We start from the raw sequence: 116938 nt of genomic DNA on the forward strand, positions 1-116938 counted from the left end.
TTGAACAATTGAACGTTTTCTTGTTGTCAGTTTTATTCTTGGTTTTTTATTTATTTTTCTTTTGTGTCATGACCGAAAATAAACTAAACTAAACTACAATGTAGTAAAGATAGTAAACTGCTGCAGTCTCACTCTGGGACAGATGTGTTGGAGAAAGTTGAAAGTCTTTTGTTAAATTAGTTCCTGCCACTGTAATTTTGTTGCCTTAATAGAGTTTAATTTTTGTCTTGATGCTCAACTAAAAATGTTAAACAGGGCCAGTGTGTTTATTCAAACCTCAAACCTTCCTGTGCAGCTGTTTGCAACAGGCTTGCTTATCTTTCTTGATGGATTTGTGGTGGAAGTAAACACCATGTTTGGTGGTTGTTTTGTCTTCCTCACTTGCAGACTCTTTTCCTTTCTTCCTGCAGACCCCCTGCATTTCATAGAAGCTATGAGGCGCTTATCACAAGCATCTGCCATGTCTGCATCAGCAACCACCGGAGAACAGAAAGCTGCAGGTTCAACAATGACGTCATTCAAACGCACATTTGCTGATATTTTCTTTCCCAAATTCATTTATCAATTATTGTGCTTATAGTTGTCATAACTTGATTTACTTTGGAACATCAAGGTATCCCTGCAGCTTGTAGTTGATCTCAATATTGACCCTATTTAGGGTTATATTGCTCAAATAGATGACAGGAGATGAGGTGCTGACCACAGATGACATGTCTAAGTAATTAATTCTATCAAAATAAACTGACATTGGTTTTTAATATCTTGTTTTCTATAGCACAATCATCTGCTGAAAGGTGGAAGGCCTCATTCCAACCACTTGATGAACAAACGGAGAAAGCAGTGCAGAGAGGTGAGATGTTCAGTTTAAAATGATAATAGTGTTTCTAGTTTTCACAATCACAAAAAGGTAACTTAATTTGCTCAAAACATCGCCTGTCTGCTCTTGGCCACATTATACCTGGTTCCATGTGAACCTTGTGAGGTAGATGCAGCAGGGCACAACTAATGCCTCCTGACAGTTTTACAATACATACTTTATTAGATGTGCACAGCCTCTAAATTGTATTTTTCATCTTGCAATCATTCACTGCGTGATGACCTGATGACCTGCGCCATTGCAATCACCAAGGTGATGCATCTTCCTCTGCTTGCAGGACTAAGCTTTATGACCCCAGCAGTCCTTTGTCTGCAGGTTCGGAGCCTGAGATGCCACGAGCTCCAGACGGGGACCCCTTCCCACCCAGCCAGGCTGTAAACCTGCCACATGACGGATGGGAATCTATGGTAGGCCAAACATTTTAAAAGCTTAACCAAAAACATAGCTAGTTGGAAGTGCTGCTTAAGCCAGAGTAACCCAGAGCAGCTGTCTCATCTGACCTAGTTCAGAAATAAGTGGCTCAAGTGGCCACATCATGCCTTTTTGTGCGTTCTGACTTACCTGCAGTGTAATAATGATGATTTACCAGCTTGTTTCTGGATTGCCTCTCTAACACAGTTTATCCCAACCCTGTTCTGCCCTGCATGATTTCTATGTTGCCCTGCTTCAACACACCTGGTTCAAATTAACGAGTCGCTGACAGAGACGTCGATGACAAGCTGACGGGGATCCGGTCAGACGTGTTTGATGGCTGGACAAAAAAACTAAGCATTATATTAAACTGATGTATAAAAATATTATTTATACAGTTATATAAAATCTGTGTTTGAAAATGATAGAAGTAATACTGAGTTTATTTTAAAGTTTATTCTACAGAAATGCAAAATAAAATCAGTCCTCGCCTCAGTTCTGATTTATTCTTTTTTTTTTTTTTACATGCAAATGTATTCCTACAAACTGGAGTGACTCCAGATAAAGATGATAACGCAGCTGTATTCATTTGTTTAAATGTGAATTGGTTCTTTGTGTGCTGCTGAGTGAAGTGCGTCTATGCAAAGTGAGCGCATTTAAATGCTTTTACAATAAGTCATTTTCAGTAAATGATTTTTGTGTCTGTAGATGGTGACTAACAATGCAGTTAGACTGAAAAGTGTGAGTGATGTTGAAAAGCTGGTTTCTTGTTGGGTACGCTTATAAACCTGTTTGGATCTACCACCAGAACCGCGCTGTGAGGAAACTGAGGCCTCAGTCTCGGGTGAAAACAACCCCATTGTTGTCAAGGTTGTGGTTCTCGCACCACTTCATTCACTTCTTTTCTTTTTTCCCCTTCTTTTTTTTAATTTAAGAATCACTGCCTCCTTTATTTTGGTGTAAAAATACCGTATCATCTGGTATTTTCTGTCCTTGTTGTAGGTGACCTCTCCACTTCAGCCGTCCCCACCTCGGTTAAATCGGGACTATCAGCATCAGATGGGATTTATAGTTTTATTTAAACAGGTAAACTGGCATTTTCACACAGTCAAGGTTGCCACAACTGCAGAGACGAGTTTGAGATGGACGATTGCTTTAAACGGCTAACTTGAGTAATTCTCCTTAAAATGTTGTTCAGCAGGATCGGACCAAGAACCACCACCCACAAAAGTGAACAGGGACAAAACTTTCATAGCAAACAGGTAAACCCTAAATACAATAATCTCAACTACCTTTATAGATAAAACCTTTTGGATAGTAAGAGAACTGGATCTTTTCATGTAATGCTTACTGGGGCTTTTTTGTGAAAATGCAATATAATATTAAAATGTTTCATCATTGTAGGAATTCAATTAAAATCATGTTTTTTGCGACCCTGGAAGGAGGATCATTCAACCAGATTCTAAATATTGCGCGCTTCAGTCTGCACCTTGTTGCACCGCCGTGTGATTGCAGCAGCCTGGAGTTTTAGTCAGATGCCTGGAAAAGGATGTTGAAGCTTGTCAACTGGGCTCAATTTGGATGTTGCCACCAGATGTCACTAAATACCACACACCGGACTTCAGAAGTGTTTTTCTTGCAGGAGTCAGTCACCTGTGACCTTTGTGAGGTTGAGCTCACCACCACGCAGAAGCTGGAAGATCATTCAAACAGCAGAACCCACCGGGATACGCTGGAGCACATTCAGCAGAACCATCATTATGACGACCTGGTTATAGCGGCCCTGCAGGTAAGATGAGGCCCTGTGGAAAGACCTACCACTTACTAAACTTACGTTGAATGAATAACTTCTGATGGAAATGTTCAGCTTAGGAAAACATTTTTACAGTTAATGTGCAGTCTGAACTTTATTTTAACAGTGTTCTGATATATTGATGAGTGGATGAGTTCTTCAGATTAGAAGGTAATTAGAAGGTAAATTAATGTATTCCTTTATTATTATTTTTTTATTTATTATTTTAAGTTTAAGAGCTTCTTGCAGCTGCAGAACAGATATAATGGTATTGACCCTGTGCATCGTTTTACACTAAATACAACATATAAAAATAGCGCTTTGAACAGCCAGTGATTTTATACTTTTCATTTTTTATTTGAAATGCAGCAGCATTGTCGTTGTTTTCATATTTTTCACAACTTTTCATAAACGACAGTCTTCTCTTCTCTTATCGTTTGCAGAAGAGGCATCTAGGGATGTGTTGTAAGAACCTTTTTATTTGAGCATGCATGGTACCTAAAGTAAGAAAGCTGAGCCGTAGTAATCCAGTGGACAATCAGCGTCAGACGTTTCGATGTTTATGCACAAAGAGAACCTGGCTTTGTTGATCTGGGGTCCTGGTTATTGTGCAGTCATTGAATTAGTTGACCATGACCTGTTTACCAAAATATTTAGAGTTTGAGGTCAGCTGCCAAAGCAACAACAAATCTACGACAGGATGACAAATCTACAACAGGATGTCTGAAAAGGAAAATGATCAACATCTTGTCCAGTCAAAGGTCCTGACCTCCACCTGCATGACATGCTGACTACTTTAATTAATCTCTTTTCACTTAATTTATACATGTCATGTGTTCATGCATTGACCTGCCTAGATGCCTTTTATCTATACAAGAAGTCCAGCTGTGTAAGAGCCACTATTATGGCTCAGCCTTCGAGGACAGTGCACTTAAAGGTAAACACGTTAGACATGTTGAAGCTGTCAAGACTCTTGAAAAACAGGGTCAGAATTACTGCAGCAGATTGTGTTTCAGACACGTGTAGAAAGGGTTGCTCACCTGTTTTCTCAGCTCTGCAGGAAAATGACCACATGATAAAAGTGGAAATGTTTCATTGTGCAGCTTTCAAAGTCTACACGGTGACGTCTGCAGACATGGTGCAGAATCACATCAACTCTCCAGACCACCTCTCAAACACAAAGGTGATACTTTCTTCTTAAACAACATTCAGCAGAACTTTACCTAAACGTCTTGTTAGTTGTGATGGTTGATGTCCTCACAGGAGTTCAAGGTGCAGCAGAGACGTACCTGCCTCAGCAGAGAAGTACCTGCTCAGCAGAGACGTACCTGCCCCAGCAGAGACGTACCTGCCTCAGCAGAGACGTACCTGCCTCAGCAGAGACGTACCTGCCCCAGCAGAGACGTACCTGCCCCAGCAGAGACGTACCTGCCCCAGCAGAGACGTACCTGCCCCAGCAGAGACGTACCTGCCCCAGCAGAGACGTACCTGCTCAGTAGAGACGTACCTGCTCAGCAGAGCGAAGCACCGGCTTCAGGAGCACCAGCTGCTGTTTGAACGCTTTCTGGATGTATTTTACAAGATCAATTATTTGAAAATGAATGAATGAATGAATGAATGAATGAATGAATGAATGAATGAATGAATGAATGAATGAATGAATGAATGGTTTATTTCCGACGGAATACAGTGAGACATTTACATGTTCATTTCACAAATAAAATAAAAGGTAAATAGAAATGTCCGAAAAAGGAGTAGGCTGAAGCCAAGGGCTTATTATAGCCTATCCTGTGCAGTGTATATCATTCACACAATATGGCATCCGGTGAATGATAATACACAAATAAGAAAAGAAATATATAAAAAGAAAACAAAGAAAAACTGTCATTGCATTATATTATATAAAAATAGTAATACCAATAATGCAAAAAGGGGTATACAGTGGTGCTATTTTCATCTTAATCTATAATAGGCTATACCAAAATAATTGACATATTTCTTTATAACTGTTTATCGTTTTATATTTAAACATTTTTTTGAAAACATAAATTGAGGTACACATTCTTAAATCCTTATCACAGCAATTTTATGATCTGCAGTATTAGTATTGGTTTATTTATACAACCTCTAAAAGGTGGGTATCGTAATGTTTTGGTTTAATTTGGTTTATTGATTTTTTTTTAAGTGTCATAAACATATTAGAGACATACAAATGCTAGAACCCCATCATTCATCATTCACCAATACTTTCTTCAAGGAAAATCAATAAAATGAATCGGATTGTAGTGAGGCAAATACTGCCTCAGTCAACATATATAGGTCCAAAATATAACTTTTACTTCACTGTGCTATCAACAAAAATAAAGCCACTTCTCGTTGGATTTAAAACGACAAGCTGTTGATCAGCCTTTAATGAACTGATCATCAGTAGGTGTGTAGACCGTTTGTAAAAGCAGATGCTTTGGTGGTTGGTTGAATTGGAGCATTTAGGGGTGAGCTAACACAATGGAGAAACAAGGAACGACATCAGCAATGATTTTAGAGAAGCGTTCGCTGTAGCACATCCACTCTGGAAAGGGTTACAAAACAATTAACGAACAATTCAGAGTGAAGCGTCCTGAAAAGAGAAACATTGTTCCCGAGCATTCGCGAGTTGCCGGTTGTCCTCCTAGTTGTGCCAACACACTCACCCCGAGGTCAGACCGCGCAGTTCTTGGAATAGAGGCAGAGAGAGAATGAAAACAGGTACATCCCAGACCCTACGGGCCTCACTGGGCATGTTGTAAGTTTGAATCCACGAGGACACAAATACGAGAGGACTGAATCGACCAAATACCACAGAGGTAGTTTGAATAGAGTAATTCCTGAACAGACACCATAGTTTTGTGAAAATCCTCAAAGCTAAAAGCTACACTTTGGTCACATTTTGATTGTTATACTTACCTTTTATGGTGGTGTATAAAGGAGCAATCTTAAACTCCTTTTATAAATACTGTAAAGCTTCGTCAAAGTTGGGTCATGCAACAGGACAATGATCCAAAGCACACAAGCAAACCTACATCATTGTGACTGAAAAATAAAATAAAAATCCAGCTTTTGGAAAGAATTTGTCAATGTCCAGAGCTCAACCAAAGTTAAATGATGCAGCAGGACTTTAAGAGAGCCGGGCAACTAACCAGAACCACCCAAAAACCTCAGTAATGTGCAGAGCGGACCAAATGTCCTCTAACATTATGAGACTAATAAAATCCTCCAGTGAATGACCACAAAACACTGCTGCTAAAGGTGAATCTACAACCTATCGAACTACGGGAATCCTTAGTATCACCTTCATGACCTTTTCCTTTATGACCTTATTGGTTAAAAACAAAAACATAGGGTGAAACAAGTTATTTGCTTTTGTTAGTCTGATATTAACTTCTGACTCTGACGATAATTATCTTTAATAATCATCTTTAACGATCGTCATGACTTACTTACTTCACTTTTGCTGCTGGTGGTGTCATCAGTTCGATTGTTTTTGTTTGAACAACCTGTGGACCATGAACTGGACTGGGATTCATCCCCTTTTTGCTTTGTGCTCCGATACACTTGACTCGATTTCAACTTTAAGCACTTGAACACAGAACATTGGCAATAATCCCAAGTCTAAAGTTCATCATGTGGAGATAAAAAACTTGAGTTTGAAATATCAAATTTAACAAGTTTGAAGTTTGAAACAAAGGAGAGAGAAGTTGCTCAGGTAAGGTTGTATTCAGCATCACCTCTTCCAATGCAGATGCAGTGTCAAAAGTATTATATATGGAAAAATAAATAATGATCAAATATTAATTATATATGCTTAAAAAATCAACAATTATTTAGCTAGGGAATTATATGATGATTCAGTGGTTGATAACTCTCTGAGAAGGTTTAGTGAGTAAATCATAATTTTTATAGCATTTCTTATAAATATCTGCCTCCATGGATAAAGACTGGGTGTTAGTAGTGCACGAAGCGTAATTCTATTAACTGCCATATTTCATAAATAAAGGTTAATATAGCTATTTAAAAACATTTTGTCAAGCCAAACTTTATCTCTAGAGCACATTCAAAACATTGTTGCTCTTTAGTAAGTTCCGTACAAACTGTTCAACAACATGTAGTCAACAATCACTCAGAGCGATCTTGGTGTCTACGCTGAATGAGAAGCTCAAAACAAAATCATTGCTTTTTGCAAGATTTAAGAACTTGAGAAATCGTATCATCACAAAGTTTCACTTCCATGTTTTAAAAGCTGAGACACAGTTTTGCAGGGTCGCAGAGTAAGTCATTGATCATCAGATTGTTTATCTCTGTTTCTTTATCCCAGAGGAACCAGTGTTGGTTTTCTGCTCCGTCCCAAAGATTTATTCCTGTTCTCAGAATTTTTTTTATATTCACAGTAGATAAAGAAATCCTCAAATCTGTTGCTCTTTTAGTGTTTTAGTTTTTCTTGTTGCAAAGAAAAGTGCAACATGAGCTTGACCTGTATTATGTTCTCTACATTTCCTCCAGAAGAGGGTGACTGGGATGGCAGAACAGTGGTTTACACGCCACTATGTGCATAAGGGACACAGAACTAAATCTTACTTGATCAAGTAAAGAAAACAATGATTTTAAAAGGAATATAAGATTTAAAAAATGAATAAATAACTTAATGAAAAACTATGACATATCGCAGCTTCGTCCCTTTGTTATTGACCTCTAGTCCATGAGCTGGTCCTCCCGGGAGCACCGTGGCGTCCCACATATGTTGTAAAACGCATTCACCCACAAAGTCAGACACGAGAATGACACAAAGAATCTGGTCAATTTGTTCAAACTAAAACATGCCGGGCAGACTGACTCATGCATCAGCGGTGCATTTATCTGGGAGGCCACATGTTAGGAAGTCAGAGGGTCCGACTTAACCGCGGATGAAAAGAGGTTTGGTTTATTTGACGCCACACACCTTTTTACGAGGATAACAGCAGGAAGGGCAAGAAATGGCTGGAAGCAACTATTTCTCAGCTGATCTTGAAACTATCCGGTGATGTCGTGGGATTACGGTGGGACCTGAGGTCCCGCTGAGGATGACACAAAGATGTGGCACAGCTGGACTGCTGCTGCTCCTCCATCCCTGGTTGCACCCGGGATCATCCAGCTTGTCCATCTTTATCTTAACCTTTAATTTAAGATCAGCATTTCGTTTTAACATGAGCATCTGCAACTGTGCAGATGTTTGAAAAACCTGCATGCTTCCTTTTCCTCTGTCTTATGTCATCTAATATCTTGTATGCAACGATCATCTGCAGCGCTCCCAGGTATTAATATTAATCATGCTGGACTAACATCAAATATCATTTATGTTCCATAACTAAACTTTCTTGATGTTTTTCTTTCAGGGTGGCAGCCTGTTGGAGGGAAATTATTGAAAATACCAGATGTTCTTCAGCTGAGCTCCACATTTCAACACCACACAGACTTTCTTCAAAATGCATTTTCTTGGTTTTTGTACTACTTTTATTTGTAATTTACAGGTCAAAAGATTTTTTTTATTTTTTATTTTTATTCCATGACATGAATACAAAAATGATTAGAAAAGTCAACATGTTTCTTTGCTTTTTTTTATTTAGAACACAAATGTTTTTACGCATTTTATCGATGTGATATAGTACATTTAAAATTAATTTATTTCAAAACAGTATATTTAAACATTACATAGAAGTGACATGTAGGAAGGGCATGATCAACTGTGCGTGTTATGACTTTGTTTTTTTGTTTTCTTTTTTACCCCATCCTCTCAGCTTTTAATTATGTATTAGAAACAATGCAGTTATTGAAATACTATAAAACATGATCTATTCATAAAAGGTTGCAAACTTCTTTTTGTTTTTTTCCTCTCTTTTTTTGCACTTTCATTTGAAATATTCATCTCTGTAACTCCGGCTTAAAAGGGACTGTGGCCATTGGTTGGAACACGTCGGGACAAAGTAAATATGATTCTGTATTTTCTACGTGAATAATGATACAGAAGAGAGGTGCTCACAAATTTGGACTAAAACCGACTCAAACCATGAAAAATCTGAGGTATAGGTTGTCTTCATTTGAACTGGATTCAACACTACATTACTGCATAAAACAAGGAAACAGTTTCGTCCACTTGGGAGTTGAGTACCCCCCAGAAAAATGGACCATGTAAAAACAGAGAAATATAACAGTATCCAAAATAATAAAAACGCTCTACTGTCCAAATGTTCCAACGTGCACAATATAAAACATTGAGCAGTATTGTTCATTTGGCGAGTATTTCATGGAAAGAAAAAGAAAAAGAGCGTGAAAGAACATCAAATGTACATTACAGATACAATCTAGTGAAATCTAAAAAGGTCCCCGCTGGCTTCATGAGGCAGCATGTGTGACTGGCAAGTCTTGATCAGTCTGAAGGGATGGGGGGTCCGTGGGCAGCGGGGCCACCTCCACCATGCCTAACCCAGTGTGAGGGACACCAGTGTTCATGATGTGTCTCTGTAAATGCTTGATCCAATCCTCCTGGACTGACAAGGGACCCTGGAAGACGAGGTCACAGAACCTTTCAAGAGAGAAGAAGATGTTAATTTTTTTAAATAACCCCCCCCTCAAACAAGAAAACAAAATCAGGGAAATCCAGGCGATAGTAAATACCTGCAGGTAAGTCTGTACATTTCCTCTGGAGTTTGGGGTAAGGGCAGTGTCTTCTTCTTGGAACCGGGCCTCGAGCGTTGCCTAACCGCTTTACAGCCAATTGCTGAAAGACACATTTTACAGTTAAATTCCGTTTACAGCGCTACACCTCCGATTACAGCGCGGCCTTGCGGATTCAGAGATCTGTGATAACCACCGGAGAGCTTATTGATGCTCCGACAACGCTGCGTTTTTTCACACGTTATTGCTAGATCAGTAATTGGCGAGTCCCGGTATCTCCAGCCTTGGCTTTGATCGGTCTTGTTTTTGGCCTGGTGCCCGTCGGGTGAACGATCTGACATCTGCAGTTAACTGCAGCTGGTGATGTCGCAGCACAAGATGAAAGTGTATTCATCTGTGCCTGAAGGGAAAACAAGCGGGTCCTAAAGGCTTTTTTGTATGAAATGGCCACTCTGCAATTAAATCTATGCAATTTCTAACTTCCTGATGCCCTAATAGATTTTTACCTTTGGGAAGACCCAGATCAGCAGCAGCACACTAAATATAACTAAGAGTGAACGTCAGAGTTCACTATGAGATACAACTAAAATGCCAGTTAGATCAGCTGTTATGCTTTTGCTGTCCTACACTAGCAGTGAAATAATTTCATTAATTCCTGTAACTTTTGATAAAAATTAAGCAGGTATAGTTTAGTTCATGCATTCCTGATGAAACCAGCAGATTCTTGCCAGAAGCTGCTCTGTTGAGCCTACAAAGTGTTTAACCACCGATAAAGCTAAGAAGAAATCTAAATAGAACTGGGGTTCCCGTTTTGTTGCACCATTAAAAATCCTGATGTTGGTTTTGAACTATTCTACATGTAAAAAACATTAGCAGTAAGAAACCACAAAACTTCAAGAAAATTAGTGTTTTCTTGGCAAGATGGAAAGAACTAACACAGAATTGCGTCTACTGTCACGAAACCTGATTACTCCTGGAAGAAGTGATGGATTTACTTGCTGCAGTCTGAAGAAACTTGCCAACCTGAACTTCACAGATTTCAGATCCTAGAAATGTTCTGAAAACAGTTTTTTGTGCAACAGTAGCATCCTTTATGATGGGAGTATCATCCAGCAGGAATCAGAAGAGCATCTCCACCTCTCACGTAGGAGACACCCGTCCCGAGCTGCAACATTACTTCTTCATAGTCCACTTAGCCGACAAGATAAAAGTTTAAATTTGTAGAGGAATGGTAACACGTCTATGCTGGTCTCAATAATAAATGTAATTCACGACAACTTCTCTCATCTAAAGAACTTACTGGTTCCCTCCAGCAAGGCGATCCTTTTTCTGTTTGCATATGCTCGGAGATGATTGGATAAGCTGACTCCACTGTGGAAAGTTGCATTGCAGTGGATACACACCTTCCTGTTGAATTCACCCTTCTCTGCAAAAATACAACAAGCAGACGAAAATGGAGTAAAGGTTAATTTTGTAATCTCTATGGCTTCCCGTTGATGATGCCTGACTTCAGCAGAAACATGCACAAACCCCATTTCCAGAAAGATTGGGCAGTTAATCTCAATATGCAACAAAATGTGAAGTGTTGATATGTTTGAAGCGTTATAAGGAAGAAAGGAACAAAAGATTTACAGCGAGTGTCTTCACTTTATTTAGAGAACGAACAAATCTAAATCTGCCAATAACTACCTTGTTACTTCACTTCAGGTTCAACTGAGGATAGGAATGTTGATCAGTGAGAAACCTCTGTCGATTCACGCTGAACACAAGATTTCCGCTCAAGAGCCTGTGGTGGTGGTCGTGTAATGCTTGACTTTGCTGATGGCCAATTTTCATTAAGTGAAAGATCTGGACTGCAGGCACCACCACCAACACTGTCTTCATTTGTGTTTCCAATACCCAGAGAATTGTGGAAAACCTTCTGCATCACATAAGGGGGGGGCTTGAGTTGGATAATGTGAATGAACATCCTTCATCCTCTGTTGACTAGTTTTGTTACAGCGATAATTTGTCCAAAAATAAAGATGTTTTCATCCATCTTTTTAAGAGAAGTCTCAGATAGATAAATGAGAATGAGATAAAAAAAAAAAAAAAAATATCACCCCCCCCCCCGCAGCGGTACCATTGTTGCAATTTCAGAATTGTTAGTTTTGATTTACTAATGTGAAATCAAGTTGGTTTTACATGTTCAGAATGTAGCCTGGTGAAATAACTGTGGACTTTTAGAGAAAACATTCGGCCCTGATGTTAACAACAGCCCATTCATCATTTGTAGCCTGGACAGGTCCTGATCTATTTCTTGATGCTCACGTACATCAAACACAGATTTGACAAATTTGATCTTTATTTCTTAGGTTTTTCATTCACTGAATCACTGCATGATGCATTGCAGGTGGTGTTAAGTTATTTAAACGCTAGCATGGATATATTTTTTCTTTTAAAGCTGACTAATGATTATCTGATGGAGTTGGGCAAAAAGTAATGAGAAACAATCCTCATTGAAAAGACAGAGCCGATTCCTGACTCGCTCACCGATCACAAAGCAATCTGCAGACTGTTCCAAGTTGGGGTTTAATATTTATTTTCACATTCTTTCTTGGTGATGTCTAAGATTACATTTATTTCCCAAAAACACTGAAAATCACTTGATTTGAAGGAACCTTCCTGGAAGTTTATTTGTGGTTTTTAATTGCGTCCTTGATGTTTTTAACCATTGTTCGTAGCGTCTTAGAGCCACCTTGAAGACGTGGCTCTTCTGCTCTTGCAATGGAAAATATGGTTCTTCTGAATCTGAAACTGGGGTATATTGTCTACATGTGGGTTTTCAAAAACTTAAACAGCGTGCTCTTATTGAGAAGAATAAACCATTTTTAGTATTTAACAAGTAAAGCCTGGAAGGCCACGTCAGAAGAAAGAAGGAAAAACAACATAATGCCTCCGAGATGGAGGAGGAATTGTTCTGATGTTACTTACCAGATCCTGAGTTTGGCAGTGAAGATGCAACTCTTGATCCCGAACTATTCTCACTGTTTGCAGAAATCGTTAAAACATTTCTTGCCACCTGAGACGGTCCTTTTACTCGGGCCTCATCCTGACACTTCCTCTTCTTCAGGATACCTATCAAGGCATTGTTGCCTGTGAGGGAGTTCTTCACATCCGGCTTACTCTCCAGCTGCCCCTTGTCAGAATGAACCTCCGCTAAAGAGAACGTCGGCATCAGTGGTTTGGCGTCACCGTAGATGCTCGGAACAGAATTACTTTTTGGGAATCCCGTCTGAGAGGGGGCGAAGCGATTCGCAGTGGTGAGCTTCGATGAGGAACTATAGTAGAAATGGTTCCTCCTTCTTCCCAGAATCTGAAGGGCCCGCTGGCACTCCCTCTTGTCGCGCATCAGCTCGCGGAGTAAGAGTAACGGGGATTTGTTCTTGGTGGGGCAGCTTTTACCGAGCTTCTTCAGGTGGCCTCGTATGTGGTTGGACTGCCCGGTTCTGTTATCGAACGAATCCCCACATAACGGACAAGAGTGAACGCCCTTCACGGTCTCCGTCGCCGTCTCCGTCTCGGCCTGTAATGCTGAGGAGTCCGGGGAGAAAAAAAATGAATAAATCTGTTAAAAACTAAAATATTGCATATAGAAACAAATCAGTGGTGTAAACCCAGTTTCTGAAATTATGGATGAGATCAAAGATGCATGCATAGAAAAAAATAAGTCAAGTCTGTAAAGTACATTGTGCTGGCTTTAAGGTATTCACACAGAAAACTGGGCCCAGTACCAGCTCGGACCTCACTGGGAGGATTGGGTTTATTTGTGTGTAGTAGATCTTTATCAGCAAAAAGATGCGTTTCTCACATTTGCACTACCGCTCAAGTCCACAGACAAATTGGGGTAGCTAAAAATATGCAGCAGTGCAGACATCTGCAAGAGCCCAGGGTGCCACCTAATGACCCACTAATGACAACATACGTGTACGTGGTTCTGGCAGCGCACTTAGAACAAGGAAAACAGATTGAAGGAAGTACAATCATGTAATTAAAGAACAGCTGTCAGTTTTCCAGGATTTGGGAATTGTCAGTCTTTTAATTGAACAATTAAATGCAGGATTTTTTTATTTTTTATTTTAGTATAAAATTATTTATTCAGACTGTTAGATGTGAAAACCCTGCAATGTTTCTGCAGATTCCAGGACTTAATTACAACCAACGACACTGACTGCGTTTACATGCATCAATAACCCTTTTAAAACCCGAATATTAGCAATAACCCGAATTTGCACGGCCATGTAAACACCAATAACCCCTTTGAATAACCTGAATTTGCTCATATTCGGGTTTTTAAAAACCAGAATATGACCCCTGGGTTACTCCTTTTAAAACCTGAATATTAGGTCATGTAAACGCCAAACGGAATATCCCGATCAAACGGAACATGAATTTGTTTTCTGCGCATTTTCTTTTCGCAAGGAATCCTGGTCTTTTGAGTCCAGGAAGTTCTTCTAAACATGGAGAAACGCAAGACCAGGCCACACTTTTGGAGTGAGGAGGAGAATAATCACTTCATAAATGTAATGAAGGATATGAACATTTTGGCATTTGTAGACGGTAGAAAGTACCGGGATAGCATGATTTTAAAGAAGGTGAGTGAAAAGTTGCGCGAAGCAGCATTTGTTTTGAATTTGGATACAGGAAGAAGAAGCGGAAATGACGGTAATTGCGTCATGACGTTCTCCGTGCGTCGCTGGTTTGATCCAGATATCCCGAATGATTAATCACCATGTATACAGGGATAACCCTGTTTGCTCACGCACAGGGCTCGCCACTCGCCATTTGCGACCTAGATTTTGCTATGGCGAGACATATTTTTGGCTGTCTCGCCACTTGGCGACCTAGAAAAATTATACCACTCCAATCCAGAGGGTGGCGGTAATGCTCATTTTCGTTGGTTGCCAAGCGCCGCTAACGGGTCAGAAGAGGCGGGGGAGAGTGGGGAGAAGAAAGAAAAGTACAGCTTTCAACAACAATGGCACGGTTCCCGTGGTTAAGATACGAGGGGCAGGCCCAGGGTTCTGCGAGGGTGCATAAGCAGTTTGGGTTTGCTCAGTTGAAAAGACGGAAAAAAAGACAAATGCGCGCGCGTAAAGCCTTATTTATGGTTCCGCGTTAAATCGACGGCGTAGCCTACGCCGTAGGGTACGCGGCGACACGCACCGTACGTCACGCGTCCCCGCGTATCTACGCCGTAAATTTTGCGTTGGTGCAACGCGGAACCATAAATCAGCCATTGTCCGTCACTCATCTGCTTCCAGCCGTTCCTGCAGCAGCAAGACGCTGCTCTCTGCTGCTCCGTTAACACAAACTAACATGGATATTCAGAAGTGGTTCAAACACAACGACACAAACAAGTTTACAGGACTGTCTCAGAAAATTAGAATATTGTGATAAAGTCCTTTATTTTCTGTAATGCAATTTAAAAAAAACAAAAATGTCATACATTCTGGATTCATTACAAATCAACTGAAATATTGCAAGCTTTTTATTATTTTAATATAGCTGATTATGTCTTACAGTTTAAGATTAAGATTCCCAGAATATTCTAATTTTTTGAGATAGGATATTTGAGTTTTCTTAAGCTGTAAGCCATGATCAGCAATATTAAAATAATAAAAGGCTTGCAATATTTCAGTTGATTTGTAATGAATCCAGAATGTATGACATTTTTGCATTACAGAAAATAAAGGACTTTATCACAATATTCTAATTTTCTGAGACAGTCCTGTATATTTATGGTTATATTTATTTTTGTTGCTATGTTTTATTTTCTTTTGCTAGATTGTCTGATGGACACTGAGCCTGAGGACGACTGAACAGTGACTCGGCCTTTAGAGAGACACACACACACACACACACACACACACACACACACACACACACACACACACACACACACACACACACACACACACACACACACACACACACACACACACACACACACACACACACACACTATTGTCTAATGGAATGTATTTAATAAATAGTTTGTATATTTGAATCTAATGTACTTCATGCGTCTTCTTACTGCTGCATAGGGATTTATACTGTTCTTCCAGAATAGTTGAAAGGTCCTTTTACACAGCACATTTGATTGAGAAGAACGGGATGACTGTTATATGGTACTACTATGACTGCTATATAAGTAGTGATGACGAAATATTCTAGTGAAGCAACTTTTTGGTTTTGGCGAGTAAAAAATCTGTTTGGCGAGTAACTTTTTTGACCTACTAGCCACTTGGCTAGTAGGTCAAAAAGTTAATTTCAAGCCCTGCTCACATATGTAAACGGAATATTCCGAATGTTTCAATAACCGGAATATTAGCAATAACCCGGATTTTGACTGCATGTAAACGTAGTCATTATAAACATCATGTGTAACTACTTGATTACCTTTTCTCAGCCGCCGAAAAGCGGAAATCTTCCGTCGAATGCGCGGCCTCCTATCCTGAGAGGCCACCTGCTCAGGAGGCACAACGTGGCGTGCATTGTAGCTTAGTCCAACCCTGTGGAGATGTCCTCGTATGTGATTGGACAGTCCCACACCGGACTCAAACACAGCAGGACAGTATGGACAGTTCTTGTGGCCTGATTCCAACTCGGACAGGTCGTCCGTGAGAGACTCCCCCAGCGGGATCTGGTGGGACTCAAAGGTTTCCTGGAACACCTCTGTTTCTATGCATTCTTCTTTGATTTCAGGGTCGTTCTGTTCTTGCTCCTCATTCTTTATTTTCTCAAAGAGCCGTTTAGATGCCTGTAGAGCGCCCCTTATAGACATTCTTCTACTATAGGTGTAAAAGATGTGTTTTTTTTCTTTTTTGATGCCATCGTCACAAAGGAGGCTGTTACCATCCGAGTTGTTAACCTGGAAAATGTCTTTCTCATCACAGTCTGACACTTCTTCTTCCAGATTTACCTTCTTGGGACCTGGCAAAGGTTTTGGTAAGATGAAGCAGGAGTCTTGCTCAGAAGTGTTGCGATATGGGGTGGACATCTTCCGCTTTGACGGTGTCTTTCTGAATGACGAATGATTGGCAAACAGCTCTCCGCCATTTTTGGAGTCTTCGAGCTTTACGGAAAACATTTTTGGCACCCCGTCATAGTTATCCTTGCCACTCCTGGAACCCTGATCATGAGGACTATAATTATTGCTTTCTCTTTTCTGTTCTGAAGCCTTCTTCCCGTGGTTTTGTCGAGACAAGAGAACGTTAATGGATTTGTCGAGTTTTGATTCCGGTAATTGGGATTTGGGACCTTTCTTAAACTTGCTATTTTTGAACAAATCTGAAATGTCACTGGGCTCGTTGGGGGAACCAGCTCTTCTCGAGGATATTTGATCTTTTATTGATATTTTCGATGTAAACTCTGTATGCTCAACAGGAGCTTTAAAAGTGGGTACCTTGAACTGGGAAGGTTGGCCGTCTGTTTCACTCTGCTCTGCTGCCATGTATTCCTCAAACGTCAGCTGATGTCGGCGCATGAGATGATTCTCAAAAACATGTTTGCCAAAAGCTTTATAAGAACAAATATTACAGGGGAAGGTTTCATTCGCATTACTCTGGATCTGCTTCTTTACTGTAATAACGGTGTGCTGCATAATGTTATGTCTCCTAAGATCATTTTCACTCAGAGTCCTGAAGCTACATTTGTCACATCTAAACTTCCTCTTGTCCTTTTCATGCGTTTTGGCATGTTGAACAAAAGTATTTGGGCAGTCTGTTCCAAATGGGCACTGGGGGCAGAAAAACTTCGCGTTTTTATTCGGTTTCTTCACTTTGATTTCTTCTGAGAGCCTTGTTTTCTTCTCCTGGTGGACTGACATGTGATCAATAAGCTCACGGCTTTGTTTGAATGACTGCCCACATTCTCGACAAGTAAAAGGCTTCGTAGAGATAGTAGGCAGGTCCGCATGAGACTTCATGTGACGAATCAAGCGATGCTCTTTCTTGAATAAGAGATTGCATTTTGGACAAGGGAAACTCGCTGGCTTCACCTCTGAGTGAGAATTTATGGTGAGCCTCCCCTTTAACGGTGATATCCCGTGACTTACACTATTGTCGTGCGAATTTCTTGCAGGTGCTTTATAAAGAATTTCTTTAATGGCCTTGGCAGTTCCGTTGGGATACTTTGAGGCGTTCCCTGTTGGCGATGACGTTGGCTTGGGGAGCTTCGGTGCGTTTCTGCCCTTTCTGACAGGATTGGACCCTACTTGGGCTTCAGCGTCAGATGATCCCTCAGATGACGTAGAGCTCAGATCAGGGCATAGGTTTTCTGATGGATCCACCATGACAACCATGTCCATTTTCCTTTTCCTGGTCCTTTGACTTTTGCCAGGACCAACTTCCTCTTTAGGCTCTTCACCAGGAGAGTCACTATGGTTCTCCCAGAGAAATTGCATAAACTCTCTGTGAGGGTCCCAGTTGAGGTCGCTGGCACTGTCAAAATTATCCAATGAGTTTTCGGGTGATTCTACATCAAACCCCCAGATTCCAGCGGTATCTAGCTCCTGCACAGTCTTGAGCGGGGTGATGCTCTTCTCCTCCTCTTTCTCAGAGGAGATACTGTTGAGTTCATGAGCTTGTGTAGCCTGATGCAAAGAAGGTCCATTTGCCAGACCAACTGGAGACAACATGTCTGAGCTCGACAGAACATCTAGGACACTATTTTGTTTTAAAGAGGCCTTCACGAAAGAATCAGTGCAAGATGTTGACTCTTGCGCCATTCTCATTGGTTCCTGCAGGAGTGTGAGGGGATTGATTTTAGAATCTGCATCTTTGTCGTCTTCATCAACGCTGGTCAGACATGACATTTCCATTGCCACGACCTGAAAAAGAAAAGAAAAGCCTTTTAAGATATATCACAATCCCAAGTGTTTAACCTCTTTGTCCTGTTAGTATGCAAACCGTTTCACTGTAACATTTTAAACTGTTTCACTTTAGATAAAGACCTGCCTGTCTCTGGATATGCAAACATGACACATCTGGAAAGAATGAGGCTTTGCAATTTTATCTTCATATTTTGGTAAGTTCAAATTACACAGCAAAAGTTAAACTATCTCAATCAGTTTCACATGTGGGCATGAGGATCAGGTGTAGATGAGACAATGAAAGGGGATTTAAAATAGTCTTTTTAACAAATGATTAAACTCAAAAGCTTCTTTTCGAAATGCAGTAAGCTCAAAAGCTGATTTATTCCAAAATATGATTTGACTGTCAGATATTCACCAACATAGAGCGCTCAAAAATTCCCAGTAGGTTGTAAAAAGAAAAAAAAAAAGAAAAAAAAGGGTGTTCATCTCCACAACAAAATGAATTTAATAGTCCACAATCAACAGCTATTGTGGCGAAAGAAAACGAAAGAAAATCAAGAGCGATGAACTGATCACGAGGGATTTCATAAGAGTTTAACCTTTTGTTGCTGAAATGTATTTATAAAGCCAGGGGCAACAATCTGAATACTTTTTTCTTATACGGCTGCTGCTGTCAACAACGGCAGGCTGATGGATGTGTAGATAAAGAAATGTGAACGAGGGAAATATGAAAAGCAATGTTTTAAATGATAAGTTGAAAAGTGTTTACATTTTTATTTTCTTTTTCTTCTTAATCTTCCTTGCTAATAATTGTTATTATTACCATTGTCATGTCAGTAAATATTATGTGTTGAATATAGTGTACATATGATTGATCAAGATTTTATTTCTTTTGTTTATTCATTTAGTTTTATCCTATCTTTTATTGAACCTTGAGAGACAAAGTCCTCGTCGTTTTCCACAAACCTGGCTAATAAAGTTGATTCTGAAATCTGCAGCAACACTTTAAATCCAGTGTTCAGTTTAAAGTCTGAGCCCACAGCTGTGTTTTTCTGGTTTAATATTTTGTTTTCTATAGCAGTTTTCTGTATAGCATCATTGTTTGTGCTTTACGCACAAAGGAAGTTTATTACATTATCAAACTGACAGATTTATCATAACTGATGCCAACTTTCAGGAATTGTGACCTTTCAAGTGGACTGCTTTTTGATAAATGTATTAAGCTCTTGAGGCAATTTCAGTTAAGTATAATGAATGAGTGAATCGTTTTGGACTCTGTCTGATGAAAGGAGGCCAGGTTTTTCATGCCTACGTTGGTCCAATCTCTTCTCTCAGTTGACTCGATACAGTGGCCCTGAAGGCAGCCTTCTGGAGTCATTGATATTTGGGATTATATTCAGAATTATTAAAGTGAATTACTTTTTTTGTTCTGCAGAGGATCCTGTTGCCATGGCATTCCTGCTACTCCTGGTGCAAATTAAGATCCCCGTTTAAACTTCATGCTTAAAGCTTAGAGGCTGCTATTTTCTGGCCAATATGCAATCCAAATTTTACAGGACTAATAAAAAGACATGGACCAATTTTCCACATCCTTGATAGGTTGGAAGTACTGTTTCAGGATACTCAAAGTCTTCTAAGCGGACTGGCATGAAAGTCATTGCAAACTTTTACAGATGCTGAGACATATTTCAAGATTCAATTTACTTATTACACAAGATTGCACAATGAAATTAGAAACATAGTTGTCAATATTATTAAAACAATATCCATGTCTTCTTATCCATTTGCAGTGGGAGGATATTTTGCATTGCTGAATTGAGTTTTATTCACAATATCACAGGGGCAGTGGGATCTTTGGATTGTTTGTTATTATTATTCAATGGAATCTGAAAGATTGCATTGTCAAATAAATTAAGAGTGCTGTTAAACTGTCAAGCTCTATGGTTTTCAAAACATTTTTATGATAGCACAAGAGTCAAATGAACCAGGTGAGTCAGGTACTCAGGATTTTCTACAGTTTGAGCCTAGTCCTACTTTATGCAAATGCATGCATCCAACATGAGGGCGTTATCCAAAGACATTGTTCTCCCATGTCACTGCTTTCAATAAACAAGAACATTTTCTCAAGTGCAAGCTTCTGCGCAACAAAATGGAGGTAGGAATGCATTTGCGCTCCAAACTGCACCAGTATAGTAGGCATTTGGCCCTAAGCAATCTCTGAAAGCTTGTCATGATAATCTATGTTGGTGTCATACCCTATTTTATGTATGTCAAATTTCACATGTAAGGCAAGTATCCTCCATCACCCTCAACAATAGTGTACAAAATGGAGGCCGGGTTTAGGAGAATACTGTGCAGTAAGCCGAGACAACCTTTTGCCCTGCATTCTCTCAACAAGGCTAAGAAATACAGTCATTTGCAAGATCAATGAGCCTAAATTGCTCACACTCCTCTAAGCTTGTGTAACAGTGTAAATAGAAGATGATCTTGGCAGCTGGCTTGATGTGACATCTGGATTCTACCAGGCTCTGCAATGTCTCGAAGGCAATGCAGTTTTGTTCAGTTGTCTATATCTCACTGGTAGAACAGCGACATGGGCTGCACCAAGTATCCAACCACAGAGACCCTTGTGCCTGACTGTTATAGTGCGAGGATCTCTACAGAGGTAATTCCAATACAAACAATTGCAGCACCCAAAACATTTTTCTAAAAAGAGCTGAAGGGTTACAAAGTGGAGTCCTTGCTGCCTCACTTCTGTGCCAAGTTAGAGCAGCTGAGTTCAAATCTAACACAACACAAGCTAGAGGGATTACACTGTAAATATATATATCGGTGTCCTACAACCCTGTTCCTTCGGGTCCACTGTCATGTATGCTTTAGGTGTTGCTCTGTTCAAACACAACTGGCTCAAGTTACCATTGACAGACTTGTGCAGACCTTGATGACAAGCTGATTCCGATAGATGGATTTGACCCTTAAAAATAGGAAATCATTTTTAACCTCCTAAGACCTGGCGTACCGTATGTGAACATCGCACATTTTGTTGTCTATGTTATAATATTGAATTTCTTAGGAGGTCAAAAATAACTGTTGCAGTCTAATGTAAGTGGCCAAAGCAATGACACAGTTGCAATGATTCGCTTCATGATTTTCCGTTCTGGTTCAGGAGGCATCCTGATTTGCCAAGCATACCGTATGTTATATCACTGGAGGATGGACTTTCACAAAACCGTATACAACATCATGGACACAGTTAAAGCAAGTACCGTTGACTGTGTTTTCTTTGGTAACTATTATGTACCTAAAATCTGCATCTAACAATACCACAACTGCCATAACGTGCATGAAAGCCATTGTAAGAGACATCTGCAGCAAAGTCTGTCTCCTGCTGAGATTTCCGCCCGTTTTTACCAAGGATCAACACTTGAACCCATTGCAGAAGTAAGAAAAACTCATCAAATGACAACTAAGGCCTGCAAAAGTGAGTAAATCTCACTGACTCTTATATCAAATTGTTCAAATTAGCAACAATGATAAAAAAGATCGCCTCTGGGTTTCATAGCTAGATTTCACATGCACAACTGTGGGGGGAGTCAAGTTCTATGAGGCTCAGTAGGTAAAATAATGCATACCAACAAATTTATGCACAATTAAAGGTGTTGCCTTTTGAATTATTGTTTTCGTTTAGGGTGTCAAATGCTAACAGCTACTTTAACTGCTTGGCACAATTGGTGAACTTCTGAACTTTAACCTAAACACTCTTGTTTTACAGGTAATACGGGTTACTGTGTTGTTAACTCTACTGTGAGATTGCAGTGACCCTTCTAGTTTAACTGACAGGATCATTAGCAATGGCTACCCAATGTTTGGTTGCCGACGCCGCTAGCTCTGGTCAACCTCCACTGCAACCAGGCTAAGCCTGCGAGGGACCTGCTAAGTGACCATACACATCCTCGACAGTCCTCTTTTCAGCACTGGGAGCACTCGTTTCACATGGTTTTTCAGTAGCAACATCTTAAAGGAGCATGAGGCAGGATTGAGGCAGGATTTATGAAAAAAATTTGTATACGTTTTAAGTTTTCTAGTAATAATGTCAGATGAAGCGTTCCAAACCAAAAAGAATGAGCCCTCTAGTGCAGGGGTTCTTAACCTTTCTGACCTTGGGGCCCAATTTTTTCAGTACAGAGTGGCCCGGGGCCCATTAAATATAAACACTGTATAGCAGGGGTATTCAACTAAAACTTTAAGAGGTCCATTTAGAGAAAATTTACTCAAGCGAAGGTCCAGAACATCATAATATATATATATATATATATATATATGTATATATTCAAGTAGCCTCATAGTTGTATCAACATCTGCATCTGACTGTTATATTAAAAAAGTACATATTTGCCAATTAACATGTTTAACTTGAATTAAACATATTTTTTTCTCTTAAAAATAAAGTAGATTTTATTTTATTTTTCAAATGCTATCTTATTTTATTTCTCTACCAGCAGTTTGAATTTCCCCTTTTCTTTGTTAATTGTCTCAACACATTTTTATACTAAATTAATATAAACACATCTTAACAATTTAACAGTTTTGCAGTTTTTCTTTCTTCCCCTCTTATAATCTTATGCCCCCACTTTCTGTTGTTCAGTGAGAGAACTGAGCTCTAACTTCTCCTGTCAAGACTTTAAATCTGGGCTGGATGGTGTCAGGTTCTCATATGCATGTGGAGGTGCTCATTGATGAGCCTGAAACGATATTTAGTTTTAATTACCGTATGTTCACTGTGGAGAAAGCTGCTTCACAGCTGTATCTGGACCCAGACATGGGCAGGATGTTTTAAGATGGTCAGTTTATTTTTCTGTGACTTCAGTTCAGACTTGAGTGGATATGTTTGATGAAAAACTTTGTGTTTTGTTTCAGTGGCGTTTCACTTTCGCACTTTGAACGCCACTGTCTCTGAACGTATGAGACACTGGTTTTGTCCCAGTGGGAAGACTGAACAGGATGAATTTGTCCATTCCGGGTTGCATATTTAAAAATACAGCGAGGACAAAACTTAGTTTGATTTTACTTTAAGTTATTTAAATTAATAAGTTGTCAGGACTCAGTGTGTCGGGTTCATCCGAGCCTGATCAGCTGCGACGGGCACAGCCCGCACCGCAGCTCTCTGGTCGCGCTGCAGCAGTTACTTTCCGATGCTTTTTCGAAAGCCCGAACAGTCCAGTCCAGCAGACACGACAGCCCACGCATCTACATCTACCGTCCTTCAGCAGTAACGATGGAGCCCACCGCCCGAGCGGCAGCCTCAGCCGACCTCCCCGGCCGCGGGGACGCGTCAGGATAAATGATCACGCCGCGCTCGCTCGCTCTGGGCGCAGACCCAAGTAATCGATCCCTAATCCTGGCGGATCTAAACCTACAGATTTGATCAAAATGAATGTATGGTAACATTAGTTAGCATCACACAATTCACAATTTAGCTAACTGAGCTGTGGTAACTGAGCTAGCGGATGTTCCAGCTGGCGAACAGCTGCACTTGTGGTTTGCACAGTGAACTGTGTTCAGAAACAGTGACAGTGTTTCTAAAACCAAAACAGGCATGGTTTCCAGTAGAGAATCATGCCTGTTTTTAATGTAGCACCGCCTGAGGGCCCAAAAATCACCAGTATCCAGTTTTGACCTTTGGGCTTGTCCCTTTTACAAGGAGATTCCTCCTGATTATCTGGATCTCTTGATAATTTATACACCCCCGATAGTGGGATATCCTCTGCCTACCTTTATATCTGAGAGGCTCTCTCAAAAATGCTCTTTCCATACCTAGTCATGTTACTGACATGTAGCTATTAAATGCTCCTACAGTTGTTTTTGATTTGTGCAAATTACTTTTCCAGTGTTTTGTTGCTCCTGTTCCAACTTTTTTGAGCTCTGTTGCTGCCATCAAATTCAAAATGAACTCAAACTTTCTCTGTGAAGCGGCAAAACTTCTCAGTTTCAACATCTGATATGATGTTCATGTCTACTGGGAATTAAATACAGGTTTATGAGATTTGCAAATCATTGTATTCTTTTTTTTTTTTTACATTGTACAGTGTCCTAGGATTTTTGTAATTAGGGTTGTAGTGTTTGTTTGGTTTTCAATGCAACAAGGGTGTCAGCACATAGTATGCAGTGGAAAGTAAGTTAACTTTGAGAGTAGGGCTGTGCAATAGAGGCAACCCAAGAACCACAAAACATCACGTGAGGGGGCAGCACAGGATGTTAGCAGACCCGGGGTCTCATGTACCAAGACTTGCAAGGGTTTTATCCAAAATCCCTGTGTGTAAATCTACATAGGCAAAAATAAATTTCAAATGTACAAAACTTTAGGTAAGTCTCCTCCCACTAGAAGTTCAATTTGAATATAATGAGTATAAATATTCATTCAAAGTTAGCTTTGGCTACGAGTGAAACCAGAGAAACTGTAACAAATCCTACTTCCACATGAGTCCCGACCCAGAGGAGATGTGGTTGGCCCTTGGTGCCACCCCTTACGTGGTGGTTCTTCGTATTAACCAAGCAATCATCATGATTTCAATTGTGGCTCCCAATGATCACAAAAACTCTAATCAAGGAAAAGACTCTTGTTTTGCCACATATTATACCCTGTGTTCTACATGACAATCACATTTTAAACATAGATTCCACTTGTCCTTAGTTGAATGACTTTTTCCTTATGCTTGTGTGTTTAACATAAAGTTATTTACATAATATCGACGTTGGTACTTTCTGTGAAGAATTATTTGAGCCAATCCCCCAGAATTTGTTGTGTGGTTCTGAATCATTTAAATTTTATCCCATACTAAATGCATGCTGCTTTTGGTATGGGAGACCTGGGTTTGAAACATGCCTGCGACAGTGTTTGTATCTGGGTCATGGCAATACTCCCATCAAACACCTCCAGTAAAAACCATGAGTGACAGACATGGAAATACCCAGTAAGCTCAGGCATTGCCAAGGTTAACAAGGACAGTGTCAGCTCCTGGGGGACCAAGGCTCACCTAGTAGTAATGGGCTACTGGAACAAGGCATACATGGACTCGAGGACACAACATCAGACTGTTGTAATACTACTATGCAAGCAACCCCAGCCAGAGAGGCTTCAGAAGATGTGGCACCCCTTACCAAAGCTTGGAGATAAAGTACTTTTTGACAAGTCACTTCCCTTCACATGGCTAGAGGATGGAAATGAGGTCCTGCCATACCTGCTGGAACCATCATGGTGTGTGCAGAACAGCAGCAGTCATGCTAAAGATGTTTGGCTGCAAGATTAACACCCCAGGTAAGAACAGAGTCTTCCATGGCAGGAGTAGAGATGCAACGATCAGGATTTTGAGGGCCGATCACCAAAAGCAGTATCTGCCGATCCCGATATTGCCGATCATCGATCACAGCGTCAAATCCATAAATTCTTCAATATTGTTGTCTCATGTACACAACACTGACATTGTATTATTAGGTATCAAAATTAGGAGATGAGAAAGTATTATGAATTGACTGTTTTATTGCAGGCCGAGGCAATATTTCCTACTCTAGAGACAACTTAGATTCGCTTACAAAGAGTAAGTGTATCTTACTAGCTTAAGCTTTCCTGTGGTAATAATTATGTGTACAACACATCATGTGCAGTGCACCAGCACAGACAACAGTAAACATATCACTCTCTTAGAGTTGATACAAGTTGTAAACTATAAACCTTGGTTTTCCTGTGGAAAAAGGAATTAAATCTTAAAATTAAAAATGAATTATGAATTATTAAGCTATGCGAAAGCTTTAGCATCTGCCACGTATGGGGAAACTCTTGTGAGTAAAGCTCAACTCTTCACACTAGAAATGTCACTTGTGAAGCCGACTGACACGATTGTCGTCCTCCATAAGGCTATGGATGTGACTGTATATAGTTTGGTATAACTCCGGCGGGCATTCATCAGTGAAATATTTACGACTCGGCAGCGCAGCGCATACCGCGGATCTGAGCAGCTAACGACAGGTTTAAACCCAATGTCTTCTACAACCAAAAGCGGCTGATGATCAAGACATACTGTATGAAATGATTACCTTACGATGTAGTTCTTTATTTTTCTTGCTGTTGTTTTTTTCTCTGTTACAGCTGAGTTAGCGGCGTTGCTGCATGCTCCTGTTCTAGTGGCAGCCAACTAAAAAACTCAATATACTCCTTGATGTGAGAAACTTTCAAATGTCTTATCAGCTTCTTGTGTTAAAATTATTTTGTAACATTCCTCCTCGGGGTATCTCCTTTGCACACACCTTGCAAACTGCAAATTTGTTGTCCTTTTCGGACATTGTAAAACTCCCATACCGGCGACACCATTTTCAGTGTTGATGCTTATTAGAGACTGCAACGCCCCCTTCTAGAGACTGCAACGTCCCCTTAGGACACCTCGGTCTTAGATGTGGAAACGCACGCACGGGTGGCGGATGTTGTTGTAAACATCATCGGATTGGCCTGCTTTGAACTATTATTTTGAGAACTCCGATCAATACCGATAGGGGCATTATCGGCCGATGCCCATTGGTTACCGATCGATTCATGCATCCCTACAGAGTAGGCTGAACACCAATATCAAGTCTACACAGAAAAAGGTAAGCCAATTATCTGACCAGTTGAAAGATGCAATGAAGAAACAACTACCTAGGAAGTATCAAAAACTCCCATTACCCGAGGCACTGGAATCTGTCAAACAAAGAATCACAACCTTTTGTTACCCTACTGAGATAGTACAAAACATAAGCAGAAGCTAGGAAAACAAAAAGTACCCCATCTGAACTATCCAGAGTATAATCTCAGTCAGTACGTTCACATGCAGCGATTCAACCTGGTTGCAGATCTTATCACAAAATGACATGCAGAAGATTGGATCACTTGTCTGATGCTGTTCTGAGATCAGACTGAATCAGATTGAATAATCCACTGTAACCAGAGCATGGCTGACTCTGTGACGCTAGGTGGCGCTATACCCAAGGTAACCATTTCAACAAAGAGCCACTTCCGGTTGACCTCCGTTTAACAATCCGGCATCCACCCCGTTTTGTCCGGCTTGGGACAAGGGTCGACTCCCAAGCAGGTCATCTAAAATTGCAAAGTGTGGACAACTGGCCGGATCGTGTCCACTTCTATTGTTTCTCTGTTTGGCGCTAATATATCCCGTGCGTAGATTCTTCCACTTTATTTTGAGCTGCTCCGGTGTCCTCATGAAGCCCGCGTCAGCCATGTCTTTGGCGATCTTTTTATAAAGGTCCGCATTCCTACTTTTCCGCCCATCCATGAACCTCAAAATGTTTAACTCTTGCATCTGCCGTAGCAGAAAACGCGTCTCCTCATCGGACCAAAAATGAGTTCTTCCTGTAGACATGTTTTGAAGAATTAAAGAATGGCTAAACACACGCCGCCTCCTTTTCAACTACTGAGCACGCGTCGTCTCCTTTCACTTCCGGGTGAATCCCCTCCCCCGGGGGAAAACCCCCCCTGGGGGAAATTCTCGAGCATGCGCAGACTGCAATATCTATGTCCCCGTATACATGGCGTTAACAACCTGGTTGCGACTGGCTTATCTAGGTGCTCCAACCTGGTTAATGAATCCGGCTTCACCAGGTTGACTTGACCAGGTTGAGGTGTTTACATGCAGTTTAAAAGTCGGAACGATGTCTGCAACCAGGTTGAATCGCTGCATGTAAACGCACTCAGTGGCAGGGTGATAATCAATCCACCCATAGCTGAGATGAACAAGAAACATCTTAGAAAGAGGCAACATCAATGCTGCACGGCTAGTGGTTCTAAGAGTTGACCTGCCTCTGCACAACATCGGAGCTCTTAATTGGCACTGTAGCAATCAAGATAAGTAAGCACGTGGCTCCACACATAAGTGCTTTACAGAAGGGAATTGGAAGTACACCAGATGAAACAAGCAACGACCACTGGTTGACAGAACGTATGCCAAAACTGTAAGTTATGGCAAACTAATTGGTGCACTGACTGGATCAACTATAAGAAAACCTACAACTCAATGTCATAAATGTCATTGTATGGAGAATATGAATATGTGTATGTGCATATGTGTATGTATGTATGTATGTATGTATGTATGTATGTATGTATGTATGTATGTATGTATGTATGTATGTATGTATGTATGTATGTATGTATGTATGTATGTATGTATGTATGTATGTATGTATGTGTGTGTGTATGTATACGGCTTAATTTCGGGTGGCAAATTATATTTTGTGTTGTAAATAACCGGGGCAGGGCTAAATAAGTTTTTTAACTTCTCCCTGCTCCATTTCGAGCATGCAAAAAAAGGAAGAAAAAGAAAAAGAAAAAAAAGCCAGTGAGGCATGTTTTTGTTTATGATTGTTATGATTTGTATTATACTGTATTTATCATGATTATTATTTAACTATTGTTCTATGGTTTAAATATATATTTTTTAGCATGTTCGAAATAAAGTTTTTCATTCATTCATTCATAAATGTGGCTACTGGAATGCCAGGAGCTGTACAACATCAATAGGACACTGAGGGGGCAGCACAGGAGGTTAGCAGGCCTAGGATCTTATGTACCGATACTTTTAGGATAAAATCCTTGTGTGCCAATGGACCTAAGCAAAAACAAATTTCAGATGTCCAAAACTTTACGCACATCTGAATCCACAAATGTTCCCTTCATACATCCCAGTCAATGTGAAATTGAATGCATATTTATGACCACAACACTACCCTGTCTCCTCCCTAGTAGATCAATTTGAATATAATGAGTATAAATATTCATTCAAAATGCTTATCCAACCAAAGAAAATGTCAAAATCAAGCAGGAAAAACTAAATTCACCCGTTGTGAGCTTGAGAGACTTCTGTCAGGTGTTGAGACCGCGAAAAATATTTTATTTGGTGGTATTACCTCAGTAGTTAAAGTAAATATATGAAGTGGAAGTGTGTGACCAAGGCTGTAAACCGGCAGGGTCAGAACATTGCACCACAGGCTATTTGAAAGTATAAATTAAATTAAAACTTCAGATATTGCTTTCAGTGACACGTTAGAATTGGTTCTTCATTGTGTTTGGGAACAACAGCAACTCAGCCAGGGTGGAGTCAACGACTGCTAAGGTCCATTGTGCTTTGCTTATTCCACAGATAAAGGGTTCCAAACTTCCACTGGCATTCATGTAAGCATAAAAACTGTGGAGCTGGGGTTTCATGGAATGGGCTCCCATGTCCAAGGATTTGTGTTACGCCTGATTTGTACTTCTCTGTTAGCGCTAAGCTGATGCTACAGTATAGGTGTGAACAGTGTAGCCTGATGTGTGCCTCTCTTAAAATGAAACTACGCATTCCATCGATGCAGACTGCAAGAAACATGATAGGTAGAGGTGTTCTTCATTTTCAAATTTCCCGTTGCTACTTCCTCTTTGCTATTTTAAGTCAGGTAGAACGATAGTTTGCTGCAATGCCTGTAAAAATGGCTGATGCTCAACATTTAGCAGCTTCAGCCTATGTAAAATATACTCTAGTTGCTACTGTATGTCTGAACAACATACAGAGAGCAAAAAATAGCAAACTAAGTATTATAAGCTACGGTGCTGAAGACAAATAACCTACACCGTCACCTAGCATTTGGTTGTGCAATGACAGAGCAATGCAACACAGAAGTATAAACGCAAGAGATATTGTAGGTGCCCTGTATGTGTGCGTAGCTGCTATGCAGAACTTTGAATCCAGCTGCCAAATCTAATGCAGGCATCAGTTAGTGAGGTGTGAAGCACACCAACACTGGATCTGAAAAAGTGAAAATGTGTTCTGTCACAATGACTCTTGCCCCTCCATTTGACCGTCAGATAGAGAGACTCTTGATTTGGTGGATGCCTGGAAAATGTTCCTTGCCTGACTGCATTATGCCAACAATTCTTAGTGGAGGAGGTATGGTATGGGGGCGGTTTTGGTCTATGCCACCTATCTCCAATGAAAGGCAATCTTAATTCTTCAGCAAACTGAGACGTTTTGGGTAATGCTATGTTTCCAACCTTCCCAAAACTATGTCAACATTTTGAGAAAGGACCTTTTCTATTCATTCCAACATAGCTGTGCCCCAGTGTATGAAGCAAGGACTATGAGGACATGATTTGATGAGTTTGGTGTGGAAGAACTAGACTTACCCACACACAGACCTGATGCCAACCCCAAGGAGCACCTTTGGCATGAACTGGAACAGAGATTGTGAGCCAGGCCTCATTGTCCAACATCAGTAGCTGATGTCATAAATTCTCTATGGAATGAATGGGGAGAGATTCGCAAAGAAAGACTCTTGCTGAAAGACTACCAAAAAGAATGGATGCTGTTACACCTGCAAAAAGGGTACCAACTACATAATAAACCAGATATATTTGAATACACTGTCATTACTACTTTTGGCTTCATAGTGTATAGCATCCACATTGTTCTCAGTCAGTTCACACCTGGCAGACAAGTTATGCAATACACCAAAATATGGTACTGCAGGATCAGTAGACCAACATTAACTTTGGCATGGTACTTCGGTATTACTTTCCACTCCACAGACTCTTACTTGCAAACCCATGTAAGCTTAGCTCCATGAAATGTCTCGGCATCTGTTCAAACTTGCATTTACACTATGTACAATTTAATCTACAGCATACATAAGTCTTTTGCATTTCCACAGCAGTGGAAGGTACAGTAAATGCTACAAATACTCAACCATCAAAAATGCTTGGTGCTACAAACCCCACTCTTAAGGTTTCAGGTAGTCTCAAAAGCTCCTTTGGAACTCTATTTAGCCTCTGGTTTCTGTCATGGAAATTGAATGGTTTACGCAAAAAGCCCCCTATGGGTGATTTCACACTGGATCTATTTAGGTCCGTCCAAAGTCGTCAAGGTGATTTACATGGGTCAATGTGAACAAAGCAACCAGACCCTGATGAGCACCACAGAATAACACCACTTTGATAAGGTGGTCTTTGTATAGCTATGTAGGTTCTGCCCCCCCATAGCTTTCTTCATATTAGCAGTGTTGACGCACAAAATTACGTGGACCTGTTGCTTGCTTATACACCGGTTGTTTTAAAATTTTTTCCATCATCTGTTTGATGCGCTGGTCAAAATAATGAGAATAAAATACATATCCAATCCCTGATCGGGATGCAACGTCCGATTTCAATCAAGTCTGAAACAACATGATCGGGCCCGATTTCCGATCACGTGATCGTATCGGGACATCCCTATCTAATAGTATATAAAAAAGCCATTTGAAAGCTAGATCAGCTTATATTCATTGTTGATAGAGGATAACAAAAGTAACCCACGTTTTCTGTTCAGCACTGTAGCCAGGCTGACAAAGAGTCACAACTCTGTTGAGCTGTGCATTCCTGAAGCTCTTAGTAGTAAAGACTTTATGAGTTTCTTTAACAGTAAAATCATGAGAATTAGAGAAGAAATCAACTAGGCCCACCCGGTAGCGGTTGTGGGCATTTCTTCAGCTTTAGCAACTTCCCTGGGCTTTGACTTGACTCTAGACTGTTTCGATCCTATAGACCTCCCTGAGCTGACCTCACTCGTCAATAGAGTTAAATCAACCACGTGTATGTTAGACCCCATTCCAACTCGACTATTCAAAAAATTTCAAACAGAGTTTATTATTTTTGGTCCAAAGCATCTTAGGAAGGGATTAGATGGTGTTGCGATGGCCTCCAGTACAACTGTGAGAAGCCTCGTGTTATTTTCGATCAGGATTTGTCATTTAAACCGTATATTAATCAGGTTTGTAAAACAGCGTTTTTCCATCTCCGTAATATAGCAAAGATTAGGAACATCTTGCAGAGTGATGCGGAAAAACTAATTCACGTGTTTGTATCTTCTAGGCTAGATTACTGTAATGTGTTATTAGCAGGATGTCCAAGTAATTTGCTGAATAGGCTCCAGCTGATCCAAAATGCAGCAGCGCCAGTGCTGACAGGAATCAGCAAGAGAGACTATGTTTCTCCGGTGTTAGCTTCGCTCCATTGGCTACCGTAAAATTCAGAATCCAATTCAAAATTTTATTACTTGCATATAAAGCCCAAAATGGCTTAGCTCCGCAATATTTGCATGACCTGATAGTACCTTATGTTCCTAACAGAGCTCTCCGTTCTCAGAGTACACGTTTACTCGTAGTTCCTAGAGTATCCAAATGTAGATTTGGAGGGCGGGCGTTCTGCTATCAGGCACCACTACTATGGAACCAACTTCCAATCTGGGTTAAGGAGGCTGACACCACCTCCACCTTTAAAACCAAACTACAAACGTTTCTGTTTAGTAAAGCCTATAGTTAGTGTTTAGTAAACCTCTAGTTGGTGTTAGTAAAGCTCTAGCTAGTGTAAACTCTAGTGTGTTAGTCAGTAGTCATAGCTACAGCTATAGAACAAGACTATAATAGTTACCCCCCCCCCCCCCCGACCACCTCAGTGTGTGCTGTCTACATCTGTTTATATAGTCATCCCTGTACTGCACCAGTTACCATTGTGTGTGTCTCTCCTTTCTCTGTTCTTCATTCTCTCTCTGTTCTCTCTTTTCCTGCTCTGCCCAGTCTGGCCTCCGGCAGGAGGGCCCCCCTTATGATCCAGGTCGTGCTCAAGGTTTCTCCCCCCCTAAAGGGGAGTTTTCCTTGCCACTGTTTGACTTAAGGTTTTTCTCCCACTAGGAGAGTTTTTTAGCTGCCATTTTTTATGTTATGTTTATGTAATAATTGCTCGGGGGTCAGTTTCTGGTCTCTGGAAAGCGCCTAGAGACAACTTCTGTTGTAATAGACGCTATATAAATAAAATTGAATTGAATTGGAAACATGATGTTCTGGCAACACTGACATTGACCAATGAGAACACTGACTGCTGTCAGGTGTTTCATAGTGTGGTGAATAAGATTTGCATTTGGTTTTAACATTAGCACTTGCTAATATTTGATTTCCGTGTACAAATGTGGAAAGGCAAAGTTCTACATGAATAATTACATTCAATTAAAAAAATATAGTAAGAATTGTTACCACTAAGGGGCACCACTTGAGCATCAAAATCCTTTTAATATTTAAAATGCTATCTGAAATTGAAAAGATATACCAGGAATAACTGAAAATTACCCTATGAATCGTTACATTTTTATAACAGTACTGAAAAAATAATATAAACATTGCTAGCTTCATATGAATTTTTTTTTTTTAGAATTTACTGCTTTTTATAGACCTCATAGACCTGTCAGATAGGAAACTCAATATCTTCATTATTTAGATGTTAGAAAACAAATAATATTTAAAGAAGTCAAAAAATATTTGATCTTGGATTCTCTTTTTACATAAAAATAAAATGGTAGCCCATGCATATTTGAATGTTTCATTTGATTTTCTGTAATTTAAGTACTGTTTGGGGATGTCACCTGAGATAGCTTCTCATCTTATTGAGCATTCGTTAATTACAAAACAGCTTAAGCAAAATACTAAATATACTTGACTCTATCCTTAGATGATTAATTATAACCATTTACAAAGCTACAAGGTCGAGGGAGTGAAGGTTCTTGGATCTGAAGGGCAGTAAAAGTGTCACACCGACTAAATAGTCGTGTGGCATTTGAAGGTGTTCATAACATCCACCAGGGCCAGATCTGCAAAGGGATGGGGACCTTGTAAATGGCTTTTTGTGGCCGATTATGGATTTTGCACAGAGCTGAAACTTTCAGCTCAGGAGTTCAGAGATTTGCCAACCCACTAGAACCGATGTGTATTTTAAAGGCGTCCACTTTCAGAACAGATCTGATCACTTTTACGCCTCTTCGGTTATGTTATAAATGCATTTCCTTTGACGTGTGCCTCACGCTGTGTTGTTGGATGCTGCTTGCAGGAGCTGCAGACCATTCCATTAAGGCTGCTCCATACCAAAACCTATTCCTGGGGCTAAACTATAAATTACACCAGTAATTACTGGGTACTAAGATCGGGACGTCAATAACACGATGGTAAACAAACAGACCTTACCTTGGAGCGCAGTGGATCGAGGCTGAAGACAATTTAAACGCTGCATTTAATAATTTCTTACTTTCGTCTTCCATCTATTTCACAGTCGCCATTTTCCGTGGTGGTCTGGTGTGGGACGGATCATTTCTTTTGTAAGGGGTAGCCGTATATTCAATTAGCCTCGCAGTTACAGAACAAAATACATCTCAAATAACCGCGTCCCATTGTGTTAGTATTGAGTAAAACAGCCGTAAGTGGCACATTGCTGGAGTTCCTGCCGTGCATAGTTTAGTGAGGTATTGTTGCCCGTCGGCGCCGTCCCCCCCCACGGATTTGAGATGGACCAGTCCAGATAGGAGGCATAAAACCCCGAGTTAATGACCATCTCTTTGGGGTTGCTCAGTTTTTTTCTTTTTCATGTTTTTCCTCTTATTTCTTGGTAGCGGTCAGTCTCTGTTATAATTGATAATTTAAAAATCCACATTGCCTTTCCAGTTGGCGTTTATATTTTAGATGTAGCCATTGGGTTTTGCTGTGTAAAGTTGTCAGAAAGGTAGAAACAAGATTTATTTTACCAACACAGGAGAGATGTTTCCACTATTTTCCCAATGGTTTCCTTCCCATTGGCCCTTGTTGCTGTTTTAACGTTTAGGCCCAATCCTATGTGTTTTAAAGTAACTAAAGTGTAAAAATAACACACCAAACTGAGACCTGTTCACTCACTTTTCAGAATTTAGCACAAAGCTAATGTATTAATGTCAGTTAGCCGTGTGTGCTAATTAGCTCTGTTGATACATTGATAATATCTGTTTATATGTTTATATATTTAATACAAACGGAATAAGGTGTTGGGTATAGCAAAAGCAGGTTGTTACACAAAGATAATGTTTAAATGTATACATTTTATAGATGTATAATTTATGTCAATATAATGAAATGTTTGAAGTTTAAATATTTTACTTAATCTCCCAAAATTCACAAAAATTTTTCTTTTAGCTTGGTTTTTGGTGGACTACATTGTTATTAGATTTATGTGTTATCCATCTGTCTGTCTGTCTATCTTTCTAAAACCAGATAACAAGAACCATGGTGACTGATTGTTTGCAGGGTTTTCACCTAAATGAGTTGTCATCTTAAAGGATGTTGGATACAGATGACTGCAACTTGTCGTTGGATAGGCTGTTTTTTGAGAAACCCATTGTTCACAAGGTGTAAGTACTAAGATACAACACATCATCCCCCCCTCTCATCGTTTCTCTCTCAGCTGAATTAATGTTTCCTCCTCTGTATTGCATTTGACAGAAAACCGCTACACCAAGAGGGCAATTCATGGCAGCTGAAAACACCTCCACCTCTTTCTCATATTCCAACTATTCAGGATATACAAGAGGAGGCAGAATCTCTGTCTAATCTTTATGGTACATTGTGTCCTAAATATCAATTCATCTGGATTTCACTTAACTTGTGTACTCTACTTGATATCTGGCCAATGCAAGCCTTACTGAATTTAACTACGTGACTCAATTGCTTTAATAAATTGAACAGACTGAAGGTTTTCCCAGTTTTTCTTTGGTTTATCCAGGGCTTGAGTCCAATACTAAAGTCCCTGCATAAAAATTATAATGAAATTGTACATTTTGTGTTATTTTATTTTAACTATTTAAAGCAGCAAACCACAACCCAAAGCTACTTTTAAGGGTAAATGAACATTTCCTTCTTCTATGTGCTTCTTTTTCTGTACCGCTCACAGGTTTCTCACAAAACTCCAAGAAGTTTCACACTCCCTTTACAAGATCTGATGGTCTTGAGGTCTTCGGAATTTCTCATAATTTTTACAATGATAAGAGAGGGATTGAGGGGACTCAAGGTGTTAGGAGCAGCAGCCCTAGCAGGTGTGGTGGCTTTCAGGAAGGGTCGGGATTCAGGGACTACACTCTGGATGACCGTCACAGGGCCATAGGTGGAGATGGAGCTTCACAGCACTCTGGTCATGCCAACATCAGCACATGTTTGCCTCTGGCCTGTGTCAAAAACCCACCTCTACGGAGAAGGCGAGTACAAACTCATTCCTTAAAACAATATTTAGGCCCCAAGCACGGCAAGGATTCTGTTTCTGTAAGGATTGTTATTACTATTTCATTATGATTATGATTATTAGTCTCATACTTTCAATTTTGGCCTTTTTTTTTTCCCGTCATGGTGATTAATGAAATGAGAACTCATGAAATTTGGCATACACATAAGGTACCACAGTGAGCTCTCAGAGACAAAGGCTTGGTCCTGGGTGTGGCCCAGGAGCTCCATAGCGTCCCATTATGACATTGACTCTGGTATATAGTTTCAGCTGCACATACCAAATTTGATAGGTGTGTGGAACTACCCAAGATAAACAAATTTGATGCACATGTTGCTTTAGCCACGCCCAACAGGAAGTGAGATATTTAATATTATGTGCATACCACTTGGTGAATTGCAATGGATATACAAGAGGATTCATCCAGTGTGTGTCAAAATGTATGTACATGATACCAACATGTTGCTGACGTTAAATCACAAAGTGGTCTTGTGTTGTTTTGTGGAGCTGTGTACAATGTCTATATTTCCCCATCAAAGAGGAAGTAGTCTGTAAGTAGAGTCTACATGACAACATTTAATGAATTCTATGATGCTACCGTGTAAAAGGGACACGATTTTGTTCACATCATGTTGTTTATTTCCTCGGGGCTTCATCAGATCCATCTGAGATTTGTATGGGATATTCTTTCCCAATACACCATGAAACAGGAAGTAGACTGTATTGCCAGGCGTACATTAAAGAAATTCATAAAAAAATCCCCCATTTGTCCTAAGGGAGTAAAAGTTAAAGATTACATCCACAAAGACAAACATATCTTACAGTATGACACACGATCTACTCAGAAACCTGCACTTAAAAATATTGAAATCATAACCAAGTATCATAATTTTGGCACTGACTTCAAACTCACTAGAGACATTGTCTTCCCTAATCTCATTAATTTGCGTGAATTTGGTTCAGATTGGCCAAATGATTCATGTATAATTTTACATTTTAGACAACAGACACATGTTTTTAAGACATCTTACGTTTCCCCCAGACTCGTCAGGCTAACCAGAAGAATAACTGTATATATCAGCATGTTTTTTGGTTATTTTTCACTTAATGGTTAGATTTTGATCATTATTTTTTACCCTTTCTGGATAATGTTCATCATAGAGAATTTGACAGTGTGTTAATAGCAATTTCAATTTCAATCAAATTTCATCAAAAAAGGCCACCACACACCTAAACACATAAGAAAGTATTTTTTCTGGATTTTTAAAAATGGTTTATTTTTGACAAATATTTTAGTAAGGCAACATCTTGTTCTCTTGGCTCCCTTCCTCTCATGAGGTCAGATTTCAGCCCTCTATTGATTTCACTGTTTTTGTGATGAGAGGGGGAGGGAGGTATCACAGCTCGCTCATATGTTACCATTTACCCTACGATAAGTCCTCATGGTCAGATCTTCTCCTAATCTCAAACATTTGACCAGAGATTTTGACTGATGAAATTCACAAGTCATTATACAATCACAGTCATAGCATCACCTGCTGACAACAAGAAGTTATGGCCTCCGTGCTTTTACTAATTACGTTCAGCAGGTTGCTCAGAATCAGCACAGATTCAGTCATCAAAGTCATAACACCTTATAGATGTTCTATAGTGAAGCCTGCAGGAGTTTATGAAAAGCTGTTGCTGTGGCAACATTATATTTGCTAGGTAACAGGAAGTTATATTTGAAAAGGGTGAAGTGCTTTAAATCTTATTGAGACATTGCACACTTATGGGAGTTAATATGAATATTAATATGAAGGTTTTATGAATGGTTGTGGGAAAATGTCTCTGTTGTGTCCCCCTTGAAAATTTAAATCAACGAACCCCCCCTCACAATACTTTTCAAGCTGTTGGAGTTAAGTGAAGGTTATTGGGCCTGATATCGCCATCGCCATTGCTCCTATATTTAATTAATTTTGATTACAAGTAGGTGCAAGTTGTTTCCAGCAATTTTCACCTTTTGAATGGTGATAATATATCTGCACTGGGGGGTGGTAACAGCTGCACATGGTTGGCATGTTTACTTATGTGACTATAAGTGTAGAACAACATCTAAACATTTTATAGAGCAATCTCTGTTTTTTTGACGTCTTTTCCCACCTCTAACTGGTCAATGCACAAGGCCCTCCTCCCTGAATCTGGATCCTCTAGAGTCGTTTTATTTAAGCCATGAATGGATGGATGGATGGATGGATGGATGGATGGATGATGGATGGATGGATGGATGATGGATGGATGATGGATGGATGATGGATGGATGATGGATGGATGGACGTATGGATGGATGGATGGAGGATGGATGGATGGATGGATGGATGGATGGATGGATGGATGATGGATGGATGGATGGATGATGGATGGATGATGGATGGATGATGGATGGATGATGGATGGATGGATGGATGGACGTATGGATGGATGGATGGATGATGGATGGATGGATGGATGGATGGATGGATGATGGATGGATGGATGATGGATGGATGGATGGATGGATGGATGGATGAGCGATGGATGGATGGATGGATGGATGATGGATGATGGATGGATGGATGGATGGATGGATGGATGGATGGATGGATGGATGGGTGGATGGATGATGGATGGATGGATGGATGGATGGATGGATGGATGGATGGATGGATGGATGGATGGATGGATGGATGGATGGATGGGATAGGCTCCAGCAGACCCCCATGACCCTGTAAAGGATAAAGCGGGTATAGAAAATGGATGGATGGATGATTGCACCAAAGTGAAGGTTCAATACAATTTGTTAGGTTGTTTTTTACAAATTCGCAGTACTTGAATTTAAAATTTGGACTCCATTGGAATTAATTAGATGGAGGGAATTATGATAAATTAGATTGATTTGGAATACAGTTTAACTGAACTTGATTGTCTTTAGATTGCACTTTATCTTATATATATATATATATATATATATATATATATATATATATATATATATATATATATATATATATATATATATATATCTTTATATATATATATATATATCTATCTATCTATATATATATATATATATATATATATGCTTATCGCTAATTCAGTCATTGCTGACTAAGATTACTAAAATATATATGGTTACTTAAAATACAATGCATTATAAAGAGACTCAGTTGAGAGTCTATAGAAATAAAATGAAATGGTGCTAAATCGTCCTCCGTGATAGCTGTGTTAAGCTAATTTATTTGATTTTTATTGGAAATTTCTGCAACAGCAGTAGCCCTCCCGTCTCCTTGTAGTTTCCTCAGTGTTGAATTCTTTAATCCCTCCTCCTTCCAGCTTGTTCAAGACTTCAGAGCTGACCGACAGAGGTGACTCGTCCACCAAAGATGACCTCAGGAGCAACAGCAGCAGCAGCTGCAGCCAGACAGCATCCAGACCTCAAACTTTTCTCAGTCGGGTTGCCATGACGACAGTCCCTCTTTCCCTTCATCCGCCACAGGCGACAGTTGGCCACGCAGTTCCTCTTTTTCCCTCCAAGCCCCCTCTCTCACCACCTCCTCTGGGCTCATCTGCGGCGAGTGGCCGACTCCCACAGCAGGTGCAACATGCAAAAATGCAGGACAAGGGCACAAAGAGAGCGTTCGTTCCTCCCATGACGCCTCAGCCGCTACAAATACAAGGTTCTGTGCTACACTGGCACCATCACAGGCAGGCACTGTGCTCACTGTTGACTCTTTTATCAAAAGCCACTCATATGGTTTATACTTAGCTTCGTTCCTAACAAGAATGTGCATGAATAGCTACGTCACTAGCTGACACAATGTATTAGACTGAGATGAGGTGAAATTAGGTGAGCCTCCACATTAACTCTACATTGTAATGAAACATAGTGGCCACTAGGTGGCGAACAGTAGATGCAGACAACAACAACTGAGACCTTGTATCTCAATCAAACTGTCACATTTTGTCAAGATTTTTATACCCTCTCACCCAAAATATTTCATATCACTTTCCATTTGGATCTGAATCATTGAAAATGTGACCAAAAATAGAATAATATAAGATTGATATGCTCACATTTTAGGTTCCTCTGGGTCTGACATCTTGCGACCAGTTTCGGAAATTCGTATCCTTTTTGTTGAACATAATTTTGATATTTGTTAGACCTTGTCAAAAAAGTGGTGGAATGTTTGTAATACAAGCTTAAGAGTAAGCACGGTTTGATTTCCTGAAACATGCTTCACAGCCATTAAGTTCAGATCCATCTTCAGCGAGTTCCCCTTTTTCAATTATGTTCAGTCCAAAGCTCTGGATGATGTAAGCATTTACAGACCACACTTTCACAGACAGAATGTTGAACAATATGATTAAAAGGGCACACATTTGGACTAAGACTTTGGAGCATATATGTTTATGGTTTATTCACAGGTTCTTTACACTAACAAGAACTTTGTGGTGTGCGCTCCTACTGGATCGGGTAAAACAGTTCTGTTTGAGTTGGCCATCATTCGCCTTTTAATGGAAACGCCAGAGCCATGGAACGATGTCAAAGCTGTATATGGTGGGCATGCTTTAAAAATGAATATCAATAAAGTCATTGCTGTAACTATTTTGCATAAAATGATTATGTTCACTCACAGTTTCTACTTTTACATATAATGAGGGAAAGTAAGGCAAACATTGTTTTGATCGCTTACTTTCAGTTCTTTAAATCATTTTCTCTAAGAGAAAAATCAGGCTTACAGTACTCTGAAAGATCCCTATCTCCCCTCAATTATACATAACATAATTTCCAGGATTCTTTTTTTGTTTTTAATTTAATTATAGATTAAAGGTATTTCTCATTAACCGGCTTCTTTTTTTTCCCAGTTGCCCCCATTAAAGCCCTCTGCAGTCAATTCTTTGACAACTGGACGAAGAAGTTTGGTCCCCTGGGGCTGAAGTGCAGGGAGCTCACCAGCGACAGCGAGATCGACGACTTCTTTGAGATTCAAGACTCCCACATCATCTTGACCACACCTGTGTGTGACTCTACCCAGTGTTTAAACAACTGCAACCAAAACTGAAGCAATGATGAAAACCTGAAGTTTGAATTTGATTTAGGATTTTGTATGACTAAATATGTTTGTACTGGAGATATATAATTAGGATTTAATACATTATGTCCTATATTAGGAAAAGTGGGACAGCATGACAAGAAAATGGAAGGATCACTGTTTACTGCAACTTGTCCGACTCTTTCTCATTGATGAGGTCAGTGTGTTTAACAGATTTTTTGATCACTTATAAATGTTAGTGCCTCAGAAGGTGGTTGCATCATGGTAAATGATCACCGTGACACCCAATGATCGTGTCTTGTCGCATGTTGTTTAGTGCATAACTAACTTTTACCCTCAGCAGAAGGTAGCAGGTAATAATCAAATTATTAACGTAAATTCTATCTTATTCTGGTTTATCTTGTAGTGCTCAGGAGCAAGCTTTGTTTTTTCAGCTTCATATTAGCTGTCCAATCGCACCCACAATTAATTTCTGAGATGTTTCCAGAGTTAACGGTGGGATGAAAACATCTTATTTTCTAGGTGCACGTAGTGAAAGATCCATCGCGTGGTGCAACCCTGGAAGTGGTAGTAAGCAGGATGAAGGCGGTGCAAGCCTACAGAGCATTATATCAGTCAGAAGCAGGTCTCTCCATGAGGTTTGTGGCCGTCTCCGCCACTATTCCCAATGTATCTGACGTAAGTACCTGACAAAGAGAGCGAGTCCACGGTAAATCAGTAAGTGTGACTGATTTTTGAATTTCCTACATTTCCTTAGATTGCAGAATGGCTGTCAGATGAGAGTGGACCAGCCACACATCTGCATATGGACGAGAGCCACCGTCCAGTGAAGCTTCGTAAAGTTGTGCTGGGATTCCCGTGGAGCCCAAACCAATCAGATTTCAAGTTTGACTTTTCGCTTAACTACAAGATGGCCAACATCATCCAAACTTACTCTGACCAGAAGCCCGCACTGGTGGTGCGTGGGAAAACAACCAGATCTTCTAGTTTGTCTATTTTTAAGAAACCTTTAAGTGGCCATAAAAGGAAAAATAAATATTCCAAAGCTCCCAACATTTTACAATGAATCGTAGTTATTTAATTCAAGCATTTTTTCTAATTTTGCGGATGAAATGAGTAATTACATCGGGGCAACACAGCAAAGCATGCTGCCACCCCTTTAGGCTGGAGGCTTGATAACACGAATTCAACTGCAAATATGATTTCTGAGTATGAATTATATTTTGGATCTGCAAGCCGGTGGGACAGAGAACATGCATGAAGTCAACTACAAAATGTTGCCTGTTATTGTCCTCGCACTTTCCATGTCTCATTATACGCTATCCTTTTTTAATTTTTATATTTTTAAGTAGTTCTCAGTAAGGTGGCCGTTTGTGTGTCAGGTGGGAAGACTTGATAGATAAAGCATAGGACAGTTAGATGATTGGAGGTCTGTGCACGGAAGCAGGAAAGACTGACCTAAACAATTGTCTTTACACGCAATCCTGCTGATTTTAATATGTTTTTGTAAATAATCAAAATATTGCCCAGTAAAAGTAAATTGCCTTCAAAGTATACAGATGCATAGCAAAAACATGAGGCTTTCAGTGTTTCACAGACCTTCAAAAATCTATGAACATGTCTGCAGGGGAACTCGTGTGTTATCTAGGAGAAGCTTTGCCTCTGTAAGTGCACGCTGAGGCATAACGATGGCTGGATCCTTGTTGTAGCAGAGGACCCAAACACAAGAACGCCTGGGAGGCAGCCGGATTAGGGACAAAAAGACTTAAATGATCTTAAGAGCACAACTCAAAATACTGCAGGGCAGCAACCTCTACAAAAACAAGTTCACAAAAAAGGAATCCAAAAATGACAAAAGGATAGAAACAGAACGGGGCAGGACCAAACAAGTGCTGAGACAATGATGTGGCAAACGAGGAAGTTATGAAGACAAAAAAAAGACTAACCCGGTAAAACCAGTGGATTTGACCTATAAATGACATCAGATTTCATGAACCAAAGCCCTGATGTACTGACTCTGTTTATCTTCCTGTCACATGAGCATACATTAATAAAAACCTGCACAAGAACGCACAAATATGATGACAACACATGTTAACAGAACAATTAAAGGTAAAAATATATCTAAAATTAACTAACTATCTTAAGTGCTTCCTCTAGTAAAGCATGCAGTTGAAATAATTTCTTTTTTTCCTCAATGGCCACTGAAATACAATTATTTTTGTTTCCTCTTAATATTCTTTTGTAGTTGAGCAAGATTATAACGTTATCAATTCAATTCAATATATGTATTTATTTGTTTGTAGTTTTGCTCGACAAGGAAAGGAGTTCAACAGTCAGCAACAATCCTGGCAAAGGATGCCCGCTTCATCCTGAGTATTGAACACAAGCAAAGGTACAGTGCGCTCCCATCCATAGGGGGTTTTCTCATTCATATGAACATCCTAAGCACGACATTGGTGAAATCATCTCAGCACAAGTCACTTATAGCCTGTTCTTTTCTTGACTTCTGTGCTCTGATTCACTCTGCAGGTTGACAAAATATGCAAATACTATTCTGGATACAAAACTAAGAGGTAACTTCTGCAACTTTTAAACATATTATGAATGTGATTTAATTGATTTGCCCATAAAGGGAACATGGTGGAAAACCTTTCTGTTCTTGAGAGGATATATTTGGGTGTCTGCATAGAATCGTACGTCAAAAACTTCAATATTATGTATATATATGTTCAGTGACATCATAGGTCCAGATCGTACAAAAATTATTCAACATTTACATCTTTATCTAAATCCTTGGAAGTGGGGAGTACAAAGCCGTAACAGATTTCAGTGGATACCTGAAAAAAGGTAGGAGTGGATCTGAGAGTCTGAGGCGCTCTAAAACCCTCTACAACCCAAAAGCTGTTGTAATGTGGTTTGGGAACTTGACTCCTCACATAAACTTGAGGCCCCCACTCTGATAGCAACGTAAGACGCCCAACTTTAACTTTGGGATGGATGTGGAGCTGCTTCACCGCCTTGATGAAACTGACAGTCCTCTGATAGCAGACATGCTTATTGTCAGCAGTTGCTATGGAGATGGGTTCTCTATAGTCCTTGGCACCCGGTCATTATTCCAGATGCTACCCTGCTTCAGCACACCGTGATACAAGGGCTGTGTCATTAAGAGCTGTGCAGACCAGACCTGTGCTGATGCATGGCAACATCTAAAACATGTAGGTAGGCCCGAGCACCAGGGTTGGTGACCACTAGTCTAGAGTGCCTTTTTTCTCGGGCACATTGTGCAATTTGGTGAGTCAGTTTCGCCCAAGATCTGGAAGTTTGACGGACAGGGCAGAATATCGTACACCCCTTGGCCCAGAGACTTGACTCGCTGGGATTCTGCCTGCCAGATCTCGGTCCAACACATCTTCCTGTCCATTGTCCACCCTACCACATTGTCCAGGATCTTGTAGAGCGAGGTCTGTAATGTGAGAGACCTTGAACTTCACTGAAATTGTTGGGGTTCTAACAGAGCTAGAAACTGCTCAGGCTGCAAGGCAGCACCCTGACTTCTATCCTGTCCATCACTTTAAGGACAATTTGGGACACACATTGAACACTATTCATTATTTCTACGCCTTAGTGAATCTGTAGTGCTGTAGGAACTGAATAACAGCAATTATATGTAACTGGGTTCTAAAATATTTATGAAAATGTTGTCACCATGTTCAAGTCCATGGTTCGATGTTCAGCAGGAACATACAGTCTGGTTTTAATGTGCAAGTGTACACATACTATTGACTGTTTTGTGTAATACGCTCAGTCCTGGGCCTGAATTCAGACTGATAATGAGCAACTATATGTTATGATTTACTCTTATTAATATTTTTGATTACCAGCATTGCAGGCATGTGGCTGTAATGTAATAATAATAATAATAATAATACATTTTATTTATATAGCGCTTTTCTGGGCACTCAAAGACGCTTTACATTAAAACAAAACACATAATACAAATGTAAGACTCGCTGAGAGATTGCACAGATTAGTGCGTCCGCTTCCTAACAAAGATATGTACTGTGCCTCCGACTCAGATCTGGTGATGTTAGGAATTGGTTACCACCATGCAGGAGTTGTGTTGTCTGATCGGAAGAAGATAGAAGAGGCCTTCATCCTCGGAGACCTACCTGTCCTCTGTAAGACCAACCATATTTTCCAGGGCCAGAAAAATAAAAGACTATATCAAACTACATGTAGCTATTATATACCATCAGTTGAATGTTTTTTAAAGTTAATAACATTATGAAACATTTACTTAGATATGATCACAGTTAGCACATGAGATTTTTTTTTACTTTTTTCTCAGTTTTAACAGTGGTGCTATGAGACAGTTCAGATCCTGCTTACAGCATTTCCACGTCAGTATTTCTTTTTTGATTACTGTTTTTTTTATTTTTTGTTTTTAAAGCTGATATCCACCATTGCTGATTCACTGGTTACATGGGTGGTGACATTAATGTGCATCTCTAAAGTCAAAGCCAGGCTGTTTCACTCACAGCTGCACAATCCAATAACAACCTTTTATAATATGTCTGTATATTTTTTGAAAGGAGTTTTTTTTTTCTTTTTTTTTTCCACAATTGTTGCTAACCCAGGTACCACCAGTACTCTGGCTATGGGGGTAAACCTGCCAGCCCACCTAGTTGTGATCAAGTCAACGATGCATTATATTGGAGGCTCCTATACGGAGTACAGCGAGGCTGACGTCCTACAGATGATCGGTCGGGCTGGACGACCGCAGGTAGGAAAACTACTGTAAAATTATATTTTAAAGGCGCAATGTAACACTTTCAAATATATTGTTTTCACTGTAATTAGTGTTTGGAAATATTTAGCTTTTTAAAATGCATTTGAATAAACTTCTCTGAATTCATCCTTTCCTTCTATAGTTTGATACATCTGCCACTGCAGTGATCATGACCAAGCTTCAGACCAGAGACAAGTACATGAAACTTATGACCGGGATTGAAATAATTGAGAGCAGGTATAACGGAGCGCTCTCTCTGTCTCTCTTTCTCTTGGTCTTCCTGTCACTCTCTCCCAAGTAAACATAATCATAATCACAAAACGTAATTTGACACCGTTAACATCAGATGACGTCATAACCTGTCTCCCCAGCTTGCATAGTCACCTGGTGGAGCACCTGAATGCTGAGATTGTTCTTCAAACCATCAGTGATGTCAACATGGCTCTGGACTGGATCCGCTCCACCTTCCTCTACATCAGAGCCCTGAAGAACCCTTCACACTACGGTGAGAGCCCCGAATATCAGTCTTCACTTCCAGGCCTTTGTGACGTAGCTGTGGCTAACGCTTTACTTCTTTACTTTTTATGTCTGAACTTTCCTTTCAGGTTTCTCTACTCAGTTAGACAGATATGGGATTGAAGGAAAGCTGCAAGGTAGGCAATAACTTTTAAGTCCTTTTAACTCAGATATTTTGAATGTGAAGACACCGATGGTGAATTTTAAACATAGACATACTGGTAGATAATTTATGTGCTGCTTGCATTATTTCAGTATTGGAAGGTAAATATATTCATCCCATGCCATTTAGAATTGTGTCTGAAGAACCTCAACTCTCTGTCCTCCATCGATGTGATCACTATGGATGAGGACATCAACATCAAAACGACAGGTAGTGAAGCGGTTCGTGTGAGGGGTTGGGGAATGCTTGGATTTGGTTGTTTTATTACCTTTAAGCACTAATTGTTTTTGGTTTGTTTTTCATCTGAGCCTAACATTTGAGATGGGATGTTGTTATGTTGTTCTTTTTTTTTCTCCTGACAGAGGCTGGCAGGTTGATGGCGAGGTATTATGTTGCGTTTGAGACCATGAAACAGTTCACCAACGTTGCCGGCACTGAAACCTTGGCTGATCTGGTAGGCTTTGCCCTGCCACTACATTTGAATAAAGTGCAGTTAGGGCAGTTATTTGTTGTTGTAGGTATTACTGTCAAAAATATGTGGCCTAAGTTTACTTATCTCAGTGTTGTCAAGTAAATTAAGGAGAATTGTCTTAAGTATCTGCACAATGTAAAGCATTGCAGTGAAAGCTGTGTCCAGATCAGATGTATTTTTGGCTCCGTATGCACAGATTAATCTGTTGTCCAAAAGCAAAGAGTTCAGTGACATTAACCTGAGACTGAATGAGAGGAGAACGTTGAACACTTTGAACAGGGACAAGAACAGCACTACAATCAGGTTAGTTATATTATTATAAGGTTGACAGCTGCAGGTCCTGCATCATAACATATTTTAGGATTGAAAAAGCAAAATTATGGAGTGAAATACAAGGCCTTGTAAATTTAAGTGCGTGTACTTTTCCAGATTTCCTCTTGAGGGAAAAATCAAATCCAACGAGATGAAAGTGAACTGGTAGGTTTAGTTAGTCAGTATTATTATTGCATATCATTGTTTTATTATGGACCATCTGCTGCACATGACACATGTTCATTATCTTGTAGCTTGATTCAGGCTCAGTTGGGTTCCATCCCGATTCAAGACTTTGGACTTTCACAGGACACAGCAAGGATTTTCAGGAATGGGTTTCGCATATGCAAATGTGTGTATGCCTTACATCAAAGGAAGGAAAGAATGCCCATTGGCTACCTGTACTTTCTTTCTTTTTTAAACTTACACTGTTTTTTGATCCTTTTCAGGCTTGTCAGAATTTCTGACTCAGCGATCAAAGGCAGGTTTTTCTGCTTTGTTGAACTCTGTGATCCTGGTTAAGTGCTTTAAAGCCCAGCTTTGGGAAAACTCACACTATGTTTCCAAGCAGTTGGAGAAAATAGGTGAACACAATACATGCATATTGATATAATACACGATTACAGCACTGAAGAACAATTTCAAAGGCTTCCTGTTTTGTACTTTCTGTTTAGGATTAAATATATTCATTTTTTCATTAATTAGTCAACAAACGTAATATTCAGTTTTCTTTTTGAATGTGGTACAAGGAGTTTATAACCATTTCATTGCGTTGCACTTTGCGTCCCAGGTCAGACACTGTCGACTGCTATGGTGTATGCAGGACTCACCACTTTTAGCAAAATAGAGGAAACCAATGCCAGAGAGCTGGAGCTGGTAAGTCTTCATGTTTTAAAACAACATTTCATGATCAAAAGCACTAGATCTAGAGTTGTAGTATCGTTACTCTTCTCTGTAGCTGCTGTATTGACAGCTGGTAACAGAGATCAGTTTTTTATTGGTGTATTTGGTTGTGCATTGTGCTTTTGATATCTGGCTTTTAAGGGCTTATGTTTGACCACTGCACTGATCAGCTGGAGGCTGACTTGCCCTCTGCAGAACTAGCTCCCAGTTTAAATATATTTTTCACCCCAAAGTTACTTCTGCAGATTTGAAAAGAAGTTCATGTTACACACTTTCTAAATATTTTGTATGTCATATATTCAGCCCTACCAACAAGAACAAGGAGACGAAATGCAAAGCAACAACACTGTAAAACAATTTAACAAAGCTAACTTTTGTCCTGATGCAGATTGTCAACAGACACCCACCTTTTGGAAACCAAATCATAGACTCGATAACACATCTCCCAAACTATGACGTCACTCTGGAACAGGTAAGTGCCGTTTGTAAACGTTTGTTATCAAAGGAACAAGCCCTTTGAATTTGGTCAGGTTAATTAATGTGTATGTGGTTCATAGTCTGTATTTGGGCTTGCGATGGACATGTCTAGAGTGTCTCTCTGCATGAAAACAGCTGGAAAGGGCTCTAGCAGACCTCCATGACCCCAGATAGAAAATAAGAGGGTACATTGGATGGATCAACATTTATGTTTTTATGTACTTTGCTCAGCCATGAGATTTTTACGGTGTTTGAGCAACAATTAATCCAAAGTTATGTACTTCATGAGAACGTCATTACATGAAATACACACATATGCATATGGAAAAACTATCCTTGGTTTTACTGTCTTTGCATTTTATTCTCGTGTGAAGATGTTTTGATTCTGTGAGCTAAACTTATTTGAAGACTCTGGAAACTGCATGTTGGGTTTTAAAGGTGTGCTATGCTTTGGACCCTGTAGAGGTCCAAAATATGATATTTTATTATATTTTAAAGTGTAAAAATTGAACGGTTTGATAGTTACATGTAACACGTGCAGTGAACCGACCAGTGGTATTGCCATTTATGTTTCTTTAAAGTTGTTATTGTATTTTCCAGCTTCCGAGGTACAGCAGTGCGACGGCAGAGATCGTGGTAAAGGTTAACCTGAAAAACCAAGCTCAGCTGAGGTCCCGGAGAACAGCTCCGGACCATCACTACGTCTCTCTGATCATCGGCAACGCTGACAACACCGTAGTCTTTCTGCAGAGACTCACGTGAGGAAAAAGCATTTGCAGCATGACTGCAAGAACCTTTCATTGTCTTTGTTTATTTATACTTACTCTATTGCTTTCAGCAGTACAGCCACTATCTCAGAACAGAGATTTTTCTTTTAAGTACTTTGCAAAGTAAGATCTGATTTGAGAACATTGGCTGCTGATGGTGAGCTGGTGTTTTCATATACATCTGGCAGGGACTCGTTGCTGCTGAAGAGTGGTACCTGGTCCAAGAAGATCGATGTGGAGAAGGCTTCAAAAGGAGATGAGATCAGTGTCAATCTCATCAGCTCAGAATATGGTAAGCTGTGGAAATACCTTTAAAGTCCTGCAGAGAAATATATGGTCTACATTTCTATCCAACAGTTACAGAGCCCCTTTTTCAACTTGTCCACATTCTACAACCTACTTTACAATCGTACCTTGAGAAGCATATCAGGGGGCATTGTGTGGTTCAGTGTCCTGCCAAAAGACGTTTCAACACGTGGTGGAGCGGCGGATCAAACCACTGACCTCCGCTTTACCCGCTGTTGCAGGGCTTCCCAAAATTCAGTATATACAATACACAGTATGTACCTATTTCTTAAGAAATGGTGTATAAGAAAGTAATCCTCTAGAAAATATGAGGTTTAAAGGAGCTGTATGTAAAAGCAATAATAAAACGAATCATAAAATGACCCCGATATGTCAACAGACATTTAAAAATCATGTTCATTTCACTGACAACAGCACTCTAGCCAGGATATTCCAGTTTAAAAAGAGGAGTTGCAGCCCTCAACTGATGTTTATGTTGTCATTTTTTGTTTTGGCCTGAAGCTCCACCCTCCACCTATCTCCCAATCACCAAGTCAGTATTGTTTCTGAAGCTCCACCCTCCACCTATCTCCCAATCACCAGTATCAGTCAGTATTGTTTCGGCATCCGGGTTGCCAGCTCGGCTCTAATTATGGCAGCCATGGCAGCCTACGTTCCTGCTGCATTCTGCAGCCTACCTGGCAACCTCTGGTCGGGGGGAGGAGGGGGAGGGTACACGCCGCTCAACAATATTTTGAAAGTGACTGCAGTACCAGTTTTGGCCATTTCTTACAGAGGCTCCTTTAATGTATCCAGTAGATAATAAAAATCACTGAGTCATTACCAGATATTATATTATTTTAGTAAACAAAATATCAGATGATAAACAGATGAATTATTTCTTTGTAATTTTTCTATCATCATCGTTATTATTATCTGTTCTATTATTTGTAAAGGCTCCACTACGGCATTTCAGATCCAGACTTTGCTGGACCCATTTTGATATCTGGATTTTTTTTCTTGCTTTTTTTCCTGCTTTAGTAATTCAGCTGTATAGTTGTTTTTGTGCTTGGGAATATTTTCCTATTGCCACAATGTTAGCCAAGTGTGTGCTGTTGTGTCAAGTACAGAGGAGTTCCCTGTTGACTCAATAGCCCCTTTCACACAGAGATTCCGCAATATTGGTGTAAAGAAGTCCTGCCAATACGCCGCCTTTGTTGGTTCACACATAACCATACAACGCCGGCATAACGCCGCTCCCGTCTGTAAATTCACACAGCATCCCGGCGTTCCGCAATCAGAGGCGTGACGACAGCGTCAGCGTCTAGTGGCATGCCGGCATGCCGGCTGTGTCATTCACACAGACCCCGTTTCGGCTCTGTGACTACCTCCGCTGCCGGCTTATTGGTGGGGCCACTTGGCCCCCCCATTCCGCCTCCGTGACTTTCACACAGAACAGCGAGGCGGCTTAAAGGCGCAACGTTCCCGTCTCGAACTGGCTGTGTGAAAGGGGCTACTGACTAAAGGTCCTCGGGTCATGTGGCTTCAAAACAAGCCCAAACTGCCGACCACTGTGCTTGAGGTGATTTTGAGGATATACTGTGTTTGGTTTGTTTGCCAAACAATGCACTGTGAATTATGACATAACATACCCACCTTGGTTTTGTCGGTTCAAGGGATGACGGGACAATGACTATTCTTAATTGCTAGTAACTGCTCTCGTTAGTAACCGGTGAGGTGTCAGCAACAGTACCTTCTCTAAGATTAGCGCTGATGTCTTTTAGTCTTGGCATTTTATTAGCACAAACCTGAAACCTAGGAAATCTACAAAACGTAATTTGTTGTGAAGGCAGTTGTAGACATGGCATGTGACCCAAATGCAGGCTCAGAGGTGAGGTAAGGAGATAAAAAGTAATAAAATGTACTCACAAAAAAACTAAATAAAGGCTCTTGTGGTTCTGGAAATCTATGAAAACCAAAAACAGGACAGTGACAGATAGGAAACAAGATATTAAACACACGGAAGCAAGCAATGTGCAGAGGACATATGCATTATGTAACCTGATTTTCTTGGTTCAAGGCCCAAAGTAACTAATTTAGTCCAGTTAAGTAATACGTTTTTTTATTTTCCAGTTAATGACTGATGATGAAAATGTCTTATTACCATTTGCATAACATTCCTGCTCCTCCACACACTGCGAGGTACCCAAGAGTAGATGAAAACACTACAGACTTTAGTCTGTAATTACAAGCGATTGAGGGATTTCTCAAAAATACATGTACAATGGTCAAATTTTGAATAAAATCTTCAAAGTGCTTAAAACTGTAGAGAGCAAATAGTTCCCCAAATAACAACCTCACAATGTCAGTAGTTTTGGAGTTATGAGACACTACCCTTCCCAAATCACAACTTATCTGCAGCTTCTCTGGGATTTCTGCATGATTTCTTTTCACCTGATGTAGCAGAGGGTTGAAACTGTCCCCCCTCCCAGAGCAGTAGAGTCATGGTTGCATCCCTCAATATTCAAAAAGAAAACACTTTAGAAAGTGGAGTATTTATATACAGTACAGACCAAAAGTTTGGACACACCTCTCATTCAAACAAATGGGGAAGTGTGCCCGAACCTTTGGTCGGTACTGTAAGTATTTAAGTAAATTGTAATTACATTTAGCATTATGTGTATTATTTTATGTCCCAATTAATAACTGATGATGAAAAAATGCCTGATTACCATTTAACATTCCTGGTTCTCCATAGCATTGATGATCTGATAGTGAACAAACGAACCTGGAAGTGTGCGCTGTATATACTGAGGAAGATGACATCAGGTTGTGGATTGCTGACTGCCAATTTGGTGGCGATCAGCAATATGCAACCTGATATGAAACAAAAACGGGAACCAAAACTCAACGGACTGCATGAGGAAGATATTGTTTACTTTTTATAAAAATGACCATATTTTGTAACTTCTGTATACATACATACAGGTATATTCACATTTTTTTTTTTAAGTTACTAAAGTAAAAAGGTTGTGTAATATTTGGCAAGAATATTCTCAGATTGAAGTTTTAAGAATTTCAAATTATGTCACTGCGTGTGCTATAAATAGTTAAAAGATTTTTAAAAAGTAAAGCTAAAACAAAACATTTTTGGAGGACAATTAAGCTCTTCAAGCTACAATTGAAAGACAACGATAGCTTTAAAACACAGAAAATTAAAGACAGCCATGGAAGATGAAACACACACACAAATGATCAATTAATCATGTGCAGCATCTGGCGTTTACTTATCCTCTACATCCTTTTGGAAACAGTCAGGGTACAGTTACATTTCCACACACTGCCTCCGCTTTTTGTCTTAGTATTTGTTTAATAAATTATGTCGAAACGCAACATTGAATGTGTTCCAGTTCATCTTTCCATTTAACAAATGTAAAATTTACAAAGAAGAGGTTATTCTGCTTTTATAACACTCTGATGTGCAAAACCTTGGATTTGTAGAGATAATCAACAAATACGTTGTGAGGGAAAATGTGAAATGAGATGACTTTCATGTGTCAGTTTTCACTTCGTCTACTTTATTACATGAATACAACTGAGAAGCAAGTGTGTCTAAGGAGCAAAATTGCATTTTATTTTCATAATTTCTTGTTATAAAGCTATATGGCAAAATAATAATCATTAATAATTCACAATAATTTGTAGGCGAAATGATAATATCTTTGTTTCATGAAACAAAAAATATATATAATGCACTGAAAATTTGAAAATAGATATAATAATGTCACTTGTCAATTCTAAAAGATAATATGATAGGGTGGGGAGCCGTAATGCTTTACATTTGGCACTTTTCTTCTGTCTAGTGGGCCTGGACATTCGGCAGAAGTTTACGGTGTACTACTCTGGGACCAGGGAGTTTAAGGATCATAATCCATTCAATGTACCAGAAACTCATCCGGGACAGGGACCGCAGCGCTCTGCTCTGATGCCATCTGCAACTCACAAGGAAAGTTCCTCGTCGGCTGCAAAACAAGGCAATATAGTGTACCTTCCTACTGGTGATTTTGTTGTGTCACGATGTGAACTTGTTCCTATCATTGATGTAGTGTTCCTTTTAGGCGTCTTCTGACTTGTTGATGTTTGTAATCAGATGTAGGCATTAAGAGACAGTGCAACCACTTTTGCAAGAATAAGAACCTTTGCGCCCACGACTGTTGTGAGTACAGTCACACGTATTTCACTCTAAATTTAGTTTACAGTTATGTTTTCCTTGCAGTCACCATAATACTTACATGTGTGCATGTTTTCTGAAGGTAAAGTGGGTGTAACTGTGGGACGAAAGAGGTCAGCGGGCCAAGAATTCTCCTCCTATTTGAAAGACTTGAGGGACAGGTCTGACACTCTGGTACAGACGCCTGTCAAACGACTCAAGGTGAGCAGCGAAGCAGAAATGATCTTTACACTGTCAAAGACTTTATCTTTCGCTTTCATATTCTTATTACACAAGGGAAGATATCATTTTCTGTGCGAGGATATGAGATCACAGAGAGTGTGCTTTTCTAAGACTGCTCCAATGAAACATCCACATGCAGATACATGAAGTAGAATTATGAAAGGAACATTATATGTTTCATTTTCTGTTTGAATTCATCAGCTTAAAATGAATGAGGAGGCTCAGTCCGTCAGTATGCAGAGGTTTGCTTACAAACCCAAAGATATTCTTCTACCTGCTACCTGGTATTTAGACACATTACATTTTTTTGTATTATATTGTTCTTCATCACAAGCACTAAAATATTATCCTCATGACTTCTAGTAATTAGTAAAATGTGTGCCAGTACAATGAGCCTAATGTAAGTGAACTTCACATATTCATGTGGGGTTTTATTTGATATGAAGGTGTGAACAAGATCAGTATGAACCTTCGGACACTGATCTGACATCTGGAGATTATTCTCATCTGCAAGATGTGGTTTGTCTGAGCGATCCCGACCCTGGTAAACATTTGCATTCACTACGTCGTATACTTGACACCTTCTATTGGGTTTTAAGCTTCAACAGTGAATGTATATCATGCTTTTGTAATTGTATATAGCCATTCTCTCAGTCTCTTTTGCAGATTACCAAGACTATGTGGAAGATGATCCCGAGATGTTAGCAATGCCTGCCCAAACTCCTGCTGCAGCACATGTTTATCATCATCAAAGAACTCTAACTTCTGGTAAATGGTCTCCCGATTTTATAGTTTATCTTTTTAACTTTGTCCAGTTTGTACAAAGCACTTTAAGTTGTATGTCACATGGGCTCTTTACTGTATATACAGCGTCACCTTGATTTTTAGACTCAACACATAACAGGGCTGTGGGCCAATCTGCCAACCCTTCACTGAGAGGAGAACTGACTACCTCCTAGTCAAAGGATGCCCCAAAATTAGAAACAAACATTCTGGTGGTGTGACACCAGACAAGGAGGCGTTAAGTTTTCCACTACCGGTTCTACCATAGCTGCCTCTGTGAGATATTTTACTGCTCATTTGCCTGGACCTGACTGATATATAATTCATTTAATCTCATCTCATCTCTCCTCTGACCTCCTGTCTGTAACCTGAAAATGAATCTCAGCTAAATATTTGATATCTCAGTTCCTTAAAAAATGGTTTTCGTTAGGCTCTAATGCATATCGTGCTGTTAGTCATTGAACTTGCTTGATCGAGTAGTTGTAGTAAAGTAAGAGTCAGTATAAGTTACTGACCACAACAGAAGATCAAAAAACAGAAAAATCCACCACGTTGTACCTTGTTAAAAAAAAACCCACAATAATTCACATAAAACAAAAAAAAAAGAAAGATGTTTGATAGTAAAAATTTTCAAAGTTTTTGATTTAGTTGTAAATGTCTGTTTACAGTCAAGTTTAATGTTTTAATAAGCTATGGTCTCAGAGGGTCACTCTGAGGTCATTGATAACAACACATACGCTGTAAAAAGCATGAAAAGACCAGAGACATTCACACACATTCTTGTGAGAAAACCCCCCTCAGTTAATGCAACACAAAATACTTAATTTTATGTTAAAACATCGTTGCAGTTTCTTCACCTGCATCTGTAGGGGACCCATTGACCTAAAAATGACAAGACTTTTATCATATTTAGGTGCTGCTTTAACCCCCCCCCCCTTTTCTATTTACATTTATTCTACACCTATACGACTCGAGAGATACTTTTTTTTTTCTTGTTTTATTCTTTTATACATCGACAGCGTTCAAAAACTGCTTAACTCCACATAACTGCAAAGATGTATTTTGCTTATTGCTTGATGTTAGTGACAGGGATGAGTGAGGGACTCCCGTATCCTGTTACTCTCTCCTGTTTTCTTTTTTTCTCTTGCTTTTCATTGCTATTTCATGTCGAACAACTAGCTGAGGGCACAGTGTTGTTACTGGTGTCTCACAAATCATGCAGCCATATCAGTCCGATGGGTGACTGTCGGTCTGAGCGCCGGATCAGCATCATTTGGTGCCTGTGACATGATGGGAGAGGATGGAGGCTAATGCATCGTCACAGAATTAGGACGCAAATACAGCTTTTATGTAACCAGCTTTTCATGCAAATAATATTCTAAGCGCTAAAGTAATATTTCTTAAGTCCTGCACAAAGGACCTTCAGCAGAAGGTGAAAGGGCAGGTGCTTGAGCACCACCTGGAGTCTGTCTGTGCTTGTGCCTGGGAAAGACCTGGTTGTTAAAGGAGATCTGTTTTACTAATCAACCGCTCCATGAGTACACAGCTGAACAGTAAAACCATGTGCATCCGAAAGTAAGCCAGTTTAAGAAAGTTTAGCTCATACCAACATGAAGTAAAATCTTTGTTTGTCTGAAAGAAAACTTGATCTAAACCCCTTAAGTATATTCCACAATTACTCTTAAGTACTTCGTGTCTAAGGGACACTATTTTACAGATACTGAGAACTAATCTTTCTGTATACAGGATTGTCAAGGCGGATGGTCCCAGAAACAAGTGCTGGAGGTCTGGGTTCTGGATGGTACTGGAACCACCTCAATACAAGCAGAGCAACTTACTCTCAGGGCTCCAGCGTAACGCCAGAACAAGAGCCTCTCTGCAGAAGCAGTGCATCTCTCCAAATACCAAATGTCAGCTTTGATCTTGGACACGAATGCGATGACTGGGACGACTTTGACGATGAGAACTTGTTGCACGCCAGCGAAACTAAGTCCGATCCTCTGATCCAGCGCCGTGTTGAGAACAACGTGTCAGGTGGTTAACTATAACTGCCCTTTAATAAGACAGGACGAGAATCGCTGTCACCTCATAACCACTGAGGCCTCATTGCACAATAAAGTTTGTGATGTAATAGTCATGAATGTAGTTTTTTTTTGTTTTTTTCTGTGCAGGCTCTAATACCACATCAGCAGCAGCTTTCCTCAGCTACTCGCAAAACAAAACTCATATAACTGCCGTCCCAACGCCACTGAGGTAAGTCCAGAGAAGTATCATCTTATCTATCTCTCTATTCATCCCTCCCTTCATCCACTCAAGGTGACAGCATGTGTGATGATCTTTGTTTTCAAGCTCAATTTCACCAAATACTAAAATCAGGAAACTTGGACCCTCGGCAGTCAATCAAACAGTCACACCACAGAAGAGACTCACCCTCGATTTGATGAAAAAGGTTTGTACGTATGTATGTGTGTAACATTTGTATTTTTGTTTAAAGGTAAGTGTCTTCATCTAAGATAGTCTTGTACGAGGTATAATCCTGAATGTATAGTATGTTTTTCGTTCTTGTACAGTTCATTGCTGACTTGGCACACGTGATGCATGTTTATCTTTCTATTTGTGCAGAGACCAAACATTTTCAGTGAGGAGATCCCAGTGAAAGCTCCAGAAAATCTACCAAATCAGCCTCACGTGGCACGAGCTACCACAGGCTTGAATTTCTTCTACACGAGTGTCCCAGCCCCGGCCGACTCCTCTCTTAGGAGGTAGAGAGATTTTGAGTTTTATTTCAGCTCATCGTCTTATGTGAACCAGTTTTACCAAGTTGTACTTCTTCATGTGACTAATGAGGACCTTCTCCTTTCTTTCCTACACGCTCTCCACGTTAACCACCAACAGCACGGAGGAAGAAGCTTTTCTTGGCATATTTGATGGTATATTTTAGAGTCATTGAGCGTCTGCTGACACGAGAGTAAAGCCCCAAAGTTTATGCTTTGCTTTTCTCTCCATAAACCTTTCAGAGTTGTAAGATGTTTTGAACTCAATCATATGTTCACACTGTAAATGAAATGTGTTACATTAGTTACAGTTGCGTCTAATGTGTTAATATTTATGAATGTATTTATTTATCAAATGTGTGTTTAGGTTGATTCATTGCAGTCTTGGCAGGAAGATGTAGAGCCGTGATGTGAGAAGTATTTTAGATGACTGAGTGGATCTGGTCATGTTCATACATGACTTTTATCCATTTGTTTGATAGATAGGTGTGTTCAAATTTAACTACTACTGTATGTCTTTGCAGTATGTGTCACGGTTGAGTCCAAAGTACAATGTCTGAGTCTGTTTAAGTTTAAGTAAAGGACTATTTTAGTCAATGTTGCAGTGATATCTGCGATGCACCGAGCTGTCCCAGATTTAACTCGATGAGGTTCTGTATCGTACTGATTTATTGTGATGTATGATGGTCTTGAAGAGATGAATTCAGGTTAGATTTCCAGCGGTACCGACCTCATGGAGATCTGTTTTTGTTCTCTGATCTTCAGATTGGGTTATTTTCTGTGTTTATTTGTGTTTGAAACAGTCATTCACATGACAAAATTAAAGTTGTTGCTCAAGTTTATGAAAATAATGAAAGCTTCTTTTTTAATGTTCTTTTTTAAATGTCTGAGAAATGTGCTAGGATAAGTTCTACTGATATTACTGTCTTTAATTTTTTTCAGTCCTTCAATACTGAAAATGTATTCCATGCAGCTGTCTGATCTAACCAAAAACAAACAAACAAACAAAAAAACACGGTTTTAAAGGTATTTAATAATTAAGGTATAAAAAAACAAATGAAATACTGCCTCATATTGTCTATTGATTTAATTCCACAGATACTTCACATTGTATAAATGAAGTTAAGTGGTACTCTCACCATTGAATTTCTAATTTTACCAATAAAACATGAATACAATAGTTAATACTATTATAAATTGACAATAATAATACACTAAAGAATCTCAGTTTTAAAATGTGTATACCTCGCTCTACCATTAAAAGCCAGAGAAGTGTCTATGGAGAAGAATTGACATTAACTTAAACAACTGTGTGTTTTGTGAAGAAATATTGTGACTGAGCTGAAATGGTACAACCTGTTCTTTTGTAAACTTTAGGAAATCTTTGGATTTTAGAAAATAATTCTCAGTTACAAACTATAAAATATAATTACTTTTTTGGAGTTATAGATTATGCAAAAGGTAATTGATAGGTAATAGCTTTATTATACGGGTAAAAAAAAAATGAGACTAATGAATACCAAAGTTTTAAAATTTCCAGAAGTTAGAAATTAAAAAAAATATGTTTTAAGATATATAAATAAGATTTCTTTTGTGATAATTTCCTCTTTATTTATTTATTGATTATTATTACTGGGCGGAGGATAAGCAGCCTGTCCAGCCCATGGTCCAGCCGTGTCAATGAAGCAAAACAGTGCGTGGTTTAGCCACGCCCCTATTGTCACGTGGTCCCGCCGTTCCGCCCTCAGTTGGTCGGAGTCAGTCACGTGATTCACACAGACTCACGCGAGATGTGTCACGTCTTTTTTAGCGCGTAGTTTGTTGGCGGAAAAGCTTCTTTCTGGAAGTTTTAGCAAAACGTTTTACTTTATTTCACCTTGAGAAATACATATATATCTAGTTTTTAACCATAAAGAGATAGGTCGGATCGTGAAGTGAATATATGAAATATTGATTTGTGGAAGTACTGCGTTTCACCGCCAACTATAGAGGTGAGTTTTGTGGGTTTTTTATCCATTATTAGTTACTTCATTACCCTGTTAGACAAACATCAGCGTTATTTTCACATATTCATACGTTTTACCCGAATAACTCGCTTAGTGAAAAAATATATTCTTCATTTATGTAACATGTTCAATGTAGATCTACTTTCCAGCAGGATAATTTAAAGAAAATACCCCAAGTTTGGATGTCTTTTGTCTTAACCTGAATATTTAAAGTTATCCGTGTGTTTGTGTTGCCTGGTTTCAGATGGAGCTGCCCTGCTCCGAGGAGGGATGTGTGACCAGACCTGACAGGACTAAAGAAAGAAAAGTCTCAAGTGGGTTTTAGTATTTTGTTCCAGGACATAATTAATAATTGAAGGCCAATACCAGTTCAACACTTATTATATGTCCCCTGCCCAGTGTTTGATTGTATTTATTTGAAATAAGTGGTGTTTCAACATAGGATAAGCGTTGAATGATTGCCTCTTAATCAAACCTTGATTGTGTCAATTGCTTTTAACTGGTGTTTGTGTACAAAGATGGAAACCCTTGTGCTCCTGTGATTGTATCATCTTAGGGGATGTGGAGATGGATATCCAGCTCCTCTACAAAGCTGTTCCTCAGCTGGCCAAAGTTTTCCGCATCATTGACAAAATTGGAGAAGGTACATGAGCGACATGGTTTCCTTTGTTAATTTATATGTCGCTGAACAGAGACTTTTGTATCACATTATATCAGTTATCACTTGTTTTCATCCATTAGATGCATCTGAGGCTGAGCTGAAATGGTTAATTCATTCATGACACGTGTGTCGTTTAGGTACATTGAGGTCTGTGTATTATATTATATTATATTATATTATATTATATTATACAGGACTGTCTCAGAAAATTAGAATATTGTGATTTTCTGTAATGCAATTACAAAAACAAAAATGTCATACATTCTGGATTAATTACGAATAAACTGAAATATTGCAAGCCTTTTATTATTTTAATATTGCTGATCATGGCTTACAGCTTAAGAAAACTCAAATATCCTGTCTCAAAAAATTAGAATATTCTGGGAATCTTAATCTTAAACTGTAAGCCATAATCAGCAATATTAAAATAATAAAAGGCTTGCAATATTTCAGTTTATTTGTAATGAATCCAGAATGTATGACATATTTATTTTTATTTTTTAATTGCATTACAGAAAATAAATAACTTTATCACAATATTCTAATTTTCTGAGACAGTCCTGTAGTTATCACTTGTATAGATAGATGGACGACTTTATTTATCCCCAAGGGGAAATTTTGTTATAGCAGTCCGGTATAAATACAAGAGAAACGTAGAATAAAAACAAAAAAACTGAGGTAGAAAAGAAAGGTCACTTTAAAAACCCAAGATGAATAAATAGGTAAGGTGTTGTGGCAAGAGTCAGAGTGCAAGGTGACAGATCCAGGTGTGTGATGATTGTGGCTGACGGAGGTGGATGAGTTGTATAGTTTAATTGCAGTCGGTAGAAACAATTTTGTGTGTCGCTCTTTAGAGCAGCGAGGATGGATGAGTCTGTTGCTGAAGCTGCTCTTCAGCTTGTCCAGTGTTCTGTAGAGGTGGTGAGGGGGATGGTCCATGATTGCCAGCATCCTCTCCTCCACCACCTCTCCCAGGGTGACAGCTGAGCGCCAACAACAGACTCTGTCTTCCTGATGAGTTCGTTCAGTCTGTTGGCGTCCTTTGCCTTGATACATCATTGAATGTATTTGAGCTGAAAGGGTTAGTTCATTCATGACACGTATGCTTTAGGTACATTCAGCTCCGTGTACCTGGGTGAGGCGCAGATGCAGGACGGGAGTAAAGAGATGTTTGCACTGAAGCACATCATTCCTACCAGTCATCCTACTCGTATCGCTGCTGAGCTGCAGTGTCTGACTCTGGCAGGGTGAGTAAAGCTCTGACTGTACCACTGAAATAAGTTCTGTCATGTAAACAGTTTTTTATTTCGTTTTTTTCTATATTTGATTTTCAACAATACACCCTACATTTTAAAACAATAAAACTAATATTTAGTTTCCTTTTTAACTTTTGTTCTCTTTTGTTTTCACTGAAAACATGAAATATCAAGAACATCAGATGCTTTTACTCTAAAGTTTTACCTTTCCTGGGCGTCAGCATGGAGGTAAACGACATCGCTCAACAAGGGCCTGTATCAGAACCTGTGTTGAACCTGATTTGAGGCAAACTCAAAGTTTTCGGTTTTAGATGCAGTGGTAACTCAAACCTGAAAATCAGGGTTAAATAAAGCCTTCTTCAGAAACTGGGATAAATTGTATTCAGAGTCTGTTACCATGGTAACTTACTCTGTGACCATGACCCGGTCGAGCTGGTTTAATCCCACAAACCCAAAGTTCCTTTATCCCTCCTCCTTTTCATAAAGCTGAAGAAGATTTAATTTCATTAAGTAATCAGTTTTACCATTTATGGCATTTTTTGAACAATCAAATGTCATTTTATTGATTGAAGAGGCTCCGATGACACGAATGGAGCTGCATTTGTATTAGGAAAATATGAGGATTCAAGCGGATTGTTTTACTTGCTCTGATTATTTAATTTATTCTTATTAATGTCACATTTTTTTCTGCAGTTACATAGGCTACAATAACCTAAATGAATGTCAGTAATGTAATATTGTAACAGGTATGAAATGTTAAAATTATGCATTTCGTGACTGTTATTTCCCTCACTCCGGCCCACACTTTTCACGGCTGCCGCCGTGTTACATTTCCACAGAAAGATGAGCTCAAATTGACAGTTCAATAGCAATAATGGCTCTAATTCTGAAAAGGAAACATGAAAGGACCTCTTCCATTTCGTCAACATTCCCACGTTGAATCATGAAATTAATTAGGATTTCCTTCTCTTTTGGTTTCTGAGAACTTGGTCTCTGTTTGTATCTTAAAGGGACTGGAAAATAAATGTGTTTCGCTTCTGTTACAACACTATCACAAGTCTCTTAAACAATTGTCCTCCCAGAAAAATGCACCAATGGTAAGGACTTATTTGATGTCTTCTTTATTTATGTAACATGATTCAGCTGAACCTACAGACGTCATTACGTACGACATGACTGTTCCAGAGTGTGCAGCTGGTATTTAAAGGTGTCAATCAGCTTTTATGTTTTAAGTTTCTGTAAAGGTTCCTGGCAGTTATCACCCCAGATTGAAAGTGTACAGTAAAAACTCCCAAAACAAAGAATTTTGTGCTCTTGCAGAGGCAGAGAAAATGTGATGGGGGTGACGTACTGCTTCAGGAAGGACGACCACGTGGTGATCGTAATGCCCTACATCGCGCATCAAGCTATTGTGGTATGCACGTTGGTACACGTTTGTTGGGTACTTTCTAAACTAATTTGGGGTGACGTGCTAAATGGATGAATATGTCATGGAGACATGGGGAGCGTGTTTGCTTTAACACCGTTTTTGTTTCTGTTTTTACTGAAATGCATTCCTGATTTTTCTAATGTAATATGTTCATCAGGACATCATTGGGTCCCTAAGTTTCGAAGAGGTCCGTCTGTACATGTACCACCTGCTAAAGGCTCTGAAACACATCCACCAGTTTGGCATCATTCATAGGGACATCAAACCAAATAACTTCCTCTACGACAGGAACAGCAAAACGTAAGTACGGCTAGCCCTCGCCATGAATTCCTCCTGCATGGTTCTCTTTCACAGCATTTGCTTTGTGTCTCCTGTGTGACCTTGCCCGTACCAATACCTCTCGAGACATAGAATTAGTTTTCACCACAAACTTGCAGGAAATTTCAGTATTCCCCACCTGCCCCTGCAGCTATAAAAGATGTCCTTCACACACGTAAACTGTATGCAGCTGCTGGCCGTGCAGATTCCTTTGTAACAGTGCTGTTCCTGGTGGCTTCATCAAGCTGTAGTCTTCAGTTCTCTTTGGAGTGGTTCATAGCCAAGCGTGAAGCAGTGGGGATATAGATCAGCCCCCCCCCAAACCTGAGACCATACCACGGGTGTGTCTGGGTGGGGGTGAGTTGTTTGTAGGGCTGAAACGATTCCTCGAATAATTCGATTACAAAAAATGATCGAGGAATTTTCTCTGCCTCGAGGAATCGTTTAATTTCACCAGCTCAAAGCATCGTATTTCGCCCGGACTACATTTAATGCGGCACAATGCGCTGTAGTAAAAGGCACGTAAAAGGAAGAAGAAAGAGGCGGCGGGTATGTTTGGTTTTTGTAACATGCCATGCTCAGGCAGTCTGCAATGGCCCAGACGGGAGACACGTGTAGCTCAGTGCTTAAAGGAGCTTGAGGCAGGATTTATGAAAAAAATTCGTATACGTTTTAAGTTTTCTAGTAATAATGTCAGATGAAGCGTTCCAAACCAAAAAGAATGAGCCCTCTAGTGTATCTCTCCGTTGCCTTGAACAGGCTGTGTGCTGCAAAATGTGCTGCAATTCGTCCGCCGAATTTCCCGCGCTGTCCTGCGGATGTGACGTCACATGACGCTGCATGTGCGTTCCCCCCCGTTCTCCCGTGCCGGCTTCACTGTTGGCTGCAGTACCCCCAGCGGCCGTCGTGGTGAAGGGTGGCGCTAGAGAGTCTCATTTCTTAAAAGGAGCCTCATGCTCCTTTTAACTTTTATTTTTAATCCACTCTATTCTTCTGGTCCGTTCTCCTATATGTTCCCCCTCTAAAGCCAAAATGATTGTTCCGCGTTAAATCGGCGCAGAGCCTACTCCGTAGGCTACGGCGTAGGCTCTGTGCCGATTTAACGCGGAACCATAAATCAGTCTTCACCCGGTACATACATAGGTTCCTCTAAACATCTGTTTCCGCTACAGTTTTAACTAAAAGAAAATGTGCTCCAATACAGCAGGTCTCATAATTTTATTTTGAACACCGCCAAAACTCTTATAAAGACTTTAACTTAAAACTTAACTAGAACTTAAAATGTGCTTGACACAAATGAAAGTTCAATTGAAACACGTGGGAAAAACACCTAACCTTTTTAATTTATGTGTGTTATCAGGTGTAATGGCATTTTTAGGTTAGAAATAAGAACATTTCTTGGTAAGATCCTTAGTTTTTTGAGTGAAGGCGGTGAATTTGGTCGACTGGTGTAAGTTCAGGGTTTTTAAATGCACAGCCATGAACCTACTGGATTATATAATTTAGTCTTAGTGATGTCAATTAACATCTAACATCTTATGTATATTTATAATTGCTCTTTAACTAAACAAAATGTTTTATCTGATTAATCGATGGAATTTTCAGTAGAATACTCGATTACTAAAATATTCAATAGCTGCAGCCCTAGTTGTTTGTTAGTGAGAAATGGAGCAGGAGATTGATGGGTAGATCGGCTCAGTATTGCAGAGTGCATCAGTCTATTGTGAAGAGGGAGTTGAGGCAAAAAGGCAAGGCTCTCAGTTTACTGCTCAATCGATGTTGCTACCTTCGCCTATGGTCACAAGCTGTTATCTGTGGAAAGTGGCCAAAAGAACAAGACCCCGGATACAAGCAGCTGAAGTTAGCTTCTTGGGACTCTCCCTTCTTGGGACTCTTCCTTTGGGGGGGGTTCAGTCATCAGGGAGAGGAACCAGTTGAGTCGGTGTGGCCATCTCTTGCCTTTCTTGGGACGTGTCTCTGGTAATCCAACCAAGAGGAGGCCTGAGACAGATCCAGGGCACGCTGGAGAGATATCTCTCAGCTAGCAGGGAAAGTCCTCAGTATTACCCCTGAAGAGCAGGAAGGGGAGGCTGGAGAAGAAAGAGAAGTCAGGCAGCTTTGCTATGAATTCAGATAAATGGAGGTTAACGATTGGATGGATCGTTCTGATGGCTCTCTACTCTGGTACAGTGTTGATGGCGTGATGAGAACAGCTGATTTAACATACTCTATTACTACCTTTAAGTATTTATTCAGCCATGTTACTGCAGAAAGAAGTCAAGTCTGCTGCTTTTATTTTATGGTCCTTCTCACAAATGTCAATGTACTTGTTTCCACAGATACGCGCTGGTTGACTTTGGCCTGGCTCAGGGGACGGCCGACACCCAGATCGAGCTGCTGAAGGTGGTGAGACAGAGGTCATCACAGAAAGGTGGAGGGTCTACAGGGAGACCAGAAACTGCACAAGCCAAAGGCACCGGCACAACCTCGACATCTCTTCCTCCACGGCAGTCACTACCTCCGCCGCCTTCATGCTCTGCTTCTTCCTCCACGGCTTCTCGGAAAGCACTGGTTAAAAAAGCACGTTTGGTCACCGCCACCACCTCCTCCCTTCTCACAAAACACTCAAAGGTGTCTCCTCTCAGCTGTTGACACATCTTCCTGCGCGGCCTTTTCACCTCATCGGTGCATCGGTTTCCTTTCTTCCCGCACTAATGTTTTGGGGTTTTTTGTGCTCGTGTACTTTAGGATTTGATAGCACTGCGCAAAGTTTCACGACCCGTGTTTGGAGAGAAGAATCTGAACAGCTGCACGCCGGCTCCCTCCACCACGAAGCAGGGGGCCAGTACGACGGAGGTGAGGAAGCTTAAAAGTATATTTATGTGTATCGTAATTACTCACCACTCCGGGGTGCTTGGGAAAATAATTTATTTAGTCGGTTTATGCAGTGTTTCACAAAATGAAATTTGCCTTGAAGGGCAAGAATTTCTCAGTTTCTTGGTGTTTGTTTTATTACAAGCTGGTGAAGCCCGGTAAAACAGCGGATCCGGGCGGCCGAAGACCCTCTCCCGCTGCTCGTGTCCTGCCGCCCGTCAGGACCCAGAGCAGCAGTCAGAAACCTCAGAGGAGCCTGCAGCAGGGCCTCACCTGTAACTGCTACCGGACTGACCGGGTCTGCAATATCTGCATGGCCAGGTATGTGGTTACACACCACACAACAAAAACATGTGAAGTTTAACACTCAGCATCTAGGAGCCGTGTTTCTTCAGCCATTTCAATTCAATTCAATTCAATTTTATTTATATAGCGTCTAATACAACAGAGTTGTCTCTAGACGCTTTACAGAGACCCATACCCAGAACATGACCCCCGAGCAGATATTACATAAACAATGGCAGGTAAAAAACTCCCCTAGTGGGAGAAAAACCTTAAGCCAAACAGTGGCAAGGAAAAACTCCCCTTTAGGAGGGAAGAAACCTTGAGCAGGACCAGGCTCATCAGGGGGGACCCTCCTGCCGAGGGCCAGACTGGTGGGTCAGGGACGGCAACAGCACAGCAGGCAGGTGGAAGCAGCAACGGGATGACCGGGGGTGGGGACCGCAGGCCAGCACACAGCTCCCGAAGCTCCGGCCCAATCAGCAAGTCCCAGGTTGGGGTGCAGGGTCAGGAAAAGACTTGTGCTCCGTAATGCAAGCTACAAGCCACCCACGGCCACCTGCAGGACAAAAGAGAGAAAAGGGAGGAGAAGGGGGAGGCAGCAACGGGATGACCAGGGGTGGGGACCGCAGGCCAGCACACAGCTCCCGAAGCTCCGGCCCAATCAGCAAGTCCCAGGTTGGGGTGCAGGGTCAGGGAAAGACTTGTGCTCCGTAATGCAAGCTACAAGCCACCCACGACCACCTGCAGGTTCCGGTGTCCGGCAAAGGATGCTGCAACATGGACAAAAGAGAGAAAAGGGAGGAGAAGGGGGGGCCAGCACAAGAAACTACAGGAGCGACTCTGACACACTAAAGTTTACACTACCTAGAGATTTACCAACACCAGCTAGAGGTTTACTAAACACTAACTATAGGCTTTACTAAACAGAAAGGTTTTAAGTTTAGTTTTAAAGGTGGAGGTGGAGTCAGCCTCCTTAACCCAGATTGGAAGTTGGTTCCAAAGTAATGGTGCCTGATAGCAGAACGCCCGCCCTCCAAATCTACATTTAGATACTCTAGGAACTACGAGTAAACCTGCACTCTGAGAACGGAGAGCTCTGACAGGAACATAAGGCACTATCAGGTCTTGCAAATAATGCGGAGCTAAGCCGTTTTGGGCTTTATACGCAAGTAATAAAATTTTAAATTGGATTCTGAATTTTACGGGTAACCAATGGAGCGACGCTAACACTGGAGAGACGTGGTCTCTCCTGCTAATTCCTGTCAGTACTCGTGCTGCTGCATTTTGGATCAGCTGGAGCCTATTCAGCAAATTACTTGGACATCCTGCTAACAACACATTACAGTAATCTAGTCTAGAAGATACAAACGCATGAACTAGTTTTTCCGCATCACTCTGTGAGAGGATTTTCCTAATCTTTGCAATATTACGGAGATGGAAAAAGGCTATTTTACAAACCTGATTGACATATGGTTTAAACGACAAATCCTGATCGAAAATAACACCAAGATTTCTCACAGTTGCACTGGAAGCCATCGCAACACCATCTAATCCCTTCCTAAGATGCTCTGGACCAAGAATGATAACCTCTGTTTTATCTGAATTTAGAAGCAGGAAATTTCTGGACATCCAGTCCTTGATGTCCCTAAGACATGCCTGAAGTTTAACTAACGGTTCTGTTTCATCCGGCTTCATAGACAAATAGAGCTGCGTATCATCAGCATAACAATGAAAGTGTATGCCGTGATTCTGGATTATACTTCCCAACGGCTGCATGTATAAACTGAACAAGATTGGCCCTAGCACTGAACCCTGCGGAACACCATAACAGACCCTTGACTGTTCTGAAGAAACCTCATGTACATGAACAAACTGGAACCTGTCAGATAGATATGATTTAAACCAACGTAGAGCTGTCCCTTTAATCCCAACAACATGCTCTAACCTGTGCAGTAAAATGCCATGATCTATAGTGTCAAAAGCAGCACTGAGGTCCAGTAGAACCAGTATGGACACTAATCCCTTATCTGAGGCCATAAGGAGGTCATTCGTGACTCGAACAAGTGCTGTCTCTGTGCTATGATGCATTCTGAACCCTGACTGAAAGACTTCAAACAGATCATTTCTATACAAATAGTCACATAACTGGCTTGAAACTGCCTTTTCCAGAATTTTAGACACAAATGGAAGGTTGGAAATTGGTCTATAATTAGCTAGCTACATTTCAAGCGGAAAAAGGAATAGAGGGTAAACTTTGAAAGCTTTTTATTTTTTTACATTTCCTGCTTTAGAAACTCTCATTTGAAAGAATCATTTCTGATCGAAACACAGATGCAAATCTGAAGCATCATGTTTGCATCCATATTATATTTGCATTAGGGATTAAGCTACAAGGAAATGTGCTTTATTTTAAAATTGGAGTATTATCAACAGCACCCAGATCGTAAAGAGACGCCTGAACAAAGCTGCTATATTTTAAACCGTTGATGCTCTTCATATTTTTGTTCATGCAAATATGTCCTGTAGGAGCAAAATGATGAGGTGGACTACAAATTTGAATAAATCAAATTTGTAAGTTACTTCATTTATTTATTTAGAAAGGGACAACGCACATTAATTAACATGAGCACTTGAGTCCATCATGTAAATGTGCCAGATTTAGCCATACAGGCTAATTTACATCTGCAGTCCCTGGCAGGTTGATGGCATACACACTAAAACACTAGAGCACAGAGTACAAACAAACTTCTGCTTTGTGTTTTTTGAAACTACATTTTCAGTGTTTGTTTTTGGTTGAAGGAAGCAGCAGGTGGCCCCCAGAGCGGGAACGCCGGGTTTTAGAGCCCCAGAAGTCCTCACAAAGTGTCCCGACCAAGGCACAGGTTGGCATCTCAAAACACATTTAAATAACTGCAAACTGATGCTATCACACTGTCCACTCGTTCTCTGCACTAGTCCTGCCGATCGAGGGGGGGAAAGAAGGTAAAAGTTCACATCTGTGGTGTCCCCCTGCTTTGCAGCCATAGACGTGTGGTCCGCTGGTGTGATCCTGCTCTCGCTTCTCAGCGGCCGTTACCCGTTCTTCAAAGCCAGAGACGACCTGATTGCTCTGGCTCAGATCATGACCATACTGGGCTCCAGAGAGACCGTCCAGGCCGCCAAGACATTCGGTTCGTGTGAACATTTTCACTCCCTAAACGTGCATCTGATCCTGAATTGTGATTCTTTTTTTTTTTTGGAACTTAATTTTTATTTCGTTTTCAACAACAATACACCTGACCACACACATTTTCTTCTTTCTTTTTCCCTTTTTCAGCTTCATACAACATTTGTACACATTATACTTAAGTATTAAGCAAATAAAACAAGAGAAAACAACATAATTTTTCACTCCAAAATATACGTATATAACAAACCCATAAATTAAAAAAAAAATTAGTAAAGTCAATACTAATAATTGTCCACTCCAAGGTACAACGGTGTGTATAGAAAAGCAGGCACCATATTTACTCTATGAAAAATTGGCATGTGTATAAAATATGTGTATAGAGGGAATACAGTAAAAATTAGGAAGGTGGGCCGAGCAACATTGGGTAATAGACCTCATTGTATTAATAAGGCTATGACAGGGCTCCACCGCTTAATAAAGGTGTTTTTTTTGAGCCTTAATGAGTAGGTGATTTGATAGAGATCCCATACTTTTTGGATCCATATATTGTATGTGGGAGGGTCTGGTTTCAGCCATCTGATGGTTATGCACTTCAAGGCTGCAGTAAATAATATACTTAAAAGGTATTTCTTGGCCCTCCCGTCCAGGCTTTTCTGAATTGTGATTTAATACCTTTTCCTTTCTGGGGGGATTAAACCTCATTCAGGCAAAGCGGTGGTGTGCAGTCGGGAGCTTCCTCGTCAGAACCTCAGGACACTGTGTGAAACTCTCAGAGGAGGGACGCCATCGACGGATGACAAAGTCACGCCAGCTCCAGAATCCATCCTTCAGAAGCAGGTCCAGGATGAAACTCCCACCCATAGGCCTGTTGGGGCGGCGCTCAAGCGAAAGAAAGATGGAGGAGAAACTTTCTCTGCCAACCATCGACCGTCAAGCAACAATAACACCTCAAATAAGCCCACAAAACAGAGCTCGGCCGACGGCGGCGCAGAGGGAGACGAGCAGGGCTGGGACAGAGTTCCTGATCAGGCCTACGACCTCCTGGAACGACTGCTGGACTTGAACCCGAGCACCAGGATCACAGCTGCTCAGGCTCTGCAGCACCCGCTCTTCAAGGACGTGTGCGACTCTCCGCGCTGAGGTTCACATCCATTAATGGACCATGTGATAGTTTAAAAATAGTTTGAACCCCTGAGTGGAAAAATGAGCAAGATGTGATGCACTTTCTCCTCTTCCCTTTAAATCTTAATAGAACTAAAGATGCAAGTTCTTGCAGAGCAGACTTTTGAAACACCGACATTCGATGTCGGAATCTGTCGTTTCCAGGTTATGGAATACACGGCGTCAAACCGAAGACGTGTGTGGAAGAGCAACAGCACAGACTTAAAGCATCACATTAGACGCCGGTAAACAGTCTGCTGCCGTCATATTTTATTACTATTGTGTGGATCGACCCTGAAAGGCTTTTATTTTTTTTAAAGTGCATTCAAACTTCACCAGTGTCCTCCACCTGTAAGAGTATCTCTGAAATCGCCGTATTTATGAACACTTTAACTTTTACAGCCTGTCTGATTGTTGATAATTGGAGTAATGTTTCCAATAAAACATTTTTAATTCTTTATTGTATGTATATTTTTTATAAGATGCTGGGGCAAACATTTATTTTCTATTTAAAAAAAGAAAAAAGCCTTATGCTTTTTAAACAGTTTGCTGAGCTATGTAAAGAAAAAAAATGGTTAGTCAAAATCAGTAATGGTTTTGACTTACTAAATTAAAAATGTATAAAGATTATTTATTTTGGAAACTAATAACCCGTTTTAAGTACTTCAAATACAAAATAGTTTGTTTTTTAAGTACATTTTTAGAACCGTTTGGCAACAATGTTTTGTGTCACAAAACATCACACTTGTTGGAATGAAGAAACGAGAATGAACCATTTAATTTGTGTAAAAATGTTCATTACATCACAGAAGCGATAAACTTCCAACATTTGGGCGATATTTAACATTTAAACCTGAAAACAGTGCATAGCTGGAAACAATGCGGCTCCATGCAAAAGAAAGTGGACAGCTGTTGAAGGTGAACTCTTCTTGTTTTGGCCCTGAGACGGCGGAGGACTCCTGCAGGTTATGGATCGTCTTTCACCTCGGTGAGCTCCTCTATCCGCACCAAGACGCTCTCAATCATGTCGAAAGTGTGCAGCGCCGAGTGCAGAGCCTGAAAGGAAGCCATTAAGATTCAGCCAGCTCATCACGGCGCTCCCGTCTGACACAATCGTGCCATTTGTTTCTCATTTAAATACGAAGCGGTAACTGACCTGAATCTGGGACTCTGATGTCATGTTTGGCAGCTTCTCGTCACCGACGGTTACAGACAGCACTGACTCGTCTGGAGGACAGAACATGCACGCACGCTGTCAGGAAAATCACTTACTAGCACGGCATCTTCTGCCTACAGCCATCGAGAGAAACAGATAAAGAATGAAGTGTTGATCTGACCTTGACCTTTGACCTTGCTCCTCTTGCTCTGCAGGGTGTTCTGCAGCTCTCTCTCATAGTGAGCTCTCGACATGTTCAGCCCAACACGCAGCGGCTTCATGAATGTATCCTCTATCTTGTACAGCTCGGTCCAGATGCCCGTCTGGAAGGTGATCGTCAGAAGAAAAACATCAGCAGGTCTGTTAGTGTAGCCGAGTCCCAGCTGGAGCGAGTGAACGGAAACGCCAGTCCCCTCCTGTGTTTTCAGCAGGAGTTGCCGTTGGACTGGAGCCCGGACTCACCTGGTTGTCTGTGTCTTTGTCTCTGATCACCAGGTAACGCAGCAGGTTCAGAGCCTCCATCACTCTGTTTTTTTAAAACACGAAACAAAACCCTGAGTTAACTCTCGACACGATTGAAGGAGCACTTCAAATCTAAAGGCAGGTGGTTTTAATGACGCGGCCGATCACTTTTGAGCCAAACCTGACGACTAACATGTAACAGGAAATGTTTAATTAAGTACTTTTATCATTCTGTTCACAACATCTGACATAATAACTCTCATCCTTACTAAATAAAGTGGATCGATATTAAGGTTATTTCTTCCCTTCCTGATATCTTTTTTTTTTTGCATGTTTGTCACACTTAAATGTTTCAGATTATCAAACAAATTAAATATTAGACAAAGATAACACAAGTAAACACAAAATGCAAACACTTTTCACACAGGGCCATGTAGGTTTGGATTTTTCTTTCCCCTTAATAATAAAAACCTTCATTTAAAAACTGTATTTTGTGTTTACTTGTGTTATCTTTGTCTTATATTTAAATTTGTTTGATGATCTGAAACATTTAAGTGCGACAAACATGCAAAAAAATAAGAAATCAGGAAGGGGGCAAACACTTTTTCACACAACTGTATAGCCTACAAGTACTAGAGTTTTCTATTAATAACAGCATCAAATATCCCCTCTGCTTTAAACTTTGACATTTGTGTAGATGTGCCAACAAAAAGAACTACGTGAATAAGTTAATTAAAATTAGAAATGTAAATACTTCTATCTGCATTTTTCTACTCAAAGTTAAAGTAAAAACATGAATCTTGGTATGTGGCAGCGAGCAGACTGAAGCTCAGACTTGACGCATCGTTCTCACATCACTAGTCTTTAAAGGCAGTGATTCCTGGACTGGTGAAGTGTGGGTTTACCTGTCCAGGTACTGCAGGAGATCGGTCTCCGGGCCGTCCGGCAGGCTGAAGACGTGGCGCAGCAGAGGCAGCAGGTGGACGCCCTCGAACCAGGGGTTCCCGTTACCTGGCTGCAGATCGACACACATTTAGTTCCTCGTGAAACACCGATGTGACGGGACTGAAAGGGCCACCTCACCTGGAGGGCGACGTCGATCTGATTTCGGATGTTTTTAATGACGTAGCCTTCCACGCCCGAGTGCTTGCTTATCCTGAGCATGAACCTGAGACGAGACGACAAGTTCCACTGAGAAGAAGAAGAAGAAGAAGAAGAAGAAGAAGAAGAAACCCACCGCTGACGACTTCAGAGGAAGAAAAGCGGCGCTTACTGGAGGAACCTGTACTTGGCTTCAGTGCTGAACTTATCGATGCTCAGCTGGAACACCTTCAGCCCCCTAGTCCTCTGGAGACCAAAATACAAACCGTTAACAGAGTTTTGTTTCTGAGAATGAAGACTGTGAGTATTTAGGTATAAAAGCAACAGTAAATAAAGAAGGTACCAGGACTCACCAGATCATGATTGGGACATATCGTCATGACCTTCACCAAGTTCTGAAAACAGACGCTGAAATGAACAACAGTGTGTAGTTGAGAAAAACCTAACAAAGGACAGCAGATCCTGAGGTTTGCACCACTATGTGAATAACTTCACCTGAGGAACGGTGAGGAAGGTTTTTATCTCCAGCAGACCTGCCGGCAGACTGTTGTCCTCCACCCGCACCAGGCTCTTCTCATACAGCTCCTGCAAGGTCAGACAAGCACATCCATCAAACTCTGACCACCCATGAACCCATGCACCTTTAACACACTCCACAGAGGACTTTGTAGCCTCCTGCTCGCTCTAAAGTTTCTACTGGATCTTCTTCTGAGACGTTACTCAGCATCACGTCTTGGCAAACCTTCAACCCGCTGATCAGTCTCATGCGTCATTGTATAAATCACCATTCAGCTTTTGTAATCATGATAGAAAGAAAACAAATCATGCAGTACGGTGGCATCAGACCATCAAAAACTATTTCCACCTGCAGGAAACTTGACGCATCCAGCAGGTGGTTACGGAGATGAGGTTCACTCGTGGAGCTTCCTTTAGTTCACTTTGAGGTTTAAAAACACATAAAAAAACAGAATTGTTGCTTGTGATCCGGAATCAGAACCTGGCCAGAGCACAGACAGCCAACCCAGGCTTTAACCCCCCCTCCCGTTCACATGAGACTCATTACTATGCATGCCCTCAGGTGTGCAGACAAAAGATATTTCACTCAATCATTCATGCATCCCAGGCAGAGTTTGCCCCCTAAAGGCTCAGTAATCCACATTAACTCCACTATCTCTGTGTGCAAGTCCCTAGAGTTCTGGATAACAATGATATAAGGAGTGTTTTCATTCAGCCTCCTGCAGAAGGAGTTTCCACTGGTCGCTCCACGATGTTGCATTTGATCTGGATTTTACCAGACCATAATAATCCTTTACCAACAACCAGGATCCACAAGGAGCTATAGTGTTTGCTGCTTGTCATCGGTTCTCCACCAACAGAGACAAGTAGCCTTGAATCCACTAAACTACACTGGTCTCCATCTCTGTTTCAGAGTCCAGGCAGCAACACAGGAAGGTTTATAGTCCAGCATCAAATCTTTGCTGGTTAAAAAACAAAAGTTAAAAACCTTTCAAACATGGAAATAATGATTTCTCCAAACTTGCAGAAGAGGCATTGAAGGTCCATTCACCTCATGATTTAAGAAGATAGAGCTTCTCCTAACTCACACAGTTGGTGGTCTGATGTCTCTTCAGCCACATTTGTCCTTTTTTTCTCCTTTGCTTTTTGACTCAAATTTTCCCACAATATCTGTAAATAAACCAGCAGGAAGTTCCTCCTGGCGGCAGCGCTCCCACTCGTAATCCAATACTGCTGAAGTTTGGAGATCAGGTGATGTCCTCCACAATGTCCTGGTTGTTCATGACCGGGACATAAAATGAGGATGGAGTTTAGATGAAGGAGATTTGATGTTTTATGCTGATGCGTTTTACTGCTTTGAGACTTCCTCTCAGTCTCAACAGCACTTTCTTCAGTACTGGATCAAGGCCCAATCCCAATTCTCCTTCACTCGCCCTTCTTTTCTCCACTCGCACTTCTTTTCTTCCCTAAGCCCTAAAAAAGAAGGGGGAGATTTTAGGGCACTTGAGATCTAGGGCACTTGGCCCAGGTGCCTGTCCCAATTCTCCCCCTACCCCTCGTTTTCATCCCTTCCCTGATCAGGAAGCTGAGAGCCAAAAGCTGTTTTAATTTCAGCTGTAGCGCTGTTAATATGGCACTTTATTAAGTTTTAATATTTTTTCAGGTATAATGGTAACCTTAAGATCCCCAACCGGGGCTCAGTTTATCCAAATAACGCCTGTTAAGAAATTTGACCCGATGTTTTCGAAGATGAGAAGAGCCGCCGGCCCCGGGGAGCAGCCTCAGCTCACAGCCCGAGAAGAGACGTGTCCGCCGGGCAGGCTGCTCCGTCAGCCCCGGGAGAGACACTCTCTCCCGGGACGCAGCTCTGTTGAGAATCACGCCGGCTGAAATAAATCATTTAGGAATATGTTGGTTTAATAGATTAAATCTAACAGTTGTAGCTACGCCTGTTAAGAAATTTGCTCAGAAATTTAGAGATTTCTGTCTGCCGGGTCCGGAGCTTGGGTCCGCGTTAAATCGACGCCCCCTCCCCCTAGGTGAAAAGAGGAATTGGGACACCACTACCTTCACGGGAACGCGCAAAAGTTAGGGTTAGGGAAGAAAAGGAGGGCGAGGGGGAGTATTGGGACGCACCCCAAGACTGCTTTGCTGCACTCCATGATCCCTTTTTAAAGCATCTATTTCATCACCAGGCGTTTCCAGTGGACGGGAGGGAACGACAGCATTTTCATCTGCAGCAACATCTGTCCTTCCAACTGCAGCTCAACCTACAGAGGGGAGATGCTTCATAACTGTATAAAAGTAAAAATAACTAAATAGCTGAACTGTTTTGGTTAAAGATGCCTCGTTTAAGTTAAGCCAAGTCAAATTTTGTTTATAAAGCAGTTTTAGAAACAATAAATGCAGACCCAAGTGCTCTATAAAAAGGCAATATCAATATAGACATAAAGCTAAGAAGAAGAATAAAACGGTCATAAAAAGGATAAAAACACTTAGTAGGTACTAAAAGCTAAAGAAACAATAGTTTTAAACTGATCGAGGGTGTTATCAGTTCTGATGTTAAGTCTGGAGGGTCTGGTCCCTGAAAAAGCTGTCACCTCTGTTCTTCAGTCTGGATCCAGGAACTTCCAGGATGAACTGATCTGCAGACCTCAGGTCTCCAGAGTGAGGGTTCACAAGCTCACAGATACGGGGGTGCTGTGTCTCTGACGCACTTAAAAACGGGCAGGAAGCCGGTGTAAACTAGCCGATACAGGAGTGGTGTGTTTCTTTCCTGTCAGGAGGTGAGCTGCTGCATATGGAGCAGCCTGTAGACGGCAAAGTGACGACTGATCGAGACACGAAGAGTTGCAATAATCTAAGAGATGTATTGAAGGCATGAATAACTAACGTCCTGTGAAGGGATCAGGCCTTTAGTTTACTGAGGAGTCTTAAGTGAAAGAAACTGGTCTTCACTCTTGAACTAACCTGTTAAGTTTAAATTTAAATGCACCATTAAACATTAACCCGAGGTTTCTTGCAGCCAAGTGGCAGTAAAGATCCAACGCCAATAATACCATCAATAACACCGTCATACCCATCTGGAAGGCTTGGCTTCCAGATAATATTGTTCGGTTTTATTTTTCCGAGACTTCAGAAACTTGATTTAGCAGGACCTGAATGTTGATGACTATTTACTTTTATTGGCAGATACATCTGGAGTCATCTGCAAAACAATTAAATAAGATATTGTGTAGGAAAAATATTTAATAAAAAGAGAACAGGCCCCAATATGGAGCCTTGGGGAGCCCCGTCACTGAGTGGTGACACAGCTGAAGAATACTGGCTTTAATATTTATATACTGATACATCAATTATTTTCACATGAATAACATGAAATACTTGGCTTTACTGGTCCTACAGTGGCGTTGCTCCATCTTTCCCTCAGTTTCCATGGTAACGTTAAGGTTATAGTAACTGTGGTTGGGTGTCATGTTCATCTCTGACATGTAATAGATGCTTTTCCAGATTTAAACAAATAATATAATAATAAATGAGATAGTAAAGCAAAGCCTTTACATGATCTGATTTTACTGGTGACCCAGAGAGTGCTCTCCATAGATAAAGTATTAATTACTTGCTTGTTTCAAACTATTCTTGTGAAGCTGCTTTTCCTCTTGGATATCCCGTGTAATGTTCTCATGCTTCTTCAGCAGCCCTGCAGGTGATCTTTTAGTAAAACTACTGCAAACATAAACAGTCCCCACCACAAGCAGCTTCTCATGCTGTGATGGATGCGTCACCATCACCAGGGCTTCTGCTGAAGATCGGGATCTCCTGGAGGGTAAAGAAGGAATGTTGCTGCACAAGCAGAGCGTTGTGTCACATTCATGCTGCGTAATAAGGGCGACCAGCTCAGATCCCTAAACCAGCACGTCCAATACACTCCTGTATGAAAGGTTCCTGTTGTTGATGAGAGGTGAGGTAGTCTTAACGAGATCTTTGAGGTTTGAATGTTTGAGCGTTAAAAGCGTGCAGCTCTGAGTCCGTCTGTGGAGGCATTCCTGTGGCCCGTACCACCAGGACCATGGCCCGGCTGGCTCCAGCAGGACTTAGCGACTGTGTTGAACCCTCAGGCTGGGTTTCCACTGATGCTGCAGCTTTGCTGCCTCCTCTTGGCGGATGTTTTAGACACACTGAACTTTGTGGAACCAACTCTGTTGCAGACAGATTTCTGCTTTCAAGTTGCAGATACGAGCTCATACCGTCCTCCGGAGAGCTGCAACTCTGCACCTCTAAACTAGCGTGCTTAAAGAACAGCAGGTTCTGCAGTTTGAGCAGCTACTGAACTCTCTAACGTTTTTCCATCATGTTTGCTTCTCCTGAGCTTCCAGCTCAGCTTCCTCCTGTGAGGGGTGTGAGGGTTCCCACCTACGCAAACTCTCTCCACCTTGGCTTTTAAAACACACAAAGAGGTTCGTGATTATGACCCGAGGCTGGAAAGGCCAGCAGATGAGCATGACTGACCATTAACATTAGTAACTCTATCATTAAGACCACCATTGCCAATAAACACAGATTATTTCATTGTTAATTTTTTTTATGTCCAGGCGAGGGTGGGTGCTGCCGGACTCCACAGATTGATCCACCTTCTTTTTCGTCTGTTGCGTTCATTGAAGCCAAGCATTTTAACATATCCCAGTGGCATTAGGACAATCAAATCTGCCCATTGGTTTTCTGCAAATTTGTCTTTAAAATACCCTAAAACTATTAATGAATTTTGCATCAACACACTGACAGGAAGGAAGCAGATGGTTGCCGACGTGGATAATGACTGAACTGTTATTCAAGAAGAAATGATGAAGACTCTGGAGAAGGTTGGGGTGGTCCAAATACAACCCGGCCAAGTAAATGCGGTTAACTTTGACATAACAGTTGCTAGTAACAGTTCTGCAACAAGAAGCTCCAGACGGTTCAAACAAAGATTATTATACTCCAAGATATTGTTAAACATGATGAAGGAAGTGTTACTCCTTGTGTGGGCTCGTGTGTCACCAATGGTAGTGGGTCATTGGATTTTGCAGAAGCAGCAGAAGAAGAAATACCAATGGGTCAGATATGTTCACTAATGTGAAACATTGCTTCACAAATGTAAATTGAAATCAACATGTAAAACATGCTGACAAAACAGAAAGCAGAAACTCCCAAAAACCATTAACAACTGCAGCTAAAAGAACCAAGACTGCGTGCTGCTGCAGCATCGACAACTAAACATGTATTATTACTTCGTCTAACCACGTTTGATCTCAAGCCTCCTCACACCCAACAGGGTGGGGCTTCCCGCCCTGTTGAGTCACGTTATTCCAGCAGTGTGAAGCCCAGGACTGCTGCATGTTTTTGTGAGGGAACATGCAAACTTCACACAGAAGTTCGCCATCCCCATACAGGAATTGAACCCAGGACCTTCTAGCTGTGAGGCAGCTGCACTACCAGCTAACTCACCACCACCGCGCCCTCTCCCTACGAGATGTTATTTTGCTGCAGTCATGGAGAAGGTAAACAACAAAAAACAATCATTAAATCTGCATTTCAGTCTGACTCACCAATCCTTTCTGAAGTTTAGACTCCTCAGTTCTGACAAAAAACAAAACAACAAAGATTAAACGGGGGATTAGACTCCAAATCCAAACACACATCAAATGTTTTGTGCTTTATTTTTAAGCTTAAAACATTTTCTGGGGTCTCTGGGGGACAAATAACCACAGACATACAATTTCAAAGCTCTTTTTTCAACCAGGTCTTTCCAGCTCAGGTCCGAGCAGCTGGTTTCAGTCGTCCAGTCAGACTCTCCTCCACCTGCCTCCTCTGTGGGGTGCACCTATTTGTGTTAAAGCTTTGTGCGCCCCCACTCCTGCGCTGCAGCAACATTTTAAAATGGCTGGAGTTAAAGAGTTTACTCTGATCTGATCTGTGGTTTTAAGGGAACCTGTAAATCTGAGCAGTTTTTGAGTTTATAGTCTCTTCAAACCTAACTGTCTGATCTTGTCTGATCATTTCAAGTGATGTTTTAGAGTTTAATTTTTTATGTAAAAGCTGGTGGAGATCTTTACTGTCAATAGTGAGAAAAGCAGAGAGCAGACGGAGCATTTACCTGGACAGCAGGACGAAAACATGCTCCATGTTGCTGCGCAGACAGAACACAGAACTGCAGAGGGGAAAGAGTTCGGAGGGTTAAATGTGCTTTTCGTTCCAGTAATTCACAAGCAGAGACGAGCCTTTGCACGTACCTGAAAACACTGGGGAATCTGTCAGCGGCCAGGTGATGGACAAACACCAGGTGAGCCAAGCCGGCCAGAGACGTTTTAGGGCATCGCACCTCCTCCTCCAGAAAGCCTGGAAGCTGCTTCCTCTTCAGCAGAGGCTGGAACACGAGAGCGGGCAGGGACTCTCCGATATCCATAAGCGTGTTCTGGACAACACACACACACACAGCAACAAACATCACCTCTCTGCACGGTCACCTCCGGCTCAGGTTTATCCAGTGCCGCCCCTCCCTAAACGCAGAACACGCGCTGTATGTAGGGCCTCATCTTCCAACGGGGGCCACGTTTTGCGCGATGGGCCGCATTTGCTCGGCAAAGGATAGGCGTAATGGATACACGTATGCACTACCGTGAGGAGGAGGATAGAAAAGAGATCTGAATGGTATGAGTAATTTGGCCGTGCAATGAATTTCAGGGTGCGCGTACAGGCAGGCTCTTGCAGAGATTTCAACTTTTCGTCCAAAAGACATCACAAATCAGGAGCGCGCAAGAAAAGAAAAAAAGGCAAAACACAAGGAAACTCGTGCTTCACTGAAGGTGGGTATGTTGTTGAAATAAAACTTTGTAGTACAAACACTTGAGCTGCTGCTCATTAGACAGGAATCTGTCTCCAGTCTCTGTCTAGACTGGAGATTTGTTTTTCCAGTAGTCCTGATGAACATTTATTGAACACCTTGTTAACTCCCTATGCATTCACCTCTGTTAAAAAAGAGGTAAAATGACCATGTGGTTGTATATAAGCTTCAAACTTTAGCCAATATATAATAAATTGGCTATAGTTTTATATCAATTTATATTCTTAAGAAGTTTGACTATTTTAATGAGATAAATATGCATCTGTAAAAGGCACGAGTGCGTGTTTAGCTCTGATTTCAGACCTGCAAGACCTGCTTTCAGTTTTTTGTGGGGGATTGAGGTGGTGGAGGTAAGTTTCTTTTGATGAGTAATTTATCGCTATTTGTGACTTGTTTATTTCAGTTTTAAGTTTTTTATTTAATATTTATTTAGTATTTCAGGTTGATTTTTTTTTTTTATTTCATTTGACTCATACAGTCAAACTACTTTATCTACCGTACATTTGTTATTATTGATGGGTTGTCAAGTTAAATAGCATGTTGTTATAGGGTCATTTTGTAGCAATGATACATTTGGGATGGGGAGAGGTTTGAGGGCGGGGGGGGCCCCAAATAACATTTCGCTTAGGGCCCCATTTAGGTCAGGGGCAGCCCCGGGTTTATCCTACGTTCATTTCTAATCCCAAACTTCATCGTTGTGTTTTCATGTACATTGATGGTCACACACCACGGATGACTCTTCTATGAATCGTCTCGTGGTTGGTAAGACTGAGTACTCCAGCTCACACTCACTTTTTAAAATTACATGAATTACTTGTACCTGGTTGGATCCCCCTTTACAGCTGACTAAAGTGTTTGTGGCTGGCATGAAGGGCAGGGTGTGATCGGCATTCTGAGATTAGTTGAGGTGTTAAAAAAGATGCTCCATGACTATGAAAGGGCCAAACATTTGCAAAGAAATGAGCACACAAGTCAGGATGGATTAATACTGTCATCGTGCATCAAACTTTGGCCCACCCATCCAAATTATGCAGCAGAAGTTTTTTTTCCAGCCCTCTGCTGGAGCGCTTTGTCGCGTCATTGTCCGGCTGGCGGCTTACACGAGTGGCTGCAACAAGTCTTTTTCCGGCATTCTCTGTAAACCCTTGAGATTGTTGTGTGTTTAGGTCCAATCAGATCATCAGCTTCCAAAACACTCGGATTAACCGGGCTGCACCTGCAGCCGTGCCACATTTAAAATTAACTTCAGCAGGCGTACATGCATTGAGCTGCTGCCCTGTGATTGGCTGATGAGATATGTGCGACAATGAGCTGTTGAACAGGATTAACTAGTTATTGGCTGGTTAGTTATAGTTTATATTGTTCTTTATTTACTGTATTTATTACGTTTCCGTTTGACTGCAGGGTCCTAGTTTGTTGCTGCTCATCAGGACCTCAGTACTTGGTTTTGTTCTCTTTTATGCACCTTGTGTTCTGCAAAGGCAATGAGACATGGTGATGAAAGATCTTGCAGTACCATAATCTCCGTGGCAAAAGTCCTGAGGGGAGACACAGGCAGCGTGTCCGGATCCCTGAGTTGTACCTCCAACAAGGGGTTGCTCAGAGCCTTCATACAACTGCAAAAAAAAAGAATACACACAGTTACAGGGGTCCAAACGAGGACGTAGCATAAGGAAAACATTGGACGAGCTATTTGACACATGTTTAACTCACAACTTCAGAAGTTCTGAGTGCAGTTCGTCTTCTTTATCCTGGTCCTGTTCGCTCGGTGTCTTGTTGGAGTTTTCCCTCGGGGTCTCTCGCCTCAGGACGTTCTGGCTGGCCTCCTCAACAAAGGGTCTGATAAAGTCTATCAGCTCGGTGCAGCAGCGACAAAGGGAAAACACATCATCCTCCTCTTGCTCCTTGGTGTGAGGGATGGGCAGTTTGGACACCTGGTCGAGCACGGAGGACAGGGTCATGCCCAGGGACGATGCTTTACGGCTGCCGAGGCAGAGCAGCACTGGGAGGACAGAGGACAAAAGAATCTGATGAGACCGCGCTACTTCAGAGGATCACAGGTCAATAAAAATACTATTCACCTTTCTGTAGAGGGTTCAGCAGCAGATGGAGGCTCTCCGCTATAGTATCGGGGTCGTCATGCTCTAACTGCTCCAACAGACCAATCAGCAGCTCTTTGGGTCTGCAGGTCTGGAAGAGCAGAGATCCAGCTTAGAAAGCTTGTGTCTGGTGTCAGTGGATCATGTTTCATTGCGAAAAATGTCATATTTAATATCCAATCTCATAATGTGGGTATGTGCTGAACTACTGCTGGAGCAGTAATCAGAGAGGTGTATCAGATTTTACAAACCTCTAACAAGTGGTTAAAAATGGCAAGGCACTGAGGAAGGTTTCTGTCTTCTTTCTTCAACAGAACCTGAATCAGTGGAGTCAGCAAGTTCCAGCCCATACATCTCACTATGTCCTGCGAGAAGACAGGGAAACAAATGATAGACATATTGAGAAGTGTTATCAGTCACGAGACTGCTGAAGCAAGTTTTCTCTGAAAAATGTACCTGATTCTTGTCATCCAGGACGATACTGAGGACCTGCGCGCTGTCCCCCTCCTCGATGCAGGTCTGCCCCGCAACGGTGAAAACATTGTGATCCTCAGCGGTGTAGCTGTCGTCCCCGAGGGCTTGCTGTGTGGAAAAATAACAGAGATTTCACCACACTCAAGAGGCTTATAAAAAAAAGGGAAAGAAGAGCAGTGTTTCAGCAGTGTTTCTTTTCAAAACCTAATACCATAAATGTTCTAGTTACAGCTTCCCAGCTAATAAAATAGATGTTAATTAAATAACTTACAAATGCAACACAGATAAGTAACATTGCACTAAAATTCAATGTCAAGTAATCAGGAGAACCAATCCCCATATGTTATTATTAAAAACACTGACTGTTGATATTTTGCCCCTGAAGTATAACATTAAGTTTTATTTATATCGTCAACAGTCCCATCAAAAAGCAGTTTCATAGCACTTTACATTAAGTTTAATAAAGAGTGACTTTGTTAAACTACTCACTAAGAGATGAACCACTGCCCAAACTGCACTGACATACAGTTGATAAGGAAAAGGCAGTTGTGTTTAAATAAGCCATCTTTGGCTTCCGCTTTGATTATTATTATTTTTTTTTATACTTAATATGTATTATTATCAGTACTCGAGTTGAGGGGGGATGAGGGGGGATGGCATCCCCCCTGAAATAAAAACAGTCCAAATCCTCCCCCCTGTTAAACTGCCATCCCCCCTTTCCATCCCTTATATCCTTTCATCAATGAATGTGGTATTACTGCTATTTCAACATTTAGAGTCATCACCAGAAAAATAACTTATTTGACCATTTTCACCTGTTTCAAGTAGATTTTCACTTGAAATAAGTAGGAAAATCTGCCAGTGGGACAAGATTTATCTTCTTATTACAAGCAAAAAAATCTTGTTCCACTGGCAGATTTTTCTAATTATTTCAAGTGAAAATCTACTTGAAACAGGTGAAAATTGTTGTTTTTTCCAGTGATGAAACTTGTTTTAAGTGTAATGAGATTTTTTTACTAAAATGAGACATTTTAACTAGAAATAAGACAAATATTCTTGTTAAGATTTTGAGTTTTTGCAGTGATCCATTTTAATTATCCTGTGAAGGACAGAGGCATATTGATAAGTTCAGAAAACTGTTTTTTATTTTTGTGTTTTGATGTAAGCCCAGTGGATATATTACATTATTTGTATTCAGCACAAATTATCAGTCCCCATATGATAAAATCCACCATCCCCCTTGATTTTTTTTTACAACTCGAGTACTGATTAATATCAATAAATAACCAGGGAAACGTGTAATCTTGGGCAGCAACACTGATGTTGAAGCTTTGAATAAAGCACATGGTGTTTTCTAAGCAGGAGTGAAGTTTGTGACACTGACACTGAAGTAAAATAAAATATAAAGACATGTTATGAGTTTTGGTTGTACTCACGCATCTCTGCACCACATCACTGAGCTGCTCCAGAGCCATCCCCGTCCTCCGAGTCTGGATAAAGGCTAAATCATTTACTGAAGTCGAAGGTGTCTGTTTTAAATCTGTTAAAGCTTTAGTGATTAGTGAAACCAGCAGAGTGGGTGCAGCTTTTTCTATGGGTCAAATCTTTCACCCAGTCACAGTTATTAAGCACTGCTGCTGCGTACGAGAAACACAAACATAGCAGCGCAAAAGCACTTACATACCTTGATTGATGCCCCAAACAGCAGCCCAGCTGGTTAAAACGTTCAAACTAGCACTCCATGCTACCCGACTGAAACGCGGGCGACTGTTTTGTCCTCCCGGGCTCCCGTATAAAGGCTTATTTATGGTTCCACGTTACACCGACGCAGAGCCTACGGTGTAGGGTACGCGACGACGCGCACCATATGTTGCGCGTCGCCGCGTAGCTTACGCCGTCGGCTACGCCGTCGATTTAACGCGGAACCATAATTCAGGCTTAGCCTACGTCATGGGTCAAAGGTGAACCGGAGGAAACAGAGCCAGCATGGCGGCGGAGCAGAGCCGGAGGAGCGTGAGCTCGGCCAAAATGTCTAAAAAAGGTGCGTTTTCGCTCATAATTCATCTAGTCATTCACACAATAGGCTTTTAAAACGCTTCTACAACCTAATATCGTAAATATAAAAGAAAGCACTGAAAGATGAAGTTGTCACCGCAGTTTCGTTTATCTTACTAAAGTTTCTCCTGTGGTGCTTTTATTCCAAATACATTTTCCAAATAAATGGATAAAAGCTATCAGCCTAATCAATGTATATGGGCCCTGGAGAAACAAAGTAGGCTACATATTATTGTTGTTTATGCCCAGGTTATGTTAGTGTTATTTACATGGGTCATCTGTTTGTAGGGACATTAAAATATACATTTGGTAAAAACTTTTATTAAGGAAAGATAGCACAGTAACTCCCTCTAGTATTGTACTGCCTTCGAGGGGGATTCAATACCTTTTCTCTCTGACTTTAATATTGATAAACTCCCTGTCCTATGAGAAGTAAATGGTCTGTGACTAAACACAGATTTAACTTTATAAAACCAGACTTCTGTTTATGTTTATGTTTATTAAGGATCCCCATTAGCCGACGCACAAACGACAGGCTAGTCTTCCGGGGGTCCTATTTAAAAAGTACAATATAAACAACAATAACATACAATTCCAGTTACAAAACATACACAGATCCAATTGCAATTAAAAAGAGAAGAAAAGAAGAAAAAGAATAAATCACAGTTCCCAAAATGATAACATAACACTAACTCTCCAATCTAAAAAATGACTTAACATGTTTTTTGAATGATTTCTTGTTTGGAATGCTCCTAATATTTAAAGGAAGAGTGTTCCATGATGAAATTGCTCAACAGTGTTTTTCATTAAATTAGTTCTTGGTCTTGGTAATGTAAGTTGACGCTGAGTTGAAGCTCTGGTACTGTAATGATGAACATCTGCACTATAACTAATCTGATTTGAGAAGGCAGTGGGATGCCTGCTATGAATAATGTTTACAATAAATAATAATAAACTGGTAGATAACCTATGATTCACCTTCAGCCAACTGAGACAAGAATGCATTCGGTCAACACTAGATCTATAAGAACAACTGTATCTTACTTGAAAAGCCACTATACAAATTGAATTAAAAAGTCATGACCCACGACAGCCTATTCAGTAGACAAGAAGGTCAAGGAAACTTCTCTAAAGAATTGCTAAAAAATACTCTTTATTATTGACAATTATGCTTAATTCTGTGAGAATAATATTGAAGTACAGATCTTCCTCTTGTGTCGCAGTGAAAGCCACATTTCGGAGCAACATTCATATATTAGGTCCAGCAATATTCGAACAATGGTAGTTTTTAGGATTATGCCTTCATACATCACCAAAATGGATTTGAAATAAAGCAGTAAAGATGTGATCAAAGTGTAGACTTTCAGCTTTAATTTAAGAGATTTTAAGAAAATATGACATTTACTATTTAGGAATTACAGCAATTTTAAGCAAACTACCTCCAACTTCAGGAGCTCAGATGTTTTGAATAAAGTAGTATAACTATAGTAATCATGATTTTTAAACATTTTTAAAAGTCTGAAGCCCGTGGACATAATCAAATTCAGAGATTTGTCCAGGGAGATGCTTTGCCAGACCTTCACTTCTGCTACCTTCAGTTGCTGCTTGTTTGGGATCCTTTCTGCCTTCAGTTTTGTCTTCAGTAACTGAAAAGCTGCTCTCTTGGGTTGACATCAGGCGACGTAGTTGGCCATTGAAGAATATTTTATTTATCTTCCTTCAAAAAGTCTTGAGTTGCTTTTGCAATATGTTTATTTGTCCGCACGGTGAAGCATTGTCCTATCGGCTTTGTAGCATTTGGCTAAATATCACCACATGAGTAAACACTTGACCTCATATCTCTGGCAACCATACATGCACATACCATCACACTGCCTCCACCATGGTTTACACATGGCGATCATAAGCTGATACTTTTCTTTTACCATCATTTAAATTAGTGGTTTATTGTGGTTCATCTTGAAAAAGGAAAAAAATCAGATTCTATAACATCGAAGGCTTTTTGGATGGTCTGATTTTCCTGTCTTGTTACCAGCAGTTTACACCTCTTTGTTATCCTTCTGTACTTGCATTCATGAAGGTGTCTCACTTCTTTATTTTTGTTGATGTGTTTTTTTTTCTTCCTTCACCGAGGAAATAATTCTGCATAAATCCTATTTAGTGTCAATGTTCTTCCATTCATTTTGATATTAATGTCATCAGTGTGCTTTTTCTTTTCAAGAAAATAATGCTGATTTGACTGCACTAAAGGTTCTAGCCACATCGCTCTAGAAATAGATGTATGTTTGTTTTTCAGCCTAATGACGCCCTCCTTACCCTCCACTTGAGATCTCTGTGGAGTTCATATTAGTAGTTCCAGTCAAACAGCTGCCAAATGCAACTCAGTACCTGACATCAACTCCAGACCTGTCATCTGCTTCAATGGTCTTGAAATAATGAGGGAATCTCAATTGAATCTATCTGAATCTGAATAGACCAAATTTGACCATTTAGCCTCTTTTCAGTCGACTGTCCAGATACTTTTGATTTAAAATTGCTGTAATTCCTCAATAGTAAACTTTTGTGAAACTTCTTAAAGCTCGAAGTTAAAAACGGAACAAGAAAAAAAACTAATTATGCTAGAGGTTACCCGCAGAGGACATTTAAAGAGAAACAACGTTTTGACTTTGTTGTGGTTTGTGTGACAGGTGGGAGGCGTGGCAAGCTCACCGCTGAGGAAGAAGCTAAAAGGTGAAAGGGCGTGTTCTCGCTGAGTGCATGTTTGTATCCGTGCACCATTTCAGACAGCGAGCAGAAAAGCTGAGTGAATATTTCTTTTTTCCTCCAAATGCATTGATGTTGTTTTGTGTCAGGAGGGAACAGGTGAAGGAGCAGCTGATGCAGCAACTAGAGCTGGAGAGAAGAGCTCTTAAAGTGGTGGAGCGCCTCCTAGAGGACAGCGTGGCCGAGGACTTCCTGGTCGACTGTGTATGTATCAAGTCGTCAGTTTTAGAGTGGACAAAACGGTTTTAACTGTAATGAGATGCCTGATAAACACACACTTTCATATATGGTTTTTTTACATACATTTTATTTTACTTTTTGTAAATATTTTAGAGATTTTATCCATTTGTGATGAATACATGATCAATTATGTCATGGTACTTATAAGTGTGGTATAAAACAAGAGACCACATGGTACTTCAATTTTTAATTTTAACGCATTGAATTTAAAAACATCTACAAAAATAATGAAAACCTGTTTACTTGTGTTAAAACCGATTTACTTATAAAACTTTAGTCTTGTCAGATTTGTAGTTTGGTCCAAAGCAGAAGATTGTAGCATTGAATGAATCAAAAGACCAACCAGAGGTCACGCTGAGAAGGCTGAGACCCGCCTTGCCCCAGGGTCTTGATCTGCTAGACGAGCAACGTTTGGGTCTTAACGTTCACATGTGTTTATGTAAAAGGTGAAACGCACCTGAGTTCAATCTAACCAAACATGCCAAATGTGATCAGAGCCCAAAAGGGGAACTTATAATGCTTTCTTTTCTTCACAGGCCAAGTTCATCACTACTGCTAACTACAAAGATACCGTTGAGGAGAGATCCATTTTAAAATGTTGTGGTTATCCAATATGTTCAAATAAACTTGGCAAGGTAAGACTATTTATTACAGTCACCCTGGTCCTGTGCAACTATCAAATGCCATTTCTCAAGAGTCAGTGATACCTTTCTTCTTTATTCCATAGATCCCAACTCAACAATTTAGAATATGTACGAAGACTAACAGGGTGTTTGACATCACAGAGCGTAAGGTTGGTGCATCTGCATTTTACATTGACCAAAACATGTTTAAAGAAGCCATCAAGAGCTCTTTTTTTCCCTTTTCTTTGTTTTAGATGTTTTGCAGTAACTTTTGCTACAAATCCTCCAAAGAGTTTGAGTTACAAATATCACAGACGCCTCTTTGGCTCCGGACGCACGAAAGGTATTTGTGCCGACTCTGCGCTCTGTCCTTAATGTGAACTACGAACTGGCTGTGAGCTCTAAATGTATTTTCTCTCTCTCTCCGACAGTCCTCCAGGGATTAAGTTACTGAAGAAAGGAGATGGGTATGTACTCTGTTTATTAAAATTTGGAAATATATAAATGTCAGCTGATGAAATGTCACGGGTAAAACAGAAAAGAAGGTCTAAAAGGCAAAAAAAGAAAAGTCCCAATAAAGAGATTATTATAAAGTATTATAAAAGACTCATCCAAAAGATCTGAGCTCAGCTCTCGATTTAGTTTTTATTTCCAGTTTGGTTCAGTCTGTTTTTTTTGTGCTGTTGCTCGCCGGCACAAAGGAGAATTGAAATGCATCGTTTTGAAGTTCAAGCAAGAAGTTTAATGAGATGAAACTCATGGGTCTGATTCATCTGTCTTCTCTATTGGGATCTATTAGTGAGGAAGTCTTTGCAGCGTCAGCGACACGTCGTGGACAGGGTGTGATACCCTGATCCCACAACATATGCACCGTTACAAACATTTCTAATTCACACCTGGCAGGTACATGGAGTTACAGATGGATGCCGGGATCTTTTTCAAGGTCACTTCACTAAAAACATTGTATTATCTGATTCAGGGCGTATAAACATCAGACTTTTCTTAAAGTCAGCTTTCATTTCTTTTTTAACTGCAATGTTTACAAAGAATTTCTCGACTTCCAACTGAAAGTCTGATTCTGATATTTGATGAGTAGAAGCGTCTTTCTGGACCAAACCCTGACAAAGGTGGGAAGATTGTGTGTTTTTTATTATAGACTTCTTTTGATGATGAGGCAGTTCTTTAAAAGCAAACTGAGGCATTGCAATGCAATATAATCAATATGTTTATTCAAATAAATATATACAATTTGTACAAAGTGACTGTGGTGATAAGTTGTCACAGATCAGAGGAAAGTCAGTCCTCCACAGCAGGATGCCAGCAGAAAAACGCCTTGATCCTCCTGAAGAGTTTACTCTTCAGAAGTTTGTTGAAGGGACCAGAAGAGACCGAGTCTGCTGCTTCACGTCCATCAGAGGAAGAGTCAGGATCTTCATCACAGGGTCCAGGTGTGAATCCTGATCCATCAGAGGAAGAGTCAGGATCTTCATCACAGGGTCCAGGTGTGAATCCTGATCCATCAGAGGAAGAGTCAGGATCTTCATCACAGGGTCCAGGTGTGAATCCTGATCCATGGATGGACCTGCTGTCTGGACGGTCATCGCCGGTGTCTCCGTGTGGACCTATGACTGCGTCTGGATCAGGTTCAGCAGCTGCAGAGGTCTTCACCCCGTCAGCCGAGTCCTCCACCGGACAGACTTCCATCAGAACCTGGGACATTTCCAGACTGCAAGAATATACGACACTCAGTTAATGTATCGGTCAGTTAACCAGTCGTCCCTCCAACCTCATGAGTCGTAGCTCCAGCGTGAGCAGAGCTGATCCCTTACTAGTCTCTGCTGTCCGGCTGCTCGCTCAGGTGGGACATGGTGATGAACGGGTGCAGCAGAGCTTCACGTGGACAGATTCTCTGATCCCCGTCAACATGCAGTAAATGTTTCAGGAAATCACAGAAGGCCCTCCTGTCCTCGTATTCAGCAGCTTCAACTTTTGGATACACCTGAGTTTGGAAACACGTCAGCTGATCAGCCCTCAGAAACAGATCAATAACTGCCACTGGTTCAGTGTGAGCTGCTACAGAGCAGCAGAGAGCACCTACATCAATCAGGCCACCCAGAGACGTGGGCAGCTCAAACAAGCAGCCCGGCTGTCCTGCCTCCACGTCGTTGGCTGATGAATATTCCTCTGGTGTCTGCAGGAACAAAATCCACAAGAACTTTAAGAAGATGTCAAATCAAATCCTGCCACCTCCTCTGATCAATAAAACACGTTTCTCTACCATCAGCCTCCATCCTGTGCCGTCAGCAACCTCCTCCTGCATGAAGTAATACTGCGTATACAGTCCAGCACGGAGCACGTGCTCCTCCGGCTGACCCAGGATCTCAACCAGGCACCTCATCTGCAGACACATTTACAGCATCAGCTGACGCTCTGCAGAAAGTTCCACCTGCGTCTGGACACGCGTCCCAGTCGGCTCACTCACCATCTGATAGTCACATGTGACGGGGAAGAGGTTGTCAGCGAGGTAGAGGAAGGCCAGGACGCAGCCCAGCCCCCACACATCTACGGCCTCAGTGAAGGGAAGGCCGAGAGAAACTTCTGGCGCCCTGAGGAGGAAACACAAGAGCAGAGTATGAGAGAGCTGAGGAGGAAACACCAGAGCAGAGTATGAGAGAGCTGAGGAGGAAACACAAGAGCAGAGTCTGAGAGAGCTGCTGAGCCCACGCAGCACGTCTGGGCCGACGGCTGAGCCGTGCAGGTGAACCCACCTGTACCCCGTTGGCTGTAACTCTAACCCAGGCTGCACGTGGGAGGCTGGGATGGCTTCACCAAAGTCGATGAGTTTAACCCTGGGAGACTGTTCCCAGGCATCGACGACCATGACGTTGTCAGGTTTGATGTCGGTGTGCAGGACGCCCAGACCCTTCAGGGCGTCTAAGGCCACCAGCAGCTGCAGAGAGACAGAACCAGACGGGACGGATGAAGCTACACAGAGACTGATGTTTCTGCAGCGGTGAGCAGCAGCTGATCTGTCCTTCCTACAGTAACACAAACCTGCTTTGCAATCGGGCGGATCTCATTTGGAAACATGGGCTCATATTCTTGCTCTGCGAGCACATCGTACAGATTCCTGTCCAGCATCTCAAATGCTAGACAGGTCTGGCCCACGTGCTCAAACCGCTCGAAGAACTTCACCAGGTTACAGAGGTCTGGATTCAGGAGATTGATGGTCGTTAATATGGACACCTGAAGACAAGAGAAGGACAATACTGGATTATAGAAACGAGTGTCGGCATTTCATGGTGTTGAATCTGCTCGCAAAGGAAAAATGTCAACATGAAGAACAGGAGTCCAGGGATGGACCTCTTTCTCAGTGTCCTGGTCAGACTCCTTCTTGAGGATCTTTACGGCCACCGTCTCTCTGGTCTCCAGATTCAGACACCTGGCTACTTTGCCAAAACAGCCCTCACCGATGAACTCCAGAACAGAGTAACTGGAGGAGTTTCCAAGCAGAGTTTGGCCCGCCTGGATCTCAGGTGTGGACTGTGTGACTGTGGGGAGACACGGTGAACATGGACAGACGTGTGAGTGACGGCCGTCCCTCGGCCAACAAAACACAGACGCACCGCTGAGACGTGGACGCATCAACCGCTGATACTTCAGTTCATATTTATTTCAAGCGGTACAACATTTTTTCAACATAAGTGACCTTAGTGCAACAGAAAATTAAGCAAATACCTTTTAACAGTAGACGTGCAGGTTCAATATTAAAATTAATTCATTAACATTCGAAAGGGAAAGGGAAGAAGAAAACTTATTTAATCCCACCCCTGTTTCTCATCAATAACTTGATAGATTTTTAAGGCTTCCTCCTGTCTTAACATTTAAACCCGAACAATGAACAAAAGACCTATATCAAATTATAATAAAACTATTCTACAGTATTTCATAACCACAATGTGTGTAAAATTAGGAACAATGTATATTATCACCATGGGTGACAGTTAACTGTTAACTTACATTTATAATACATACCAGCAATGGTAAGGACAACAGTACCAGAAGGTAATGGACAATACATACCAACTTAATGAGGAACAACAAGTACACATCAACATTTCAAGACCGAAGTTGATTTAACACAGTGTTACAACCCACTCACTTTATACTTTGACCAGACCATATGTTTATATAGCAATTCAAATCTGTGGATATTTTGCCATTGCTTGTATTGGATATCCAGACTGTTCCAAAGTCTCACACCACATACAGACACACAAAAACCTTTACGAGTGGTTTTAACTTTAGGTATTTTCTCTCCCGAACTTCATGATCATTTCACTGAGTTCATGGACATAAAAAAGGGGTCTGGGAGGAAAGCGCCTTCAAAGCAACACTGGACTCGACTGACAAACTCTGCTGAAGTTGATTCTCTGCAGTATTTTTCAGTCCTGGTCTTTTGTTTTACAGGAAACACCCGAATGTGGCACCAGGGACCAGTTTCGCTGTTGAACTGGTGTTTTTTACGGCTCTTACCTGATGCGTCGATGGCATCTGAGCTCAGCCAAGAGGACATCCTTCAATCTAGTCTCAGATCAGTGTTTCTGAACCAGAGAGAATGAACCTTCAGGCTTGAGTTTGCTTAAATTCAATACGTGCGTTTGTCTTGGTTGAATCGCGTGTCAAAAGAGTGTTTGTCTCTCAGGTTTGAGGTGCAAACGACAAGAATCCAGCAAACATCTGCCTTTGGAACTCTTATGACATCACAATTGATGACATCACAAGCACCTCCACAAGTCACTAAAGTTCTATTTGGAATTCTCCGTTTTAAACACAGAACTTCAAACTGATGAACATGTTTTCAGTCAGATGTTTCATAAACATCTCAGTTTTTTTCTTCTGGAAGTGAAAAAGGGAGAGCATCATCTTGAACTTCAGTAGTATTGTTGGTATTTTTTAATTGGTTTAGATTCTGACGGTCAGAACATCACACATCACCACAACTGTGACTGTGGGTCCATTCAGCTCAGTTGCAGTTTTCACACATATGTATGACAACATATTTTGAGCATAACACATTTGCTATTATACTACTACTGCTAATACTGTCATTTAGCAGACGCTTTTATCCAAAGCGACTTACATCTGAGACACACACCATGGAGCAGTTAGGGATAAGGCCTTGCTCAGTGTTCTTAGACCAGGACTTCTGCAAGTGTTACTGAGCCAATGAAATGGTTTTCATGACAGAATCATGTCTGGTTTTAACGCAGCACGTCTAACAGCCCAAAGATCAAAGGCATCTGGTGTTGACTTTTCCCGGTCCTCTGAAGCTTGTGATGATGGGATGTAGTGTAGATGAAGACACATTCAAGGTCTTGACAGTTTCATGCAAAGGAACATTTTTCTGAAATAGTTTCTAGTCAGTTTTTCACTGATCGACGTGTATCTTTTACCTCTAAGATGCTCCTATAATAACCAGGATGTTGACAGTTAACATTAATAGTTGCACAATGTTCCTCCAGGTGTTTCTTTTTAAAACCGTCTACTTTTTCCACTTTTGTCGCCCCTGTCAAACCTTTTTTTTTTTTCTTTAAACTCATTGCTACCACCAAGTTCGAAGAAAGCTCATCATGAAATTATAAAATGTCTCATTTTCAACATTTGATTTGTTTCCAGGGTTATGTTGTGACTGCATTTAATAAAATAATACATAAAATACGCTGAATACAAAGCTTTGTAATCTGCTTTTATTTATATTTTAAATGTGTACCAACATTTCTGAAAGGATGTTTTTGATCCAGTGTTGTGTGTATGTCCAGGGGGCGCTCTGGAGAGGAGGTGATGCTGTCTGCAAGACGCCTGGCAGAGGGGGAGATCGAGAACCCGCTGGCTTCATCATCCGAAGGACTCAACAACGATGGACAAAGCTCGGCGGGAGCTGGCCACAGCGATGGCAGCGACGGAGAGCAGGACTTTGTCTCCAGCGTGGTCTCCCAGCAGCAAAAACCCAGGGTGCACTGGGGGGACCTGCCGAAACGCACAGATGAAGACGGCGAAGGGAAACACGAGGAGGTTAAGATGAGACAGAATCTGCTGATGAAAGGAAACGGAGATGAGACTGAACTTCACCGAAGTCAAACCAAAGAGAAAAAAGAAATAAGAAAAGAGAAAGTAAGCAAAGAGCCTTTTGTTGGAAAAGAGCTGCACAGACTAAACACTGACGAAGCAGCACAAGGAGAGAGGGACTCACCTGAGGACATAAGTGTGGAAGAAGTCACAGCAAAGATAAACACGTGTTTATCTGAAATCTTCACTCAAAGTCCTGACCAGCCAGAACCAACATCCCCACTTACGTCTCCTGCCGTAGAAACAAAACCCTCACTAGAAAGCGAGCATCCCCCTCCTTCGACGTTGACTGTTGCCAGTCAGGACCAGCACAGAAAACCCTCGTCAGACCCGCCCGGCCTCAACATCACACAGGTGGGAATGAGCAGGACAGGAGCGGCAGGGCTGCGAGATCTGCTGAAGAACCTTGCTGCACCTGATGCCATGCGGCTGAATCTTCTGGAGGGTTTGAAAGCAACTTTAAAAGAGTGGCGCACCGATGAGACTGTGACGTTTCTTTACGGCATCGATCCTCCGGCGGCTTCCGCTGCCGCTGATGTGAAGGAAGAAACGGAGGAGTTGGACGAGGATGACCTCGAGGATGATGTGACGTCGACCGGCGCTGAGGAGCAGCAAACGCCGTCGGCTGCAGCTCCAGACTATGAGACGCTGCAGAAGGCGACCCAGCAGATGGAGCTCAAAGTCAGAGAGTTTTACAAGGGGACCTGGGTCCTGCCTGACCAGGAAGGGCCGCTGAATGGAAATGAGGTAAGTGGAGGAGGAAGTGGGAACCTAATCTGGAACTATCGTATCCAGACACTTAAATGTACAGATAACAATCCCAGATCAAGCAAAGTTGGAACGATGTGGACAAAACGCAGCAATTCTCACATTTACTGTGACTTTTATTACACTGCAGACAGAATTAAACTGTTATTTTCTTTTAGTGTACTTAATTGTATGTTTTAATACAATATATTGTTTTATTTATACAACATATTTCTGCATTTCACAACAAAACATTGTTTTGAAATGTTACCACTGTCTCTGGCATTGAAGACAAGTGATGAAGAGTTGTTCTTTTTGAATGATTCTTCCTGTGAACAGGTGGTTAAATCTGCAATGACAGTATGGCACCGTCACAGTTCTCCAGAGTCTCTGTTAGGGAAGGTCAGGACTGCACGCAGGACATTTGAGTACCTGTACCCTCATCCTCCTCAGCCATTAAAAAAAGACACAAAGGGGAAAAGATGTGATCTTGAAGCAGAATGTTTTGCTCTAAACTTTTACTTTTCTCCAATAATGCTGCTAAATGTATTTAATCTTTGCTAAGGGCACTGATGCAACCCAGAACCGTCACAAAGCCTGGCTTTTGGATTTGTGCTGGTAACTCTCGTCTAGAGGGTCCTTTAAGTCTTGGTTTGGAGCACATGCCACTTATGGTGCAAAAATGGATGTATGTTAACGAAGAGAATCACTGATTTGGGGGAAAAAAATAGGGAATATTTTTGTTCTGCAAAGAAGTAAAAGAATATCTAAGTCTCACTTTTTTTTTTAAAATTAAACATCTTGTCTATTATCCCAACTTTGCCTGATTTGGGTCTATAGCTGTGTCTCTGGCCTCCTGAGAACAGTCCCGTTTGTTTGTCGCCCCAGGCAACCGCCCAGGACAAGAGCACAAAGGATCCAGTTTTGCCGCTCGTCGACTCTCAAGCTCAGCAGCTCATACAGAAGAAAATCACAGTGGAGAAGCTCAGCGGCTGGTGAGCATGTGTCTCTTGTTTTTTATCAAGATGTGCAAAAAGGTTTCCTAATTTTATTTTGGTGCACGCAATTTTATATTTAAGCAACTTCTTTATTTTGACAATTTTATTTTGGTGCACTTTAATCAGCAGTATCTTTTTTTTCTGCAACTTCTTTATTTTGACAATCTCTTCATTCACTAACTGTACAAAGATTTGATTCATTTTGTTCGAGGTTCCACGTGTCCAAAGTAACATTAATTATCTTCATTTATTCTCACACCACAAACACACTAATATTAAAAAAAAAATAGATGGAACAAGATTTGAAGACGCAACCCGAACATTTAAAAAGTGGGAGTCAGTGTCTTTGGCTCTGGCGTCGTCCTGCTCCGCCCTCTGCAGTATGAAGTTACTGCTGCATTTAGATTTTTTTTTTTTTTTTTTTTCAAACAGCTTAAACAAACAGATACATTAATTCATGTTCTCATGTGTCCCTGTGGCGTTTAGCCTCAGGAACATTGTAGGCCCACTGTGCCTCACCATGAGTGACGTCTCCACCCACTTAAACAACCTGGTCAGGACGTTCAGGTCAGTACAGCACACACACACTCGCTCTTTTTCCCTTTAGCAACATTTGTGCAGTTAAACACCTGACTTCTAGAGGTGAATTGAAAAGACATCCTTGGACCCAACAACGTATGTTAAGATTTAATGCATTTGATTTATTTTTCACTCCATGTTCTTCATTTGTTGCTACAGTAATTGCAGTTAGATTCTCACCGTATGAAATATCCTGAAAGTTATCACTGGTATTTCTGAACCCTCGGGCACTTGCCTGCAGCTATGATCTAAACATGAAAGTATCCTGCTTGAGATCATTGATCACAAGATTATTAGAAGATGAAAATGTGTGTATCCTTAAAAGTGGACATGAAATATGACCAGAGGTGTAGTTCTACTAACCGCTTCTAATAACGTTCTGTGTTTTTACTCCTAGAAACTTCTGATGTAAGAAGACTAAATATATGCTGTTAAAGTCAAATCTTTTTATAAAGCACACAGAATATAAGAAACAAAGCAGTTTATACAAATGCAATGCTGCATGTAGGCATCATCCTAACGACAGGGAAGAGATGAGTCTGTAACAGTGATTTCAGTGTCCGTAAGGTGGACTCTGGGGTGTACTCTTCCATCACCCAAGGTAGTTTGTAAAGCCGGGCATACACTGTGCGATTGTCTGCTCGTTTTGAACCGATTTTCCATTCCATTTTTTGGATCGGGCCAGATTTCGACCCAATCGTTGGTCGTCCCTCATGCAGTATACGTGGGGTAACGACGAGAGAGTAACACCTCACGACGAGCTCCCGATCACAAATCGTGTGCTCGCAAGAAAAATCAAGCGTGTTTGAAATCCTGGTCGCTGGTGAAGGTATCGCACAGTTGAAGCAGCTACAGCCCGATTGGCCTCATCCTTTCGCAGAGCGCATGCACAATCTCTGATGTCACGTCAAAAAATATTAATTGTAGTTTAAAGTGTTGCAAATTCACATTACAAATCATGTTTTAATAGCAGAAAAAAAAGACTGCATTTCCCACGTCTGCCCAGCCAATTTCTTGTCCAATCACGACGTTGTTTAATCCTTTTTTCATTTATCGCCACACAGAATGGCACAAATTGCTAAGTCAGCGTGTTTTTTTTTGCTGAGCATCTTCGGTGTCTCCCACTTCGGGGTTCCTCCTCTTCCACTTCTTTTTGACGTTGCAGTTCCAGTAACAGAAGTCCGATGTGAGGATTATGAACGTATAGTGTGAGCAGACGGGTCGCATCAGAGCATCGGGTCGTACAGTGTGAGACCATAAATCGTGGGCTGCCAACTTTTGAACTCAGCGATCTAGTCGTGCAGTTTGAGATGGGGCTGAATCAAACACTTTGAAATATCGCACAGTGTATGCCCAGCTTAAGCCCCTCAGTGGCACCGGGGGTGGATGAGATCTGCCCTGAGTACCTCAAGTCTCTGGATGTCGTAGGGCTGTCTTGGTTGACACGCCTCTGCAACATTGCATGGAGGAAGGGACAGTGCCGTGGGAGTGACAAACCGGGGTGGTGGTTCCTCTTTTTGAAAAGGAGGACCGGAGAGTGTGCTCCAACTATAGGGGGATCACACTTCTCAGCCTCCCCGGGAAAGTCTACGCCAGGGTACTGGAGAGGAGAATACGGCTGATAGTTGAACCTCGGATTCAGGAGGAACAATGCGGTTTTCGTCCCGGTCGTGGAACACTGGACCAGCTCTACACCCTCCGCAGGGTGTTTGAGGGTTCATGGGAGTTTTCCCAAGTCCACTTGTGTTTTGTGGATCTGGAGAAGGCATTCAACCGTGTCCCTTGTGGTTCTGTGGGAGGCTCAGTGAGTATGGGGTTCAGGGCCCTTCTGCTAAGGGCTGTTCGGTCTGGATGACCTGGGCTGGATGGATGGATGGATAGGCTTTTCCACACAGAGGTAAAAAGTTGACCAGATTAAACTGCTACTGTTCCTCATTGCTCGTTCACAAAGACCAAACGGAGATTGTGCCACCTCCGTTTAGTCTGTGAACGAGAAATGAGGAACAGTGGCAGTGTATGATTGCATGATTAGACATGGCCTCTCTGAATGATCTGAGTGATAACACGCCTCGCCCTTACACACATACTACAGCTCTTCTCCCCTTTTCAGTCATGCTCACTGGATTAGTGTGGGTACCAGGCACAGCCCTAACAAAGGTTTCTCATTTTTAAATGTAACTGCACTATAGTGTGGACGTAGTCTTAGTTCGGGAAAATATTGATTTCAGAACTGCACTGAGCTGCTTGTAGATTATTATTTCAAATGAAGAAAGTTGAACTTCATTCAGATTTATAGATCACTCGGACAGCTTTGTAAAGGTTGTAAGTACGTTTCTGCTGCCTAACTTAATGGGCAAACTGACATTGATTTCATAAGCAAAATGATGTGAAAACCATATTGTTTCCTAAAAATATACCTTAAAGCAAACGATGGCATTGGGCACTAGAGTCACCTCACAAGTGACGGGAGTAGCAGAAAATCATCTCAACAGGTCCAGAAAAGAGTCTTAACGTAGTGTAATCTGATTTACTTAAAGGTAGGACTGTCCATCTAATCACATTTTTATCTTGATTTCAGTTTTAGCTCCCAGCAATCATAACAAAAATGTAATCAAGAGAAAAATGTTTGGCAACATATTCTGTGTTGTATTGTGAATGACACACACTTGGCCACTGGGGAATGATTCCCAAGTAAAATGAAGGTCATCCTGGTTTTTCTGGCCAAAAGTCTTTCAGGGATCATTTGAGCGGCTCGACAAGCATTTGCTCTGCTGACCTCAATCGTTTTCATTCAGTCCATAATTTAAGTTTATAGCAGATAAAGGCAACATGTTTCAAAAGTCTGTGGATAATCATTTTAAATGATAACAGTGATTTCAGTGATGACCACAATAATCACTATTCTTTTTTTATTTATTTTTTTCCACAATACGTTTGTCATTTTTTTTTTTTTTACTTTTCCAAACATACACTTATTTTCACATCACACACATACACTTTTACACCATTTTCAGTTCGGATATAGATAGTTAAATTGCATTAATTAGAAAAAATACAATAAAATATAAAATGAATGAAATGAATAGATAAAGAAAATAAAATAAATATAGAAAATAAAAAAATCTTAAATTAAATAAATACAATAAAGATATTCCCACAACAATTACAAATTTGTTTCAGATAAACCTTACATTTCCACCCGTCATGATATGCAGCTACGGTTCCCAGACTGCAGCAAAGTCTTTTCGGTTGCCCGTGGCGATGTACGTTAATCTTTCCAGTCCAATAGTACAGAAAGCTCCCTTATCCACATTCTTCATGTAGGAGCATCCATACTCTTCCAAATAATCGCTCTGCTAATAATCTTTCCATAATCCAGCAGCCCCGGGTCACAGGAAGATTTTTTTTTATGGTGCATAATAAATTACATTTATCGTAAGGGTGTATCAAACTACATGGACAAAGTTTTATCATTTAATGGACAAGTCCATAAGGAGACATTTTTCCACTTCTCCAGGTGCCACTGGTCATTAATATTGCTTTATGTTTACAATTTTAACCATTAGGAAAATACAATAAGAGAGGTAATAAGAATTGCAGTTTATTTAATAACTCTCAAACTTTGTGCCACAATTGAACGTTTCCTGACTTAGACGTACGATGTGTTATGGACTGGTAAGGATGTTTTCAACAAATCACTGTGTCTGTGATTTAAAAGCACATCTGGCAGTAAAGTAACACCTCCAGAGTCCTGCTTCCAGGAATTCTCTCTGCATTGTTGAGGCCCTGCGGATAAAGGTTTCAAACCAGCAAACATGCACAAGGCTGTCAGAGCGTCGTACATCACTGTTGCAGGCAGGGATCTGGTAGTTGGTAGTTTTTTCCTTTTACGCATACGTTGATTCCTTACACCGTGTTAAGACGGCTAATTATGACACGAGTTGTCTGTATGTTGACGTGTCATCGTTGCACCTCGTAAGTCTGGGAGCTTTGACTGACCTTTGGTCATCTCTGGTTTCATTCACAGGTTCACCAACAAAAACATCATTCACAAATCTCCAGAGTGGACCCTCATCGCTGTGGTGCTTCTGCATCTGTAAGTGAACAACGCACTTGTGTGAATGTGCTCGTTAGTAGTTTAGTGGATGAATCGAGACAACGGGACCGTCTCACGGAAACAAGCTCCTTAGAAATTGACTTTGTGGTGCATTTCAAAACCTGCTAGAAGTTTTGACGGTGTTTTTCCCGTGTGTGTGTGTGTGTGTGTGTGTGTGTGTGTGTGTGTGTGTGTGTGTGTGTGTGTGTGTGTGTGTGTGTGTGTGTGTGTGTGTGTGTGTGTGTGTGTGTGTGTGTGTGTGTGTGTGTGTGTGTGTGTGTGTGTGTGTGTGTGTGTGTGTGTGTGTGTGTGTGTGTGTGTGTGGCAGTTCATGGGCAGTTCCGTGCTGCTCCCGTCTGAGTACACACAGTCTTATCTCTACCTGATTGCCCCTCTCCAGATCCGTGATGCAGGAACGAAGGCACACATAAACACCCTTGCATGCGCTTATGTTAAGAACACACACACATTAGTTCTTCTGTACACACTCTTGCAAAACGCACACTTAAAGGTGCCCTCTCTGGGAAAATGTCCACCTGATGCTCTGCTGATTCTGATTTATGGCTCGCTCTGTGGTCCCACATCAGTTTGCTCACTTGTCTCAACACTAGGACCTTAATTCTGCTCTTTGAAAAGAATACAGGTAAAGACAGTAGGTGTTGAGCAGGTTGTGGGGCAGCAGCCTATTAAATCTCGCCACTGGAGGTTGATAACTGTAACAAATAGACAGCAGTTTTTCTGGAAAGAAGCTTAATTTGTTTCCACTCACACAGTTATACACTATAAAAACTTTCCTCTATGTGAAAAAGATATATTTATATATTTGTCTTTTTGAGACGACTGTAGGTGTCTTCTCTAAATCACTGCTTTTACGTTTGTTTTTTTCTTTCTTTATTAGTTTTAGACAATCTGCCTACTCTACTCTTGGTTCCACGTCCGACTGATACTCTATGATTTCATCAGGTCCCTTTAACCCGTGAGCCGGTGCGTCGCTCCACTCCTCCGTCATGAATAATTTGGTGGACTGTCTTATCTGTCTGCTGCGTGGCAGCTGTGGAGCTAGTCTGGCCTCTATTGTTCAGGCCGGCTGAATAATGGATGCCCCCCCCTGCAACACTAGATCCTGGGTTGAACTGGAGACTAACCAGCAGTGCACCTCCACACCGGTGGACAGGTGGGGTGTGTGTGGGGGGGTGAAGACTAGTCTAACTCTGTTCCTCTAAGGATTTACCTCGGGGCCGTCATGTTTGACTGCAATGATTTTTAGTAAAAATGTACCTGTCTGTCATGTGACCTTAAATGACGCATAAACGGTTACTGACATGCAAAGATTATCTGGACCTTAGGAGTATGACATCTTCATCAGCCATATGTTGCCTGATGTTTGTAATATTGTAAGTTGCTGTAGGGGATATACATATTAAACATTTATAAACTGGTGTCTTTCATCTCAGTCTGTTGGGGTTTGTGGGAGCTTTAGATATTGTATCCTGTCACGATCACATATTACAGATTTCTCATGTTAAATCCTGTTTTTCAAATCAAAACCTTGACATTTATATCAGTATTAAAGACTTGATAGAGCCACTGAGTAGAGGTTTATTCCACAAAGCAAGAGTAATCTGTGTAAAACTAGTAAAAACCTTCTTTAAAATTAGTTTATGTTTTGTTATTCTAATATATCATAAGTGGCTTAAATTGAACAGTCTAAGCTGAAGATGTGAGCTCCGGGCTGCATGAGTTCTTATTAATCAGTGCTGTTTTTCTGCAGGTGCCTCGTGTGTGATCGGCCCGTTAACCCCCTCAGTGATTTATTTTAGCGTGTTTTGTGTTTCAGGCTGGCAGAAGTGTCTCCAGTGGTGCGAGAAGCCTTGAAGATGGCAGATTCAGTGGAGTATTTGAATACGCTGATGGGGGAGCTGGGCCTGCAAGAGCAGGACCTTCTGAACGTAGTTCAACTGTTTAAAGTCCCAAAACACTGATACCCCAAGATGTCTGTATGCTTTTGCAAATAGAACAATTAAATAAAGCATGTGTGTTTTATTTATTGTTGGTTTGTTCTTTTTCAAACAAAAACTAAGTGATCCAACTTGTAAGAGTGTAGAGAGAGGTGGTACTGTGGAGCAGTATTATGTACACAATCTGTGGTGAGATATGTGCAAATCAGATCCTTGAAGTTTCAGAGCTGTGGGCGTTTATTAACCTGGGCAGGGCCAAACAAATCACACCCAGCTTTTCTCCACGGAAAACGCCATATGCGCCCGCTGCTCATTGCCGGGCCTCTGCTGTAATAAAAGCAGTGCCATTTCTCCACACTTCCTTTACATGGAGGTTTATAGCCCCACGTTGCCATTTGTTATATGGGTATGTGAACTCTGTTTATCTGGGAATATTTGGCTTTGGCCAGGTGGCGCATGCAGCTAAACGTTCCTCTGTTGAATATTAGAGATATCACTTTGACCTGTCATGTAGATTGGGGACGTGATTGATGGTCTGCATGACTTCACACAGCTTCTCTTTTTCCACAATGCGCAGTTAAAATCACTGGACCGAGAAAGATTTAACAAATAAATTCAGTTCTGTTTTAAATCCTGTATGAAATAATTGAAACTGACAACAGCTCTTTGAGTCAGTATGTATTCCACCACTATTTTACAAATAAACACAATATTAAAAGCAATTTCAAGTATTCACCTTTTAAAATAAACGATAAACTTCATTTTCATAAACATATATGTAAAAACACAAATGGTCAACAAAAACATAACATACTAGTTAAATAAGAGGTAAGGCAAGCCAATACATCACACCAAATGATCTGCGCAGCCGCAGTACACAGCGCGCAGGATTCAATGTTAAACCATTGAAATGTGCTTATTTCAGTCCGTGCTGCGTCTCTTTGTGCCTCCGCAGGTCCACTTTCCTCTGGAAACCTTTCCCACACAGGTCACAGCCGAACGGCTTGAAGCCCGTGTGTTTGCGGCTGTGCGTGATGAGATTGGAGCTCTGACTGAAGGCCTTCCCGCACACCTGACACTTGTGCGGCTTCTCACCTGCGGCGGGAGCACAAACGCATTCATGTTGAAACCCTGGCCTCGTGATCGCACCCGGGACAAGTCGTGGCCGCACGGCGACTCACCTGTGTGGATAAAAGTGTGCTTTTTCATGTCGGACTTCTGGTGGAACCTCTTCCCGCAGTACTGGCACGGATAAGGCCGCGTGTCCGAGTGGATGAGCAGGTGCGTGGAGAGCGTGGATGAACGCTTAAAGCTTTTGCCGCAGATTTTACAGCTGAAGCTCCTTTCCTGTACAAAAGATTCATAATATAACCTGGGAGGCCTCAAAAAATAGATTTAATAATAATAAAAGATATGCAGGCATGATGCCACCAATGCCATCGGGCCGCTTTACGCACGCCGGTGGGCCTGCAGGCCTCCGGGGTCTCACCTGAGAGTGGACGGCCCGGTGCTGGTCCAGGCTCACCGCGTGGCCGAAGGTTTTCCCGCAGATCCCGCACTCAAAAGGCCGCGTGCCGCTGTGGGAGCGCCGCACGTGCACCTCCAGCCCGTGGGGGGTCGAAAACACCTTAAAAGCACGCAAACACCTCTTAAGCCACTTTAAACAATCTTAAAATGAGTAAAAAATCATTTTCCACATGTATATCATTTTAAAATGACTGAAAAGAGAGTGCACATTTAAATACGGATCCAAGCTGTTGCATCTTCCCAAACTCAAATTTATGTCTGTAGGTGTGTAAACATTTACCTTGCAGCATTTGATGCACTTGAACGACTCGAGGTTGGAGTGCATGAAGTCGTTTTCTGCCTTGATTTCCGCGCCGCGGGGCGGCTGCTTTACAGCCAGATACAGGCCGTCCGCGTCCCGCATCCTGGAGATGTGGTGCGCCGTGGCGGGGTAATCCTGCAGGCATCCGGGCCCGAGGCCCCGCTGCGCGTACAGCGGCTCGCCGCTGCCGTCCTCTGGGCCGTAGACGCCGGCCTGAGCCAGGGACCCCCTGTGGCCCCGGAGGGGCCGGTGATAAGGCCCCTGCTGGGCCAGATGCCGCAGCTCGGAGCCCGAGTATCTGGGCCAGGAGTAAGGGAAGAGCGGGATGCTGACGTGACCCTCTTCTACTGCGGGAATGGAGCATTTCTCGGAATCTGCAGAGAAATTTGGACTTCGTTTGAAAACTTTGACTGAGCTCCAGTCGCCAGGTATAGCCTATTTGCCGAAACATTATACTTTGGTAAGTCAATGTATGATTAAGTCCCCCCAAAACAACAATATTACAACAATAATAATAATATAAAACCATTACAGATTTTTCTGCTGGTTCAGCAACCAACAAAACAAAACATTATTTGGGGCCAACTTACAGCTTTGATAACAGTCAGATATTAAAACCGTCCCCATGTCACTTTTAGGCTGTTCATGTTTCGCATCTGCTCTCTAAAAATATCACACGGACCAGATTGTTTCCCCTTATTCAAGCACTGTTGGTGACTGAAAATAGTTTTAGGTTTTAAAAACTCGTGTAAAGAACACGATTCACCTTGTTTGTTTTTTTTTTTTTTTTACCAAAAACTGCTCAAATGACTCTAACAAACTTTACTGAACTTTTGTCTGAATGAAAAGAAAATATTGTGTGGACCTGGTGAGGAGGACGGAGACGGAGGACGCCAGAAATCACAGTCGGGTGATCGTTCCCCCTCGCTGGCCCTGCAGCTCAGCGGGGAGCCGGAGGACAGCGACCCTGGAGAGCGCAGCCCGGCCCCGGGGGACAGCCTGTCCGCGTCGCCCCTAACGTCTTCTTGCGGCTCCAAATGGGTCCCAAACTCCCCGTGAGATTTGGACTCTATTAAGAATAAAATTAAATTGTAGTTATAAGATCGACATATCCATCATGAGAACTCACTTAGAACTCGCTTAGTCCAAACATCCGTGCGTAATTACGCACAAATGAACCCACCTGCGCACGTGTGAGCCGGCACAGAGTCCGCTCTGCTGCTGCAGGCATCGTCCAGGTAGCGGGGCTGGTGGTAGCTGTGGGCCCTTTTGCTCTTCACCAGGAAGGACCTCGGCATGTTTATTTTCCTTTTTTTTTTTTTCTTGTTAACTCTCCTCCAAGCTGTTGCTCTGTGCTCTTCTGCTCTGGAATCGTCCTCTTGGTTCCTGTCCTCTCCACGCAGCTCGAACTTTATCTCTAGACAGATTGGAAGACCATTGGTTGTCAGGCGAGACGGCGTTGGGATTTTTGGCGGGTCATTACGCATGCGCAAAGAGGCAGTATCGTTTACCAGGTGTCGCCGGGCAGGTGGCCAGGAGCCGGACATCAGTAAAAGCCCCCCGGCGGGGTCTCCAGAGATACGGGGTTTAAAAGGAGATATAGCCCCTGTGTTTATAGGTATATTGCCAATGATCTCCGAATATCAAAAAGGGAAGGTTGTAAACTGTAGATATACTGGTTCCTTAGACAAACCTGTATAATCTTAAGATTTTGAAAATATATAGGTTGAATCGTGTAATTTTGTAGAGATTCTGTTTTTTTAAATAGATTTTACTTTATTTCACAGGGAAAAACAACAACATACAAGAGTGTAGGGCTATAAAACATCGATTAGTTCCCAATTACTGACCATTGTCAGAAATGTTATTAAGTAATGCAAGACATTAAATAACTTAAATTAAAACCGAGATTGGATTTGAGGCCAAGCCCACTCCGAGAGTGTCGCACTTTAATCTAAATCGGCTTCATAATGAGCGGACTGTGACGATATGGCACACTTATTAGCTGTTTAATTAAGTTATAATAAGGCATAAAAAAGTCTGTGCTTCTGGCATGGTGAATGTAGGAAAAGCTGGATAATGACTTGTTTGTTTGGTTGGCTGAAAAGTGATCCTGTTAATGAGAAGCGCACGGCCAGTGCGCACAACAGCCTGCCGGTGGGGAGCTGCGGTATCTCTTACAGTTCCACTCACTTCAACCTTACTGCTTTACATCATTAAAGCTCCCTCCAGGCCCAGGCGCACACCCAATTAAGATGCCCATTGACGAAGAGTGCGAAAAACGAGAATATAAGTGCAATTTGGAAAGGAAAATAACATCTTAAAAATGATAGGCTACATTAAATCAAATATAGCCTAAAGCCAAAAAAAAAAAAAAGAAGTTGTGAGCAGAAATCTGTTAGGCTCTGAGTGCAAATCATGGCGAAGATTTGGGCTGTGTTTAAGGTCAAAAGCAAAGCAGTATCGATTTAAGCCCGATGTGGGAGCAGAGTTTGTTTGATGCAGCTGCTGCGTGTTGGAGCTGCGAGCACGAGATAGCCAGGCATGAAGCTCAAACACGTGTTTCCATACTCACACAGCTGTGACACTGTCCCAACCCGAGGACACGCACTGGCCCGGTGTCCACATAAATGCTCTGAATGGTAAAACAGTGTCAATACAGGGCCACTGCAAACTATCTGCCTCTTAAGCCTGAATTATGGTTCCGCGTTAAATCGACGCAGAGCCTACGGCGTAGGGTACGTGCGTCGCCGCGTACTTTACGCCGTAGGCTCTGCGTTTGTGTAACGTGGAACCATAAATCAGCCTTAAATACAAACACACTCTCTCCCTCTCTCTCTCTCCTGTTCTTCCCCTCCCTCATAAATTAATTTTCATGTTCGTCAGCCATGACAGACCCACAAAAACACTGATTCATTTTCTTGATAAAAGAGCTCAGCACTGCTAAAATCGTCCAGCATTTGCATTTCTACTAATAAATCATGTTGCCTTGTTAGAACTGACTTCCTTCTGTTATTTTAGGGGTTGTTTTCCCATTTACAGCTTACACTCGGAGCCAGATTTACTGTGGAGGTATGAAAAAGAAAAACTAAATGAAAGAAGAAGAAAGTAAGAAAACTCTTTCAAATGACTTGTGCTGTCATCTTATACTCTTCACCTCTTCTACTTCAAATAAATGATAATCGTGTCACTCGTATAGGTTAACAGTTTGGACATCAGCCGAGATTAAAATGGCAAATTTCACATTCCTCACTGAAGGATGTTCAGTTGCGCGTTTAGTGAATGCTGTATTATTTATTCCGACTCTGGAGGGAAGAAACGCGGCGAGAGGCGCGGCCTCGGCGTGACTGCGCGTGCAGCTCAACACTTTACACATTGAGTCAGAACAGGAAACCAAACGCAGTCAGAGTGCTATCAGTGCTCCGACAGCCTTTCTCCTGCCCCCCACCCCGCACCTCCACCACATCTTCCCCACAGGCCTTGATTCTCGCTCTTGTACAATTACAGCAAGTATGTGATTGAAATAGAGGCCCACTTGTAGCCATTGGGACAAAACACATAACTATCCTTGGTGTCAGGGAATACATGCTATCTGTAGTGAAACTGATCTACAACATATTTTTATAAATGGTCAGCGGTGTAATATTCAGTATGTGAAGCGTATGTTATTCTTTGAGTATAAAGAAAAATGGGCCAATGACATCTGGCATAAACCGAAACTTAGAACTTACCGGTTGATGAAGAATATTTATTGTCCTGAACCTTATGTGACTTTACCCCTGGATAGATCAAAAATATCATTATGTGCTCAATTGCAAACTGGGATTCTCCCTCTGGCCATAGAAACAGGTATAACTCTGTTCCTGAAGAGGAAAGATTATGTAGTGTTTGTGATCTAAATGTTGTTGAGGATGAACTTCATTTTTTGTTTTATTGTCCATTATATGATGAAGCCAGGAAGTTTTTATTTCAGAAAATGCAAGATTGTAAACCTGAGTTGTTTTGGACTGAGGATGATGCTAAATTGGAATGTTTTTTTAAAGAGGAGGTTTTCTCTATAGCTACCTTTTATAAAGAGAGCCTGGAAACAGAGAAAGGACAAATTATATGAAAATTGAGAAAGGATCTGATCTGTAATGTATAAGTGGAATTTATAATTTTGTGTTTGTGTTTTTGTTCGTATGCAGCTGATGTTTGTTTGCTGGCGTAGTTTATTTGTGTCTTGTAAGCCCTTATAGGCTGGGCACCTTAGAGGTATATGACACATAAATAAACAATTCATTCATTCATTCATTCATGTAGCCATCAGCCTGGGAGGAGGAGGAAGAGGAGGAGTAGGAGGAAGGGTCCTGCTGGTGCGGGTCTTGTGGGGGAAGATGTATTTTTTACATTTCTGTCAATAAAGCTGCTCACAGTCTCTTGTTTTATCAACCCTGAATCTTTTGTGGCACTAGCCAGTTTTGGGAGACCCCAGTGGGGTCTTCTCCTGGTTTTTAATAATAACTGAGGTTGCAGCTCCTCCACATGTGAATGTTGAATGCACAGCAGCTCTTTTGAATATATTCTTTATTATGACTGTATATTAGCAACAATAACAATCTCACTGACAATAATACGAAATGAAGACACACGGAAACGGCAACCCAAGTAAAGAACATTCACAACTCAGTGAAGAAGTTCAGAACCACAATAGATACCTCTGTTTTGTTTTATTTTAGCAGAAATAGACACTACACTGCAAAAACTCAAAATCTTAACAAGAATATTTCTTATTTCTAGTTAAAATGTCTCATTTTTAGTCAAAAAAAAATCTCATTACACTTAATCACTGGAAAAAAACAATTTTCACCTGTTTCAAGTAGATTTTCACTTAAAATAAGTAGAAAAATCTGCCAATGGAACAAGATTTTTTTTGCTTGTAATGGGAAGATAAATCTTGTCCCACTGGCAGATTTTTCTACTTATTTCAAGTGAAAATTGTCAAATAACAAGTTATTTTTCTGGTAATGACTCTTGTTTTAAGTGTAATTAAATTTTTTTGGACTAAAAATGAGACATTTTAACTAGAAATAAGACAAATATTCCTGGTAAGATTTAGAGTTTTTGCGGTGTAGAATCAGTTAGTCTGCAGAACCAGCATCCTTGAGTCTACTGGTTGAAGAACATCACTTCACTGTTACAGTTAACAAACATCTGTCGAGGGAAACCTTGTTTTTACTTATTTTTTAATTTTTACTTCCAGCAAAAGTGAGTAGTCAACATGTTTTTGCACCAAAGCTGTATTTTCCTGCCACATACACATGATTTTACTGTGCCGTGATGGATTCCTGCCATTATAGACTATTGTGGCTAAACTGACTTTCCCTGTTTTACGTCCCTGTTTAGTCCCAGCCTCTCTGAACGCTCACCGCAGCACCCCCACCTCAATGTGGCATCTCAATGAAAACCACATCATGCTATCTTATCCTCTCACACGTTCCTTTGGCTCCAAGCAGTAACCGCATTTTAACACCCCCTTTTCTCACTTTTAAACTCTCTCCTCTCCCCCTACGTCTCAACCGACTCCCCACCTCCCTGGCCGGGAGTGGCCCGCCGGCTCTCATCAGCTCTCTGCTGGCACCACCTGCAGCCACCAGATAGGGACAGAGTGTGAACACAATGAATGATTTACTGGACGCCGCTGACCGCAAGACAGTTCTTCTTTCACACACGAGGTCCACAAAGGTGTTGTTTTTCTCGCCCACTCTCACTTCTTGCCATCCTGTAATTTGAGGGGGGCTTTGTTTTACCGTAAACCGACTGAAATTTGTAATCTAACAGTCTTGAGTCTTGCTGCGTGACCCCCCCCAACCCCCCAAAACCTTGTTCCAGGGTCAACAGGGCTGCAGTTTTTCTAAAAGAGAGACACAGAGGGAGAGAGAAAGAGAAAAGACACCGTGAAAAAAGAAGTAGGGAAAAGAAACTCTTGCGTTACCCAACAAATCCCTGGATTTATGCTGTAAACAGCCCACAAATCACCCCCCTCATCCATCACTGTGATCATGTTTGCAAGCGCTGCAGCCATTTCTGGTTGTAAATTTCCCCTCAAATACCGAGAGTCTCACTGGGGAGAGAGAGAAGAGTGTTTCCTGGTCATTGTGTGTCTGAGGAGGTGAGGCAACCATTCACAGGGTCAGAGTTCAGCAGCCAGTTCATTTTGAATACATTTTCACTTCATTTTGTGTCTGTGTATAAATTTATCGCCCATCATCGATGTTTTCCACCAACGCTTGTGTTTTTACGTTGCTCTCTGCATTCTCCTCGCGTGTCGTCATCGCAGCAGGATTTTTCTTCTCTCCTGTTTCTTTTCGGGGTTGTTTGGACCGAGTGCCCCCTGATTTGTAAAGTTTGTGATCTGACAACGTTTCACAAGACTGGGATTGTAAAACACCGTCTGCATAAAGGAGAGAAATGAAGGCTGGAGTTTCCCAGAAACCTCAGCACGTTCCTGATATATTCTCTCTGCTGCTAAACGCAGAACTTCTCAGCAGAGCTGATGTGATTTGCTGACGACTCTGTACGAGTCAAATGTGAGGCCTCGTGCGTCCGTATGTCACTCAGCACAAAACACTTGAATCGTACGCCCCATCCAGATGATTTTATCCCCCCAAAACTGCGCTGGACAGCTGCGGTCAGGTTGAGAACGTGTCTGCACGATGCATATTTCACTACAGCGGCTTATCTTTATGAACTCTGCGTAGAAACCTGCAGCAGTTTGCTCCTTTCTTTACATGAATTAAGACGAATTTAATCAGCAGCGAGAGAAACCGGCAGGAAAGGCTGGAGAGTGCACTTCTTATCTGTGGTGTGGCTGTGAACACATGTGTCGACGTGTAATTTTTCTGCTAGTCATTTCTAGTCTACTGCAGCCGCCGAGACATCTTCTTTTAATTTGAGGTAGCAACCTCTTCAGATGAAAGTGTAGGTCGGTAACCCGGACAACGTCTTCGTGCTGGGATCACAACCCTGCAGGAAGCAGAAATCAAAATGTTAACTTGAACGTTCGGATGATGAAAGCAGCTTTTGAGAGGACGACCTAAAGAAATGCAGCGTGTTATCCCTCCATCTGCCCCTCCACATCCTCCCCCCACCCAGTGTGAACCTTCAACCACCAGTGACCACTCCTGGCCAAGCGGTGACTCAACAAATGTTTCTCTCAAATTGCAAAATCAGTTATGCAGAAAGAGCTTGAGCAGCGGCGAGAGGATGTCCACAACAGTGACTTTGGCTTTTCTTATCTCACACAGCGAGCAGATGCGCTAAGAGTGACAGCGGGAGATATTATCTATTTTGTTCAAGCAGAAAAAGCAGAAGATTTTGGTTCCTTTTTTTTTCAGCATTTCTTGATAGACGATGTCTCTTATAGAATCATCTTCGACTGATTTTTCAGACAGGTTTTGCACGACGCCCTGATGGAGGCCTCGGCAGTGAACCTTGACTGAACCCTGGCCCCGTTTAAGGCCTGTTACTGTGTGCACTGTTCATTGGTGTTTAACTTGACGTCCAGGGTTGATGTACAGTAGTCTGCTGGGGACACAAATCAGACCAACGGGGGCCGGATGGTCAGGTGTCGCTGCGTTCTGGACGCGGCCTGGAGGGAGGTGTGTTTGGGTCCGGGACGCTGCAGTTGTACCGCACGGTTAGAAACTTATAAACAACAAAGAATGGAGGACATGAAACAAACTAAGAATTAAACCAGTATGAAGAGGAACTAAAAGCAATGACAGGTCAGAGATTGCATCTCCAAATGCTGTAAAGAAAGGTTGAGGTTTTAAGATGTTAAAACTGTTCCAGTGTGAAGGAGCTTTGCCCCTCACACTCCTCACCAAGGTCTGCACAAGTCTGTTACTGTTGCAGCAGGGAAACGTTTAAAACCTGCAGGACGGCAGCCCTTGAGGACCGGGGTCCCCCCCTTCCTTAGAGCACAACCATCAGACTCACGCAGAGGTGTTCCAGCTGCCTCCAGGTGGAAGAGGTCGAGGGTTCACCCTGGAAAGGTCCGGGATGAACTCTTCCCTCTCAGTTTGGGTGGATATATATATATCCATGTGTCTATATATATATATATATATATATATATATATATATATATATATATATATATAGATGTATATATGTATATAGTTGTGTGTGTGATTGGGTGACTGAGAAGCCCCTTTTCAAGCACTTCATCGAAACTTTGAAAAGCTCAAAAGGGGCTTCTGTTAAACTAAGCTAAATATTTGCAGCTGAGAAGAGAGAAAAATGGCCACATGTATAAAACGAATGTTGTCTAATTTCTGTGGAAATTAAACACATTATTATTGTTGTTTTTTTTTTTTTAAATGAACAGGGAACATTTTCTTTGTGCAGAGCCAGTCTTGATGCTCTCCTTCCAGCGTTCCTGCGTTCCAGGCAGCTGTGATGAGCGAGATATATATATATATATATATATATATATATATATATATATACATACATGTATATATAATTACAAATAAAGATTATTGTTACATTTGGGGGGTCAGACTCTCCCGCGTCCCCCAGCTTTGAAACAGACACATTTCCTGTTTCTTTAAGATTATTCAAACTCTTGAAGTATCTGAAGATAACATTAATATTCAGCAGACTTCATTCTAGACAGCGTGGTGGTTTGGTGGTCAGAGCCGACGTCTCACAGTCAGAAGGGTCCTGGTCTGAACCCCAGCACGGGTCTCCCTAAGCTTGTGGGGGTTTTCTCTCCGGAGCCAGTCTAAAGTATGTCAGGTGAGCTGGTGGATCTAAACGGGCCTTCCTGACCCCGTCTGAGGAGAACCGGGGATGGGCTCCAGCAGGAACAGGTAGATGAAGGATGGATATTCAGCATTGTTTAAGCTAAAATAACTGTTTCCTCTTTTCGTTACAGTTTACGGTGAAAATGAGAAACAAAGTTAAGCCAGAACAATGAGACAACAAGAATAGGAACACACTTACTTTTCATCAAGAAGTGGGGTCAACCATCAGTTCATGACGGGGAAATTATCCACTCAACGCTTGCTCTTCTTCTTTTCTATTATTCAATAAACATTCTACTATTCTGTGACATCTTATAATAGAAAGATTATAAAAGAAACTAATTGTCATATAAGTTGATAACAGCAATTATTTGTGTTGCATTTCAGTTTCCTGAACGTTTGCAGTCACTAATTACTTGACAACTTTACAACTTTGAGTTGCTGTGATGGAAATTTAGCAAATAATCAAATGAATCTCTGAAAATGCTTTGGACCTAAATCCCTTTCAGGTTACACTTGCAGAGCAGATGTCACCGCTGCTCTGCTCTGATTTCTAAACACGCTGCATGTTGTCGTTGGTTTCAGGTGGATTTTTCTTTCTGGTAATTCCTTTGACTGCAATCTCTGGACTGTTAGCTGTGACCGTATTATGAATCGAATACGTGGTTGGGGTTGTGTTGTCACTGTGAGGGGTATGAATAAAGTTGTTTTAATCCCAGGAATGATTCACGGGTGTGTCAGTAGCACCAGCCTACATGAAAAGGTGGATCCACAATTTAAGAGGAATTCAGCCTTTACCATTATTGTGCGTGTCCTCTCACTGACCTCTGATGAATTTTTAGTCACTTGGGACGTACGTTGAGGGTCTGAGTCACTCTGTTACATCATTGTGCTTTATGGGACATTTTATCGGCTTGCTAAAATGAATATACACTATCATATAATATATATTTATAGTATTAAAAAAATCTAGATTTTCAGTTTTGTCTTATTCTATACACACACACACACACACACACACACACACACACACACACACACACACACACACACACACACACACACACACACCAGTTGCAGAGTTGCTCAAGAGAGCTGCTTGTTTCCTTTTTTTTAGGTACAATAACGTTGCGTTTCCACAGTATTCAAATAACTGTTGACAACCGAGCACTGATCAGAGGAACTTGACTCTTTCTTAAGCTCTGAGGTGAAAGATGTCGTGCTGACACACAGACAAGGTTTTTGCAGAAGATACCAAAGCAAGAAGTTTGAACAATGTTCCCTGTACGAGTGAATGTGGAGCCGCCTCAGTGAAATGTGAAGCCTGAATCAGATAGTGATTTATATCAAATTTTCTGACTGACCTCTGGATTTAAAATTGACCTAATCTTCAGAGATTTCATCATTGATCTTTGTGACGCAAGTCATGTTCATCTAATGGCAAGGCATGATTTCATAAGCTGATGCATCAGCAGCCCTGGATTTCGCAGGCCGACATACAGTATCAAGGTTCAGCATCACTGTGCATGTCAGATGACATGTTTGTACCTCAAACGGCTTAATCGAAGCCATTATTCTACACTGACTGCTGCAATGGAAAAAAATGACTTTTTTAAAAAAAACTGCTCACACTTTTTAATATAAAATGTAAAGGTTTTTGTGTGTACTGTGTTTATGAACCAGCTCCTGAATAACCCTTGTCATGAGATGGAAGAGAATTACTCAAATGAAACCATTAATTCTGCTGCTTAAGATATCTATATATAAGAAGAAGATTGTTT

At 41.2% G+C, this 116938-nt stretch overlaps 6 protein-coding genes and 1 long non-coding RNA gene across 8 annotated transcripts; 4 read left to right on the forward strand and 3 right to left on the reverse strand.

Annotated features, from left to right (window-relative positions):
• The first annotated feature begins 4178 nt into the window (after positions 1-4178).
• Positions 4179-8965, forward strand: LOC133452894 (uncharacterized). The gene is made up of 2 exons (XR_009783283.1): positions 4179-4263; positions 8486-8965. It is a non-coding gene; the product is annotated as an uncharacterized LOC133452894 (long non-coding RNA).
• znf644a (zinc finger protein 644a) lies at positions 8737-34819 on the reverse strand. Its single transcript, XM_061732617.1, has 6 exons — positions 34681-34819; positions 16206-18636; positions 12738-13337; positions 11065-11190; positions 9765-9867; positions 8737-9672 (listed from the first exon to the last, which is right to left on the reverse strand). The coding sequence occupies exons 2-6, from the start codon at positions 18625-18627 to the stop codon at positions 9483-9485; spliced, it is 3441 nt and encodes a 1146-aa protein (XP_061588601.1). The 5' UTR covers positions 18628-18636; positions 34681-34819; the 3' UTR covers positions 8737-9482.
• Positions 34820-35141: 322 nt separating this feature from the next.
• Positions 35142-59293, forward strand: hfm1 (helicase for meiosis 1). The gene is made up of 40 exons (XM_061731452.1): positions 35142-35212; positions 35767-35870; positions 35962-36077; positions 36410-36710; positions 40085-40428; positions 40833-40874; positions 40995-41065; positions 41177-41309; positions 41618-41769; positions 41924-42001; positions 42328-42483; positions 42563-42763; positions 44112-44200; positions 44338-44381; positions 45885-45986; positions 46446-46591; positions 46740-46834; positions 46969-47102; positions 47203-47250; positions 47406-47486; positions 47639-47730; positions 47945-48051; positions 48178-48225; positions 48315-48412; positions 48510-48644; positions 48851-48936; positions 49352-49435; positions 50041-50198; positions 50396-50499; positions 54356-54526; positions 54643-54708; positions 54806-54924; positions 55147-55229; positions 55392-55489; positions 55600-55713; positions 57475-57762; positions 57900-57981; positions 58078-58177; positions 58351-58490; positions 58624-59293. Exons 2-40 carry the CDS (start codon positions 35800-35802, stop codon positions 58667-58669), a joined length of 4623 nt encoding a protein of 1540 aa, XP_061587436.1. The 5' UTR covers positions 35142-35212; positions 35767-35799; the 3' UTR covers positions 58670-59293.
• A 1008-nt stretch (positions 59294-60301) lies between these two features.
• cdc7 (cell division cycle 7 homolog (S. cerevisiae)) lies at positions 60302-72081 on the forward strand. The gene is made up of 12 exons (XM_061731205.1): positions 60302-60493; positions 60753-60822; positions 61065-61151; positions 62281-62416; positions 63746-63839; positions 64012-64154; positions 66512-66803; positions 66921-67028; positions 67192-67367; positions 70131-70213; positions 70352-70501; positions 71207-72081. The coding sequence occupies exons 2-12, from the start codon at positions 60753-60755 to the stop codon at positions 71638-71640; spliced, it is 1773 nt and encodes a 590-aa protein (XP_061587189.1). The 5' UTR covers positions 60302-60493; the 3' UTR covers positions 71641-72081.
• Positions 72082-72420: 339 nt separating this feature from the next.
• glmna (glomulin, FKBP associated protein a) lies at positions 72421-86134 on the reverse strand. Its single transcript, XM_061731206.1, has 19 exons — positions 86034-86134; positions 85786-85839; positions 84332-84457; positions 84127-84240; positions 83858-83966; positions 83490-83778; positions 83293-83392; positions 81166-81347; positions 81030-81083; positions 80482-80512; positions 74876-74965; positions 74734-74775; positions 74553-74626; positions 74363-74447; positions 74185-74294; positions 73280-73343; positions 72999-73140; positions 72818-72888; positions 72421-72717 (listed from the first exon to the last, which is right to left on the reverse strand). The coding sequence occupies exons 2-19, from the start codon at positions 85822-85824 to the stop codon at positions 72628-72630; spliced, it is 1812 nt and encodes a 603-aa protein (XP_061587190.1). The 5' UTR covers positions 85825-85839; positions 86034-86134; the 3' UTR covers positions 72421-72627.
• A 172-nt stretch (positions 86135-86306) lies between these two features.
• Positions 86307-104622, forward strand: rpap2 (RNA polymerase II associated protein 2). The gene is made up of 12 exons (XM_061732620.1): positions 86307-86390; positions 89092-89134; positions 89257-89371; positions 89944-90042; positions 90135-90200; positions 90285-90373; positions 90462-90497; positions 95853-96906; positions 97795-97901; positions 98391-98471; positions 102511-102579; positions 104417-104622. Exons 1-12 carry the CDS (start codon positions 86336-86338, stop codon positions 104559-104561), a joined length of 1959 nt encoding a protein of 652 aa, XP_061588604.1. The 5' UTR covers positions 86307-86335; the 3' UTR covers positions 104562-104622.
• A 473-nt stretch (positions 104623-105095) lies between these two features.
• Positions 105096-109017, reverse strand: gfi1aa (growth factor independent 1A transcription repressor a). Of its 2 annotated transcripts, XM_061732622.1 has the most exons (7): positions 108941-109017; positions 107549-107782; positions 107231-107434; positions 106345-106739; positions 106027-106164; positions 105719-105884; positions 105096-105632 (listed from the first exon to the last, which is right to left on the reverse strand). In XM_061732622.1, exons 2-7 carry the CDS (start codon positions 107661-107663, stop codon positions 105454-105456), a joined length of 1197 nt encoding a protein of 398 aa, XP_061588606.1. In that variant the 5' UTR covers positions 107664-107782; positions 108941-109017; the 3' UTR covers positions 105096-105453. The 2 variants fall into 2 exon arrangements, with proteins under 2 accessions (XP_061588606.1, XP_061588605.1); XM_061732621.1 differs by lacking the exon at positions 108941-109017 and having other exon boundaries at positions 107549-107999.
• Positions 109018-116938: the final 7921 nt, after the last annotated feature.

Source organism: Cololabis saira, chromosome 10 (genome assembly GCF_033807715.1).
Source record: "Cololabis saira isolate AMF1-May2022 chromosome 10, fColSai1.1, whole genome shotgun sequence".
NCBI lineage: Eukaryota > Metazoa > Chordata > Actinopteri > Beloniformes > Belonidae > Cololabis > Cololabis saira.

Bases quoted from the DNA above. Each gene is read 5' to 3' on its own strand.
- hfm1 (XM_061731452.1), top strand. From the start codon at position 35,800: ATGTTGGATACAGATGACTGCAACTTGTCGTTGGATAGGCTGTTTTTT. The intron at 40,429-40,832 runs GTTCTGTGCTAC...CTCACATTTTAG, and splicing joins TCAGCCGCTACAAATACAAG to GTTCCTCTGGGTCTGACATC. The intron at 55,714-57,474 runs GTAAATGGTCTC...TTCTGTATACAG, and splicing joins TCAAAGAACTCTAACTTCTG to GATTGTCAAGGCGGATGGTC.
- glmna (XM_061731206.1), bottom strand. From the start codon at position 85,824: ATGGCTCTGGAGCAGCTCAGTGATGTGGTGCAGAGATGC. The intron at 81,084-81,165 runs GTACGTGCAAAG...TCCCCTCTGCAG, and splicing joins AGATTCCCCAGTGTTTTCAG to TTCTGTGTTCTGTCTGCGCA. The intron at 80,513-81,029 runs GTAAATGCTCCG...GTTTTTTGTCAG, and splicing joins GTTTTCGTCCTGCTGTCCAG to AACTGAGGAGTCTAAACTTC.
- gfi1aa (XM_061732621.1), bottom strand. From the start codon at position 107,912: ATGTCCGGCTCCTGGCCACCTGCCCGGCGACACCTGGTAAACGATACT. The intron at 106,165-106,344 runs GTAAATGTTTAC...CGTGCTTTTAAG, and splicing joins AGTGCATCAAATGCTGCAAG to GTGTTTTCGACCCCCCACGG. The intron at 105,885-106,026 runs GTGAGACCCCGG...TCTTTTGTACAG, and splicing joins ACCGGGCCGTCCACTCTCAG to GAAAGGAGCTTCAGCTGTAA.
- znf644a (XM_061732617.1), bottom strand. From the start codon at position 18,627: ATGGAAATGTCATGTCTGACCAGCGTTGATGAAGACGACAAAGATGCA. The intron at 11,191-12,737 runs GTAAGTAACATC...GTATTTTTGCAG, and splicing joins ACTGCCAAACTCAGGATCTG to AGAAGGGTGAATTCAACAGG. The intron at 9,673-9,764 runs GTATTTACTATC...CTCTCTTGAAAG, and splicing joins ATGTACAGACTTACCTGCAG to GTTCTGTGACCTCGTCTTCC.
- rpap2 (XM_061732620.1), top strand. From the start codon at position 86,336: ATGGCGGCGGAGCAGAGCCGGAGGAGCGTGAGCTCGGCCAAAATGTCT. The intron at 89,135-89,256 runs GTGAAAGGGCGT...GTTTTGTGTCAG, and splicing joins GCTGAGGAAGAAGCTAAAAG to GAGGGAACAGGTGAAGGAGC. The intron at 97,902-98,390 runs GTGAGCATGTGT...TGTGGCGTTTAG, and splicing joins GTGGAGAAGCTCAGCGGCTG to CCTCAGGAACATTGTAGGCC.
- cdc7 (XM_061731205.1), top strand. From the start codon at position 60,753: ATGGAGCTGCCCTGCTCCGAGGAGGGATGTGTGACCAGACCTGACAGG. The intron at 63,840-64,011 runs GTATGCACGTTG...TATGTTCATCAG, and splicing joins TCGCGCATCAAGCTATTGTG to GACATCATTGGGTCCCTAAG. The intron at 67,029-67,191 runs GTGAGGAAGCTT...TTTTATTACAAG, and splicing joins AGGGGGCCAGTACGACGGAG to CTGGTGAAGCCCGGTAAAAC.